This window comes from Acipenser ruthenus, chromosome 29 (genome assembly GCF_902713425.1).
Source record: "Acipenser ruthenus chromosome 29, fAciRut3.2 maternal haplotype, whole genome shotgun sequence".
Lineage (NCBI taxonomy): Eukaryota > Metazoa > Chordata > Actinopteri > Acipenseriformes > Acipenseridae > Acipenser > Acipenser ruthenus.
The window spans coordinates 3249743-3384983 of NC_081217.1; the positions used below are offsets into that span (position 1 = coordinate 3249743).

The 135241-nt window shown below is 39.4% G+C and overlaps 4 protein-coding genes across 13 annotated transcripts; 3 read left to right on the plus strand and 1 right to left on the minus strand.

The window, feature by feature from the left end:
• Positions 1–39848: 39848 nt before the first annotated feature.
• On the plus strand, positions 39849–71445 carry LOC117964489 (beta-catenin-like protein 1). Of its 2 annotated transcripts, none has more exons than XM_034908109.2 (16): positions 39849–40047; positions 42724–42906; positions 43828–43934; positions 44301–44440; positions 44656–44753; positions 47488–47581; positions 48766–48857; positions 49177–49249; positions 49604–49662; positions 51380–51528; positions 54486–54667; positions 59691–59788; positions 60393–60473; positions 66642–66779; positions 67200–67272; positions 70754–71445. In XM_034908109.2, the coding sequence occupies exons 1-16, from the start codon at positions 40018–40020 to the stop codon at positions 70840–70842; spliced, it is 1686 nt and encodes a 561-aa protein (XP_034764000.1). In that variant the 5' UTR covers positions 39849–40017; the 3' UTR covers positions 70843–71445. The 2 variants fall into 2 exon arrangements, with proteins under 2 accessions (XP_034764000.1, XP_058859731.1); XM_059003748.1 differs by lacking the exon at positions 39849–40047 and adding an exon at positions 41429–41586.
• Positions 71446–77311: 5866 nt separating this feature from the next.
• On the plus strand, positions 77312–99540 carry LOC117423335 (V-set and transmembrane domain-containing protein 2-like protein). The gene is made up of 4 exons (XM_034038935.3): positions 77312–77669; positions 94958–95133; positions 96170–96214; positions 98467–99540. Exons 1-4 carry the CDS (start codon positions 77552–77554, stop codon positions 98800–98802), a joined length of 675 nt encoding a protein of 224 aa, XP_033894826.3. The 5' UTR covers positions 77312–77551; the 3' UTR covers positions 98803–99540.
• Positions 99541–100391: 851 nt separating this feature from the next.
• On the minus strand, positions 100392–107917 carry LOC117432516 (TELO2-interacting protein 1 homolog). 3 transcript variants are annotated; one of them, XR_009309320.1, is made up of 9 exons: positions 107822–107917; positions 104894–107208; positions 104535–104696; positions 104007–104155; positions 103642–103782; positions 103179–103383; positions 101988–102075; positions 100919–101672; positions 100392–100691 (listed from the first exon to the last, which is right to left on the minus strand). XR_009309320.1 is itself a non-coding variant. In XM_059004391.1 (8 exons), exons 2-8 carry the CDS (start codon positions 107181–107183, stop codon positions 101489–101491), a joined length of 3219 nt encoding a protein of 1072 aa, XP_058860374.1. In that variant the 5' UTR covers positions 107184–107208; positions 107822–107917; the 3' UTR covers positions 100854–101488. The 3 variants fall into 3 exon arrangements, 2 of the variants coding, with proteins under 2 accessions (XP_058860374.1, XP_058860375.1); XM_059004391.1 differs by lacking the exon at positions 100392–100691 and having other exon boundaries at positions 100854–101672; XM_059004392.1 differs by lacking the exons at positions 100392–100691; positions 107822–107917 and adding an exon at positions 107528–107773 and having other exon boundaries at positions 100854–101672.
• Positions 107918–107932: 15 nt separating this feature from the next.
• LOC117426419 (regulation of nuclear pre-mRNA domain-containing protein 1B) lies at positions 107933–118750 on the plus strand. 7 transcript variants are annotated; one of them, XM_034043954.3, is made up of 7 exons: positions 107933–109112; positions 109963–110110; positions 110574–110767; positions 111995–112128; positions 112900–113026; positions 113252–113427; positions 114761–118750. In XM_034043954.3, exons 1-7 carry the CDS (start codon positions 108962–108964, stop codon positions 114902–114904), a joined length of 1074 nt encoding a protein of 357 aa, XP_033899845.1. In that variant the 5' UTR covers positions 107933–108961; the 3' UTR covers positions 114905–118750. The 7 variants fall into 7 exon arrangements, with proteins under 7 accessions (XP_033899845.1, XP_033899854.1, XP_033899872.1 ...); XM_034043963.3 differs by having other exon boundaries at positions 111998–112128; XM_034043981.3 differs by having other exon boundaries at positions 110574–110713.
• The last annotated feature ends 16491 nt before the right edge of the window (positions 118751–135241 follow it).

Below are 135241 nucleotides of genomic sequence, written 5' to 3' on the forward strand. Positions count from 1 at the left end.
CCAATTATACACCAAGACTGATCAGCATTTACCTTCCTGCTGTGTCTACTGTTGGGAGGACATGTATCACAGGGTGTTGCCATGGGAATTCAGCTTGGAATAGATTGTTAGCAGACCCTTATTAGAGTGGTTGCTGATTGAGTCTGTCATTAGGGGAAGCAACATAAATGGCATGCACAATAGCACAGAGCTTTTAAGGAGAAAGGCAGGGGTTCGGTTTTAAACCACTTTCTAGTGAACAATATTGACGTTTTTAATGCTTTTGAACCGTTGCTGTATTATGGCAGCAGGGTACAGTGAAAGCACTGTTATAAAAATCAGGGGATTTATCGAAAGGCAGCTGTCAGCATTTTCTCCTTTCTGCCCATAAAATGCTTTACAGCGCCCAGAGCTTGTTTGCAGTGGCACGGTGCTTGAATCTGCTAACTCAACATAAATAAATCACAGTCAAGGTTGTTACATGCTTGGTATATCCACTGTGGATACTGCAGAACGCAAGGTAGACTGTTAAATGAGCAGCCAGGCTCCAGGAGGGGTGAGAGGTTGGCTACAGTTTTATCTAATTTATTTTAGGTTGTTTTTGTTGGTGTGGGAGCTCAACAGGTCATGCAGCATTCCCTGTGCGCAACTCAGTGCGGCCAGGATTTGAACGTGCAAGCTCCAGGGTGCATGACTCACCCTGTACTCCATACAGCAGAGCCCCTTGGCTAGGTGAGTTGCTGGGGAAATGAAAGTGGTTCAAATCTATCTCTGCAGAAAAGTAATAGAAATATATTGAAATTGACAACCCTGGTCCTAGAGAGCCCCAGGTGTCTTTACATCATCAGTGGTTAAAGATCTGGAACACCTGTTAATTTTGACTAATTAAGCCAATAATTTGGTGCAATTAAGTAATTGAGAACATGGTTGAAACTAAAACCAGCAGCCCCAGCAGCTCTCCAGGACTGGGGTTGTAGACCCCTGCCCTAGATTATACCAATCCACCAGTGCATGACACATTCTCTGCTTTAGACACAAAAGCACATGTGCACAAACAGTATGTACATTATTTGATGTTGCACTGTGTTTACTTGAATCCCTGTTGAATTGATTTTCCCACAGCCTTCCCTGTTCAATTTAGAAACACTTTTTTTTGTTTAATGGCTTTAAAAGGGCTGTTCAATTTATATCTTCTCGCTGAAATCACAATGCTGTACTCGATCATAAAAAGACTGCATTTTGATAACTCTTGCCTTAAGGATTCCCCAAGTGCAATAACATTATTGTGGTAAAAAAAAACAACATTGTATAGCGCTTGCAAATTAATGCGATATTGACTGTTGTTACTAAAACAGCTCAAGAGCAATCTGCAAGGTAGTGAAGCTGAATGCTTCCATACATTGCCCGCTTTTGCTTTTTTTCCCCTATCAAAATAAATCAATAAAACAGTAGCTGACATCTATTTAACAGTCTCATCAACTAGCTATGGATTGACAAGGTGACTATGGGGCTCATTATCATGAGCAATGACAGTACCAGAACCTCCCCAGGAGAGCACTGCTCTGTGGGTACAGAAATACTCCTTACCGGTAAGGGCAGCATCCCGTGTGCAATTAGGATAATGGATCTGCGTGACAGCACCACCTAGACGTTGCTGAAATACTTATTTAATGGGTGCTCATTGAACACAAGCTCTCCAAAGAAGGGACCTGGCCCTTAAAGGAATAAAACAGAACAACACTAGCAATGGATTTCTCTGAAGAATAATTGACCTGCTCCTTGCTGGAACTTAGTGGTTTCTTACTAGTTTTATACCATTCAAATGGTTTAGAAAATGTGCCTTAGTTCGAGCATTTGGGGGTCAATTATACGCCAGCTTTAGGACTGGTTACGTGTACTAAGAAATAACTCAAGTGGACACATCTAAGATCTTGTTGAGGACTGTTTATACTAGCAAGGCAGACGTATTTTCTGAGTTACACACAGCCAGCCCAAGTTATAGTACTAATTCAACGAGTGTTTTCGATGTGTTGTGTGTGCCCTCAAACAGTCGCCGGTTTCATTCGTTAGCTGTAGGCTGAGCTGTGCTGAGGTTTATAAAGTAAAGCCTTAATGACATTGGGTTTATTGCACATATATATATTATAGTTAAAAATGAAACACCACTGTGCACACTTTGCACATTGCATACAGTAAAGCAGCCTGTACAAAGGCTCCTGTTAAAGGTCCTGAATGAGCTGCTACAAGAAGCTGTGCTGACAGGATGAACGATTCATCAGGAGACAGGCTGCATTCTGAGAGCCTCTTGATAAAGACAATGGGCTCACAATTACAGGTTATCTTCCAGGTGACTTTTTTGTTGCGTCATCTTGACAGTTTACAGCGAGGCATTGAAAATCAGCTTGCTTTCAGGGCTAGCTTTTTTTTTTTGTCCATTTTTTTTTCTATTCTAGTAAAAGCTACAAAGGTTTTTCAACCTATTCTGTTCAAACTTTTAATACACATACCGCACTGGCTTTCATTTGACTGTAATGTAGAAATAACTGGGTGTTTACTCTTTTGCAGGAAGGGGAACTGCAATATTGGTAAAAAGCAAGTCATTCATAAAGCTCGATACCAACATTCCCTTTCATATATATAAAGGTTTTATAAAACATTTAGATTTTGATTCGACCTCAATTAGCAAGTATTTGTTATAAGATTAAGCACTGTATCTATAGAATTGCTATAAATTGACGAGTTACAAAATGACTAGCTGATCTCCGTTGATCTGTCAAGCATGAATATCTTTAAATACCCTTCCTATAGACACACTCACACAGTACAGTATGTTCTGGTCAAGCTACTTTGACCTTGTCAGTAAAAGTCATCTTTTCCCTATTACTGTAACGTTGATCCTTCCACAGCTCTGACCCATGAAATAGCTATGTGCTGCATATCCTCTACCTGCATCAGTGTCAGACAGTGTCAACAGCTGCAGAAAAGAAATGCCTTGCTTTATTCGCCTGACATTTCTCTCTCTTTTTCTCTCTCTATTGTGTCATATTCAGCCCTGGACAAGCTTTTTGAGTCTGGAAACGTAGTCATTTACTTTGACACCAGTCTGATTTAACTGTGACTTGAATTGCAGCTACTCGTGTTCAGTCTGAATTGCAAAAAAAAAAAAATTGGCAATTTATTTCTCTGGCTCCTCTGTATATTCAGTGTTGACAGTTGTTCGCTCTGCCAGTCATGTGATGTCATTTATGTTTAAATGTGTACTTATATTTACTTGGCTGTTTAAACCAAAGGCTGTTGTTGAAATGCTGTCACTGTGGACAAGCCTGGAAACATATTAATAATAAATAATAATAATAATTAATCCTGCAAAACTAATATGATTTTGTGAAATGCTATAATGCTCTATATGAGTGGTTCCTAAAGCTCTTCCTGTGAGCAAAGTTGTGCCCATGACAGCAATAATAATAATAATAATAATAATAATAATAATAATAATAATAATAATAATAATAATAATAATGGATACTGATGCAGTAATAGAGGTACTAAAGTCTTAGCAATCTATTAAGCTGCAATATGACTATTTTTGTATTCATTTATTTCCAATACTAGTAAGAAATGACTTTGTAGTTATTGTCCTTAAATGAACCTTCTTAATTGTTCCTGACATCTTACGCAGCTGGGTAAAAATAACTGTGATCATTGGGGCCATTGAGCTTGCCATATGTGCTTTATCTCTAGCAGGTCTTCAATCTGTCTGTTTCAGAAGCGCTATACTGTGGGGTTAATGCACTGGCTTTTTATTTCTGGAGGGCAAGGTTCAAATGCAACAGGTTACTAGTGGAATCAGTCTGGCTGTCTCAATGCATTGCTCGGTGTACAGACGTCTGGAAAACAAACCACAGTATAACTGGGGACTGATATGCAATGGATGGACAGTTTAATAGGATACACACAAAAAAGATATATAATATTTGGACATAATGTATTCCTTACCTAGCTTGCGATAGCCTTTTCAACCTCTTTGTCAAACAGTGTCATGCTTTTATCTTTTTTTTATCTATTGAGAGTTTTCAAACACATTTTCAAAGGTGACTGTTGTAGTATTTTTATTTGTTTATTTTCAGTTGTCCTGCGGTGATAATTCTCCCTCCGGCTTCTTTTGTCACCCTGCCAGTGCCCCACGGTTGACTGATGGGGTATTGAGTTTGGAGGGACAGGCACTCAGTGATGGATTACCCCGGCAGGCTTTGACACAAAACCATTCAGCTCGGGGAAATGATAGATGTTAAATCTAATTTTAAACACCCCAAACTAAATTCCAGCTGACAGATTCTCTACTCAGTAACTAGGACACAGCTGTTAGTTCAGATAAGGTGTACAATCACCTGTGCTTTCCCAAACGTTACTTAAAAAATGATGAAAAATGAATGATTAATGTCGTTGTCTAAAGTTATAAAAGCACCGGTTTCTCTGAGGGTTTGGACTCTGCAGGCTTATAAATATCACCATGGCTTTCCTATCTGGATTTTGTACATCTTCGCATCAAGGTGTGAAACCATCTGATTGCTTGGAGAAACCCATCTGGGTCGTTATTATGATATGAAACCAGCTTCTACTTTACATGTTAGTTTCCCTTTGATCTTTTAAAATGTACTTCCCAACATAATGTTCCGAGAATTTATAATGCCATAACTTTTCCTGAGGGGAGAAATTATTGCAACGCCTTCATTTTTCTCTGTTACAGTTGAAATAATACAGCCTGTGCAGGTTGCTGAAAGGATTTGATCGCTGGTTTTGATCTCTAATGTTGAATGTTCTAGGTAGACGCTCCTTCTTATGTGACTGCCGATTTCCCACTGCACTCTCCAGATCCAGCTGTTTGATTTTGTTTTACACATTTATACCTTCTTTTCCATACCTCTCATATAAACAGATTACTCCATGAGCCTGCTGCATGAATGTTCATATCAGGAGCAGTGAACAGTACCTTTTTCACACAGCTTTTTCACCAAACAGCTTCTGAATGCTAAAGAGAGCTTTGATTACATGACTTAGTTGTTTGGTTCTAGTTTTGTGAAATGAACCGGCGTTTTACCTCTTTCAAAAAAACCAGGAGTCAAGTAAAGAATGGAGTAAACACTATGTGAACATCATTTAGATATTTTATTTAATATCATGTAACCAAAGACACTACAAAATGATATCGCAAACCGGTAGCCATAATAGTAGTACATCATTTGGGAATTATTCAGCAGGTTTCATTTGACTTTATGAAGCAAAATGAGTTCATTGTATAGTATTTTTCATTGTGTATGGTTCATTTGTGCAGATTCTGTACCTTTTTGTGGCGTGAATTATGCCGTTTGCAAATGATGAACCGCAGGAAATCTTATTTTGTTGCAAAAAAATAACTCATAAATAACATGCACAATGCTTTCCTGTTCAATGACTTGAATGACAAAAGTGTACTGTGACAACATATTTTAAGATGTAATGTTTAGGAGTAAGAAAACTACTAGCTTTTTGCACCCCAAAAGGCAAAACGCTGAAAAAAAATATCAACAGCGTCAGGGCTCCTGTTCATCAGATTAGTCGCCCCACCACTGGTAGTGTTCAAACCTGAAGATCTTGTTAAAACATTGCTAGGCAAAGGTCAGCATGCAGCTACCAACACCAAACCCCGATCCATGAAGCATATATGGGAGCTACTGCAAATCAAGGTCAATACATTAGATCTAGAAACAAAAATGCTATCCCTCGTCCTTAATTTTAAGATCTGGTATGTTTTTGCATACAAAGTAACCCTGAGGTATAGCCACACCTGCTGTGGCTTATCCAGCTGACTCCAAGTGATGACATATAGTGAGCATGATAAATCATAGGCAAAAGGGATAAACCCACTCTAGTCAAATTAGAATTGTGTTATTGTGGAGTTGAGTCAACACAAAATCTTAGTCTTTAGTGACTACTGATGTAACAAGACTGACTTTATCACCCCGATGTATTCACAAAGGACTGGGAGAAAGGCATCATGGGAGATCCTGAGCTGGAGACTTTGTCATTGCCAAAAAAAACAACTTTACTCATCAAGAATGGGCCTGAACGAGAAAAGATTGAAAATCAATGCAGTAAAACTAGAGTATTGAATTTTCAGGAAAATGTAGGCATTTTTCCCCATAATTTTGACTTATTCCCTGCTTACTGTTTTTGGCACAATTGCTGAAATAGATTTAAAAACAAATCCAGTCTGTTCTATTTAATTACACTGGAAGAATGGAAGAGAGGCACACAATAGACACAAGAGAGGCTCTTTGAATCTTTTAGAAAAGGGCAAATTATTTCAGCTTCAACTGAAATGTGAACGTTGATGTAGTTTGTTTTTGCATTTATTTTTTAAGAAAAGAACCAACATTTTTTTTTTTTTTAGGTTACAGAATTAACTTTCCTTTTATCAGACACAATAACCAAAATGTTGGGAAGAGGGTTGATCAGTCTGTGGTATGATTAAGGGCTGTGTTTTGTGTTTAAGGGATGTGTTTTGATTTTCTGCTCTTCAGATAATAATACAGACCATGTGATCTCACTGTAGGTGGGTACCTACCAACTGGTCAAAATGGAAGGCTAAACTGCTTATGATAAGGCTGTTGTCAATCTGTGAATCTCCCAGTTTAATCAATCAGTTTAGATACGGCACTGATACCCAAATGTCCCAGTTCAGTATAGCTCAAAACATGTGAATAACAAACTCAGTTGTTGCAATATTAATAAAGTAATATTTATCAAACATGGATTTTTGAGCGTGTTAAGTACAGGGCTGGTTTCACAGTCTCCTGTGAAAACCAGCTATGCATTTACCAGTGAAACCAGCCAGTATACAAGTGAAACCAGCCGGTATAGAGAATATATAAAGCAATATCCCCTGGTGACTCCTAAAGTCACAGCTATTCAGAGTGGACTTACTGCCTAAAACCATAATAAACTGTATCTCTCTTAGTTTAGACTTAGACTGCAGGCATTTCACAGACCAGCCATAAAAGTTAAACTGAAGATGATTGCAGGCAGTCAGTGATAAAAAAAATCTTTGTGTTCGACTCCATTTATCCAAGAAGGTAATTTAAACTATATAAATCTCCTGCACTGAATGGAGGTGCAGAATGAAATAAGAATGATAAAACGTGTATGGGGGAAGGGGGGGGGGGGGGGGGTCTATTAGAGAACTCCTTTTAACTGAGCTCCCTCAATCTGTCTTCCCAGCAAAACAAAATTAAACACCATGCCTCTCACCCTTAAATCAATTAAAAGGGTTGAGAGGAAGATCAACTGCATATTGAAAAGGCAGTTACTGGTGCATAAGAATGGGTGCTTAAGAAATCTGTCATAGTCCTTTTCCTTTATCTGTCACTTTAAATCATGCAATGCCAAGGGCAAGCCCACCATTGATACATTATTATTCTTATGTGTGGTAAGAGAGTCATGGAAATGATGGGTACTGTTCACAAAGCTGTTTGAATTATTTAAAGATTCTGTGCGAAGTCTGTTTCGAATAATTACATTCTTTTATACTACATACAGGTACGTTTCAGATATACTGTACCAAACCTAATTTAATTAAAAAAGGGTTTAAATAACTCACGAGTTCAAGTTTTGTTAATATGGTGCAATATACGGTGTACTTCCAATTATTCAGAATAGCTTTTTTATTTGCTAAAATCAATCGATTCTAAATGGCTGATCAGTTGACATGCCCACGGTATTTGTAATTTATTTCTGCAATAATGCTGGTGATGCTGTTGCCTAGAAAACCAATGTACTGCAGATAAGTGTTTTCTGAACGCCAGGTTGAAATAGACTCATACTGCTCGCAAGCACACCCTTTCACAAAAATAAAGCCTTTTTGTGATTTCTTCTTAAATATTTACAATGTTGCATTTTTCCACAACTGCAATTCATCACATTTAAGAGCTCCTGGAGATATACAATCTTGCAAAGGCTTTGAACCTCTCATCAGAATGCTGTACATACTCCTATCTCTCTTTTAAAAGCTAGATAATCCCTTTACTGTAAGATCTGTCTGCAATTTCAATCACGGCAGAACTGTGCTTGAATGCATAATGGAACCCACAGCCATCGTTACAGTTTCAAGACCCCTTTCTTTAACAGTGTACTCATGCACTGCAATCTTTGCCATTAAAGAAAATCCTTGCTGGTCCCTGCACATAAAAAACCAGGATGGAGAGGCGCCTACTGAAATAACGTGTGACTGCAATGGAAAGCATGAAAGAGCATCAATTTACCCAAATGAAGTCAGAGGAAACAAGTGCCAGCTCACTCTACACTGTGTCTAACAAGTGGGTATCAGGGATTCAAGTGCTGTGTGCAGGAGTGGGCTACCAGGTGTGCAGTGGACCAAAACTACCTTTTTCTATTCTAGCAATGCAGTCCAACACTTTAAATCATATAAAATGATATTAGATTCATTTTTCTGTATTTATTATTATATTGTAGAATTTAATTTTGCTTGAAGTTTAGATTTTGTAACTTTTGGGGAAGACAAAATTGATGTACAGTACATATCTTTCTTTTGGGGAAACAGATCAACCAACGCTCCTGTTTAACCGAGCAGGTACTGTTGTAGTATTTAAACAGGTTGGTGTTTAAAAGCACAACATTGAGACAATTGGGATGCATGGTATAATAACGTAATGGCCAGTCTTATGAACAAGGATTCTTTATATTAAGAATACCTCAGCTGTGTTAACCTGCTTGATTATCACTCAGCGACCACACTTGGGTGAAACAGGTTCAAACTCCTTACCCACTGTAAATGGGCGTGCAATGTGTGTGGTATATGCTATTGGAGTACTATGGTAGTGGTATGCTGGTCTGTCCCTGTGCATGTACGGATAGAGAGACTTTATTTAACTAGTGGTATGATAAATGTCTGTTAGTGATCTGGTACCAAGGAGATATGTGACTGATGTAGTGGTGACAGGAAGGACCTCTTGGGCAAGCAGGAGATGAGTCATTGAGCTGCTATATCTCATAGCCTCCCAAATGTATATGTTAGTTCATATGATGCATAAGAATACTTCAATATTAATTCCATTGCTATTTCTTTGACTGAATGATTGAGATTCTGCAATAATACTGGTGTACTGTATATAACGGCAGAAACCATTAGAACCATTAGCTGACCTCCAGCATAATGTGGTGAGGTTATGAAATGCGTTACCTTATCATGTTGTTGATGCTGAATCACTGGGATCTTTAAGACCTGACTTGACAAAGTTTTGAGATCTACTAGGAAGTGGACACCCAAATGGCCTCTCATTTAGTAAATGTTCTTATGTTCTCATTATCAGTTTGTTGTCAGTTCATAGCGCTCCCTGGGTTATCATTGCCATTACAGAACCACTGCATTGCCATTGCAGTGCCTGATTCATTTCGTTTGGAGTGCAATAACAAAGTAAGAACAGCAGAGCACAGCTTTCCGAAAGAGAGACCTGCTGTGTGTACAGAAACATGAACAATAATAACAAACCTTCCCCTCCAGTCACTGATGACCTTCTACCCATCTCATTAAAAATGGAACAATGGGGGTGTGAAGAGAATGTCAGCTTTACTCAGGAATGGGTTGTCAAAATAATGGCCTAGTCTTGGTAACTCCTGCATTCTCATTGCACTGCGTCTTCAAGATGGGGAAATGAGCAGTAACTCGTTGTGACTAAGGTCCCTGTAATCCCGATTGCTGTAAACAAGCCAGCAGTGCCCTTTTAAAATATCAGGGACATGTATTTGCCTGTCCCTGAAAACACAGGGTCCTTGCTATAACGCAATAATGAGATCTTAGGATTTCGGAGCACGTTCGTTACAGATGGCCTTATCATTTGTATCATGGTGTACCAGAGACAGCTTAAAGGGTATATTCATTTTTCTCTGGTGTAATTAATATGCCATTACGCTCAGCCCAAACGGCTACAAGAGGCTACTGCAATTACAATGGAGCATGTTTTATGGTATTTCTTTTTTTTTTTTTTGCATATCAGCATACATAAGGGAAGGGTTCAGGGGCCACACACCGTTGTTGGCTGTGATGTCATGGGGGGGGGGGGGGGGAGGAGGTAAGAGAGAATAAATAGCGCAGCCAAGTGGGAGGGGGGGGTTAGAAGCATGTCTTGAAGATGATTACTGGTAAAGGCTTACAGACTGTATTGTGTCGAGCCCTTTTTCCCGCTACTGTATTAATCTTTCCCTTGGCAGCTCCTTATTGTGGGCAGCTTTTAAAAACAGATTGGATTCTCAAAGCTATATTGTACCTAAGTTTTTATTACATTATTAAATACGTGTACATAGAACATGATCATATGAGCGGTGTGGGCAGCAGTGTGTAGTAGTGGTTAGGGCTTTGGACTGGAGGGGTCGTGGGTTTAATCCCAGGCGGGGGACACTGCTGTTGTACCCTTGAGCAAGGTACTTTACCAAGATTGCTCCAGTAAAAACCCAACTGTACAAATGGGTAATTGTATGTAAAAATAATGTGATATCTTGTAAGAATTGTAAGTCGCCCTGGATAAGGGTGTCTGCTAAGAAATAAATAATAATGATCAGGAGTGTTCTGCACTATTTTTAAAGCTGGAACTTACAATATTTTCATTCAGATATCGAATGGTGCAAAAATACGCTCTTCAAGTTGGAAGGATAGCATGTGGAAACTAGGCTCCTCAATTTATCAGCTTGAAAACTGCAGCTCAGAAACTCGGCCGATTAATTCAGTTTTCTTTGGCCTCTAGGACAAATCTTTTCATCCCTTTATCAGGTGGTGTCAATTACGTTATCCTTTGATGCGGCTTAGCTGTACAAATAGAGTGACAGATGAAGGAAATCGTGTTAAACCTTTTGCACTTACAGACTGCTCTAACAAATAAAGCCTCTTGCCCCCTTTTCTTAAAGAGATATAGTACATTCTGTTTTTTATTACTGTTTCTATTTTTATAATAATCACTACACGTTTACTTCGTCTGGTCTATTTTTATAGCAATTAAGCAAAGCTGTGCTTCAGGCAGGGAACTCACTTTTAACCTTGGTTCAAATCACATAAACATCAAGCATAATTTAGGCGCTTCCCATACCACAACAAATTCTCAGTCGAATAGCTAGCATCTTAACAATACTTCCAATGATCAGCAAGGCAGGGATTTATATCTTTCCTCAATCCATTACATCTCTGCTGTACGCCCTGGTTCGCCTCCTCCTCCCCAGCCTCCTCTTGCTTTTGGCTTCGTCTAACGGGGAGGGCAGCTATCCTGCCCCCCTGCTCGTGGCTTCCCTGCAGTCAGCCTCTCCGCTTATCTGTGTGCTAATTTATGGGCAGTAGTGTAAAAATATGTATAATGTAGTGTTGTCCAGTATAAGCCTATCACATGCGTTTCCTGAGTGAATGATCTTTTTCACTTATTTGTCTATTTCATAGCATCTTCTTTTTAATAACCTCTTATATGCCTCCTTGTTTGCTGTTATCTGAAGTATTGACTACCAGTCCGATTGAGTCTGAAGGGCAGAGATCAAAAGACTGCATTATGATCGATTCACCCAATTCATCAAAGTTGCTGTGTTTGATCAGCAGGATTCCTTAGAAAGCCTATTGTTAGCTTGTTGGACACTTCTAAAGTCACGCTTATGAAGCAGTCTTTAAAAACGGTGCCAATTTCACAAGGTCCAGAGATCAATCTGTCATCTCAAGAATGATAATTGATTATGCTGTACTACCACAAGGTATGGAAAGAGAAATGGGATGCTTACTTCAAAACTGAATGAATGCCAGTCAATTTTAATCCCTGACTATGGATGTTATTTAAAAAAAAAAAAAAAAAAAAAAAATGAAAAAAGAGTAACAAATAGATTTCTTCCAGACTTTGAAATACATCTCACAAATCTACTGCCTGGTTTTCATAAAGGAGAATCTTAAGTGTTTGAAGCATAAGAAAGCTGACATGAACATGTCAGCCAGTGTTGGCTGATGGGCTGAACTAAATTATTCATTTGCTTTGCAATCATAGCAGCAGATATTTTCTCTTAATTGGGTAGGCTGTTTTAATACAAGTCCCCATTGTCTGTGCAGCTGCTTACAGATCCACCATGACTGTACTTAAATAAGTGCAGAAATAATGTGTATAAAACTGACATAGATGTTGAATACAAATATAAACGATAAAGCACATTGTGAAGTAACTGTTAATGGTTAAAAATAATTATAAGAGACTCCTAACTAAATCTAAAGGAATAATGAAATGTATAATGAAGAAAAAAACTCATATATATATATATATATATATATATATATATATATATATATAGTTTACATGGTTTTCAACATCACCATTTAATAGAAAAGTGCAAGGAGAAAATTGCAACAAATTCTTCCAATATTTCAAACTTGTGATGTGTATCCATAAAGACAGGCAGATAACAGGTAGACTTCATTTCTACTTCCAAATGTGCAGTATGCATTTTTGACTGTGTGGATGAGCTATTCAGGCACATTGAGTTTTTTTTTTTAAAAATCTGCTTTATTATTTCCTTATGAGGACCATTTTATAACACTGACATCAGAGCATATTGCCAAATGCCACAGCCTGGAGTGATGATGATGCCTTACAGCATCGTAAAGCAGTGCTCAGTTGCAGACATATTAAACAGCACTCTTTCAGTTCAGCTTGGTGGCAGCCAAACATTTGTAATAAGCACAACATCGTTTTTTACTGAAAGTGCCTTTGTCTGGCTGCATTGATGCATGTTGCCTCTGGAAGCGTTTCATTTATGCCAGGTGTACTTGCAGCCCATGCTGCAAGACTGCGCAAATGATGGAAGGCGACCTGAAAATATATTATCACAATTCATCCCCATTTGGGAAATGACCAAGGCTGAATGTCGGAAGAAGGTGGTGGAAAATGTGAAGACTTACAACTCAGCAGTCATTAAAGTGGCATTAAGCCTGATACCGTCCGGTAATGCACACAAAGAAGTGGTAGAAGTTGACATTCTACACATGCTAGATTAGGTTTCATAGGGGCTAGTGTAACAGGGAGGAGGCTGGGCGTGAACCGGCGACCCGGCACACTGCAAGCGAGTGTCTCACACACAATGTAGAAGAGCCTGTGTGCATTTGTGGCTCTAGAGCTTTTAACCTCTTCTCATCTCACCGACAGGGGACAGGATCCACAGCGGCATTGTATCACACAACACTAGCAACTCAGCTTAGAAAGCCTAACAGTAAGTCCTTTAGCTGGTGGAAAACGAATTGATAACTGCTAACTAAAGTCAGAAATAGAAACCCTCTTCAGCTCTAAGAAAGTAAAAGTTCAGCCACTTGAAGAAGAGTGTAAACAGAGAGAGAGATTGGAGAAGTAGAGTCTTAATTGGGAGTGTGTGGAAAGAAGGAGGTGGATTAAAAATTAAAAAAAAACAAGTGAAAGGGAGACGTGATGGCAGGAGCAAGTGGATGAGACGGCTGTCACTTGGACACAGAAACGCTTGAGGCAGAGCAGAATTTATTGCTCTACAAAAGCAGAAGTGAACGGTGCTGATGACATTGTTAATCCAGCCCTGTTCTATCTTCATTTGCTCACAAAAACAGTGTGTAAGGATGAGGCCTGGCTTCCCTTGGTTTAGAGCTCTTGCTGGACACGATTGCATTTCAAAAATACAAATCACCGTGAAAATAATTATATTAAATAATGGCTGCTCTGAGATGTCACCTTTTCTCTGACCACTATGCTACTATCTGACCTTGCCTATATGCCTTTAGTCTATCGCCTAACTCCAGCTACCATAACCAGCTATTTCATGCCAGCCTGTTTAATCCCAGGCAAACTATGTCCACGAAACTGTAACTTGTGACCTTTCTGTTGGTGTGCTTGCGAGAGTCAGCAAGGACGTTTGTCCTTTTTGAAAAGTACAAGGTATTTGTAGTTGCAATTACTCACATAGTACTCCCTGGCCTGTCACTGTTAATTTCTGTCGAAGGATTTATTGTTCTGTAAACAATATATCTTATGGATAGGAGCAGTCGGTGCTGAAGATGTTTTGTAATAAACCTGTCTCACTTATCAATCAGTAAGTGTTGGGGCGAGCGACAAGCACATTTTTTACACTTCTCCCAGCTGCAGGTATATTTGATTTTCATCAGGCTTGTCAGGACCTGTGTAAAATGCTTTCAAGTGTACAGGAAGGACAAACATTAACAACATTACATACACAACGTCCCTATTCCTGTAGAGCAACACAAGCCACTGGAGCTTTAAATATATGTATTTATTTTAATAATGCTCATTCTCTTTTCATTTTAAAGTGTTTCCATTTGAATGTGAAGTTGTAATTGTATAAAAAATCAGATTTAAATCCATTAAACAATCTCTATGACAGAACCACTGCAAACCGCTTTTTGTCTTCTACTCCAAAAATGGGAATTCATTGGCACCACCAGTTGCCTAGCAACATCCAACATCGGTGTGGATTCCCCAGTAGAAACAATGTAATTGCTAACTTATTACTTCTGGATTGTAGTGGGAACATTGGGTTTCAAGCAGAGCTGCTATTTGTCATAATTATTTCTTTCAAAACAGGCTCAGTGGTGTGGGTGCTGAGCAGCATTTCACAATCAAATTGCTCTTGTACAGCTTCCTACTGGAAACATTTTTATGCTCTACCGTATTCATGAAATATAAAGGTCAGTGGCTGCAATCAGGCACGCTGCTAGCATAGGCACAGTGAGAGCTTGCCTACTCTGCTCACCGCAGTACTGTACAATACACCACCTGACACTCATTCCCAGGCTTTCCTCAAGCAGAGGCTCTGTGATGAATTGTGAGGAAATGTGGAATAATGTCCAACTGAGACAACCACACTTATTTAACCTGCATCTTAAACTGGATTAAAACCCATTCCTTCAGAGAGGAAAGGCCTGGAAGGATAGCTAGCCTGCTACCGTTATGTTTTAAGTACATGCATTGCAGTTTATTTACATTGCACATGGTTACTGCACCATTACAGCATTACGGTAACACAGTACATTAAGTGTCTCTAATTTCTGTGTATTTACATAGTAGTTACTTAGTTAATACATGTGTGCTTCAACTTACATATAATGACAAGGTCATTATTCATACTTACAATGTATTTAATATGTACATATTTTTGCATACCCTTAACCTTAACCCTAACTGTTTTCTGATACAATTACATATTGACGTACTTACATATATTGTGCAAAAAGATGTACACATTAAGTAGTGTAACTATGCATAATAACAATGCAATTATGTGTAAGTGCACATGTATTTACAAAGTAGCTACTATGTGAATGCACAGTAATTAGAGACACTTAATGTAAAGTGTGACCCATATTACTATATCTGTATAACAGTTTAACTACAAAAGGTTTTACCAAAACATATTCTCTGTTCACACATTCAGTAACAACAATACCGGTACATTAATGTCAAATCCACCCTATTCTTCAGCTGCAGGTTTTTCTAAATGGGAGCAGAGGCTGCGTCAATATTTCAGATGAAAAACCAAGTCCAGAGATAAGCCCTAGAAACAGCACGTTTGAGGATTGCTCATAAAAAAGTGACTTTTTTCATACCATTTTAATTTGACATTAGATGTAATGACAAAAGCTAGAAATGATATCAAGAAAATGGACAATATTAAAATGCTTTTTATGTGCTCTAAGAGTTCTAATAGAGAGAGAGAATGGCATGACATGTTTTATCAGACTGCAACCTGAATACAACTGTAGCAAAATTGCTAATCGTAGTGCCCCCCTACACACACACACACAAGGACTTGCTATTCCTGATGCTGTAGCTGTCTGTGTGATGGAGGGTTTTCAGTGTGTGTGTTGATAATGTACAAGCCTGGTTCAGAGGAATGGATGTACCTCATCTGTCAAATACAGCCATTACAAGGAGACTAGGCCCTCAAGTACACTTTCTGAAAGCAAACTGATTTCTAAGAGAGACAGATGAATCGGGACTTATCAGGTAATATATATTTAATACGTGTGTCCTTTGATGGTCATCATTTCAAGAAGACCAGCACTTTTTAATAGTTAAATTAGACAAATTCAGAAGAGCATCTTTTAAGTAAGTTCATCAATGAAGTGGTAATAAGCACACCAGAATTAGCAGGACATGTTTCCATCTGTATAAATCACAAGGGTTTACAGCCTTATTTTTTACATTTGTCATGCAGCCCCTGTAAAATGATAAGACTGTGCTTACCGTCTGTAGTTAATAAAAATATACCGGTAAGTCTTCACTGACTTTGCCTTGGAACAAACCAACCGTTAAAATAAGCAGATCAAAATGACATCCAGATTTCAAATTATTTTGAAATATGAAGAGGAAGAAAAAAAAAAATACTGCATATGTAAGATATACAGATATATTACAAATGTCAGAAGCCGGAAAACTAGAGGTCAATGTCAAGAACTTATATAAGACCATGTCAAAATGCAATTCTGTTTATTAGGGTACGAATGGGTGAATGTGGACAGTCTTTATCGAATTCCATTGTAACTGCCTGCTAGAGAATAACAAGTTTGAACCAGTCTGAATAACGCTGCCCTTGCAAATGTAACCCCACAAAAAAAATATTATTATTATTACAAACCATATATTTATCTACGCCTGAACAAAAGCGTTGAACGATGTAGCATTGTTTAATCTTTGATCCTGTGCACCAGTAGAATACACAAATCTGATTGCTTCTGTGCCTTACACTGGTAAATGAAATGACGTTTTTTTCTGAGGCTGACAAATGTATTCTTGTTAACAGCATTCCGTGGTGCAAGATATGATGCAGAAAAAGCCTTGCTGTCCGCCCCACTGGTATTATCAGCAATCTGCTTGCAAATTGAGCATTGCAGCTGCAAAGCAACCCGAAAATGACAACTAAGGGATAGCTACATTATGTGTGCTTGTCCTCCTGGGCCTCATGGGTGACAGGTTTTATACAGGACAGTGGCTCTGAAAATTATCTGTTAAAGTCCCGCTAAACTGCTCCAACCTACCTGTGCTAGAATATAAATAAGGAGAAAAGGAACCCTATCCCTTAAGAAATGCAATTTCCATTGGTTCAGGGAGTTCAAAGAGAACGCAGTGTGCCTTGCCTGTCGATGCAGCTTATTGTTCAGCATGATCATTACAGTACCCAAAGGTTTGTAACGGTTTGGCAGATCACATTCCCACATACAGAACAGGGCCACTTCATCAGCAGCTATTAGGAAATAAGCATGGCACAGCGCTGCTATTTAAAGAACTTGAACCAGATGGATGTGGGTTAGTTGACTGTAAAATATATAGATGCAAACTACTGATTGTCTATGTGAGGCAAAGGCGTACTGTAAGTACTTTCTTAGCCGGTTTTCAGGGTCCGGTGGGAGAATAAAGGGGTCGGCACCTGGTAGTCCACTTTCTGCTCAGCTATCTTAAGCCTTCGTATTTCTATACCCTCTCTCACTCAGACAGACTCCTTTTCTCACTCTACACACAGTGTAATATTGTGCGGGGCAGGTCAGAGGACACAGCCTCTGCTATTCTCCTAGATGTGCAGATGGTTCATCAAACTTATACTATGCATTTAGCACATTGATTTACCGTACTTACTGGTATGTGATTTATCATACTTGACTGAGTGCTTTCACATTGTTTTTGCAATGCTTTGCAATACTTTTCTGCGCCTTCAAATGGCGTACCACAAATTGTGCAAAGGAATAATGCTAGTCGTGAGCAAGCAGTAACAACCAGCATGCAAGGCGTTAAGCATGCTGTGTGAAAATATGCCATTTCCTAGACAGCAATATCTCCCGGTTTAAGCAGTTACTGTAAGTAATGATCCTGTGCACAGTGTCCGCCACTGCTTTTAACAGGCAGTGAGGAACAGCAAATCCTCTACCGTCTGAAGAAGACTGGAGGCACACAATATTGCAGAATGATATCAAAGGTGATTTTATAGGAGTGTTATTGCTTCAACCCTTCCTCAGCTTGTAAGCAGTTTTTTTTTATTACATTCTATTTTCCTATTCTTTCGAAGCCTGGGCCTATTAGATGAGCAGGGGGTGATTAAATTACTGCCTGGAAGACAGTGACACCTCAAAGTAAGGGCTACAATGGCAAAGTGTATTACAGCATAGCGAAAGCATAGGTAAGCATGGGAAAGCCTAAAGAAGTATGGTAAAGCATATTAAAAAGCATACATAGCACAACCATCTAAAAAGCATGGGGGGAAAATGCAATATTACTGTGTAGAGGGGTAGTTCAGTATCTCTCATAAAACAGGGAATTTCTGGGAAGTACAACAGCAGACAAGGGAATTTGCCAGACCAAGACATGGCAGTTTTGAAAAGGCCAATTTAATTACCCTTCTGGAGTCAGTGTGGGTTTTGGGTGGTGAGGGGGCTCAGCATCTTCACAGCAGCAGACAGATTTCTTCAATCAGGCCCCCCTATGTTGCAAACCTGCTGGGCTCCCAGAAGGCACTGTAACCTTTATCACACACTGACGAGGTCTCATTAACACCTGCTCACTAATGAGTACCCTTATTGTACCAGGGCTGGACAGCTTCACAGAAAGGCCAAGGAGAGATGAAATCTAATTACCCTTACTGGGAAAGGCTAGGTTCTCCATGGCCTGGTGTAATATTAGAGAGAGAGAGAGAGAGAGAGAGAGAGAGAGAGAGAGAGAGAGAGAGAGAGAGAGAGAGAGAGAGAGAGAGAGAGAGAGAGAGAGAGAGAGAGAGAGAGAGAGAGAGAGAGAGAGAGAGAGAGAGAGAGAGAGAGAGAGAGAGAGGACATTTGAATCAGGCATTGGGGTGAAAATTAATTAAAATTAAGGGTCAAGTAGTTGGACACTAAGGCTGGGACCAAATCAAAACTTTGACAACCTGCTAATCGCACTTAAAAAAAACTGTATTTAATCGCGTTTTCTTTTTATGACTAGAAGAAATAAGATACTTACAAAAAAAAGAAAACGCGATTAAACACAGTTTTGTTAAGTGCAATTAACGGGTTGTCAAAGTTTTGATTTGGTCCGGCCTAAATTAAAAAAATATATTTACCTTGTGCTATACCGTTCTGTTTTGTGTGTTTTATTTTTAATTATCTGACAGTAACAGCTGTAGGGCACAAACCTTAAAATATGTATTCCTGTGCATTTATACACATTCTGATGTATGATTAGTCAGTATCTGCTGTATCACAGTAGAGTGAAACAATACACATAGGCAATGGATGGCACCATATCAGTTTTTGTATCAGGACACCTTTTTTTATTCATATCCAGTGTATTGCCATTGCTGCTAATTCGTAAAGCTGTCTGTGGCAATGCTATAACTTTATCATTTTAGAAAACTATTACTCAACTAATAAAATATCAGAGTGTCATTACAGTAGCTCCCATCTGAAACTACGGATCATAATATCTTTTATTAGAAATGAAATTCACTGTCTGCATAATAAAGAGTACTGTGACACTGAAGCTAGCTGCACTTAATCATTTTAATAAGGAACATTTTAAAGTTTTTATTATTTTTTTATTTAACATAGAAATCACATTTTCACTCAAGCTGAGGATGTCCCCTCGGGGCTACATGGCCCCCAGTCAGCAAAATGCTTTCTTGAGAGCTGATTGAAAGTGAAACAGGGAATATACAGTATAGGGCTGTGTTCTGCAGCTGGGCAGTCTTTGAGCAGATTGAAAAGGAATTAAAGACACCAGTTGCTCTGCAGCCTTGAGGATTGGTGGCTGAATGCTAATGTGTCACATGGTTTAGTTCCAAACAGCTTCCCCTCATGCTGGTGGTAGAAGCCACTGTTTGCGTAATATTACGATAATGGATTACAAATACAGTATGAGCCTATAATCCTGTTTTTGGTATATCATAATAACTAAGAAGCTCCATTCCACTGGTTGCCACGATTTGAACTCAGAATTCAAGACAGAAGGCCTCATCCCTCCCCTATCCCAGCTAGCTCCTCTGCTCCGAGTTTTCAAACTAAATGACAGTTATGACCGGGAGCACGCTATCTGCAGCACAATTATTCATTCTCCTTACCAGGTTTCTTCTGGTGGCATGAATTCTTAACTTCAATAATGTTTAAGGAGGGAGGCTGAGCTTGCATGTTCATCAGTTTCATTCCGTTCTGCAGATTTGCTTCAGTTTTAGTGACTGACATTTTGGGAAGCAGCAGTCTTTTAATATTTAATAACTGCTGGAGAGCTGGGTCTAATTGATGCTTTTAATTTCAAAAGAGCTTCGACTGCTTTACAGTTTCCCAGCAGGGGGGCTGTTTCTTTTCTACATGTTGTGTTCTTCTCAAGATGAAAGTTCTACTTCCACATCTGTGATTTGTGCAGTCTTGCATATCCTACCAACTAAATATCCGCTATAAGCCATCAAATTGATCTAAACTGACCACAGCATGTTTTGCGTTGAAATAAATACGTCTTGATATTCCATTTACACAATAGTGCTTCAGCTTTTTTATATCACAATCCCAGTTGTATGCCTGCTGTTTTGTCCTAATTTTCTCACTTTGCCCTCTTATGCAAAAAGCCTTATGCAAATTTTAATTTAATGTCCACTTTTTTTGCTTATTAACCAACTAGTTTATAATTATAAAATGTTGTTGATTTTTAAAACCCATTCCAGTGCTATGATCAACCTGGAATTGATAAGTAGAGTGTATAATTCACTAGCTAAACGTAACAAAAAAAAAAAATGAACAACATCATTTAGGTCAGATTAATCGTTATCCCCGCTCCCCCCCCCGGCTCCTCGCTCATCAGCGGCGAATAGTCTGGATCCGCATTCCAGTTGATGAAATGTGTATTGGAAAACTGTGTATTGGAAACAGGCAGGAGATAGAAATAGATGATTCCAGATGAAAACGGAGGAATAAGGATTGGGATCAGGTTGGGTCAATGAAGTGGGCTCTACAGTGGTGTACTTGGAAATTACATTTCCTCGCCAGATGTGAGCAGAGCACTTGAATTGCCACGCTGATAAAATTATAGTCAGCGAGCACTGGAAATGCCTTCAAAAGAATTAAATTGCATCCGTGCAGTCCGTCTTTTTAGAGAAACAAACCACTTGAAAGCGGAGGTGGGGGGGGGGGGGGGGGGGGGTGCTTTTAACATCTTCGAACTTCAACAAATTATCCTGCTGCTATCTTGCGCAAATATTCCTCTGTCAACAGAAGTGACATAAAGAGGTTTTAAACAGCGCCTCTAAACCATAAAAATGACACAGCTGACATCCGTCACAAAACAAACAAACAAAAATCAATTTTTCATTTGAATTATCTGATTTTTAGCGTGATTAGCGTGAGGCAGAAGTGCATAGCCTATGTGTTTTTTTTTTTGTTTTTGACGCTCGTGCTGGCACTTTCAGTCTTGTCTGCAGTTCCAGTGATCAGAAGCAGTGGAGAACAAACAACATCAAACTCGTTTATTTCATTCTGTTTTCAGGATTATGTGCTCTCTTTCAAAGGTAACCTAATATGAAGTTTCTAGCTGTGCGGCCCGCTCTCCTATATGGAATTAATGTGTGTTCTTGTCATACAAGCCACATTACAAAGCATCCTTACTGTCATTTCTGTTTTTTATTTTTTAGAGTAGTACACAATCCTATATTCAAGTTACATATTCAATAATAAAGTTATTATTATGGAAGGAATATTTACACCTGCATTTTAGAAAATAGTGGTAACACTTTAAAATAATGGCTGCAAATTCGCAATGGATTCTGGCCCAATACACATCCTCTGAGTTCTAAACTAATTCATTTTGAATTCAGCCCTGTTAATTGACATGGATTTAATTACCTACATTCATTCAATTTCTTTGTAACAAATGATGTTCAAATAATAAGTTTTTTTTATTCAAACATTTTAAACTCCCCCTTTCCATGCTAGCGTGTTGTCAAACATCAATTCGCAGGTTGTCACTGTGCTAATACAGGGAGCCCGGAGGTACTTATGATGTAATCAATATTTGCTTGTTAAATATACAGATGTGTGTCTCATATCCCTTTCCATTCTCAGAAAGGTTTCCATGGTGCCTGCAGAATCTTCAATACTTCTGACTCATAGCAGCAGTGTGGAGTAGTGGTTAGGGCTCTGGACTCTTGACCGGAGGGTTGTGGGTTCAATCCCCAGTGGGGGACACTGCTGTTGTACCCTTGAGCAAGGTACTTTACCTAGATTGCTCCAGTAAAAACCCAACTGTATAAATGGGTAATTGTATGTAAAATAATGTGATATCTGTATAATGTGAAATAATGTATAATGTGATATCTTGTAACAATTGTAAGTCGCCCTGGATAAGGGCATCTGCTAAGAAATTAATAATAATAATAAATAGCAACAGGAATAACTAGGCGATAACCAATTTTAAAAAATCTATAGCGTAGTTCTTTCGTTTTTAATCTCTTAACAGAGAGAAGATCTCGACTTTTCTACACCCCTGACAAGATCTGGAAGGAAGCATTCCAAACAGAGACATGTGTTTTAAGTTACCTGGGAGTCAACAGCGCTGTTGTACTGCACATCGTTAACACCTCAGTTGATGTTGTGGCTGTTGATTTAATAGTATATGCTTCAAAGATATTCCTATGATGTTTAACCTTGACGCACCAAAGTGATTGCACATTTTTACTTGCGTGGATGTCGTGGGTGGTATTTGATGTAGCTGCGCATTATTCAGTTATTAAAATTATTTTACCAAGAATACCTGATGTGATTCATCAGAAAAGGGTCTCTTGTAAGTGTTTGATTTCCATGGGCCAGGACTGCTGGTCAGAGAGACGACACAGCCTAGTCCACAGAGCCACCCTGCCTCTCTGATTCTGGCGTGTCTATTGCCACGGCTGACCTTGTCACGATTAAAAAGCTATCAAGGAGATAAGGAGTGGCAGCCATGGGTGCCGCTGTTGCTGTGTGATTTACTCATTGCCCGCTAAAAGGAACACACATTTTTCTTAATCTAAATTGAAAACTGCTCGAGTAGAAAATAATTTTATGGCTCCATCTACAGAAATGTCAGTGGCGGAATAATTTCCAAAGGCTTCGGCGTGATAGCTTACGAACCCGTCAGAGATAAACGACTGCCTCTATTACAATGAAACAGTGGCAAATAAAAATAAAAAAGAAAGAGAGAAATCCATCCCCTTCCAAACTTATTAAAGTCTTGTATATTGATTAGGAGTCAGGTTACATGATGCAGTTACACATTGTGAGGTGTGCAGGGAGGGATTGTGGGAAACACAGGAGCAGTGTGGGAGCTATCTGACAGAAGAACATCAAGTTCACCACGGGGTCACTTAGTTACCTTTTCTACAGAGGTATTACCTTGAACCTTAGTTTACAATGGTAGAGATCATTCGTAAAGCAATTTCTCCAGAGCAAAGTATGTAACAGAAAACAAAAGCACAACAAGTGCATTAAAAAGCCTATTATGTTAAGTTAGTCATTCTGATATGAACCATTTCTAGTCCAGATTACCAAAAACAAAAGTATCGGCTTGTAGGTGTTTCCTGTAAAATGTTACCTTTGTTAAAAAAAAAGGACATCACATTTATAACATCCTACTGCTGCCTGCAGTAGATCAACATGTAGCACGAAGCCATCAGGGAGACAGAACGCAGCTTTAAGGAACGCAAATAACCATGAACCCAAAGAGGTCTGTTTTTGATGAGTGCGAAGAACGATCATCTATAGAACTTGCTGAATAATATTGTGCCATTAAATTGATAACAGCATTGTGGATCATTTCAGATTAGGTGATGGCTGTAGGAAGTGAACATTTTTGGTTTGAATAACTTAAATAATGGCCAAAGATTCACATGCAATCACAAAGGATTAATTCCCATGAACAGCGTTTTCTAATGAATTAGTATAGCAGGGACTATGAAATGCTGTTTCAGCTTTCAAAAAGCATACACCGACTACTATATCAGCTCATTTCTTTCTTAGCTTGTCTTTTCTTTTCTGTATATTGGAAGACACGAACCTCTGTCACCAGGGGGATCATTCAAAGACAGGATCCATTTCAGTGAAGAATATTTTCATTTTCTTCATTCGGGTTTGAAATGGTTTTAGCTTTAGAGGTCTCTCTCGACTGTGTATTCTTCTTGCTTCCTTGCGTTCAGTTTGCTATCTGAATTCCCTTGTCCAATCTGCGCTGAATAGACTGGCTCTATTATACCATGAGTTATCTGCATTGGAGCCGCTGTCTCTAAAGACCCTGCATTGTGTTCTCTACATTTGCAAACTCAGAGAGTACTCTGCATTCGGCTCATGGAGACTGAGAACAGTAATAATGATTCTCTTGGGGATCCTGGTTTGACATTGCACCCTCTCTGTGGCCTGAGGAATTCAATGTAATCATTTAGTGTAATAGAGCTGACTTTCGTTACCTTATAACAGTAACAGTGATTTCCATAGCTCCTGTACAGCTCTGCTGTGTAATCATTGTTAATGCACTGATTTGCAGATGTATGTCATACTAATGTACCCCTAGAAATGCAGCCACTATCAGAGCTCTCAACATCTTCAGCGCAACTAGGTTTCCATATGTAATTACTTTTATTTGTATACTTGGTAGTTACATAGTAATAATATTGTTATTTCTGCACAATGACACCAGCTCCAATGGAAACTGATCTACACAATAACTAGATGCAAACAGCAACAGATTTTTTTAAAGAATTTTTCTTTTTCTTTCTTTTTTTTTTTTTTTTGACCAAGAAAACTTTTGGAGATGTTTGGCTACAAAGATTCGGTATAAAATCAGTTTTAGGTTTTGAATGAGAAAGCTCATCAAATAAAGCATAGCTGTAATTCAATCATTTAATGATTATACAAACTGAGGTAATATGCCTTCCTGGCCTCTTTATTAGGACCTGTCTGCCTGATTGGATTTGGCATCGCCCTCATGTGTGGCCATGTTCTCTGGTATACCCTGGGTGCCTCTGGATGGCCCATCAAATGCTGACGTCTAGCCAACAATGCTGGACTTGTACCCTGATGGTGATGGCTGCTCAAGACTAAGCCAGAATGACAGAGACTTCAGGCTTCTTTCATCTTCTGAGCATGTGTGGGATGAACTTGATAGATGCATTCCTCATCACGGTCCTCTGTCTACCTCTCTGCACCAATTGTGTGAGATATTAAAGGCGGAATGGGTTAAAATTCCTTGAGACACCTTCCTGCACCTTGTGGAGTCTGTGCTTTTTACTTGTTAGTCTTGTAAGCATGTGAATACCAAATGTCTGAATGCACCAGATTTAACTGCCAAACTAATAACTAGCATTTTAACCTTAAATTCAATTTTTCAAATGGAAGCTGCCCTTTTGAAATTGGATATGTACCAGTTTTATTTCTAGTTTGAAAATGTCACTATGTAACTGCATTCAAAGCATAAGAGTTTGTGTGTAACAAAGAGTGTAACAAACAGCTGGCCACACTTGATGATTTTAAAACGACAAGTGCCTTTAAAAGCCTTAGAAATCGCAAGATAAACGTTAGAATGCCAGACAAGAACAAGAGACTGCAAGAGCATAAGGGATTACACTAAACCAGCTACCTCATTATGCTTTTTTTTTGTCCAAAATCAGATGCAGCTCAGGCGAATGAAAAACAAGCATTTCCTTTGTTCTCCTCTGTAAAGCAACAAAGGTAGCATCAGTCAATGTCCTACAGCAGGCAAGGAGGCAGCTCTCTGATGCGCCTCCCTCGGAGGTCTGCAGTGGTACAGAAGAAATTCTGTACCGGGGGGGGGGGGTGGAATGGAAGCTTGTGCCTGTCCAGGAACATGTAGGGAAACTGGGTTATTCTACAGCTCTTAAAATCCATTCTAGGGAGGTGAGTTTGATATACCACACCAAATGTGACCATTCACAGAAGCTCGTACAAATAGAATGAATTACACTAGACTGTGAATTGCCGTTCAGGTCATTGAAGCAGGTTGCGATGACATGACCATGAGAGCAGAGCTTAAATCACGAGCCCCAACTGTGATATGTTTGTTTTTTATGGGCTGTGCGTGACTTTTATGTGAGGCTAACCACATCAAATAATACAGTAACTTAAAAGATGTGAAAGCATAGACGAATCCTCTTTCTGTTTGTCAAACAATAGGTGTCCTCTAACCTTGGCCGTAACTCTACACTGCACTGGGAGCTGTGCTTTAAAATCACTCCAATCAGTTGGCTGGTACTAATAGCCCAGCTAATGACAGATAACCCTTTTAGAATTAATGTTTGTGTGTTTTCCTTTAATGTACTGTACATCTCCATTTACTACCTGAAAAGGGTGTTTGTTTGCGATGATTTATATGTAGATTTCTAACGTCAAATACAACATCCTGTCTCATTGGATCAAATGGACAATTTAAAATAATGGATGCAAATTACTACGATTTCAAATGGAAGGGCATAGCAATGTCATCTGAACAGTTTATAAATCCCAAGCAGATTTTCTTGGTAGACAATTTAAATTGATACAGTCACAATACTGTATTCCAATCGAAATTCCAGTGGATTACAGGCAGTTATTTAAACGGCTGTTTCCACTGGTGGTGGCAGTTCCGACGCATTCTCAGGAAGATAAGCAGGATGAGACAACCCAATAGACAGGCGCGATCCCAGTATCTTAACTGATCTTAAACACGGTCCTGAAGAGCCAGGCTCGCCTGCGGGATCAGTTACAGGCCTGGTATATTTCCCTCACAAAAGATTTTAAAGGGGCAATTTCCGGTTTTCTCCGTTTGGGGTCCAAGCATTCAGAGTAAAGATGTACAGTAGGGTCATGGAATCTGTGAGGGCAACAGAAGAAAACACCAAGATCAACTCTTGATTCCAACCACAACGAAAATAGGAGAGAGAGCTGGTCATGTACTCAAATTCCTACAACCTTTCCTTCAGTGTAAACTGTCTGCGTCAGGCTTCTTAAATATGAAATCAAAGCCCCCTGCCATCACTTCAGCCCCTCCACTAAGCGAATCAAGCGGCAAATAATCTTCCATGAAATAAAAACTGTCAGCAGGGAAGCAGCTGCCGTGTTAAAAGCAACCTTGTTATTGTAGCCCGGAGGAAATGGACTTCTGGATTATTATTGTTTTGCTTTTGTTCATTTGCAAAAGAACATTTTGTATGTAGTGGACAGAGAAGAGAGCAGTACATCAGTGAAATGGAAGCTGACAGCTCATTCGGCGGCTGTGAATGTGTTTATTCTGAACCGTGCTCCTCTCATACTTCAGCAGGCTCGGAGGGGGCGGGGGTATTTTGGGTGAGCGTCGCTGCCGGACTGCTGTGCTGGTGTGTGTTCTACAAGGCAGCATCGTGTGAAATGAGCTTGAAGAAGGGCAATCGATGAGTTAGCTGGCGTTTCCTTGTGCAGGGATGTACAGGGGCTGGAAGACAAGTTCTTATTTGAGTCACTCCAGTGTGTCTAGAGCAACGCATGATGACAGTTATTCAGGTCCTTGTTACAGCCTTTGAAATATTTGTCATGGTAAAGGATGCATTGGACGCCATGTCCATCAAGGTTTTTTTTTTCTTTGGGTGGGTGGGGGTGTGTGTGGTTGGAGTGAAAAATGAAAGTAGATCGGTAAAAAATAGATGAATAATAACCATTGATGCTGGTCTACAGATCTTTTCTGAGCGTGTTTGGCAATCAGGCCATATGACTTTAATGGAAAAACAATAACAAAATGTGGGCCAAATAGCTTTGGAGAACTGGGGTGCATTTTCACAGGGCTCTGGAGACAGATGACAACAAGCAGCAAAAAGAGGTGTATTATAGCACCCTTCAAATGTGTGAACTCACAGGAGATTGGAAGATAATGCATCAAGTGAAATTATGACTAGTAGTAGACTACTAGTGGACGTGTTGCACCTTAAGTGTCCAAGTGGCAAAGCAATAGTAGAAAAGTACTGTAATTATCAGAATATAACATGCATGACATCTGTTGTATAATGTGAATCTCTTTAGTATTGTGCTTCCCTATCAAAAACACCATACAATACTGAATGCACGTTATAGAAAAAAAATTGTAAAAAGGGTTTGTGTTATATTCATAAAAATATGGTACTCGTTATAAAAGCCATTAAAAAGTTGTAAATGGCTGACAGCAATAAACTGCAATTTGTTAAATGAAAACTTCTATAGGTGTAAAACACACTGCTCTACTTTTACACACGCAATTCCTAAACCAACGTGGTTTCAAGCTTTTGCTTGTGTGCATCTATGCTTTAATTTCATTTTGCTATCTGATTATCCGTTAATCAGTGCGACTTAAAGACAAATCACAAATGAATTGATGCTCTGTGATAATGAAGCTATTTCTCTGGCAATCAAGTTCTGTACCTTGGGACCAGCCTGGCTCAAAGATAAACCTCCCTGCTGTGCCTCTTGACCTCAGGCAATTCCGAGATTAAAAAGTCTCCAGTATTCTCGTGTTTCAGGACTGTGCTAGAGGCCGATCTGGCACTACCCAGTATTTAATATCTGCCAATGGAGGCTCTCCCAGAACAGCAGGAGGAAATTCATATTTAAAGTGTAACAATATGAACATCACTGCTATTCTGTCTGATCAGAAGTCTGCAGTCTTACAAATACAAGGAAATGTATGTCGCTCTTAGAAGCTAAGGAAGGTTTGATCTGGTCAGTGTTTGGATCGGCACACTCCAAGGAAAGCCAGACACACAGTAGAGGTTTTAGGTGCATATAAACCCATGCAATTACAGGGTGCCCCGAGGCAGCAAGCAGCCCCCTGTTGTCGTGGCACAGCTACTACAAAGAAAACCTTATATTCACCTCAAGTCTGCACCAGAATGAATGACTTGTAAGGGTTTAAAGCTTTGCACAAGTTTATTTCAGTATGTGCCTAAGAATGATGTAACCCACGATTTAAGCTAAAGACATTTAAAAATGAACTCATTTCGACAAACTACAGACAAATAAATGCGTTTCCAGCCAATGCTTAGTCCTCGCCTCTGCGATGCTCGACCACATCTACTAACACAAGGGAAATTTGCTGGGCTGCCCTAACATCAGTATTGCCTTGCCTCTGCTTTTGACTGTGCCTGTCACTGTAGCGTCAGGGATGAGAAGCTTTTCTTGCCTGAACATGAAATTAATAAAAAAATTAAAAAAAACTATTTACTTTCTACATTGTCACAGGAACGTTTGACTGGACTAGGGCAGATATCAATGGTGCACCACATTTGCCGAAAACTGGATTATTCAGGTATAATTGCAGACTTTGGTATTGTAGCATTGCTGATAAGAACAGGGAATAGGAGCCCCGGAATTGAGCTTTGCATTGGGCCACCGCAGGACCAACGCCGCCACTGGACACGGTGAAGTAGTGTTGGAGGCACTGGAAGAGGGCATTCATACAGGAGTCTTTTCATTTTTATAAGTTTAGTGTCACCTACTGGGTTTCTGAATATCTCCCAATTACGTGTCTGGACTCTATACTACCCTCTTGACTGGATAAAGGCCAGTAGTTGACGATAGTGATGAGCCGTCACAATTGCAGCATAAAACTGCTTCTCGGTCACCTTTAAACACAGCCATGCTGACTTTTCAGGGTCTGATTATTTTAATTACAGATTTATAGCCATGCTTTGAACGTAACAGACAGACAGAACGGGTTCAAATAAACCTTGTCTGTCATCCCAGCTGTGGCGAATCATTGAAATATGACCTGATTGTACCCAAAGTGTTTTAATGTTTTTTTTTTCTATCGCCTTTGTATCTCTCTCTTTCTCTCTCTTCACATATCAATCATGGACTGTGCAGAGGACACTTCCATTTCACAGGTCAATTCATTTTAATTAGCAGGAGCCCTAATTTTATCACTGTTTAAATTGTGAGAGTGAAGGTTTATAAAAATGTCATTAACCTTACCATTTATTGTGCATCTCTCCTCTTCATCTGTGTTATTTTCGGGCAGGAAGCTTCTGACAAACAGAAGGCACAGTATTTTAGGGGGCAAATAAAAGATAAAAAAACAAGGGATCGTTTGACCGTAGCTATCTGTCTAGAAAATGGGCACTACTTACAGGCAAGTTCTGGTTGTTTATTTCCATGTAAACGAACGCTGTTGAAGCAGACTGCCCATTTAGACTTTGCAGACAATGCCAGGGGCTATCCATCAATCACACCAGGAAAGTGAGCTTCTCCCTGCTGCTGGAGTTGATGAAGTGGGAAGCCTGCTGGAGTCGGGTCTGGGGGCTTTCTGAGGAGAAGTCATGCTGAAAAACTCACTGCTGACAGAAATGACTTGTATACGACTGGGAGGCTTTTCTTATGTCTAACCTTCATACCCATTTCCACTGCATTTCACTGCTCAACTCTTGACATTTCTAATACATTGTCTTAACTTTGACAAGGACTGAATCTAAACACCACAGAGCAGTCCTTGATGTTGGTCCACACCTGTGATGCCAACATGGTTTCATAGCATGGTTAAAGATAACCGACAGAGGATTTTAAAATCTTCAAGTAAGAGCCCATTTGAAGCTAGTAAAGATGTAACAACACCTGAGGCCTTCTGCATCCCATGGTCTCCATGGCAACCTCCTTATAGAAACGGGAAGTTCTCTATGACGAATACGTTTCTGTAACTGTGAACTTGTAACTTGTCTTGTTTTGTGGCTTCTGTCCTAAGCCAGCCTATAATATAATATAATATAATATAACATGGAAGTACAAAAGCAAATCATTTGGAAATATAGTTAGACATTCAAGAAAAAATAAACACATACTCATTGACTACATACTTAAACCTATTAATTAGATGCAAACCATCTGATAAAGCCACTTTCACTCTCTATCAAGCTATCCATCGCTTCCTCCCATCCCCAAACTGATCTTAATAAGCGTACTGGAGCCCTGGCTTTGCTTAGCTTGCGTAACAGAACTCCATCTGCCATGACATCTAACGAGTGTGTCTGACTGACCTCTTCTTCAGTTACCATGCCCTCCGGCGCTCTTTAATGGCTTTGCAGCATGGATGAGCCCATTTAGCTAATTAGGAATACATTTTGACCCCATTAGTGAGCCAAGCAGACTTTTGTAAAAAGGAGAGTTTCAAGATTAACAAAAGGCAATTGCGCTAAATCCCCCTCTCGCTAGATTCGTTTGCAGTTGGCATTTTAATCCAGAGTTCCAGTTCCTTGTGGATCACTGTGAAGGGAAAATTTTATACCAAAGTCGTTCTGCATATTACCAGTCAAGGATCTTGCCTTTATAAATGTGTGTGCCAACCGATGCTGTTCCTGTTGTTGATCTTTGTATATCTGAAATGCAGCACAAATACAGCAAATATACAATACTGCCCCAAGGTTTTGTCACCCTCCTATCCTTCTCAGTGTAAAATGCTCTGATTCACATTGAAATTATTTTTGTCTTACTAATGTGGATTTGATGTACTATATATAGAAATTATTCTCATAACGTATTATCAGTTAAGCTAAGAACATCTGAATTTGAAATTATAAGGCAATAGTTAGAAAATGAAGAAATATAATATTCTAACAATCTTTCATTTGATGCTTAATGTTGTTGTTTATAGCTATAAAACCTTAATAATAAAAAAGAACACTTTTGCTTGGGATCCAAGCATATGCAATTTTTATCCACATGCATTATTTTAACTATTCATTAATCAAGCCATGTACATTTCGAAAATAGTCCAACAAACAATATCACTCTTAAAATATTTTTTTCCAAACCAATATAGAAAAATCTTCTTCTTCTTCTACTTTTTATTATTATTTATTTCTTAGCAGACACCCTTATCCAGGGCGACTTACAAGATATCACATTATTTTTTACATACAATTACCCATTTATACAGTTGGGTTTTTACTGGAGCAATCTAGGTAAAGTACCTTGCTCAAGGGTACAGCAGCAGTGCCCCCCATCTGGGATTGAACCCACGACCCTCCGGTCAAGAGTCCATAGCCCTAACCACCACACCACACTGCTGCCCTTCTTCTTCTTCTTCTTCTTCTTCTTCTTCTTCTTCTTCTTCTTCTTCTTCTTCTTCTTCTTCTTCTTCTTCTTCTTCTTCTTTGGTGTTAACTAGTTAACACTACTGAATTAATTCAAATAGCAAAGATTTCTCTGCTTTATGGTCATCGATCATTTCCCTCTCAGTATGCGAGCAGTATACCGTGAGCCTAATGCATTTCTCTTTAGAGAATACATAAGCATGCCTCTGGCTCCTGATTTTGATTATTTATGACTGCTCCCACACCATGCACTGTGGCTCTTCCGTTCCTCAGCAATCTCCCTCAGTGACCTCCCTACACCCTGTATTACCTGCGCTGATTAACCTGGCTGCGTCTGCCAGCCTGTATTTGATGGAATTGGAGGGGGGGGGGGGTTGTAAAGAGCTTGTTAAAATGGATTGGTTTTATCACTTCTAGTTTGTCCCAGTTCGTCACTGTCACATGACGGGCATTTCAAGCTTATCTTGGTAAATGTGCACAGGAATTTAGAGACAAGAGGGAAAGAAGGAACAGAGAGTAGACCTGAACAGAGAGTAGACTGGAGCTGATAGACACAGTCACTCAGGACCACCGAATATGAAAAAGTGATTCGATGCAAGATTTCTCAATGTTAGTTTTTTTTTTTTATTGCATATTTAAAATTGATGTTTTCTCAATTTGTTTCTGCTTGTGAGAAGAAAAACACACAGTTTCACCTGCGTCAATGTGCAAATCGAATCCAGCACTTACAGAACAGCAGCTACTGCATGCAGCATTTTCTTCTCAGGCTGTTCATACATTTAGCTTTCTCTGTATCATTTGGGCATTTATTACACACCCCCATTGGTTAGGACCACAGTCTGATGTCTAATAAAGCTTCTCAAACATGCTTGTGAAAAACTCAAGCCTGCATTTGAAATTACTGAGCTCTAATTTGATATAATCATCAGTGCCCTTTGTGGATTACTGCAATCAGCTCTCTATTCTCGTGTGAAATGATATTGCTCTATTTGAAAAGAAAGCCGCAGAATTAAATTAAATCATTGTGCACAGCCAAATACAATCAGGGTAGAATATTATTAAATAAGAACAGGGTCTGGTAGGATAATCACCTTTAGGGATTTCTGAACAAGTTAATAATTCTGTTGAACGGATCAGATTTATAGCAGCAGCAAAAAACCTTAATATCGTTTACTCCATTTCTGTCAGTGACCTATGGACGACATATGCACACTATTTACTTTAAACAATGGACAAAGAATGCTACATAATGTGGCCAGGTTCATAGCATAAATATTTAAAAGAATGTCATTCTTGCTGTAAATGAGCCCTTGAAAAATGTAGTGTATGTTAAAATCCTGATTAGAACTTGCAGGATGGGGGCCAGTGCACACTCATCGAATGGAGGAGTCATTTTTATAAGACTGGGATTGGGATTGGTTGGCACAGTGTGGCAATGCACTTGTTCCAGAGGCCTGGTTTTATCTTACAAGTAAAATGAGTTTGGTGAATATAATTGGAGACTTGATACAATTGTCAGTCTCTGCTAAAGGTCCAGGAATGACAGAAAGGGAGGCGGGGAAGATTAGGAAACATTCAGTTAAATTCTGTTACAGTCCAATTTGGATTAATTGTAAACAAATAGCTTAACTGCTTGCTGAGTCAGAAAGTCACATATTTTTGTGAGCTGTATTTGGCTATGGAACACATGCGGCAAATAGCTTGATGCATACTGAATACAATTACTCATTATATTCTGAATCAGATGTGAAGAGCCTTTGAAGGGTAAGCGGAAAGTGAAAATGCATGGGCTGCCGATTTGCACTGCGCAACTATATCTGTTCATCAAACAAAATTCTCCTTTTGTGCAGTGCTCTAATGCGGGACGCCCAGGAGACGCCATTTAGATTCCTTAAAATCCATCTCTCATTAACATTCAGAGGGACTAAAGGCTAATACAGAAGCAGCAGCCTAATTTAATTTTGGTTCAGTCAGTGTTTTAGTGAATCACCTGGGGGACTGAGGGTATTTAGGAATAAATTACCCCTGTGACAACACAAGTATATCCAGCAGAGTATTTCTAATTTAAAATATTTAATGCTTCTTTCCTTTGTTTGTGATTTGAATGCAATATTGCCTGGCTGCTGGGCATAGTTTCTCACCACATATGCCAGCTGCTAGTGCTCCTAAACCTCCTGCTGGACACTTAAGACATTACAATTTCTGTGCAATCCCGGTTTGTATCTGTCAACCCCCTAACCATTTTATAAAAAATATGATGTATATGCCACAGCAAATTGTGCATTTAGCAATACCAGTATGCATCACTTCCATTTCTTGCAGTAAGCAGCATGGAAACAGGCGATTCTGCAATTAAAGGGGTGCTGTTTACATATGTTTTAATTATGGAATATATGTTTGGGTTCAATCCCAGGTGGGGGACACTGCTGCTGTACCCTTGAGCAAGGTACTTTACCTAGATTGCTCCAGTAAAAACCCAACTGTATAAATGGGTAATTGTATGTAAAAAAAATAAATAATATGATATCTTGTGACAATTGTAAGTCGCCCTGGATAAGGGCGCCGGCTAAGAAATAAATAATAACAAAACATCAGTGGATGCTTACTTTGGACTTTGCATCTAAAGCAGCACACCACAGCTCACCCCTTTGAACCCTTGTCTTGTTTTAATCTGCTGTTCATTCTGCATATGTTTTTTTCTTTGTGCTTTATTACTGGACTATACAGCCTCAGTGAGTTCCATCAATACGTCTTGAGTGTGATAGATATTGTTTACCTGCTTCTAAATAATTAAGACGCATGTAAGCTGTCCATACATATTTAATTGTAATAAATATTTACAATGTTTCTCTATGGAACACACTGACTGCATCAGTCACAGCAGCACACACAATCTTGTGTTTCAGAATCTAAGGCAGGGCTGTGTGTGAGTGGCTTTGGGGCTCTTTTTCTTCTGTGCTAATGCAGCGTTGGAGAGCTAAGGAGGAGGGGTAAAATCGGAGGGGTTGATCAGGTTCTGTGAGAATGTGTGATGACTAGTTTATCCTGAAACAAGACCCCACATAAAATGCAAGATGAATCCTGCAATCGGGAGCATGCTAGTTTGAATCCTGGCTATGCCAATTTTGGCTGGGGTCCCATTGGGAGTGCTGCATCGGCAAAACTGGACTAGGGTCAAGAGATCGCACCACAGAGAGAAGTCACTATTGACAACTCTGTCCTCCAGGGTACAGCCGTTTGGCAACATCCTCCATAATGGGAACTCTGTATCAAATACAGAGCCCGAAACCAAGCCTTGCTATTGTGTTTAACAAGTGAGGTCAGTGATCTGTGCTGGAAGTTAATCACAGTAGTGTAATCGGGATGGAATGAAAGCTGTAGGGCAATGTTGCCATTAACTGGGAGGGTTAAACGCAGACCTGAATAATCTTACAAAGAGGATAGAATGCACATCCGTTATATAAATATGTATAGGATACATCTATTATTAATATCAGTGAATTTCCCTGGCGTGGAAGCCAAATAGGAAGCCAACGGCATCTTCTTATTGGATGCTGTCAACTCTTGCTTTCGTAACTGTGCCAAGTGCATATGTTGTCTGTGAGTTTGTTTATGTTTGATATACACCTAACATTTTCAACATGTGCTTGTGAGGTAACTTAAAGAGCAACTTGGTAGAAATATTACAGTTATCTTAACTCATGTATTCTTGTTGTAAAGAATGAGTTTGCATATCATTTTCCATTTCAGTAATCATATCCAGGTAACTCAGGTGGCCAAGCACCCCTGTGTCCCCAACAGATCTCTTAGAAATATTTCCTGTTTCTAAGCACAACCATTAACAAGCCCCCCTGCAACACATACACTGAGGACAGAGTGTTGCAGGGGGTACAGTTTAATGGTTACACTTTGGTGTACCAGCTGTACTTGTGTTTGTGAGCTCTATTAGACCACAAGGGTGCTTTAAAAGGGCAATGAATCACCATCTGGATTGGTATATATTGTTAATCTTTAAGCTTAAATTATTATAAAGTTGAACTAAAGTGTTATGCTGATATGTCTGGCAAACGGCTTCTATTAGAAACATGTTTAAAACATTTTAAACATGACTTTAAACCTGAACACATTAATGTCTGCTGTCACAAAATGTGAAAGGGTATGAAGATTTGGAAGAAATTAAGATTCTAGTACAGTATCCCATAATCTCCCTTAGCAATACATTATTATTATTATTATTATTATTATTATTATTATTATTATTATTATTATTATCATTTCATCACCCCATCCCGCTTTTATTATGTATGACTATTCATAACTAAGTCAGTGCTTGCTCTTTCTTTGTGAAAGCTTCAATGGTATCAACATCACCAGCACAGTTCACAGCTGTTTTTACTGTCAGTAATGGCCTCCTTAGCCCTGTGTTCAGAAAGCTAGTGCATGAACACTTTACAATCTCATCCTGTTTGCGTGCGTGAGCCAGGCGCTGCTGTCAAGAGTTCCCAGCTGTTGACACTGTGACAGGTCCACTGTATCTGCCCGACAAAGCTTATCAATTCAGAATGACACAGTTTAAGTAGGATTTTCTGCTTGTCAGACATGGCGTTCTACAAATAACTTCAAAAGAGGGTGATGGGGTAGTGATGTCAGAGGCTTATTAAAATAATTTCTAACAGCGCAAGGATTTGGGATTCCCTTGTGTATAATAAAATGGAGGAGGAAAAATGATGAGGTCAATTAACTAATCAAAACAGCGGTAGCTATAAATGAGAGTGCTTTGTGTCACAAGCCTATGAACATCTCTAACAGTTTCTCTTTGGAGCTAGAGAGTGTCCATGTTATTTATTTAAATGCAAGTGTTTTACGATACAGTTTCTCTTAGATCCATTGCATTTACCCCCAATCGATCTTATTCATGACATTTTTATTGATTTGTTGCACCACAGCGCCACCACTATTTGGAATGTGTTATTAGGAATAACTCTGACTTCTTATTTTCTTAGTACCAAAATATCTAGATATATGTTCCCTGGGCTCCTTTCCTTGGTTCTAAGGTGTATGAGGGACATTCTGGGAGTACTCATGGATGGCCAGAAGGAACAAAGAACATACGAACTGTACTGCTGGTGCTGGCAGAAGGCAAAAGAGCCATTTTGATTCTGTCGGACCAGCACCTGCCAGTTCTTGTATAAACTGCTCTGCTTTCCGCAATGTGCATTGCCATTTCTATTTTAACTTCCCCTCCAGAGGACCCTCATAAAATGCATATGTCTGTTATGTGCAAATGTTGGGTGGCATCAAGACGAATTGAAAAAGGCAACTGTTATTCTGCCTGTCGGTCAAAGCGTTTATTCCCTAGGTAGTACCTATAGATAATTGTTCACAGCGACATGTTAAGTGTCCCTGGCAGAATTCTAGGGCACTCTAAAGAAAGACAAGGTCAGTTACCTCTAGTAATATCAGGTATGTTATTAAATGAAATATTATTTTTGTGCATAAGGTTGCTTGAAATATTCTGCAGTTACAGTTAGACTTGGATTAAATCTAAACTGTGGTGGCTAACACCCATAGCAGCTATAATGACTCCATAAACTCAGATTGAATTCAGGATTAGACTGTCACAGGTGAATTGAACAGGACACAATGAGCAGATGAGGCTCTGGGAGTTTCTTCAGTTTGTCACACTGTATAAACACAGACTGTCTGAGCAGTGACTGCAGTAGCCTCACTTTGTGAGGGGTATGTTGTTGTGGTGTGTGTGACCATCTTGGATGAATTCGTTATCGCTACACTGGCAGTCATTGCTCCCAAGAGAAGGCCATTCGTATTCCCACATAATTAAACTGCCAGCACTCTCCATTTTTACAGCACAGTTTAGGAGCGTGCAAAGGTATCAAAATTACACTTGAAAATACCATCACCTGAGCCTTCAGGCTATTGTTTCTGGCAACGTTTCCCAGGGGAAGTTGGCGTCAGTTCTTGCACTTCAATATTTACCAAGGCTCCTGGAAGAAACAAAGACATTCAGAATGGTTTTCAATGCCTTGCTGTATATAATAAACCTAATGACATTTCAATATGGACGTTATCTAAATACAGTACAAAATGGTATATCATATGCTTCTGGAGTAAGCTTCCCTTCTTTCTGCTGCTGTTTCATCTCAATTTTCAGAAGCTAAACCCTCTATTTGAACCTAATTGTCCTTGGAAATGACAGTACAATCCTTTTCCAAAAGGTATTTTCAAGAGTACTCTCTGGAAATGTGCCCAGATCCATTCTTCCTGTTTAAGAAGCAATTGGCTTGTATGGAAAGGGTAGTTCTTTCCAGTCCCCTTCCCCTCACCTTCATTAATAATGTATTTGCTTGCCTCTCCCTATAATCATTAGACTCAATCTTGGGTTCCATAAGTGCTGTCCATCCTTCTTCCCTGCTGACTAAGAAAGGTCAGCGTTTTCTTAAGAACTGTCAATCTTCCCCTGCCTCAATTCTGTATTTTTTATTTAACTCTACATGGTAGCCTATAAGGTAAAAAAAAAAAACCCAACAACAACAACAACACATCATTGGAGAAATCTAGTTTTTAATTGCCAAAGTCGACAAGCCCACAGTGTTCCAGTTTACAGTGCAGTGCTGAGTACTTGTGTGATTAGGGATCCCCAGAAGAACTCTCACAGTACCACAGTCTTGTTGCAGATTTATTATCCCAGCATATATTGTGTTAATAGTCAAGAACAAAGCAAAACAAACGTGTTATGTGAGGAGAACCCAATTATAGACGGACACATCTATAGCAAGAACAGTGTCTCAATGATGTGCCCTGCTTTCCCCTTTGGTTATATCTGTTCTCGCTCCATTGTAAAATATAAAACTCCTGCATTGTAAATGAAGTATAATGTACTGTAGTTGCAGCTGACTATAGGAGCTTTTTAATGGTGATTTCCATGTACGGCAGCTCTTCTCACTGCAATAAACAAAGCTCTTTCCTCTCGACAGCTGTGTTGCAGCTTTATAGGTGTCAAGGCACATTAAGATCAATATCATTTCCTCTGCATTATTTACGATAATAAAGACTTAATAAGAATCTCTACTACAGTGAAGTACAGACTTTAATAGATAAAGTCAAAAAGGGGTGGAGGAAGAAATCAATTAGCTTATGTAAAGCCAAGGACAGATTATGCAGCAATGTGCTTTGAAAATATTCAAATCCCCTTTTAGCAGAACAGGGCAAAAACCCAACAACAATTATCAGTTGGTGCTGAAATAATTACTGTTTACATCCATTAATAATAATAATAATAATAATAATAATAATAATAATAATAATAATAATAATTTACACATAGAGGTCTATCATAATGATGTAATTTAATCAAGGGATACTGGAAACACGGTAAACCACGAGAACGGAACTTTAGTAGTTGTAATGTCACCTGACCCTTTAATGATTTTCTCAGACCTCTGGAGACAAATGTTGTTTACTTTGTTGACCTGTCTTCGATGATGTCATAGTGTACATATCTTCCACTAGTGTCTGAATGTTAAAATAATATATTTAATTGAAGTTAAGTTATTTATGTATTTGAAGGTCAGTTTGCGCTTTTTTTAAAATAATAAAAACATTGAAATCCTAGTCAATTCTATTTTTAATTCTTTATGAATATATTTTTTAAAGCCACGTTTATTATCTGAGAATCTGAAATTGCAGATTGCTCTAAACTTGTTAGTGTGTATATGCAGTACTGGGAACCACATATTACTTGAAATAGATAGACTGCGACGTGCATGGAACTTTGTTGTACGCTGTTTGGGTGTGCGGTAGATTTGCGACAATAGGACGTTTTAATTTACAGCAGTGTGGCAGCTCGTTGATTCAATCTGCCTGCGGGAGCTAAAATCGGTATATTTTGGAACACAGACGTTTACACTTTTCATTTATTTATCTGTCATGGATGTTGGGGAACTGCTAAACTATCAGGTAGATATGAACGCAGTGTATCTGTGTAGTTTGTTCCTGTGTTTTCCGCAACGTCTAATGGAAATTTCTTCCCAAATGCCGAGTAGGCCTCCGAGTCCTCGGGTTTGATTAGGTACTGTTTCCCACAGTAGAAACACTTTCTTTGTGGAAGTAGTTTCATTTGGTCGCATGCTGTGCAAACCGTATGTTTAAACTTTAGTATTGTTTTTCTTTCTAATTCAACAGTATAAGGCAATATTTTAAAACTAGAACCAGTAAACAAATGGGAGACATTTGCATGCCGATCCATTGAAGCACCGGTCTTAACTGGGATAATATATATTTAGAATGAAACGCTTTAGGCTCACCGTTTCATTAAGAAATAAAGTTTTAACTGGGGTTCTACCGGATAGGCTTGCAGTGTGGGTCTATAATAAAGTGCATACATTCTATATTACTGTAGTACATTATTACCAAATTCCACATGCATGATGCACCAGTATGCAAGACTGCACAAAAAGCGATGTATGAGAAAATATCGCAAGAGTGATGACTCTTAAGAGCTGTACTGGAGAACGCATATCCGAAGGAATTAGAATGGACAGGTATCCTTCCAGAACAATGTAATGTAAACACCCTGAACACGTGTTGCATACAATCCGTGCATCCTGGCTGCCCATGGTTGCATCCCTAGAGTGTGTTTGTTGATGCAACGCATATTTTCAGCAGATCGCTAGAGCTAGTGCTGTACTTGAGCAATGGTGTGGGTCTAAATAACTACAGCGGTGCAGATCTGCCGACAGGACACGCTGTACAAGAAAGCACCCATCGCTGTGATATGTCAGATTTCGTTATGTGTCAGGACTGCATTGTTGCTTGTCCACAAAAAACAATCTCTACGTTAATTTGTTTAGGATTACTGTGTTTTAAAACAATATTAAGAATAACAACACAACAACACAACAAAACATCTGTAGAAAGATGGCAGATAGCAACATGTTTCATGTTGGGGTGTGTGTGGTGGGTACTGGGATCTAGACACCCAATTGTTCACATTAGGGATGTTAATAGCATAAACATTTGACCATTTCCTCCAAGATGTGCATGCCAAATCTAGGTCTGGTCTTTGAAATCAGTTGTTGACAAGCCTCAACTGAAGTGCAGAAACTACTAAAATAAAAAATAAATTCCAGTCTGCCAGCCCACCCTTAATGATGCCTTTGGTAAGCTCTGTAAATCGGCTTAATGTCTGAATGATTATGGAATCGTGAATGTCACTGCTACGACATTGTCAAGTTTCTCACTGGTACATTGACTATCAAAGTTAAACCCAAGCTGTGGGATGCCTACAGTTGTATAGTAACCCTCCTGCGGGGCCCAGGTTTAATTTAATTTTCGTAATGTTAGTAATAAATGGAAGAGGACCCTCGTAGATACTGAGCAGGAGTGCAGACAGATTTCAAGGACAGCTTTCTTTTTTGAGGGAACAATACCTTGCCGTCATCAATGCAATCTCAATCCCTACTGCCTTGTGAGAAGTTCCACTTTGGGTCGATGAAGGTTTGTGTCGTGATTTGCCTGCTACAGGAGCGAGTGCTTGCTGGTTGGAGGGTGTTGTGAAACTAGCGGCTGCAGCTGGTCTATAGAGTGGTCATGTCTTGTTGGAGCCACATTGCACTGAATAGGGCATAGAGTGGCAGTACTAATGTGGATTAAAGTTAAGGGTTTAAATGGAGCATGTTGGGAGGTGGTTAATGCCTTCCCACTATATGCTAGAACAGCCTTTAGGGATTTGGAGCTTGCCAGCATTGTGCAGTATCTTTATCCTCATAAATAAATTAGTTTAAGACTGACGGCAATTGCTGGCTATGCAAATGCAATATTTTCTCCCCCTTGCAAAACACTCTGTATATAAATTACTCTCCTGGGGGGTGGCATATTATTCATTAAGCCAGTTTAAAAAAAACTAAGTCATGTTATTGGTGTTTTCTAAGTAATGCCAGCAATCGTGAGCTTGCTATCTTGAGCCTCCAGGTTTCAAACTGAACAGCAATCCCACTTGGAAATGAAACTGTGATTGCACTGTTTGTAGATACATTAAACTGAAAATTGGATATAAAATTGGTTTCTAATGAGCTGGCAACTTGCTCCCTAACTTTATGACTTCACCTGCGTTTTCTGTTTATCGGTACTTTTTCCTTTTCGTTGTGTTAATTTAGAGTTTGGCATTTTCTCAGCGGAAGGGCAAACATTGTTCTGTTCTGAATTAATGGAAATTTCCAGTATCTCGGTGGTAATGAGGTTGTGTTTTGCTGTGTTTCAGCTGCTTGTAAAGAGATCTAGGTTTACTCTGGTTAAAATTTCTAGTGGCCAGCAAAACATTATGACTATGCCAAAAAAGACAAGCAGTTATGAATCTCGCCTGTGATTTGTCATCGTCAGTAGGCAATATTTTATTATTATTATTATTATTATTATTACTGCTGCTGTTTTCGTGGCCGTGTTAAAATGAAACCAAAAATGAATGCAGTTTCCTGAAAATGTATCCAAATAAAGGGCAACAAACAGTTTGTTAATACAATAAAATTTACAGTTTTGCATCCTGCTTCGTATTTGATGCAGTGCCTGCATGTTGAATTGGCCCTTCCACGTTTTAGTGACTGACGTCTAGGTCTTTCTTTCTATATCCCTGTCCAGCCGGACCGTGGCACAAAGCGTCCCCGCAAAGATGAGGGGGAGGGGGAGCCGCGAGGCAGACAGAAGCTGGCGGGACCGAGGGAACCTGGCTGGCACCAGGAAGGGGACAGCCTGGACAGCGAGGACAACAGCGACAAGAAGAAACTTTTGGAAAAGCTCATGGACCATGATGAGGATCTGGAGGTGAGGAATCTTGTATATTATGTAAATGGATTAGTAATTCAAGGTGTTACCCATTGCTAAAAATAGGCAGGTCAAATGGATGTCTAAACTAATTTAATTCATACTCCGTATTTCTTTCCAATCTTTTCCGTATACAATTAAATACCATAAACATACAGTTTTAGCACAAATACACATTGCCATAATTGAAGTTACGGACGGCCTCCAATGATGGCGTTTCTGATTGGTAACCAAAATTACCAGTATCTTAAATGGGTTATGCTAAAGTTTAAACATTGAATATGTTAAATGGAAAACAATTTGCCAGGCTATAAGGAAAGAGCTTGCAAATCCTATGCACAGAGGAGGCTTAAAATGCTGTTTTCAATTGCCAGTTAATACTGTAGAGGTATGTGTTGTCAGTATTACTACAGCTACAGAGAATGATTTGGTTTTTTCTATGCTTGTCTTGTGCAAGATCCGTTCAGACGGATGCCTCTTTATGGCTACAGAGATGTGGGACCATTTCAAATGAGAATTTCCTATAAACAAACATATTGCATGTTCTTTGTGTGCTTCATTCTTAATTTATGAGCGCCGTAAAATCAAAAGGGAAGCCACAAAGATGTTTTAAATTCACTCCACGAAATAAAGCATGCAGACATTTCTTAATCGCTGTCCGTAACTGCTTCAGTGATTCTTTGATAGCAGACTTTGCAGTTTCAGGAGATGCTGCTTGTCAGAAATCTTCTCCATTCAGTTTTACCACGGCCAGGGTGGCTTTTTAAAATGGAACTGATCTGCAGACATTGCAGATTAAGAAGATTGTAATTAATGTTTGGAAGATTTTTCAAATCAATGAGCCTTCTGCAACCAGGAGATAAATATCACTAATACAGAGATACAGATAAGTTAACCAGTTTCTATATGTTCTTCTTGTAGTCTGAACCTGTGGATGAAAGCTCTGTAAAGAAGATGATTCTGACGTTTGAGAAGAGGGCCTATAAAAACCAGGAACTGCGGATTAAGTTTCCCGACAACCCTGAAAAGTATGTACAGCCGCTGAAGCACCTTTCACTTCTCTCTTGACTTCACTTCACTCATTTCCCATTTAAAAAAAAAAAAAAAAAAAAAAAAAAAAGTTTCCTGTGCAGTGTCCCTCCTTCCTGACTTGTATCTATCATTGGTTTGTTCTGAATACATTAAAGCCACCCCAACTACTAAGTGGCAGCAAATTCCTACATTTCTATTGGTGACTCCACTTGCGAGATTTAAAACGAGATTACAATTAGATAGCTTGTTTGCGGCATTTAAAGCTATTACAGATGGATTAAAACAGAATTGCAAATCGTGGCGAAATTCTCCTAAAACTAGTATAGATATCTAACTCCTGCTCTTTCTATTTTTCTGGTCAGATTCATGGAATCAGAGCTGGATCTGAATGATATTATCCAGGAGATGCATGTGATTGCCACCATGCCGGACCTCTATCACCTGCTCGTCGAGCTGAATGCAGTCCATTCCTTTCTCGGGTTACTTAGCCATGAGAATACTGATATCCTTTTATTCCTGGAAAAAAAGGTTTTACAGCAACGTTTGCATGGCGTTGTTTTAAATTGTCATCATTCCTCTTCAGCTAAACGTCATTCAGCAGCTTTGATCTTGCACTATTTGCACTACTTCTGAATAAACAGTGTTTCTCCTAAAACATCTTTATAGCATTACTGCGCTACTGTATTGTTTGTATTTTGTTTCCTTAACGTCTGTTACATGTAGCCATCGGAGTGGTAGATCTGTTGCAGGAGCTGACAGATATTGATACGCTTCAGGAGAGTGAGGAAGGGGCTGAAGTGCTTATCGATGCTTTGGTGAGTGCTGTTGCCGTCTTCAGTCTGCATTGCTGCAGCTCAGTCTGCTACACAGTAATTACTCCAGAGGGTTTTACATTTGGCAAGAGGAAATACTTGGAAAACCTAAACAGAAAAAAAAAATATATTAACTTTGCTATAATAGACTATAATTAATGGATATAGGTAACATGATGAAATCTAATTTCTTTCACATCTGTGTAAAAAAATAAATAAATAAATAATAATAATTGCGTTATTTGTTCTATCTGGTGCAGGGATGGAAATAAGACTCCTACTGCATAGCAGTTTTACCTGTTCCAGGCTTTACTACAAGCTTGATTAGCAACAGTGTACAGGTAACAAGCTCAGTTGTTTCTTATTAAACTCCTAGTAAAACCAGTAATGGATCACACTGCTATGCAATTGGAGTTTTATTTCCATCCCTGTGGTGATTTTGTACTGTAATGATTACTTCAGGGTTTTCAGTCTTTTCATAAAGGACTTCATCTGAGCTGTAGTGCTCTGGTGCACTTTGTCATTGTGTGCAGTGTATTTTCCTGTTTGTAAGGCTTGCGACAGCATCAGCAATTTAAGGCTATTGCAATTCAGCACCCACTACCACACAGCACTGACATGTAGTGTGCTGTCCTGGGTTAATTGTAAAGGCCTTAACTCTTTGTATCAGGTTGTGTCTGCAAATTGTTTTAATTAAAAGGCCGTTTTGCTTCAGCTGACAAGGAAAATACAGATAGCAGGGTTCAGGTGGTCCAAGGTGGTTTGTGGAAACTAACCTATTGTCTAAAAGCAGCTCTATTTTTTTATTTTTTTTAATTAATGGTGCTATCCTCATGATACAAGCTAGAAACACAGTAATGAATGTGTAGTCCTATAATATACAGTATATAAATACATGTGCCTGGTGTATAAACAGCTTTTCTAAATGTACTTTTTGTAAGACTTTGCAGACGGAAAGATTCTTGTGTGATGTAAATCTGGCTATTCTCACGTCTGTGTATAGACTTTTCAACATTCTATTCTTTTTAAATTGACTGCAATGTGGTTAGTTTAATCTTGGGAATTAGCCTTTTTTAAACCATTTTTTTCTTCTCAAAAATAGCCTGCGTCTTAAATTTGACTACAGTATGGTGATGCGTGTATTAAAATCACCAAAAAAAGACGTGACTACCCTAACAAAGATGAATCATCCATGACATACAGGCAGCCATTTCCAAAGAAGCGTTATTAGCTTTCTGAGGCATTCGAAGAGAAGCTTTTACAATTTCAGTGTTTCGTTTTTAGGCTCAGTTACAGGTACCAGCTTGGACAGACTGGAAATGCTGATCAGACATGCCAAGCAATACCACAAACTGGGAGAAAAACAGGTGTGAGTAATCACAACTGGAAATGAGAAGCAGCACATAACTGTACGCTGTGTGTGATAGCAGACAGCCACAAACTGCCTCCATATGTAATTGCATATTTATTTCATGTTTTATTTTTTCCTCAAATTGAGGGTGGGAAATTTGGGCTGTGTCTTAAATTCAAAGGAATACGGTATATATGTCCTTAAATATTATTAGCATGGTGCTGGAAGGCTCCAGGGCATATTGTTAATACGTTTCTGTGCTGCACTGTTAGTCTTGTGGCAATTGATTTTTAACTGCAACACATGCTATTATACTTGAAAGCCACCTCCCCATGTCAGATATTAAAATTATATTAGCGATTAGCTGTGCATAACAGCTTGTTGAGTGGACTGTGGCATGTAACATCTTAACCTAGCAGGTGTGCTTTTTAGTTGGTCTTTCTTGGATTGATAGGTCAGGGGTTCCCAAACTGGGGGCTGCAAGATGGTTTCAGGGGGCCCGTAGCACACAAGCGCTCTCTCCTGAATGACCGTGACAAAGCCAGGGGTTCAGTTCATTCACACGAATGCTGCAGATAAGTCCTTGTGGCTATTTCGAATGTAAAATTGACAACCGCTTGTGTCTGTGATAACAGTATGTACCATTTACAACAAAAGGGGGGTGATTGTAAGAGAACAAAATAGGCAATTATATGAATGCACTTTTATAATTATAATAAATTTTTTAAATGAAAATAAATACAGGATTTCTGCCAATGTGTGTTTTTGGTTCTTGATACCTTTTCATCTCCCTACATAAAAATAAAATAAACCATAGCGCCCCGCTTACCTTTACAGGCAGGTTTATGTTGCATTTACGTCTGCTAAGAAATAAATTTGCAATCGGACGGTATTGAAAGCAGTAGTGCGTTTACTGGTACAAACGAATAACCTCTCTCACTAAAGCTATCAAAAGAAAGTTGGGGGACCCCTGTGATAGGTTATTGTTAAGTCAGTATTCTTTAAGGTATTTTAGAAGGACAGAACAATCTCTAGTATGGGTGTCTAATTTCTGGTTTTCCTGTAGATATTTGTGAAAATGTAATATTATTTTTAGAATTATTATTATTAAATAAAAATAGTAGTCACTGCGACCAGATACAGACATATACTGGATGTCAAATTTAAAACATTTTTTAGAAATGTACTTGACATTTGAGATGATTCACCTAATTTAATGTCTCTGAAGTGTTCTTTCTGCTTAAAGTTTAGAGATGACCGTAATAAGTGATGATTTAGGGGTCTGTCCCATGACATGAACAGCATGAGGATTCCAGTTCTGTGTCCGGAAGGAAATAACCAGGCACGGTACATATTCAGCGCTGTGATGCATTTCCCCTGTTTCAGGTGGAGGGGCAAGTGGTGGCTTTACTGGTACAGAACATGGAGCGACTAGATGAGCAGGTGAAGGAGGAGGCAGATGGCGTCTACAACACACTTGGTAAGTAAGAGAGCATACACTCGAACCCCACCAGTTTAAAATGTAATTTAGGAAATGCAGGGAGACGCACACAGTACAAAATACAGTTTATCCCTTGAACGCCTTGGTAGGCAGGTGTATTTTAAGTGACTTCTCTCCATCAGACAAAATGGAGATTTAGCAAGTAAACTTGATTGAGGCAGATTATACAGCAGCAGTGGGTTAGTTTTTTGGAGGCTAGTTGTGCTTAGAGGACACTTGGTGATTGTAAAAAGAAGATTAAAAGCTTTAATAAAACGTACAATGCAGCTTCCAGCCTGGTCTCTTTCAGTCCCCAGTCTCCCATCCTCTTACTGAAGAGTTATCTGGATTCAGGGACTGAACTCTCAACTTCCTCTGCTTCAAAGAAAAGACAATGTGTGTTTCCCTTGGGCTGAACCTTCCCTTGGGCTGAAAAGCAGGCAACAAAGCTTCCCTTGGGATGAATTCATGTTTAAAGGTCAGCTCTTTTCATGCAGTTGGGTCTTGCTGAGCCTGTGGAATAAATTAGTTCTACATTCTGTATGGGATTCCAACAAGAGGATTTCATAAGCGTGACTGCCGCTATTGCCAGTGTTAAAAGACGATTGAGGTTGAGCTTTGTCTGACCAGGATTTCATTACATTTCTGTCTGCTTTATATTGCTTTGGCTTTTAGGTTACATTAATCATGACCCTTGTGTTCATCCTAGATTATTATTATTTATTTCTTAGCAGACGCCCTTATCCAGGGTGACTTACAATTGTTACAAAGTATCACATTACAGAATATCACATTACAGATGACAGCAGTTATAAAGTACAGTAAAATCAGTAGAAAATAAGATCAAATTCAAATAAGAGCAAAATAAAGAATACAGTAAATAATTAAGAGCAGTTAACTTTTTATAGTAAAAATATTTGCTTATACGAGTAAAGTCCTTTAAGAGCACGTAGTAAGTACGGTAAGTGGATGGGAACGATTTCAAATAGAGCAGTTGTGAGGTTTACAGATGCTGTTTACAGATGGAGGTTCAGCTGTCAGGCAGCTTTGGAAGTTGGAAGTTTTTGTTTTGTTTTAATTTACTTGCAATCAGTTTATATTAGCCAGGAGGATGAAGGATAGTGGTATGTGAAATTCCTTTTTATCTGATATACAATTTTTTTTTTTGTTTAATATTTCCAAAGGTATAATTGAGAATGTGGCTGAATTCAGACCTGGAATGTGCACAGAAGCTGCCCAGCAGGGCCTAATGCAGTGGCTGTTAAAAAGAATAAAGGTAGGATTTTGTTAGTCCAAGAACAGTGGTGGTTTTGTGGAGTGGTTTCCCGTATTGTACGTATCTGTTCCTAGAGCAGCCGGCAAACTGTATTAGGCAACATGGCCCTGATGATTGGGCAGCAAAATTATGTATAATGATCTTGAGGAGATCCTCCACCTCCTTGGCATAATGGACCTTTTAGCAAGATGGTGTCTCACTATTGAAAGACCACTCTAGTTTTGTGAAACTGTGTGTGACACAGTAACTTAACATCTTGTTTTAAAATTTTTATAGATGTTTTTTAAAAACAAATGCTAAACAATTTTCTTTCCAACAGGCAAAAATGCCATTTGATGCAAACAAGCTGTACTGCAGTGAAATCCTAGCCATCTTGCTCCAGAACAATGACAGTAAGAAGACAATAAGCTAATAGCTGCAGTGTATTGAAGAGATTCAAAAGTTTAACTGCAGTTTTGTTGTAATTCATTGAGAATGTGTGCCATCAACTAGTTATTACTATTAGCCTGTATATTATAAATGCTCAGTAACTGTTGACAGAGAGTCCTGTGTAGATATTCTGTCCGGCTTCTATCTGGTTCCCACTCTCACCCAGCCCCAGAGAACTCAAACTTCTTGCTCCATGCTGGTTACTTTCTTCCTGTGCATATTTTGTACTGTTGATTTTGTGTTGCTTAACCAATGTTAAAAGCTTCTTACCCTGACAACCTGGCTCCTTTTTTTTCCCCTCTCTGTCTGTCCTGCAGACACCAGGGATCTGCTGGGAGAACTCGATGGGATTGACGTGTTACTGCAGCAGCTTTCTGTAAGTACCGCTTGTGTTTCTCCTCCCTGAGGCACCAAACTTGTTTCTCAACTTGATTAAATAACTCTATTGCCCAAACTAACTTACTTTCCTTTGTTGCTTGCATGTAACCATAGAGATCTGTTTGACTCAGAACTAACCATTGATATAAATGCCAACATATAATCCAGGTGCATAATGCTTGTGTCTTTCATGAACTGCATCTCTCCATCTCAGTAGTACACTACAGTAAATAGACCAATAGACCTAATTTATAACAGGACATTGATGACAATATTACTTTCATCTCTGGCATTGCAGACCTGTACAGGCTGAACAGAGGTACAGGAGGATCAGAGCGAGCATATCGTAACTTCAGAACTGTGAAGAAAAAAATAAAAGCAATGCAGCACAGCCATGGTTGATAAGAGATAGCTGATCATGTATACTGAGCTGACAGGGCACAGGGTCAGTGATGCATTCCCACCTCTGTTTTCCAAGCACAGGTTCTTGGAGAGAGCCTTTTAAAAGTACGCAAAAAGGGGTTTCAGCATCCTTTTTATTTATTATTTTTTATTTTTTATTTTTTTGAGACCCAGTACAGAACTGCAGTAGCATAGCAGATCGCTTTTTCAATTTGCTGTTGCAATCAGCTGTTGCAATCAGCAGATCATCAGAAGACATTAGCATACAGCAGAGGTTTTCAAAGTACCTTGAGTTAAAATACATGCCTCATACATTCTATTGTGTTAGGAAGCAACACGAGAGGGTCGTGTTATTTGACTCTAAGCTGTTCCACATCAGGTTCACGTTCCACGAACGATGTATTGAATCCTGATCAGATTCCTAAGCAATCCATTCCAAATGTTAAATTCTCTCGCCAAGGAACAGATGTTAGACAATAATAATATAATAGAAACTAGTATGTGGCAATGCATTTGTAGAAAAAATAACTAAGGCTAATTAAAACATTTGTAATGTAACAAAACTGGGAAGTGATACAAACTGCCACATCTCTGTCTAGTTTATTTTATATATATATATATATATATATATATATATATATATATATATATATATATATATATATATATATATATATATATAATATTTTTAAGGAAAAGCTGGGGTTTTTTACTTCCTTTTGTACCTTCTGAGTTTAACGACCATTACTTTAAACCCCTTCCAACTTATTTTTTGTCTTTTTCTAATATTATGTAACAAGTCTAGACGTACGCGGAATTTGTAAAGAAGTAATGTTGTTGAGCTCATATCACAACACGATGGTTATCTGCTGTGTGCATGATCAGTCATGAAGAGATGTTGGTCTGCATACTATTAATCAGAATGCCTGCCACAAGAAAGACCTGCCCTGATTGAAATGCGAGCTGCGATAGATGAAATGTGTTTAATTTGTTTGGTAAAGGAATAGCAGAAGCAAGTACATTCATTGATGGCAGCACAAGGGCTAATAAAGGATGAGAGTGTATTTTCTGTCATCTTCTGTAAATGGCAAGCTAAGCCAACCCCTATTTAGATTAACCACCCTGATGTATCAGTTTCACAGAAATACAGTAATTTGTTTATGTGTAGGCAGAGTGTGTCCTTTCTAAGATAAATATGACCAGACTACACTTACAGTAATTTTATATACGGGTTAGGACTATATCAATTTATTTATTTTTTGTATTATTTCTTTTTTTAATATATAAAGTAAACCTTTGATTGGATTTGTCAGGTGTTCAAGCGGCACAACCCATCCACCGCAGAGGAGCAGGAGATGATGGAGAACCTCTTTGTCTCTCTGTGCTCCTGTCTCATGTTGGCATCCAATCGGGAACGCTTCCTAAAGGGAGAGGGTCTGCAGCTTATGAACCTCATGCTAAGGTAAGGTGCATGCAATAGGAGGGAAAGGAAAACAAGAACAATTACTTTTACATGCATCCCTTAAACACTTCATTAAAAACAAATTGGAGTAAAACTTATTAATCTAACGTTTCAGCAAGTGTTTTCAATACAAGCATTTACTTAGATTTCATTTATCGTATTTTAGAAGTATTTGTAATTAATGTGCATCTGTTTTCTATGTACTGAAAATAATAACTTCAGAAATAAACAGGAAATAAAGAGTTTAAATCCAGCAAGTACATGTTTTGCTCTTTTGAGCTCTTGTGGGATTAGTCATCCTACATTAAGGATGTTTTTATGATCAGCCTTACAGAGACATGAATTAACCTTGTTTTTCACTTGGATAAAATGAAATCCATGTTGATAAATTAATTTTGAATTAAAGCATGTTGTCAACGTATGATTGAATTCGAGGGTTATATTCCAGTCTTCCAGAATCCATCTAGAAATCTATTGTGAAACATTTTGGTTGGTTGTAAAGTAAAGCCTACAGCATATCGACACACTATAGCAATATGAATCTGACTCCCAGTATTCCATTACTGATTCCGGACAGAGCCCCACTTTCCAGCAGGGATTACAGAACTGACAGTTTAATCAGCTACATCCTGACAGAAATCAGCTACTTGACCTTAAACAGAGAAAAAAAAAATCACTAAAAAACACAGCCTGCCACTCCAATCAAGCCTCTGCTGTTTTTTTTTTTTTAAATGTCTGATGTTCTCTGAATAAATATTCCTGTAATCATACTTGGGAGACCTCAAAATCGATAGACAATTATAGTAAGGCTAAATGTTTCTTAAGTTGTCCATAATAATTGAAGCCTGCATGCTGCTCTCCTAATGTCTTGCATTCTAAGTTTATTAAAATGTGATGATGTTTCTAACCTACTGGAAGGGTTCACCTTACTCACCCTTTCCGTTTGCTAACCAATTGCAGAAACCAAGGATGTTTGTTCAGTAATGTCAAATGGCAACCAGGAAATAACTCATTAATCAAATGCTTCTTATGGAAAACATGTAGGACTGGGTCTTTTGAAGACTATTGATAATGAAAGGACTTTGCTTTGGAAAGACAACAGGAAAGCCCAGTGAAAATGGGTACAGTGGGCTTCCACATGCCATTCTAGGCTTTGTGTGTGTATAATATATATAAATATGTATGTATTTTTTGTTCTGTATAGCTTAAATAATAGCTTGAATGCATGATCCTAAAAAACATTTAACATCGGCACCAAGGCGATGTCTCTCTTTTTCTCATGTTACGCACAGCATTAATAAATTAGTGCATGTAATATCAGAACAAAACAAACTTGAGCCCAGGGTTCCTGAAAGCTCAGTCAAGGAGCCTAGAGTGACAATAGGACAGATAGCAAACCTAGCATAAACCCTTTCTACCTAGCACTGGAAGAAGAGGGCTGTATTGCCATCAGATTGACTGAGATAGGCTCTGCCACACACTGAATTACTTGCCTTGGGTCTTATCTGGAGCCCTGTATTCATTATTATTATTATTATTATTTATTTCTTAGCAGACGCCCTTATCCAGGGCGACTTACAATCGCAAGCAAATACAAATACATTCAAGTGTTACAATATAAGTCATACAAGTCATGGTAACGAGTTGTCGCCAGCTTCTAAAGGCTGCCCTTCATCAATAGAAAAAACATAGGTGAAATACAGTTTCTCCTCGGACAGTTTCAGTTAAAAAGCCATAAGCAAGCACATTTTTGAAACATTAATAAGTAAATAACCATTTAACTGAAAATATTCCTGATAAGACACATTATTTTGGTGGAACATGATTGGCGTTTGAAGCCACAGGGCAAACCTCTAGGATCAGAGAACACTTGGTAGCATTGTTAGAGGTGATTGTTTCAACCTTGGGTTACAGTAGGGTCAGTGTTGCATCCAACCAATAAGGAAAATAATCCTCCTGCCTTCTCCACCAGTACCAGTAATTAAGCTGGACATTCCTAACTTAAACAAGATGTGACAACTCAGTTTGGCTGTCCTGGGGAAATAAATTCTTCACATATTAACTTGGTGTCACAGATGTGCTTGTTGCATTGACCTTGTGTGAAAGGAAGGACATGGGTGGAGTTCAGACAGTGCGTATTGCAGTGTTTTCAGTAACTACCATTTACAAGGAACCTGGGTTAACGCCATAGATTCTAGTTCATCAGAACAGTTTCCCCCAATGCAATGAAATGCAGTTATAGAGCTCCCTACTTAGTCAGTGGTACAACCCTCCTGTAGAAACTAATTAATCTGAGGCCTGAATCTGCTTAGTCTTGGGAGGACTGAAAATATTTTAATCCAAAGGAGAATGGATGTTGTCTTTGTTGTGTCTAATGCACACATAGTGGTGGGGAGGGGGTGGGTGGGGGGGGGGGAGTGCTCGCATTGTTGGCATAGCAATTCCCTCCCAGAATGTGTTATCTCTATTTTGACAGTTCTGGGTTTTTAAGATAATGATTAAAACTTGTATGTGTAAAGGTTGTTCTTCCTGAGTGCTCCATAAGCTTAGCCCTTTCTCCCTGGATCCCCAGACACATGGTATTTAAATCCCAGCTAAGGGCAACCTGTATCTTTCACTGTCTTTAAAAAGAATATAAAATGTAAAGGTCAGGAGCAGTCACTATTTTTTTCTTCCCAGTAAAAGCCTTTATGGCAGTAACCTTTTAAAGTTACATCACTTTAATACAAGTTAGTATTCTTATGATATAAGCGGATTCACTTTCATTTTTTGAATTTAATTAAAAATTCAACTTCTAGTTTTCTTTTGAATGATTTTAGTAGATTTCCTTAAAGAAACTTGCTTAAAAATGACATTGATAGTATGCCTCCAATTTCACTTTAGCTTACCGTACTAGTTATTTTTATCTGGCTCCCTTAGTCTCCTTTTCTGAGTCGCTTGTGTGTTCACCCCCACAGAGAGAAGAAGATGTCTCGAACGAGTGCCCTCAAAGTGTTGGACCATGCCATGATTGGCCCAGAGGGGTCAGATAACTGCCACAAGTTTGTAGACATCCTGGGGTTACGGACTATCTTTCCCCTCTTCATGAAAACCCCCAAGAAAATGAAGAAAGCAGGCTTCTCTGACAAGGAACATGAAGGTGAGTAAATACATATTAGGTAAGCTTGACTGGAACTGTACTGTTAGCTCTGTGTACCTTTTAAAATTATATTTTCTAGCTATCCAGATGTGAAAGCCCCCCTCCCCTCCTCCTGCATAATTGCTGTGTGATTAAAAATAGTGATCTTGGAAGGTAGCAAAAAAATTGTCTTCCCCTAATGAATACTTTTTGGTTCTTCCAACCCACCCAAGGTGAACAGATTAGCTTCTTCTGTTGTCTCTTTCCTCATGTCTGGGACAAAATTAATTAACCTCAGACGTGCAACAACAGAAGAATAGAAAGCAGAGATAAGGGCCCTAGAGCAGCATTCTCTGTTGGCCTGGCACTGTCAATCTACCAGGCTGCAGACCGATTGAAAACTGTTTTGGGTGGGCTGTGCTCTGCTATGACCTGAAGAGTGTGGTTTCTGAATTCTGGGCTGGAAGATTCTAAATGAGTAAATCACACACGTTTGCACCGTGAAATGTCAGGCTGGTAACATTTAGTTTCAGAATCGTTGCAAGTGCAATGTCTTGTCCTGGGTTCCTCTGCCTGTTATCCATACTGGGGCTCCTCTGGGTAGCAGCCTTAACTCGGTAAGAAAACACTTGACAACTAAGATTTCCAGGAATTACATTTACTTTGGTAAAGCCCTTATTATTTCTTGTCTTGGGGGAGAGGGTTATATTGAGGAATCAACTGAAAAAGCAGCTTTGACCTGAGCATAGAGTCCTTGTCGCTTTTCTAATCGCGTGGGTTGGTTAAACAGTGGCATCTCTGAAGCACTTTTCTGAAGGAGTTACTAGACCTTCAGTTCCTCCTTTTGATTTATTAATTGAAGAGAAAAAAAAGTGTTGCTTAAGAAAGCACAATGTTCTCTTATGGATTCATTAATTATCAGCAGCCGCAATTGAGGATTAAAATAATTAGGAAACAAACCACTCTCAAACATAAGAACATAAGAACAACATTATAAACAATAAGTTTGATCCCCACAAAATCCCTTCTGACATATAGAGAGCTTAATGGCTGGAAATAATAAAACCACGTTTGCATACAAAGTGAAGTAATTAAATTGACTTGTATTAAAACAGCAGTCAGCACATTCAGACATCTTTACAGCACAGCTTGTTTAAAATGCTGTATTAACAGAAGGAATAAAGCAACATTCTGTTCTATATACAAATACATTTCAAATATTGTGAAGAGTGGATATCATTGCAGGTATGAAGGGTCACCCTGTATTATGAATTGCAGTGGGTGCTGATGGTTCATCTCTGGGTCAGAAGGCCAGATGTTCAGATTTTCCATAGGAGAACACTTTTCCAGAGCAGTCTTTTCCTGTAGGCTTGTCCATTAGCATGTGACTGAGACACTTCTTCTCAGAGTTTCCACTGTGCAGTTTCATTGGCTTCATGCTGGGTTTGAATGCCAGAGACACGCATGGCACACACTCGTTTAATCAGCATTCCTCCCTGTGACTCATGGCAAATGTAATTAGAGATTGTCAAACACGGGCATCATTGATCAAAATGCATCCCAATGGACCACACAAACATTAATAATACAATAAAAAAAAGAAAGCTGGCTTGTGCTTAAATAACAATTTGTTTAAGCTGCTTACGGACCGTTTTTCTTAACTGAAAAACACTATCTGTGATTTGAAAAATGTTAGTGTTTTTCAGATCATTTTTCTACTCTCATTTCTGCAATGAAAACTGCATATTTTAATTAAAGGATCGTGGCAACTAGTAAGACGTGATGACAACAGTCCAATGTAAATGTATCATTTACTTATAATGCATGTGGGTGGTTGTAAAACATTTGGAATTACTAGTGTTCACAGCATTTTAAATCTTTAAAGTACAGTTACATGTAATGTGGTCCTTGTGGTATTTAAATGACAAAACTACTGCCGTGAATTATCTTCTTACAATAAATAAAATATTTAAACGTAGACAACAGCATCATCAACATATCCTTAATAAATTAGGTACCAGTAATTCAAATAAACAAGCCATGAAATATATTGGTGCTGGCGTGCAGAGCATTTCCAGTACCAATCCATTTTCCAACACAGAAAGATCTCCCCTTCCCTCAAGGTCACATTTATAGCAGAAGTCAACTGTAATGGTTTTCATTATTTTATTGGAGCAAAACTAGGTGACACGCACTGTACTTGGTAATGTTGCTGTCCTTCCTGCTGCCGGGTGACTGAGCAGCAGCTGCACAGGGCAGGACAGAAGGCAATGCAGTTCTCTTCCTCGCTCCTTTTGTGGTTTGAAAAACTCCCTGACCCGGAGCATCTTCTCACCAGATAATGTACAGCTGCCTATTCATTTCAAAGCTAATAAAAGGCTACAGTAATCTATCCCTGCGTTGACGTGAGCTAATAAAACACAGAGCTGGTTGCAAGAACAGTTTTTAAATCCTCCATTTGTTTATTTTACCAAAATTACCACTCAACACTAGTCTAATCTGAGGATAATGTTCTAGCCTACTGCTGGTTCCGCAGCTATATGTATACATGTTAACACATTAATTTTGATTTCACCTGCAAGCTACTGGTATGTCCCCTTTCCTGTACTTTTATATTAGAAAATTAAGCAAAAGGTCACGCTTTAGGTTCTTCATTTTTGCTTCTCTTTCTTAAAATCTACAAGATTCAGCAGCCTGTTGATGACCACTTCTTCATGTTCTGTATTGGCAAGGACCTCTTCTTAAAACACTCTCTCAACTAAAACCTTTAAAACTGAAGACATGTCTGGCTGGAAGACTTCCACCAACTCTGACTGAAATCCTGTTCAAATTTCAGGCTGAAGCCATTTATCCTTAAATAAATAAACACTGCAGAAAAAATAATAAAATCGACAGTTGCAGTTGTTGCTAAGCAACCTCACAAATCATTAGAAACCTCCAAGTTAAATAATTAAAGCTCTCAAGTTATATTATTCAGTCTAGCGGTTTGTGCAGGAGGCTGTGTGCCAGGAGACCTTGGTTATGAATCTCCACTCAGTCACTGAATAAATGTATGACCTTGGGCAAATCACTGTACCTCTTCATGGCTCACTCCCGCCAGCTATGAAACTAGGTACTGTACAAGCAAAACTCAAAGCAGCATCTGTCCACTCTGTTTTACACAGGGAATATTGAGTTCTATAAAGAGCTGAAGCTACAATAGCTGGATTGGCCTGTGCACTAGACACTGCTGTTGCGTGTTTTTCCACCACACCTGCAGTACCTTGTACATTAGCAGGCTGTCCCCAAAGGACAAGTCTGTCCTTGGGGTATTAGTGATAGTAGATGGGATTAAGGCAGGTATAGAACTCGCTGTCAGCTGTTTAAATATCCAATAACGTCCAAGTCTTGTTACAAACAACCAAGACGAAGTGTCTAGAACATGAAGAAAAAATGTCTTGTGTGTTTTAATGGATAGTGTGACAGCAGGAAAATGAATTCCTTAATTCTTAAAATAAAATAAAAAAAAAGTGAGAACTGGGTTTCTTTTTTGTACCAGAAACAAATGCATACACAACTTTAATGTCAAGTAAGCATATATGGCACAAACATGTCCCATTTTCAATACAACACAGCTTGAAAGAAATAGAGGTACAACATTAAATCAATTCATGCCACTAACAAATCCGAATAAGCAATACTAACCAGAAACTGTTCAGAGCAAGTAAATGCAAGGAGATTTATATGCAGCCGAGTGCCTGTTTGTTAGTTTTAATGAAGAAAAATCTGTGCACAGATTTCCATTGTCCCGACTTTCTGTTAAGCATGTCAGTGGATTCAATTTAGATGCATAGACTCCTAGTTTACAGACCTCTCTGGTTTGCAGCATCAAGGTCTGGAAAAGCTCCTAGACTGTGTAAAACCAGTTTCTTTGTCTTAATCATATGGCCACATGGTTCTTTTTGCCAGGCTTCCTCGAGAGCAGAGGGCAATCATCAGGGAATTGGGTGCGCTTTCGCCCCGCTCTTCCAATGAGGACTGTAATGTGTCATTTGTTACTGGTAAATTTATCCACCATCTGCATTCTTAATGTACTGCAAATTTCAGTCCCTGCACGGGATTTAAGGACATAATGGGAATGCTGTGGGAAGGGGAAGGGGGGGGGGCGGGGGTCTTGGTAGATTTTTGAAGGTAAAGGGTTGCTCCTGAATGGGAGACATCAAGACTTGAATTCCTTGTCATGCTATTGAATGGGTTGAGTGTCGGCCCCTACTGTGTCATCAACACTAGGATATTCCTTGGAGGCCTCAAGTCCAAGTACATACCAAACCCAACCTTCATGCCTAATTTAAAGAAGGTATCTCCATTCAAGCAGTCGTGATCATGTCCACAAATACATTATAGTTACTGGTTGTTTGTTAAACAAGAGTATAAGAGGTACAACGGTTCATTGTAGCCTTACAAACAAACAAATTCATTAGGTAAACCAATACTGAATTTGCTGCTGCTAGCCAGTTAATGCTACTGTCTGTACAGAAGGGTCTTTTATAACCATGAAGGATGTAATTCAAGTACAAACATGATGGGTATAAGAGCTGACTGTAACAGCCTCAGTTTATTGAAAATTGATATGGCCTTCTTTCACTTGCCATATGTCACCAATCCTAATAAAGTAAGTATTTGAAGTAATGACTTGGGCTTCACAAGGCTGTTCAGCATCAATCAAGGAAAAGTTTAAAGTATTTCCCACTCCTGTTTTACTAAAGATTCATGCTGACCTGATGGTACTAACAATGTTTTTCCAACACTGCTGTGCTGTGAAAGCAGACTGACCCAGTGCCCTGTTCTTACCTTTTTTTTTTTTTTTTTTTTTTGAGGGAATAAATGACGGTGTTTAAATTATCAATGTGCTTCAAATCATGCAAATGCTGTACAATTATAACCATCATAACCCTTTGCATAGTTAATTTACCATTATAATATAGTACATGCAAAAGCAGAATAAATGTACATATTGTTGTTGATTAGTGTAAGGTTTTTAATATTTACTGGTCTACCCTTGCAGAGCACGTGTGTTCCATTATTGCCACAATGCTGCGGAACCTGAAGGGCCAACAGAGAACGCGTCTCCTGAGCAAGTTCACAGAGAACGACTGTGAGAAGGTAAGCTGCCTTTCTGAATCTTCAGGTGTAAAACTTTTACCCCCAGGGGTAAAACTTGCTTTGGTTTCAGTGTATTTATCTCACCTGCACGCACTTGTGCCATATTAAAATCTCTACTGTAGGCAAGAGTCTGAGACACTGCAGGTATTGATTGCCCTGGGATAATGGCTTTCCTATTGATCACTCCAGCAACCCTCATTTGTAACACTAGAAGTGGAATTCACTGTGTTTGAGCAATGAGTGCCACCGCTGTCTCCAATGTGCTATATTACAAGAGCACTGCTTGCCATCATGCAGTATTATCTGCCACTGTGAATATGCTATTGCAGGAATTCAATATTTGCAATACCTCCTGTGTGATCCGTATATGGTGTGCTTGCAATATCCCAAGTCACATTTAAAGTAAGAATGATTCAGAAGCATTGACAGGCACATTGCCCCTTGTCCTCCCAGTTTGTTTTCTTACTTCCTATTTGAAGAGCCGCAGGGCTTCAGGATGCTTTGCCAGCCCTTCCTGTCCAGGGAGCAGCGGGTCCTTGGACTGTAAGCCTCCATCCCAGTTCTGTATCAGCAATGTGTGTTTCTGGCTTCCTTTCACTCCCAGGTCGACCGGCTGATGGAGTTGCATTTTAAATACCTGGAAGCAGTGCAGGTGGCCGATAAGAAGATTGAAGGAGAGAAACACGTAAGAGACCCGTTTACTTTGGGGGAGCTGAGACCACAAATCTCTGATGGACAGGTTTCCCAAAAAGAGTTTTGCGAAGCTACATTTGGATTATCCAAGGCATATTGTTAAGGGCTATTGGGTTGAGACTTACTCTGAAAAGTTGCACAAAACTGAATGTATTATGTGTATAAGACATGGCCATGCCAGCATGGTATAGCCACAGTAGGACCAACCAGCCCTGTGCCTAGATTTTACAAGCTAAATTGATAATTGTCCCATCTTCAAATACATGCAAAAGATTCTAATGAGCAGTACTTTGTTATTTATTACACCAGTGATGCTAAAGGCTGAGGTGAGACATTAGTGCTTCATTTCACCCTTCCCAGAATGGGTTTCTGTAATGGTGACTGGCATAATTGGTGCAGCATTCAAGGTGGTAACAAGCTTTTCAGTGCTCTTTGCAGAACACAGTCATTGTGCAGTCAGTGAAAATTGTTTGCATGGGGTACTGCAATTCTGACACGACTTGTTCATTTAAAATATTTGTTTTATGTATTTAAAGAAGAGACTATTATCTGTTCAGGGATACAAACATATTTAGCATGCAATGGTTGGACTGTAGAATATATTTTAATACAAATCATCCAAGAATATTAACAACAGTTTGCCTCATGTCAATTGGCCTCATAGTCTAGTTTATAATAAAAACAAGAGATAATAAAATTCAAGGTAAGTTGAGTAAAAATACTTTGCAATAATGTGCAAAGCTGCCGGGAGCAATTAATGGCGTAGCTAAGCTTTTCCCAGTAGCTTTTTCACAAACCGTTTTACTGCCACAGAGACGTTTTAAGACTTATGTAGCTGTCTGTTGACCTTCACAATCCTGAGACAGTAACCAAGTTGTTTTTAGACAACTGAAAAAATAAATGAAAATTCTGCCTTCTGCCAAAAGAGAGCAATAATCATGTAATTAAATTGCTTCCAGGCAAACAGGGATTTAGAGAGCTTATATTAGCCTTACAGCAGAACAGAGACAGTCTTAAGCCCTGGATATAGGTGAACAGATACTGCGTAGTCACACAGATGGGGATAGAGATACACGTCTATCCAGCAGAAAATTAATGCGATTGGATTCGGAATGTAGCTTATGAGATCTGTGTCCGATAGTGGGTTGCTTTCCGAAGGAATACCACCCGGATACATGAGCAGGGGTGGTAATGCTAGGCCATTGATCCTCCTGTGGGGCTGTGGCATATGCATTTCCCACAAAAAAGGAATGAAGTGATAATTAAAACTACATGGGCTGCAGGTGATAATGTATATACTGTAGGTGCTAGGGTAAGCAGTCTACTGTACTTTTTAATTATTGTACCTTGCCACTGTGGCCTCAAAAGTAAGAATAGAACTGAAGAAACAGGAGTCTGGTATTGGGGGTAGGATTGTACTGCAGCTGCACTGTTAAGGTTTTGGTCACGCACAGATTCAAAAAATCTATTTTGGTTCTTAATTCTCAGACCCCTGAGACTGCACTCTGTACTTCCACTGCAGGAAAGAAACACTGAATTAATTTAAACTTTGGGGTGCAGTTAGGTAATGTGCAGAGGAGTAGAAAGCAAACTTTCCTTGTGAATGTTTTCATTAAATATTAAAAGAGCACGGTGCCTGGAGTTTAATTCAGCTTGAGCGTATGTGATTCTTCAGGTGTACACTCTTGGCATAAGAATATTGAAAGGGATTGTAGTTGAGCTCCCTTAGTGAAAACTCCAATAAAACATGAAATATTTGTTTAACCTTTTCAACACTAAGTAATCCAACTTTATAATATAATTTTAAAATGTCAAACTCTTGTTTCATGGAAAATATCTGCCTATAAATATGTGTGACGGGGGACTGCCCCGTCTTTATGAACGTGGTTGGGACTGGCAGGGAGGGGGTTAAAATTCCTCCATGCCAGGAAAACATGTGAGAATGTGGCTGGAGCCCTAATTGAATAATCAGCAATTATTGATTAATTGGGCTCCAGCCACAGGGGATAAAAGCCAGGGGAGAGGCCCTGGCTAAGAGGAGAGTTCTGGAAGGAGAAGAAGCAAGTGTTCACCAAAAAAAACACACAAAACAAAACTTACAAAAATATGACTTCCAGGCTGGGCCTTGCCTTCACTGGTTTGCCACATGAACAAAAACAGCACACACAGAAAAACACTTGCTGCTTCTCCTTCCAGAACTCTCCTCTTACCCAGGACCTCTCCCCTGGCTTTTATCCCCTGTGGCTGGAGCCCAATTAATCAATAATTGCTGATTATTCAATTGGGGCTCCAGCCACATTCTCACAATTTTTCCTGGCAGGGAGGAATTTTAACCCCCTCTCTGCCAGTCCCAACCACGTTCATAAAGACGGGGCAGTCCCCCGTCACAATATGTTTCTAGATAAATATGTTGTGCAATATCATTTTGTAAGCAGCTGTAACATTTTGGTATAACTGTAGTTTGCACGACCCACAAATTAACAGGATGGTTTATGAAAAACAGTATAAATACATGACAGATGTTAAATCTGGAAGGTTGTCTTCAAGGCTATTTAGCAAGAAACCAGTAATATGGTAGCAAAATAGCCCAAGCTTTGTAGCCAGTTGCAGAGGAAAAGAGACAGCAGCTCTAAAGGAAGAGTGCTGAGATTGCGTGAAATTGATTAGCACCAATGGCAAGTAATTACTGCCGCAGCTCTGTCAGGTTAATAAGGATTTCTGCAGGTCTGCGGGCTCTGAGTAACTACTGCCAGAAGCTTGAACATCTGTACTCCTAATAGTGTTGTCATAGCACTGCCACTTTTACGGTGTTGGCACATTTTGAATGCAAACATTGGGAGACGTAATTATAACTCACAGGTTTTATGGAATGGCAGTAAAAACGGTGTTAATTTCTGAGATGTAAAACTTGGTATGTTCTGGTAAAAAAAAAAAAAATAGCATGTCTTTCACTATTGCTGCAATTGTGAAAGACATGCTATGTGCTGTCGGGTAGAGATGACATGTTGGTCATCATTGCCAGTTCGCTCCAAAGTGAATCTCATTGCTAATTTCCTGATTCTCTTTACCTCTAGGAGTGAGGAGAGCCTCAAGCTCCAAGAGCTTGGGTAGCAAGCAGAATATGTTTTGTACATTTACAACAGGGCTTGTACCACAAGCTTTTATATGAAAAATATGAGTGCAGGGGTGTGTACTGGCTGTTTAAAAAACGAAGGCGATGTTTCTTTAAATGCTGGTTGAGGCTTTATTGTGACTGATGTGATTTTATAAAATATGGATTTTGTTGTGTGTTCAAATGTTGTTCTCTGCTGCACTTGTAATTCAAGATAGATGGTGATGTGGGAGGAATGAACTGAGCAGTGCCACTAATAATCCACTGTTATGTTGAAGGTCAAACTCACAGCAAACATGTTTGTAACTGGAACCAACATTCTGTGTACTGTATAAAAAAAAAATAACAGAGTAATAACATAGGTTGGAATAAGTTTTACTGATATTTAAAAGAGATTTTTTTGAGTTTTTGTGCCTGTATCTTTTTTAAATGTGTATCAAGCGTATATGGTTCCTGGTTTTCAGTTAAAAAAATAATGAAACGCCCCCAAAAGGAGAACCTCTCAATTGGATTGTTTTACATAACCAGCAAACGGCAAACTCTGTCTCTACAAATGTTAATTATGTGCAGAGGAAAAGCTAAGATGCATTTAACGGGAATAAAATATACGTAGTAGAGTAGAATCACAATAATGTGATTGTTTGTTTCTGTTTCTTGTGTTTTTTTTTTTTTTTTTGTTTCCCAGCTAATTCAAATTGAAAGAATATTCTAACATGAAAAGCCCATCTCCTAGCCCCAATATGGCGTGGTATGTTTTTCCATTCACGCTACAGAGTGTATAGTAAGGCATAGACATGTCTGTTCTCTGACTTGTCCCAAAAAGGAGAAATTGATACTGCCAGGCTTTGAAAGTCGATTCCCGTTTTCTGCTTACAGTTTAATATTCTAATGGCTCCAGTCATAATCACAAATGCCTCCCTCTGTCTATCGCAGCATTTTTACATTGCTTCCAGGAATATCAGTTGCATGGCTTTATTCTGTTCTGCTTTTTTCTTGTTTCTGGAAGTGCGGGGCCCTCACAAATAAACTGATGTGACAGGCCTTGTAAACACAAAGTGCCAAGCACAAGGAGAGAGCTGATAAAATAAAGCAGGGGGTTTAATCCACTGTGCGTCAGCCTGGATTTATTTTCTTTGAAGGGTGGGCGGGAGATGAGATCCCCAGTAGCCTCCTACATTGCTGCTAATTTAATATCGCAGCAAGTAGGCACAAACACTATAAGATGAGTCCCATGCATCTTATCTGGTATCAGGCAAACCAGATATCCTGGAATTGAGTAAAAAACAAAACAACTAAACCCCCTTTAAGAAGATATCTTCAGCCAGCTTTTGGATAGAGTGACCAGCAAAGCTCTAAGTTCCTCTGAGTTTAAGATTTCCCCATCCAAGCTGAGGACGAGGTAAACAGACAGTCCTTGTTTTATCCCGTGCGGTGTTGGCACTTAACTTTGCTTGGGGGGGGAAAAAAAAAAGAAAAAGACGTGAAGGACTGCTGTGCTGCAAGTAGTTAATCTTGGGTTGTCTTTCGGGACTGAACCATAAAATAAAATTTGCTTACTAAGGTGTGTGCACGTTAGTTTGTATTGCATGGTGGATTGAGGCTGCAGTCTCTTCATGGGCGTCACATGCACATAGCCAGAGTTGTGCTTTTCTTTCTTTATTTTTTGAGCAGGGGTCTATTAAAAAGCTGATATCTGAGTGAGGCGTTAATTAATAATACGTGTGTGTGCATATAAGCGATGTGTGAGGAATGTCTCACGAAAATGGGGTAGGCCCACCGTTGTCCAGGATGTTATATGCACCCCTCATGTGGAAAGAGAATTTTGTTTTCTAAAATGTAATAATTTACCCCTTTTTATATACTATCAGTATGCATAAACTCCCACCCATGTCCTTCTGCCTCTACAGTACTCTATTGCATGTTCATTTTGCAGAATACCATTGCACCAAGGCCTTGCCAATTTCCGCCTGAAAGCTTATGACCTAAAGGGAGAAGCTATTTCAATAAGAGCAATTATTTTTTTGCAAAAATGCCAACTGTCGTATACCTTGTGGAACAGCTGCACAATAAAAGCAAGTGTCCTTCTAGCTGAAATCTGCCAACACTGAAAACTGCTGTGATGCTTGTTGAATGGTGACAGGGTGCCAAAGCGCCAGGTCTTTCAGCTGAAAATCAGCCAAACTGGAGCGCTGAAATCCCAAAACAGAGCCTGCTGAGACTAACCCCAATGGGAATAATGTTACTTCATGTCCTGTATTTTTTAAACCGCGTGTCCAATCTGAAGAACAACGGACACCTGGCTGGATGGCTATGAAACCTAATAAATAAAGCAGCTCTCAACTTGTTTCTTGTCTGTTGGATATGAATAACAATGAGTAGTTCTGAAAGGTGTTGACATCACAAACTATACGCCAATTAAGACGTCTCTATCAACAATGTTCTGCCCTGTCGTTGCATTTGCACATTCCAATCCCTGTCATTTAAAATCCAGTATTGCTTTTTTGTTAGCTTGTTTTTACTTGGTTTGTATTACTATTATATATTAAATGGCAAGGTAAGTGCTTATACAGGCATCATGTTTAGCACTTTCATGCATAACATATTGAAAGTAGCTGAACAAAATAGTGCAATATAAAAAAATAAAAATAAACTTGTGTCAAGTCTGGACTACAGCATTAATAATGAGGTAAGGATGTTCGTTGTTTTAAACTTAGAGGCTTTGCTTGAATCATCTTTTTTTATTCTTTCCGCAAGACTTGAAAACCTGTATTTTTTAGGAATTAAAATGATCACTGGCAGGGGAAATGGCAGTAAAGATGTGCGAATGGATTAAGCGACACACAGATGGATGAGTAAATAGATAGAATAGGCAATGCATATATAGATGAATAGAGATCTACATGCATGAATTCATGTAATAATAAATGGTTACATAGATTGATCAATATAAAATTGGATTCACTAATGGATGGTTGGATTGATGGATTGGTAAACTACAGCAGAAAATAATGAATTGCTTGGGTGTTTTTTTTTTGTTATCTTCTCCAGGATATGGTGCGCCGAGGCGAGATTATTGAAGACTCCATGGAAGAGGAATTCTATCTGCGTCGCTTGGATGCTGGGCTCTTTGTCCTTCAGCTGCTCTGCTACATCATGGTGGAGATTAGCAATGCCAGTATTCCCCAGGTAATTAGAGAAAGCAGCCAGCTGCTCCCTCAGATCTCTGGAAACCTGTTACAGCCATGCACTTCTCTCTTACTGAGTTTGTCACTCTTCTGACTCGAGCAATAGTGATTAATTCTACTCCAACCAGTTTTCATTAAGCCTGGTCACAGGCACGTGACACCGAGTGCAGTCGGCCTTTCATCACCACATGATATGCAGAAGAATGGCCTAGGAAGAAAGCTTTGACACAGAATGAAAAATGGGTGGAACTGAGGACAATGTGCCAGTTTGTTTAAATATTAGTGAACGCTTAGAGAGCCCGGAATAGAGATTGTGTCTGTTTGGGTGTTGTAAAAAGATCAAACGGACATGAGAAGCCTTAGGAGGATGAATGTAATTTTATGTATTTTGTTTGGTAATTGCATGCATTTTGTATTTTAGCTACAACAGAGGGTACACCAGATTCTGAACTTGCGAGGCGGCTCAGTCAAAGTTGTGCGACACATCATGAGGGGTAAGTCTTTGATTTTTTTTTTTTTTTAAACGAAAGGTAGTACTCGAGACATGACTTTCATCAAACAGGTAGGTAAGGTAGACCACATTCAGAACTTTCAATAGGCAGTCAGAGGAGTCCTAAAATTAACTTTAACATAAATGTTCTAAATTCTAAAGGGGGCTTTAATCCTTTGTTGGGCCAGCTTGTCAATGATGATGAACAAAATGCAAAAGAGCTATTGTCCAAGACTGGCACTGGAGGTGGCTTTTTGAAAACAGTCTTGTACCATCACAGTGTTTTACAGCTTGGCACCTTACCCAGCCACTTGTTTTTCAAAAAGCCACATTAATATAACCAAGGGAGCTGTGCCAATTCATTGGCACTGATGAAAACGAAACAGTGTAATAAAAACCCATCTGCTGAAAAACATGAAGCAGAGCCGGCATTTAGCTGTTGACTGTTTTGGCTGAAATTGCAGTCCTTTTTTATATTCTGTGTTTTCATACATTTGCTGTGTTTTAGTGTTTAAAAGCAAAACCCATACATATTTATGGAGTTAAACTGTAATACTGTAATTCTTTGACTAAGGGCCTGGTTTAATTTATGTTGAGGAACAATATGGAGCATTGTTAATTGCATTTGAGAATGCAGAATGTCTCTGGATTCCAGTCATACCAGTGAAGGTTGGTTGCTCCCTTGCAGAGGGAAAAAAAACTTTATGTATATTCTGCACCAATGTATCCAAAGCTGCATTGAAAACTGGTCAATTTGAGGGAATTTTAATCCTTTGCGGTCCATTTATTTATGCGTGCATATCAACATGACACCGAGTACTGAATCTCCAGCCCCGCCCCACCCCACCCCACCCCACCCCACCCCTTGTTCGCTGTATTTATCACATATCTCTTCATAGTCGTGCATTCTGATAAATCATCTCTTGATCACTTGATTTATCACCAAACTCCTCAATAATGCTATCCAAGTCATTATTTTATTACTATAACATCTCAAAAAGCTTGGCAAATGTCAGTGATTTCCTTTGGGCGCTGGATGCGGAAGCAGCTGTCTTGTTTATGTCTGTGTTGTCTGTGGTGAAGCGACTATATGTATTGCTCCGTTCCGCCTCCATTTTTCCCGCTTCTCTTGGCCTCTCTCGGCCATTGAAAGCTTTTCTCTGCTTTTTCCGGAGAAAAAACGACTAAGAACCTGAGACTGACGCCTTTTTGATGATTTCGGACCTGGTCTGACATAGGACCGCAAAGGGTTAAGGGCATCTGAAACTTTCTTTTTCCGATATCTTTGGTCCCGCTGTTATTTAGCACCCATCTCCATTGGGGAGATTGCTTTTGCTATTTACAATTGTGCACATATTCTGTCAAGTGTAAATTGTCTCACACAACTCCTTTTTTCCATTTTCTTTTACTACCCATGTTTGTATGGCAGTCTGCCCGAAAACAAGACAATCTACAAATCCTACAAGGAATGGAACATAGTGCTTAAGATGCTACTGCAAGGAAATAGATTGTAGGTTAATTAAGTGTAGACTCGAATACTAATGAAGCCCTGTTGATTGTGTTACTGCCTCCTCCACATGCCTTGGCCAGACACTGGGGAGGTGTACCCCAAGGAAAGGCTCCTCAAAATCATAGTGTTTTCAGTTTCCCTGGTAACCTGAAACTCCTAGGTACCCCTGCTGTGCCATCAAATAATTTCTCACTGCCATTGCCAAAACAGGGGAATATCAGATTGTGTTTTGTGTGTGTATCCTGTATAAGAGAGTACAATACAAATTACATCCCAGTAAATTACATCCCAGTTGTGCCCATTGGGGACAGAAAGAAATGCTTTGTCAGCATCCTCTTCAGAAACACTAAACAGAGTGAAGGCATTTGATATTGGTCCAGATATGTATTATCCCTATAACATTATAAAGAAAGTCATGACTGTAAATCAAATACAAATCCTCAGTACTGGTTTTACAGCATTATAACACTAGAACTACACAAACCTATCAGTTGTTGTTCTTCTAACGCATTTGCCAATCCTTCAAAACTCACAAGACATTGACAAAACTGAAGCCGTGTGCTGTATGAACATTTATGACATTGGGGCTGCTGAGATTTTCTATTTTATTTTCCATGACAATTTCACACCACGTGTCTCGCCCCTTTAAACTCTCTTAAATCTATGTTTCTACCAACTTCAGAGCCAATGACCAGATCGTATTTACTATACACCTGGTCATGCGACACACCCTATAAATTGCGGTTGAATTTACAGTTCCATGGCCCTCTGAAACTATGCATGTCTGACATTGTTTAATTTAAGTGCAAATCCTTTTTCTGGATGCTAACCGCCCCCCCCCCCCCCCCCCCCCTCCTTTTGTAGCCAGTTTTTCTGCTGCTGAAAATGTTTCAATATATTTTCACTCAAAATGCTTCTGTGGGTTGAGTGAAGTGTGTGCCTGTTCTTCTTTGCTTTATTGTTTTTCTGTGTAGTAAAGAAAGCATTATTAGATGTTGCCCATCACCATGGGGATTGCTACCTGTGGACATATTATGCATTCAGGTTTAAATAGTGGAAATCTCAGTATATGGAAAGCCTAGTAGGATTAAATGCTTCGGTACCAAAGGATTTTAAAATGCACCAAAGCCTGTGCTGTATGAATACTTATGACATTGAGGGTTGCTGAGATTTTTATTTTCCATAACAACAAAGCTTATGTTGCTTCCTTTTGACATAGTCTTGGACAGCTGCCCTTTTTAATATGTATGAGCTGCCAGAGTAGCAAGGAGACTTCTGCAGGTTTAATTGGACACGACTGTACTAGGCAGGCACTTAAATGGTGTGTGTCATATAGGGACTAGTGTAAAGCAGGCTTGGGCCACAAGGGGTGAAAATGAAAAACACAGCTTAATTTACAAGTTAATTTTTTTCACTGCATCTGTTTAAACAAACCTGTATTCTTCAAAACAATATGATGGCATGTGTTTCAAATCTTCAGGGATCAGAGAGAGTGACTTTAAAATACTATAGATGCATGCTTTGTAAGCAATAAGCATGCTAAAGCATTAGTACTAGAAGAAATTCATTTGAGAAGCTTCCCAAAGGAAACCATTTCTATCTTGTATGTGACCTTACATTAAGAGCTGCCAGACTGAAACAAAATGTAGAGAATGTTTAAGAAAAATATTATCGTAATAATACGGTTCATTAAATCATTGTTCAATTGATGAGGTAGATGTTTAGCCTCTTGTGCAGAACATGTGCCTACCTAAAGTAGACAATCATTGTTTGGTCTCTATCCTTGACCTATACAGCCGTTAGGGGCATACAGAGTAACATGGTTATATTTGTACGGTGCCAGTAATGCCCTAGCAGGATTTAACATTGTGGTGCAATGCACTAACCAATGACCCACCATTGCTTTTTAACCAGCTCTGGATCACAATGTATTGTTACTGTTTCAGAATTAATATCTATAATTCATATTTTGCAGAGTTTGCAGAAAACCTAGGAGATGGAAAGAGCGAAGAATTTAAAGAAAACGAAAAAAAGATGATTCTTGACTTACTAGAAAACTTCTAACCTATCGTACTTAACTGTGGAACAAGAGTTTTGAACACCTAGATCAATGGAGAAAATGTTGCAATTCACTGGTACCTTGCAACGGTGTATTCCTGAAACAAAGATCCAGCCAAACATCTTTATTGTCATCATGGTTTTACTGTACTTCTTGATCTGTATTCAAGCAGGATGTTGATGCTAATGTCTGTAGTGACATGTTATGTAATAGCATTCAAGTGGCGCTTTTATAAAAAAAAAAAAAAAAAAAAAAAAATGTAAAATGTAATTCAGACCCTTGTTTGTTAAGGACGTGTCTTTGACATACCTACTTAACAGTTTTTTTTTGTTTGTTTTGTGGATGTAAATTACTTTTTTTATATATGTATGAGAAATGAATCTTTGTTAATAAAGACAGAGAGTCTATTAAAGTGTATAGGTGAAAAGCAGTGATGTGTGAAATGAAAAAGATTGCATTTCATTTTGTACTCTGTGTGTGTGTATTTGTCACACGCTTCTATTGCTGCAGTGGTTCTGCTATTTTTGTATTTTTAGATTCTAGTACATCCTATATAGCTACAAATGTCATTTGAAGAAAAAAATAAAACTGTGATTTGCAATTTTGAATGGTTCTGATATTGAGTCCAACTTGTTGCAGTCCTGAAACATGGAGTTAACCCCAATATGTCTTAGCAATCACAGTCATTGCATCTTCATTGATTGTGACAGAGCCATTTCACTTGCTGATCAATAGTAATAATTATAACTGACCAATTGTAATAAATTGCCCTAGGTAGAAAAGTGACTGGTTAAATGTGGTAGCTGTGACCTTTTACTGTGGTTCTACTTGCCTTTTTTGGTCACAAGATCACCAGCTTTATCCCCTTGTCATATTAAATGCCTAGAATTGACAGGCTGCAGCTTTACCACTGAGACTCTCTGTCTGGAAAGGATCAAGTTCCCTGGTAACAGGCTGTCTGCAGTTCTTAACTGAGCAAATGCAGGGCCCAGGTAGGTGTCATATGTTGCTCTCTCTGCCGACACATCCAGACATCAGCTTCAATTCTGTCTGCACCACTGTACGTTCTAATCTGATGGGGGAAAAATCTGTGAAGGTGGTTTCCCAGCTAAGTGTAAAGTCACCTGTACGTTTTATCAATTTATCCGTTACCAATGTGATAATATAAAAATATATTCTGGCAAATGATACATTTGGGAAGTGGAGAAGCTACCCTTCCAGAATTTTAAAAAAGGAATACAAAAGACAGCACATAATTCCTAACCCGAGTATGGATAAAATCAAATAATGCATTGTATTGTTCTGTTGAGCTCATGGGGTCGCTACCCCTTATTTTGTCACTCAATGTCACAGTTGTGAATGTTTACAGTGGTAATTTCACACACTTTATCAGGATTTAACATGCTTTTTTCCACCAATTCTTTCCTGTGCTATACAAAGCAGTACTTTATTTTATTATGGTAATGGATTGACTAGAAGTAACATACTTGTGCTGAAGAGTTCATAATGAACATGTTGTGTTTTTGATGGTGTGCAAGTAAGTCGTTTTTTTGTCAGTTCAGCTAATGTTTTATTTATTATTATGATGTATTCATATTCAGTTGTGAAGCTCATGGAAATTTCATTTTAGGTACCCTTGATCCCCCCCCCTCTCATTAGTACTATAAATATGCATAACCAGACAATGATAATTTCAAGGCAACCCCAAAAACAAACAAAAAAAATCTGTCTTGGGAGACCAACATATTTTTAGCGGTCTCCAGATATTCCCAAGGACAAATGACATGGCAGCAAAACCGTTTTTATTCTGCTGCTACTATGTTGAAGGAGCAGTTCACTTTGAATGTTTGTGTCCTAGTTTTAGATTTTTACACCCATTTGTCATTTAAGAAGACCTGTCCAATACGATGTGAGGATTGTGACAGTGATACAGTGCTAGGGTTATTCCGTTTCTGGTTCGGATTGTGCTATTCCGTTGTGACTTTGTTGTATTGTTACAACACTATTCAGTCGTGTTTTGGTACGTCTCTTCTCTTTGCATGCAGTTAATAAGTCTTGGTGTCAGGGTTCTGGATGATCCCAGATGTTCAACCAGCAAGAGGGAGGCATAATAAGACATCTTTTATGAGTGGGTGGTGGTTGCTTTTTAAAACACTTGTATTATACTTAGCATTAACTGTTATTAAATGTCTGATTTAATCTAGAGGTTCAGGGGTCTGTACTGTATATAATCATAAAATAAGCTATAATTGCTTTGAAAATCTCCTGCTGAGTGCCAATTGTTCAGTAATAAATGGTGCTGTGGTGCTATCTAGTTAGCATGGTTAGCTATTTCATACAATAATCTTTGAATCGGGTTGAGAAAAGCCATGTGTAATGAACGGCTGATTGGTGTAAACTGATGTATTCAGCAGTAATGATACTAATAAAAATAATAAATGGCTGGCATTGCATTATATTTCTCATATTCTGTCTAGAAGCACTTTGCAGCAAACACCCATAATCACTGATTATGTTATGACACCATTGTATTATGAGCAGTCATGCAACAATTTCACAGCAGAGCAGTCATGGAATAATTATCTTTCCAAGAAGTGAATCAAGTGCCGTAGTAAGTCATTTCTACGGTTTGAAATCTAGATGAGGAGGACGTTCTTGTACTGGGAGGCAAAGATTTCAGAAGAGTCACAGTCATCAAGCAGGGAATAGCAAAGGCTATTAAATTGGTCATGGCATATCTGAAATTAGGAGGCTGTGTGGTCCCCGGTTCAAATCTGCGTGGCCTTGAGCAAGTCACTTCACCTCCTTGTGCTCCATCTTTCGGGTGAGACGTAGTTGTAAGTGACTCTGCAGCTGATGCATAGTTCACACACCCTAGTCTCTGTAAGTTGTCTGGATAAAGGTGTCTGCTAAATAAACAAATAATAATTTTACATGATTGTCAGAATGATTAAATACGGGCCATAGTGTTTTGTGACTAAAATTTTTCAGGGAACATGGGCAAGTGGTCCCCTACAATCTAGGTCTTTGTTCTAGATTGTTTAGTTGAATCGTTTGAACCTCCATACAGATCTTGAAGTGTTTAATTTTACCAGTTAAATGTTGAGTGTTCTCGCGGAACGTGGGCAGCCAGGCCTGGGCGTGGGGATTGTGGTGGAAAGAACAATAAAAGGCATCATCAGCAGCAGACTGCCCTCTGAGAGGCAAGTGCATTGCAAGTGTGCCAAAACTACGCTTCTCTCGTAATAATCAAGATAATTATCTAACTAATTTCTTTCTGCCGCAGGCCTTTTCGCTTCGTGAGGCAACAAAGACGTTTTTAATATTCTCTGCATGAATATTCATTAGTTTCCTGGATGAGACTAATGTGGCAATCCGCTTCAGATAAACATCTTTAATGTAATTGGATAATTTGTGTTAATCATGCAAGCAATGGAAATCCCCCAAAAAATGAAAGCCCTCTAAACACAGGTTTGTGGTGAAATGTGAGTGACGTGTTGTCATTGAAAAGCATTTTACTGTCAATTGTCTGTGCGTAGGATGTTTCAATTCCTGATTACTGCAGTCAATACTCTGCAAGATCACTTTTATGTGATATATATATATGTGTGTGTGTGTGTGTGTGTGTTTTAAACATTAGCGTTTGTGAATATGGAAGAATTAAAGGATGCTTTTTTATGTATATTAATTAGATCTTTGTGCTTCCATTGGTGTTATCCCACTGTCCAAACCTATCAGTAGTTGTGACTGATACCACCATTTGACATGGTAATTAAGGAGCCTTTTGAAATGAATTATTTATTGGAAAGTCATCCAGGCTCTTCTAAAAGAGACGTCACAACATAGTGCTCATCACTTTGCTGATTCAGCTGATAGTGATATCCTAGGTAGTAATGTCTTGCTTGTAGTAGAACTCCTCTGGGGCTCAGTACACTAAATACCACTGAGACACTGCCTCGTGCTTAAACCGTGACCTGCGATCAAAGAGTCTGATTATCATGACTATTACATTCTATATAGTGGCCACTTATTGAACCATGATCCTGCACTGTTCTGGTCTATACTGCGAGTGTTTGAGCTGCTGCACAGTCTCTGGATTGCACTCATCAGTAGTTATTGACAGGTGACACAGTGTTTGATTTCTAGTTGCAGTCTTGGATGCTGTGGCTAAAATTTGCACCCACTGGACAGCTTATGACAAGCCCTTATATACTGCACAGTTATCCAGTGCCACCTGCATGAAGCTAAATTCACTGATTATAAAGGGATAAATCAAACTGACGATAGAGCTGTCCCATCTGCAGTAACAATAAGAGGCAGATACAGACTTCCCAAGGAGGTGTGTTGAGATGGGTATTCCACAACAAACAATGCTTCTGATCATGACCATTGAGAGTGAAGCATAGCGCAATAATGGCTATAGATGTGCTGGCAGGACCCTGCTTCTTGTATCTGAAACTCGGAGAACCGTTCCCTTATGATTATAGTTTGTTATTTGTGTGCATGTCTGTTGTATTATCATTCCATAATGGCACGGTGTCCTACGCTGTCTAGTGCAACCAGCTGAATGCAGCAGCACATTTTAGAAAAGCTGAATGCCGAATCATCTCAAATGCAATCAAAAGAGCACGTTGTTCTTATTTATGGCAGAACGCTGCAGGGGTGACAGGCGTGCCAACAAAAGCCCCCCTATTTATTCACTCCACATTGGGCTGTGTTTGTAGATGAAAGTAACAGATTGCACTAAAAAGTGAGAGTGGAACTTAATTAGAAGAAACAAGATAATCTTCCTTTCGGCATCTAAGAAAAGCGGAATGACGTGCCCGCCATATGTGCTAGAACAAGGCTTTTTATGACGTGCGTTTGGGTTATTTTTAGGTATACAGGTGTACACAGTGTCAGGTGTGTGGGCGTGAGCTGAAGTAAATGTACTTCTACTGCACTGTCCTGTTACCATCATGCCTTCTGCATGATACGGTATGTACCAGAAAGAGTTAGATGTGACCCTGAGGAGATATTAAGTTTCACTGTTGTGGCTATGCTAACAGTAATATCTTTAAACCACGGGACTGAAAAGATCTCTCCTCGAATTTAAATGCTGTATTTCTCCAATCGTTTGTATTACTGACATCGACTGTCATCAAGTCGGGAGCCTTATTCAAAATAATAATTATGCAGTACTCTAGAAAGGCAAAACAGATCAGTGGTGCTCATCATGGCTCAGCAGGTGATGTAAAAAAAATCCTGGCCGTATGAGATAAAACGGCACTTGTACACAACTCTCTCTCTCTCCTGATAATTAGATCAAATACTGGCGTCTGAAAACGCAGTGCAATTCGCAATAGGGGTTATTATAATTAATGAGACTGCGTGTTGGCCACAGTGTGTTGCCGACCGCTACTGAATGAGTAGTTTTCCTCTAAAATTCTGATCAGAGAGTCTTGCTTGATTTATGTAGTGTTTGCCGTTCTTAATTATTTGCAATATATGAATTACAGTATATAAACGTTTCTATGGTGAAATTAATCTTACCGAAAATGACTCTCAATGTATGTGTGGTTGTGTACCCTTGATTGATTGGCTGTAACTCGCATATTTCGTTTATATCTGAAGTGAAGTTTCTTAGCTGGTGAAAGCAGTGTTCCTGCAAGGCGGGAGCTGTTCACCGGCGCTGGTGCTGAAACCTCAGAAAAACAGTATTTTCCACAACTCAAAGAAACTTCATTCGAAAGTTGTATCACATCTAACAACACGGTTTATATAGCAGTTGTTGCATTTGCGGGTGTACTGTAAAAACAGGCTAAGTAATTTAAAAGTCCATTAACTAATGTATAGTTGCATTCACGGTTATTTGGCACTTTTTTGTGGCGGTTTGTAACTTTTTAATCACGTTTGCAAATTATTGAAATGTGTACTAAATGCAACGAGTGCACAAACCCACGAAATCAAGGCTGCTTAACACTAAAGCAGTTTCTTCGAATAAGGAATATAAATTTTCCTTACAGGTAAATATGATAACTAAATATTTAACTTGATCAATAAAAAAATAGTGAGAAATAGTGAGATACAGATGCAAACACACGCAAGGTATTTGAGAGCACGCTGGCTGAGCCACTAAGCAAATGATAATATTATGTACCACAAATAGACTATCGGAATAAATCACCTATTGATTACTAGTCACATCTAGTTAGTAGTCCTGAGTGATGATACTTTTACAGGTGCCGTCGATTGCATCCAATGCATTTATATGCCTACTTATATGCAAACAATTTCGACTATCAAAATGGTTATCTATCTGGCTGCAGCTGCAGCTACTGCTGCTCGATTGTTTTTCATATACCCCTGTAGCTTTAAGAATTACTGCCTTGTAAAAGTTTAATGGATAAATCGCTTGATCAGATCCATCCGCCTAATTGATCTCCACCGTTGCAAGCCTGGGCACACCTCCTCTCTGTTTCAGATCGGATCTCCTTCCGCCACAGTTAGCAGGCCCGCAGTCTCGAGCAGACCCGCAGAAGGGAGAGGAGCCAGCGGAGTAGTCGACAGCAGCAGCAGCAGCAGCAGCTCCCAAACGCGCAGTGTGTGAACTGAACGGGGGCGATTTTATTTAAAAATAAAGCCTGGGACAATAGTTCCCTGGGACCTGAGCTGGATTTTGGATCCCCCTGATGCGAGTGAGTGGCAGAGAGTCCTGGAACAAAAATCAAAGCGATGGGAGCCTTTGGAGTGGTCATAGGGATTTTACACTGCATGGGACTTTACATCCAACTTAGCGCCTCGTCAAAGCAAGCTGGATACCCGGACCTGGAGAATCATATCTCCGGCAATGGTAAGTGCCATTTAAATGTGCCACAAAACACACAGGACAAAGTCGTAGCAAGAAAAAAAAACTCTGCCAAAATGTGAACTGGATATCGACTGTTAAATACAAGCAAAATAACGCAACGAGGGAAGGTAGATGTGATTTATGACAGATAATCTTTTTCATATAGTTAACTGTTGTATCTCTCTACTATTTAATACAGTAGTAACCATACAGAGAGCGCAAAGGTGAAATGGACACCGACAGTTCTCCAGAAAAACTGACAAGAGATACTGTTGCAGGCTACTCCAAAAGAGAGGTTCAGATGCACTCTACTAATAAATAAGGTTGAAAATCGCTAATAATAATAATAATAATAATAATAATATTAATAATAATAATAATAATAATAATAATAATAATAATAATAATAATAATAATAATAATAGAGAATTGTGAATGACAGGATGTAAAAAGAGAATATGTTTGAATGTAAAGATAACCGAAACAAATTTCCTTTAAACATCTGTTCTGTATTTTTATTCCTATTGTATTACTGAATGTTATATATCGTAGCATCATAAGTGTACTAACACCTCAGTCATTTATTTTGTAGCTGGTACTTTAGTTTGGCCTCTGCACATATACTGCTTTTAGTGGGGTTTTATTTTGAATTGTTTTATTAAGAGTACAATGCTATCATTTTATAATATCTACCTGTTACGCTGTCCATATAAAATAGACGAATGACAACTACATTATTTTAATAGCGACCTGTAATGTACGAAGAGATTGCTTCTCCGTTCTGTCTTCCAGTATTTGACGTTAGTTTAGAATGACGCAAACGGAAAGATTCTATTGATTTGGGCTCAATGCATAACTGTTTAATTAACGATACAATAGAATATCGTGATTTCAATGCAAAGATCAAATGTGTTTGCAGTCAGTGCAACACCTCAACCCCATACAGGTGCATAGTTAGCATAACCAATAAATAGATGCGAATTAGCTATGAAAATACACGGAGGCAGATAGGGCTGCATACCCGTTTGTCTTTTTAGTTGAAAAAACAAGCCCTGAAGTCATTTCTTTTGGTGTGTGTATATCTTACCTATGCATTGATTCTCACTAACTGTAAAAAAAGTAGATCATTTCTTTTAATTCTTTGTTTTGGATCTTATTATCAAAGTGGTGAATGATGCATCAAGAGTTTAAAACATGCACAGTATTATAAAACAGCTGGGCATGTTTTCTTTATTTTATTATTATTTTTTTTTTTTTTTTTTTTAAACAGCTACCCTTATACTGAGCATTGTGACCGTACTGTAGGGTTGACAGTCTTAGTGCTTTGAGGCATAACTGGGTCTGTCTTTGAGTTAAACCAAAAAAAAAAAAAAAAAATGATTTCAAAAGGAGATTATAAAATAATAAATTGTACAGTGTCTAAATAAAACTGTGAGTGTATTATTTTCTATATAAGATGTAGTTTGTAGCTTGACCCACTCCGAAGTTAGATTTGTGTAGGTTTATCTATTTCTATCTGTCTGCTGCACAGTATAAATATATACAAGTGCACATCCCTGCCCTCTTATACAGCAGCCATAGTTTGTAAGCAGCGACAGTTACCTGTAATCAGTAATTTACCCCCCATCCAGGGAGACTGATCCTTAATCCCAGCTACCTGGTCACTTGGGAAGTACAGTGAAGCGGTACTGTAGTTTGTACTGTTACACAGTAAAGAGGAACCACTCAGAAGCAATAATAGGGACCAGCATCTTTGTCCTTAGTCAATTAAATAATCCATATCAATCCATATTACTGTTTCACTAGACATGTAAATTAATTAATAACACCGGAAATGTACATCTGTAGCATTGCTTAGTACAAGCACTAGCACATCTTGTAGTCTGAGTGTGCATTTCAGTAGCAGTAACAGAATTGCCTGCAAAGTACTTGTAGTAATGGACGAGGTTACATGCCCGCAAGAATTCTGGTTGTTTTTCTGAACGTCTGAAATGAACCAAATAAAAGGGTACATTAGGATTCAACAATATGTTGAATCTCAGCTAATTTTCTATCTTCAGTAAACCGCTACAAACACATTGTCATGCCATGGTTCAAACATCCTCAAACGTGTGATAGCTGGCTTCTGTGCACACTGTCGCACCTCCATGTAAAGCAGCTATCAGGATTTTGACATTACTTGCATAATCAGCGTGTCTGTACTCAGGGTTTTGAACCCCTCTTCCTTGTAGAGTATTAATGCTGTCAGTCATTCCAGCAGCAGAGCATGCAGGTGCTTCGTTGTATTCTTGGCCAGTGTCCTTCAGTCTGTAACCAGGATATCAGGTAGGGAAGTAGGTCAGCCGACAAGACCTTTGCTGGGTGTCTCTTTTCTCTGTTCTGACACTGATGTAGCTGTGAGGCCTCTACAACACTCCCTATTAGGCTTGCAGATAAGAGCAATGCTGTGGTGACACATGGCTTTTAATGATGCTGCACTGTCCCTGCTAATGAGGCTGCTTAGATTTTGAGCAATCACCCTTTTTCTTTTTTTTCTTTCTTTTACTCTCTTGTGTTTTATATGCTGTGAATTGTAGGTGCTGTTTGGTACAAGCTGGCATCAGTACCACAAGAGCGCTGGCAGCATGCCTTCTCATCTAATCCTATTTATTCTTTATAACTCAATGGGCAGCTCCATTCCAGACTGCCGTCTCCTAAATTAAAATCCAGGGACAGTGATTCAAGATAGTAACACATGGAAAACCACATTGCATTGTTTTCATCTTTCATAGTCCAGTGATTCATCCAAAACTATAAAGTAATAGAGTATGTAGTTAAACTAAAGGTTAAACTTTAAGTTTCTTTGGTAGCACCTGAGGACAGGGCGTATGTAACAGTGTAATAACATGGTAATAACTGGGTAACTACCAATAGTGCCTGATTGCACATGGTAACTGGTGGTGCAATATGTGTGTGGTTACATGGGGATGTTCTGTAAGGTGGTATGACCGTGTAATGACACCAGGTAACAAGATGTTTTAACAGTAGTTACTGTGTAAGAGGTAGTTACCTAGTTATTACAATGTAATTAGACAGACCGTGCCGTGTAATCTAAAGTGCTACAGTTTCTAATTAACTCTACAATATTTCAGTGTATTTTAATGGTCCAGGTACAATGACACTGGCTACAGTCAAACACAGTGTAGACAGGGCTATGTCAGCCTTCCTACAATGTACTGTACACCGACGTACCTCAGCGCAGGCATCTCGAGAGGTGGATGTCTAGTTCATTAACCACTGTGCCATCCTTAGCACCTATTTAAACATTGCATTTCTCATTCCAATGGAAAGCATTGCTGTCCACTCTGTACCAGCTCTGTTAAAGCACGGCACACTGTGCTAGTTCAGTAGCAGTGGTGGGATGCAGCAGTGCCCCGACACAGATGGGTATTTTCTGGGTGAGCTGCTGCCACCGTTTTGATCTGATTTGCTAGGTATTCATGAGGAACAAAGGACACATCTTAAAGGATCATGTCAGCAGTGTGCTTGAGCTTTACTTTCATCAGATGACATATACTAGTTATTAATGAGGTTTCAAACCTCCCCGGGGAATGGCCCAGAGTGTGTGTATAGTGTTAGCAGGTTTGCCTTGTGGACTCTTGGGTGAGAATGACATATTTAACACTGGAGATTGTGCTTCACTGAACAGGAGAATTCAGTTTTACTCTAAAGTCAGCTACTGGCCTTGATACACAAAACCATTTTTTAGGGCACACGGGCTAAAAACTGCAAACCAATCCAAAACACCTGATCACTTGGGATAATCAGTCATATTACCTTAAACTATAATCTCTACAAACAGAGAGCAAGAAAATCTGTCATCTGTGATGAGAAATAGCATCTCAAATATTAATAATCATATCTGACGTGTTGTAGATGTCCCTTACCCTACCGACTGGGGATATCGATTTTCAGATCAAGATAAAACAGATTGATTTAAATAGTATTTTAATTCAAAGCACACTATCAGAACATGCCAGCACTGCTATAAACCCTTTAGAGCTTTGTAGATCAGAAGCAGGCGTTTAAAAATCAATTCTCTGCTTGACTAAAAACCATTGGAAATAGGCCAGAACTTGAGGAATATTAACCAAGGAGCCCAGATCAGAAGCACTTTGGGTAAGCATAGTCTGATAGAAATTCTTGCTGTCATGCTGTTGTATCTTTAGGGTCTTGTGTATATATATGTGTGTGTATATATATATATATATATATATATATATATATATATATATATATATATATATATATATACCAGCAGGGTGACCAGTAAGACACCAGTACATGTGGGTTCTAATTCACAACTCCTACTGGTAATCTTCACTTTCTGGAATTTTCAGCAAATAGATCAAACTAGGTTCTTGATAACCTCAAGTTTCCTTTAGTCAGTGGGGTAGACCTTCTCATCGTTTGATGTGATTTATTCACCCTCACGGTTGTTAGGATTTAATTGCAGATGGTCATTGTGCATGAATAAGTTATGTCTTAATTGACCTTTACCTATATATCATATAGTATCTGTGCCATTTTTCTTCCGCAACCTTCCAGCTCGTGCAGTCCTTGGCTTTCCTCACTGAGCACTCTGAGAACTGATTTTTGTGCTTGAGGGTATGGGATGGGATACCTCGTCATTTTATTGAGGCAGAATCATTTGGATCCTTTACTTGGCATTATTATCTTTGCAGGCCTTTGCTTTTGCGCTTCAACAGTAAATATTCTGGTAATTCTCTCTGTTGTGGGTAACCGTTCACATGAAGAAAAAAGTGGATTTCCTTAAGATCAGGATAAAGTATTTTAGAGGAACTGATAATGTTCATATTGACTTGGCCATGGAGAAGAGCTCATTAGGATCTCATCTAAGTGATCAACAGCATTAAATACGAACAGTATAATTGCCAGTTTCTATGCTGCTGGACTCACGGGGGTCAATCGACAGCATGGGTCAAGTCAATCAAAAATTGCCTGAGTGCTTTTAACAATTTGACCTCAACCCATTTGTAGCTGATTGCCTGTTATCAGGCATATTCATTATTGGATTATTAGTCTTGGTCTCTGGAGAGACAGGCAAGCTGCATTGGACCTGAGTAAGTATTCCATTGTTGGTGGAGGTCAGTATGTAACCCTTTGCTGTGTGTTTCTTTCATTTCCAGCTCTGTTCTGAGACACTGGTCTAGCTGTGAGGCCTCTACAACACTCCGTATTAGGCTTGCAGATAAGAGCAATACTGTGGTGACTCTTAGCTTTTAATAATGCTGCACTGTCTATGCTAATGAAGCTTACTAGACTGCACATATGCTTGGTTTAGCTTTAGTGTCCATGGGGATATTTCTGCAACAGTGAGAGCCCTTTTTTCTTCAGCATTATTTATGTAGGCATAAGCAAGACTAGTCTCCTGGTCTGAAATTTAGAGCGGAATTGTCTGTGCTCAAGTTATAAAAGCTTGCAGTGCTGAAACAGCAAATTAGGATAGTAGTTCCTCTGTGTTTTACTTACTAAAATCCTCAAATTGAAAATGCTCAAGTCAAAATCCCACTATACTATAGTAGTCGCCAATTAATTTTTGTTATTTTCTCCCCCAATTTAGTAGTGTCCAATTATTTTGTTTCGCTCAGTTCACCGCTACCACCCCTGCGCTGACTCGGGAGGGGCGAAGACGAGCACACGCTGTCCTCCGAAGCGTGTGCCACCAAGACACGTTTTTTGATCAGTGTTGAAATTCTGGTTTTATAACAAGATATCATTTATATTACTGTGTGTAAATTCTAGAGATGTGAACATCCAAATGAGTAAGATTTGAAAACGTTAGGAGTGAGATTTGGAAATACTTCATTAAAAAAAGCTTTTTCATTTTCTTTCTGTTAGAAGTGAGACTGCTAAGATTGATGCCTACAATGAATGAACCTTGCTTGAAATGACACGTGTGAAATTTCCCATTGCAGAATTTTCATAGGTTGTTGGTTCTATGGTCGCAGTGTGTGCAACACTGTGAGTTGAGCTGCCTGTATTTTGTATTAATTTGCTTGCTCTGAGGTCCCTATACTGAGCTCACTTTATTGGATACACTGGCTGCAGGACCCAGGCTTTCCATATTGGATTAGTTCACTCAGAGGTTCCTCTTCACTGATTTACTGTCTCCCAGGTCCCTCTGCTGATTTCTCTATATTAACTGCTGGGCTTGAGATCATGCTGTGCAGCGGCTCAGTTAAGTTTGCAGGCTCTCTATCGCCACTATTGTCATATCAAATATCTGACCCTCTAAGTATTATTGAGTTTTACCTCATATATGTTTTAACTGAAGAAATAAGTAACCATAGGATTGCATGTTAGTTGTGGTTTTGCTTTTCTTATAGCATCTTTTAACAAATACCAAGCAACCAAAAACTGTGCTAACTGTGTGCAATTAGCATAATGCTGCATAAATGCCACTATAAGGATAGGCACACCATACAGCAAGTTGTACTTTATCTTTAATAAACATCTGGTTTTGATTTATAATATTCAAAAGATGCTGAAAACATTGCATTGGAACTAGTGACTACTGGGCTCTGTTTTATAGTTGTAAGATGTCCATACTGCTGTCCTGAGGTGTTTTTTTATTCTTAATTTTGCTGATACCGAAATCTCAGCATTCATTTGTCCAAAGACAAAACTGAGCTGCCTCAGTATTCTTTGCTGTTCTTCTGGTCGGAGACTCTGTTGCCAGTTAAAATCTGACTGGCTTCCTAATCCCTGTCAAGCAAACATGTGCTGTGCAATCCTCTGTGCTTCAGTGGATAACACAATCGCTGTTGAACAGGCAGGACCTGGGTTACAATCCTGCTGGGATAAGAAGACCTCTGTTGTGTCCCCTTATCAGCAGTACTCTGGAATGGCATGAAGTGTGTCATGACTTCAAAGCTGTTCTTCAAACTTTGCCTGCAAGAGTGGCCAAGTGCATCTGTAAACTGGACACAATACCCAATTAATATCATTTATAATGGTTCTAAAATAAACTTAGGGGTTGAATTGATCAACCTATGTGCCACTGGGATAAGTCTCAACTTAGCTGTTACTTAAAGATAACCTGATATAACAATCCTTTTACAGCATTTTACAGCACTGAGGACTCACCCTGGATTGCATCATCTATCTTTTCATTACCCTTAAAAATAAGTGGTTGAAGCAATATAGGTGTTTATCATACCCTGGGAACAATTTAGAAAACAGTGGCTGCTGGATCCATACAATTCAGGAGGGTATGATTTAAATAGCCTAGTTAATATTCTCCCTGATTGTGGCATTCCTTGCAACTATTTAAAAAAAAAGAAACTAAAACATTTGACAGGGCAAAGTATTGTTGTTTGAGCCTTAAAACGAGTGTAGAAATATACAGTGTTTTGTGTTACTCCATTTACAACACACAAGTTTAATGAAAGCAGTGCGATATTACAGTGTGCACTGCGGTAGCTCAAAAACCTGTACTGTTGGTAAAATATTCAGACAACATTCTGTAAAACAGAGAAAAAGTTTTAATTGCTGCATATCACATCAGCTGTCGACATTTGACTGTCTGAAAGTTAATGACTTGGAACAGGCAGGGAAGTCGGAATTAGTCAAAATGTTTATTCATAACTTTCTACATGTGTCAGTGAAACAGACTTAGACAGCTGTTAAACAGCCACAGCTGATAAAAAGCTCCATTTTGTTCCTGAGCTTTGAGACATGAACTAATACTAACCGTTCTTTGACTGATAAGATAAAGCAATGCTGTCAGGAAGGTGAGTGGTGTGGGGAAAATAACCAGTCCAAACAAGTAATACATTCCAAATGGTCCAGCTATTTACTGCCAGTCGCCCAATATGTCCACTTTAGACTCCTCGTCCCTGTAGTGCAGAAATAGTGGCGGTGTGGGTCATGGTTGTGTGCAGGGGTAAGTGCTCCAGGGGTGTGTGCTGGCTCTGCGGCCTCATCTCCTGTCAGTCCCTCTCTGAGTGCCTCTAAATCCTCGGCACTCAATGTCTGCGTGTGCACAGCCAAGGCTGATCTTTCTCTCCGTGATGAGCACAATCCCTCTGGGATTGGGAAGACAATCTGGATGTTATTTTGAGTTTTGTGTTCTCACCAGGAGTCCAATTTCAGCCTCTGTCATCTTCGATATTCGTCGGCCCACTCCCAAGCCTCTGTTTTATCCCCACTGTTAAAATGTTGAGATGAGACAACAAACCCACTTTATAGCAGTCTATTTACATGATTTACTCATGCAGCAAAAAAGTAAGGAAAACCAGGTAACTATGACAATGTGGAATGTGTCCTTCATGGGAAACCAACAAGGAAGCCTCACTAAGGAGGATGGCCTTCCTATAAGAGAATTATTCACATGCTCTTTCAGCATTATATACCTTTTTTAACATTTGTTTTCTGTTTCAATGCACTGTTTGTTTGTTCATTAGATAAGGTTTGGTGCATTAGATAAGGTTTGATATCCTTAAGCTTTTTCTTAAAGCAACTCCTTAACTATATGATTATATTTTTCTAGCTTTATATTTTATTCTCTTGTGAACAGTAGACATTCGGGATAAAATAACACTGTTATACCTTAAACCACAATGTTGCAGCCGTGGTCCTGCGGACTTGCAATTGTACAAGGTCGGAGGCAATCTAGAGCAGATCTAAAAGCATGTAATACTTGTACAGCCTGGTACAGAATCTGCTGAGAATCCCTGGAACTCTTTAATAGTGTCCTTGACAATAACAGCTGCACATCATCGAATGGGGAATACGCTCAAAACCTAGACACAGCAATGGACAAACTGAAATGAGGCTTTTAATTCCTTCAGCACTAGTCCTATACATGGCAGGACAGTTTCAAAACTCAAAGAGCATACGAGTAGGTGTTGTTATGAGCACATGACTAATGAGAGACACAGCGATTGGAAAGTAGTTCCTTTGTAATGTGGTTCTTTCATAACCAAATGTGAGTGTTTGTTCTTTACCCCTTGCGCTCAATTCACAGCAAGTTTCTTCATAAAATCCAAAAGCCGGTGCGTTGACTTCACAACAATAAACTACATCTCCCTCACATTGGATGTCCACACTCAGAAAAGAAGCAAGTTCAAATAATTATTAGTTCATGTTATTCTTATTTTCGAGGTTAAAAACACAAAAAACGAACATGTTTCGACCAAACAATGGCCAATGTTTTGTCTTGTAATATCATATTGTAATTACAATACCATAAACTATTTAAGATTATAATCATGCTGTAGGACTGTTTCTGAGTACATAACAGCTACTGTAGCCCCCTTTTCCACTGTCATTCCACTGCAAAGCACTTTGAAATACCTCAGTGGAAAAAAGGGCTGTATAAATATGTCTACAGAGAAAGATCAAAACAAGCACAAGCTCTCCAGAGAAAGACAACAGTGGCTGGGATGCCCTTAGGCTTTTATTGAAACAACAATATTAAACTTCAAAGTGCAATCAAAAGACACAAAGGGTAGGATGTGATTGTACAAGCCTGTCACAGTGTTCACTTCAGGTATTCCAGAGGGACAGGCCACATGGGTCATGGGAAGAATGGGCCTCTATTGGGCTCTATTCACAAAGAATGGTTTTTAAAGTCTGTTTAATTGGGTTACCTAAATGGTATACTCTTTAAACATTTACCAAAATCAATTTCTCTACCTCCTTATTATTTAATAACATTATCATTGAACCCGCTTTTATTGCTGCACATCGCTCTCTCAGGAGTCTAGGAGTTCCAAGGCTTAATCTGGTGGTAACATCTGTGTGTCCTATGATCTATCGAATCAGCCTCATTTGTGTTGTGTTTTCAAGCCTGCAGTTATTTATTTGACATACGCTCGCTCAGCTGCAGATATTCATACTAATCCAATGACAGCTCCAGGGAGTACAAAGGCAGCAGATAAGTAAATCCCTTCATGCTGGGTATCACTTAACTTGAAAACGATTCAGAGGATCTCTTGATTTTCTTCTAGATTATGAGGATGATAGACATTAACAGGGTGATTTTAGTGCAGAATTAGTGCAGAACTCCAGGATCTGCAGAATTACAGGCACGGCTGACATTATAATTTAATTATTTTCTTTTTCTTTCATATCTGCTCTTTGGCTAGTTTCCCATTTTCTCCCTCTATCATCCCTGCCCTCCCCCTCTTTTTTAAATATCATACAGTATCTGCAGCCTGCGTACTACCCATTGTTCCAATAGCCATACCTTTTGTAACTTCTTTCATAAGCTGGAATCAAAATGGGTTATCTTCAACAAATGTAGACTTTAATGCCAGTGCATACAGCGCAAACACTCATGTATTGCCTTACATTGCAATGGGTTTCACCAATAGAACAAAACAATAAGATGGGCAACTTGGATTATAGCCTCCTCGTCTGTTCATTCCCATTTGTGTGAAATATTTCTGCCTTAGATCTTAGATCCTTATTTTAAACAGGCTTGTTGATGCACCACTTTAGGAAGGATGCAGCCCAGTAAGATAAATACAGCAGATGAACCAGGCTGTGCAAGCTAGACTCTTCCTGGTTAACAATCATGTCTTCGTTCTTCACAGCAGCTGGGTGATTAAATCAGGTGCGCCCCTGGTATCAGCCTGCCTCTCAGCAGCCTTTCACACCCTTTCATCTGGGTTTCTTTTGTTCTGCCTTTTCTTTATGAACTGTCTCTTATATGTCTTCAAAGTGCCAATCGGTTTTTATTTGCCTTGGCAAAACAGCCCGCCAGACTTCACTTAATCAAATGTTACAGTGGTAAAGGTGATCTCTTTCAGTTAGGTTTATACCAGCGTTAGCCCACTCCGGGGTGGGGGTTGAAACGCTTTGCCTCGCTTCCCGAAATATTAAACAGCAGCCACTGCTGGTGCTGAGCCGGCTTGGGCAAGGTTTAGTTTTTGTTGGCTTTCGATATCTGCCGGTTGGCTTTGAATATCCAGCAGATTTTTGCATAACTTTTTTAATAATATGTTTATGTAATAACGTAATAACTAATTCATTAATTAATTAACACACATGTAATTGGGACTAAAATTTGATCTCAATAAAAATCAATAAAACAGGTCGCTTTGTGCACCAAGGCATTGCAATCTAACAGTTTTGTATGTTTTTATTTCTTATCTGTAAAACTGCAGGGGGGGGCCGTAGTTCAATAAATGGTGGCGGTCTATTTCAAGCATCTAAAGTATTGCAGTTCTTAATACTTTGCTCAACCTTTTTCCTTCATACTTGTATTGTATTTAAATGTTGTTAATACAGAGTTTAAGAGTGGCGCTCATTTAGATAATTAAAGTAGTCCCAGATTTTCTGGGGGTGGATGAGTGCACTGATGCAAATGAGCAGGGCTTGTCAGTGCATGGATTAGGGTTACTCTGCTCCCATTTCTCAGCTAATTTCTATTTAGCTGTTTTGATGGGCGTGCACTGTCTTTCACTGCTGGAGGCTTATGAACTGTCTTCAGGCGTGCATTTTTTATTTTTTAAATTTTTTATGCCAGTTTGATTACCAGCAGTATTCTGGTATTTATTATTACAGGAATCCTAACATGATTATCCATACATCATTCTTGAAGGATTACTGCAGTATTCACATTTTATGCATGGCATTCCTCTAAGATTACTTCAGCATTCCTTGAAGATTAAATTCTAGTATTCCTACAGGGTGTTTACGAACTGAAAGTTACACAGCGGCCGTGTCAGGCAGAACAATTTTCTGTCTCTAAGGTACAGACTACCCTGGGGCTAGACAGACTAAAATGTGTTCTTACAGTAAACGGAGGTCTATTCCTAGAGCACTTAAGAGTGCTGGCTAGGGGATGCAAACAGAGATGCCAAGCCTGTCTCCCATTGAGCTTCAGACTGCTTTTCCACAGTAAACAGATTTCCCCAGCATGGTTGAAATACCACAGCAGGCAGCAGGGAACCAGCAGAGGGGGCTCTGTGCATAAAAACTCCCATATAGATTCTGTTTGGAGATGATTGATTTATCTTTATATTAAATTTTGTATGAAGCGTAAGCATTGCAGGTCTTGCTAACCTAACTTTAGAAGCATTTGACCATTACTGAATAAATAAGTTACTAAAAGCTACTAAATGATTTTAACAAAAACATGTTTGTCAGTTTCAATGACATACCTTATATCATTCTTTAGGGACCCGGCAGTCTATTTAAACAGACAGATCTTAATACCACCATCGTCTGGTGCTTGTGTCAGCTTTACCAGGATTTCACTTTGTTTTATTGCACTTTGCTATAGCATTTCCATCTTTAACACAGAGTTTGAAATAAATGTCTATGTTCTTCCATTTTACCAAAGCACCCCTTTGTTTAAATGACAAGTGCTTTGCTCAGTTAAATTTACCTCAAAATGTAATTTATTTAATTATTTTTAGAGCTCATTATGAAATGGATCATCCATGTAAATTTGAAAAGGCTTGAAAGTTAGTTTTAATTTGCAAATTGGTAGACAGGCTCTTGTAAGGTTTGTAATATTCCTGTAATGTGGTTACCATTGTTGCAAGCCTAATAGCATTTTAATAGTCAAAAAGATAATTACAGCTTAAGGGCTCTTTTGCACTCCTGCAGCTTCAGCCCCCAGAAGCCTGAGCCTATGAAGAGAGTGCAGTCAAGGGCAGTCAGAGGGATTGTGCTTCTAGGAGGTGACAAAGAAAACGCTGGTCAACCTCCCAGTGAAGATTATTATTACTATATTACATGCCAAGCTTTTATTTTACCATATACCTCAGTGTTTAACAGTCAAATAATTTCAGTACTGACGTAACACTGTAGTTCATTTAAATGTAAAACAAAGGCGCCCTCAAAGACTTCACTATAATGGCTTCGGTTTTCAGAATCTGATGGAAAAAATCTGCTAGTAGACTTAAAAATTAACATTAAATGTGTATGATATTTCATCAGAGAGAAGTAGGTGGCAATAAAGAAATACGTGGAGTTCTATCTAACCTCCCAAATTCTATACAGTACAAAGCTGTAATTCTATCAAGGGAACCTGGAGCCATGATAAACCACAAGAGCGAAGCCTTTGCATCTTTACGTTGTCTAAAAGAATCTTTCCGTTAACGCTATACAATATTAAATGTATTTTCATTTGTACTTCCTATGACTATACATTTCAACTGTGTGCAATAACACATCACTCTTTCAATCGTCACATGAAAAGATTGACATTACCTTTTAGCCATCATTTCATGTTATTGAATAAATGGCAATACATGGATATTAAAACTGCACATGTTTTATTTATGTCAATTACCAAGCAAGGTAGAATAAACTGTATTCAAATCAATGTAAAAGGCATTGCTCCCGGCTCTGTCTGTACAGTCACTGTTTTGCCAGCTCTAAATGAAAAGTGTCAAAACGAATAATGAATTCAAAACACACAAATGGAACGCTTAACATTCATCTTGAAAGCTTCATTTAAGTGGCAAGAAAATGAAAAGGGCATTGATTTAAAAAAAAATGCAGTAAACGGAAGAGGAGATGTTTTTGCCGTAACGCTAGTGCCCAGTGATTACAACACAGAAATAAAACACAGATATAATCTGAGAATCAGGGCTCTCAAATGCAGCAGATCTGAGCCCTATAGCTTGTTCTCCACACCTGTCTGTCTGTTCATGTGTTACCAGTACATTTTTTCAAATATATACAACTGTGATAAGGTCATTCTTAGCACAGGTCACTGTAGATATTAGGAGGTACCTGTCAATTTCCAGGGGGGGGGGGTAGGTCCAAGTTGCCAAGCTAAAGCTTTGTGTAAGTCCTCTTAAAAACATACTATGAAAAAATACTGAAAGAAAAGACAACATTTAAGAAAATAATTATGTTTTAGATCCCAGAAGGGAAATAAATCCTGCTATTAAAGTCCTCTCTTATAAATCCTGCCAGTCACATATTTATGAGATTAAATGGAAAAACGTCTCCCTAATCATGAACTTCTAATAGAGATTATTGAGCATTGGTAACTTAATGAACTTTTTAGTCTATATTACAAAATTTGATTCAGTGTATTCTCTGTTTAATTGGCACCATTTAGGCTGAATGAGAAATGGCTGGTTAGAGGACAGAAGGAGGAATTCTAAATAACTTGATGTTTTATCACTGAAAGGGAAGCAGAACACAAGGGGCTAGCTTCTCAAAGCATTTACCTTAGATCGTCACCGTTTTTATCTGAAAGGAAAAAAAAACACCATTACAATTCTAAAAAGAGAAACAACTTAAGATCACTTTCAAGTTCATAAGTTAAAAGTCTGATTTGTTTACATCTGGTTTTTATTTGGGTGGTTTCTCCTTTCTGAAAAACATTTTGCTCATGCCGATTGAGAGTAAATAGCTTTGAGAATTTTGCCCAATGAGTTTTTTTTGGTTGTTTAGGGCCTTATTCACAATGACTATTTTAAGGAATGTTTTTAAAGGACCGTTTATGAATGTTTTTAAGCATTCTTTAAGATTTAATAATCAGCCCTTAGTAAAACATTCCTTAAAATAGTCCTAAAAGTTTTGTGAATAGGTCCATCCTGTAATACCCTTTTCACCTCTTCTTCTCTTCAACATTGAGTCGTTGAAGTTTGTAGCTGTGAGAGACAATAATATTTCTGTAGGCTACATGTTTAGGTAGCTTTCTTAGTTATTTATTTAAACAGGAAATGTAGCTACATGTCAAGACAGAGTTAACAAAGTGTTGCTGGTCCCTACAGCACAGTAAAACAGATACCAAACAAAGTCATTCCAGCCATTATCCACGTCCACATATAAAATGCTTGTTTGTTGGGGACTGGTAGATAGCCAGTTTCCATCCTGCCTATGTCTGTTTCATACTGTACACAAAGCTGCAGATAATAGACATGCAAATAACATGATTAATTAGCCCTGGTTGCTTAGGCCTGGACACGGATTGCATTTTAAAGTGCTATTTAAATAGAGAGGGAGTAGATGCCAAGGACAAATGATCAGCTGTAAGCAGCCAGACAGCAACAAGAAACCCTGGAGCCTGCAAGATAACCTCTTATTAGTGGGACTGGCATAACATTACAGCTGTAGAGCAACATGCTGAATTTCCTTCTACATGAAAGTGAAAACTCATGAGAATGATTGTGTCCCAAGGCCTATATGGAGATGCAACTCATGTTCTTAGATTTTACAGAAAACCAAAACCTGCTCTCCCTTTAGAAAAAGCTAGATAAAATATCTGACAAAATTGTTAAATTGTGAGGAATGATGCTGGTGACTGCTTGTTAAGACTACTGAATATCATGGCAGTCTGGGCAGAGACTGCTTGTGTCTATTAGAAGTGATAGCAAGATATTAAACAAGCAGGTAAGCTGAAATGAAGCAGATACCCCACCCTCAGTCATTATGTATGTATTCCTCTTTTCCCATACTCGATAGAGGTTAGTGTCTGTGGCAATAAGAGGCTGGGGCTTCCCTTCACCAATAATGCTATTCCAGAAGCATTAATTCAAAATGTACTTTGTCTATACCTGGATGAAAGATTCCTGGTACAGTGAATAATTACCGCCTAAGGATAAACATCCTTTTAATAAATGACTTTCTGGGGATAAGTACCTTGTAGTTTAATAATGGTATTGTGTGATAATGAAACAGCACAACAAGGATATTAATGTAGCAGTTAAAGAATTGAAATTCGAGGCTGTTTAGGTCATGAATGACCTCAAATAAGGACGCTACAAAAGGCTTGCAGTTGCTTTAGGGTTAAAGATTTATTTCACTCAAATGCAAGGTAACCTCATACAAGGACAGATGATAATAAATCTTTCAGCCAGTATAGCTTGACTTTGCCCATGCATGCCTCTCTTTTTGATGTAATTTGGAGTTTAGTGCAATGACCTTGTATTGGCTCCTCATATGAGGTAATTATGCAGGAAAGGCAACACTGTCCTACATAGTGATCTCATACAAGTAATAAAAATAAGTCTTAAAACACATAATATTTGTTTCCTGTGGTTCATGGAAATTCATACATGACAGGGTTCAAACAGACCCCGTGATGGTATGCCAGACGTTTTATAAATATAATCGTTTTCAATAACAAGTTTGTAGTTTTTTTCATGAACACAATGATTGAATTCATGAATCCTAAAGCAGTGCAGTCGTTTGGTTCTGCACCCTGTCCCGTGTCATGCTTCAGTAGATGAAGAAATCCTTGAGCGGTGTGTTGTTGTTCAGGGAGAGGCTCGCTCTTCGGTGGCTTCCTCAGAAAAGAGGTTAGCTGTAAATTAAAAATCTGTTAAAGGAAGCAGTTTAGAAGATTTCTGCACCATCTGAACCACGTTTGATAGGTATACGGGGGAGCAGCTGCACTGACGCCTTCATTTGCAAAGGCCTTCACAGGTTTTCACAGTGAAGGATTAAAGAACATAATCTTGAATTGAACATGACCAGTAAATGGAGTGCCGTTGCTATTGTCATTGGATCAAATGCATCGTTTTATTAGATTATTTCAGGGAAGGCATTGCTTTTTTTTAATCAGATGGGGCTCACAGCAGCCCTGAGCATTTAGTAGCATTCAGATTCCTATGCACCTGTGTCTCTCAGCATCTTCTAAGTATTTTCTTGGCTGTGCCTTCTGATCTATGGCTGCCAGTTTCCTCAAGCTCCCATCTGTTCAGCTAATGTCAGCTGTCACCAATGCATACTCTCGCTTTACGCCAACGCTTTGCAGTTCCCTTTTAAAATGTAATTCCTAAAATCTGAAATCCTGACTAAAGTCTGGGCTGAAAGCATACGGTAGGCTGTATAGCTGTTTAGCCTGGTGTTAGAGTTACTGTTTCCTTGCTCAGACTGATTGTATTGTTTTAATCGGATCTGTTCTGTATAATGCCCTCCTAAATGAAAACAGGTTCTAGGGTTATGTGGTTGGGTTGTGTATTGTGCTCACATACCAGAATGCCTGGAAAGTGTAATAACACAGCGGCACCACCTTTTCTGTAGTATGTGCAAAGCACTCGTATTTGTTTTTTAAACCTGCTGAAAATCACAGCAACTGCTTGTAAGATATATTTTGGCAGTTTTTGTCTCTTGAAGAAGAATTACCAGTTGAATGAAGATCAGGGCTGGTCATGCTGAAATCTCTACCAGGGAAAGGAACTCGGTCTTCAGGTAAAGGTTGGCAGTGCAGAAAAACGGCATCTGTTGTATTCGCGTAAGCTCTTGAGTTAACAATGGTGCGATGAAGATGTGGTGCAACAGGTTCTCAATTTGCCTCTGTTTAGTTTCAGCCCTGTTCACAGAAGTGCCCCATGACATCACAACGCAGCCTGGTCAGGATGTGGAGATGGCCTGCTCCTTCCGTGGCAGCGGCTCACCCTCCTACTCACTGGAGATCCAGTGGTGGTACATCAGAAACCACAAAGACTGGATGGACAAACAGGCATGGACCTCCAACCAGGTGAGGTCTGCACAGAATGGGATCAGGGGTCATCACGCACTGAGCAGCCACCTTTTTGAGAGAGTAAAACCTGGGCAGCATTCTAGGGTTAAAGCTAGCATTACTGACCTAATTATGTTAGCAAACACTTTTAAAGGTAGCTCACATTTCAAACACTAGCCTTACATTTAATACACTAGCCTCACACGTTGGGGACTTGTTGGAGTGTCATAAGTTTTGTAGTCAACCCTACTCATATACAGTAGAGTGTTGAGTTTAATACATTGTGGCTGTGGGCCATTGCACGAAGAACTTTTTTTCTTTTACTGTTTATTAAACCATTTGAATTTGAGTAATATTTTCCCCTACCCTTCTTCTCCTTCTCTTACTTTCATCATGCTTCTATAAGTGGCACCAGTCCCCAGGTGCATAGAAAGCTGTAAAAACACAGTTAAGAGGGTAAGGACCTCCTGCTGTGGCACTGTAATTAGATGAAGGAAAAAGATGAAAGGAACAGCAGTTCATCAGCACTGTATTTCATTGACTTGTAATGTATTAGGAGCTGTGGCAGTGCCATAGGGGGTTTAAGAACTTGAGCACCATCGCTCAGAACCAGGGAGTGTGGTGGGGACAAGTTGTTCTGTTATTTATACAACCGATTCTAAAGGCAAATACACAGCCGTTTAATGAGGTTAAACTACAAACGAACTGCAGCAGTCATGCTTTCATTGGTGAATAGCTCCAGAACAGTTTAAAAACTTTGCAGATGGTGAATACGTGCTGTCCTGGTTGTCCACAGTGGCTCGTGACTTTATTGACAGAGATAAGGAAGAGGTTTCTATTTTTTTTTTTGTCCTATCCACTTGTATTGTACAAAATCAAGTCACTTTAACTATTATATCGTGGGTAGCACAAACAATGTATTCTTTTTCAGGAACTCCTAATCTGTTTCAGCAGCAATAAATTCCCTTGTTGCTAATTTCTTACACAATCATGATTGGTTTGATCCTCCTTTCTAACCCAGTGGTGTGTTTTTTTTCTCTTTGCTATCTCACAGATAATGCCCCAAGAACAGAATTCGAAGGATGCTACCAAAATTAGCGTGAGTTTGTTCATGTGCCTCTAGAATGCCCTGCATGCTTGGAATAGTGCATAGTGAGAGATATGGGTCTGTCTGTTAAAATATCATATTGGGGATATCATAAAGAGAGACTTGTGTTCTCTCTTACAAAGAAATATCCTTTGAAACAGACAAGGAGGTAGCTGCTCAATTAGAAAGGCTGTGCAAATGGAGTATTGATGTAGATATGCTTAGTACACTTCTATTAAATGCAGTATTGATGTAGGTAAGCTTGGCACAGTTCTATCTGCTTAATGAAGAAACATCTTAAAAACAAAGGTCCTTATATTGTCAAACTGATTGAGAGCTGCTAGCGAGCTGCCATCAAGGCATTTACATTATTACAACAGCTATTCCCAATGGTGGTTACACTTTGGTCCAAGTCAATCAAATTGGATCCAATTCTAGAATTTAAAATGCATTGCCAGGGTGTTTAATAGGAAAGAACCACCCAGTCGCAGAGGATTGATTCAGTCAGCGACTCACGGTTTAGTGGAGCTGGGGGTTTGGTTCAGCCTCTGCACTTACTTTACAGGCAAGTTATGCTAACGAAATAGAGAGTATACAAAGCAAGCAACAAGCGTACATCAATTTGGATTAACTGATTATCATTGATAGTAGATAGCATGCAGCTTATAATTAATAATGAAAGTTACCAATAAATCTATTAACACCTTTTATTAATGAAATAAACCTACCAGTGGGCAACCCATATCTAATATATTTATGTAAACTAATCACAGAAGATTGCTCATGGTTGTATGATGCATGAATATATATATATATATATATATATATATATATATATATATATATATATATATATATATATATATATAGGTTCCCCGTGCTTTAGAGAGATAAGGCTGTTTAGGTGTGGGGGGAAAAGCAATTTAGCTGTAGGAAGAAGGCATGTTTATCGCTGTGCAAGTTCCACTAATAATAGGTTATCTTGCTCTGCGATGTCTTGTTGCTGTCTGGCTGTTTACAGCTGATCATTTGTCCTCGACGCCTAGTCCTTCTGTGTTTTAAACAGCACTTTTTCCATGCAAAGAGGACCCAGGTCTTTTAGCAGAGAAAACAATGCAGAATGACCCTTGGTAGTGTTCCATTGGTCTGCTGTTGATTTCAGAGAGCCTGGGTAGGCTGCTGCTGAATTAGATTTGCGCTGCCATTGAGTCGATCACAGTAAGATAAGAAAGAGACATTCTGTTACTGGTGCGAAGTGGTACTGTCTGTAAATTTGAGTGTGACATCTTGTCTTTCTTTATTACTTACGATAATACGCAAGATACAATTACAGGCGCTATGCAAACACTGCTCTATGTAATAAATGAAACTGGCATTTTGTTGTATTTGCATTTTTAAGGTCAAATCCATTCTTTTTGTCACTCTGTTGTGCACTAGAATACAGTCATGAAGCCTTACCAGTGGCCCTACAGTGGCACTATATGCAAAATTGTACAATTGTATGAGACGTTGGTAGAATGGTACCACCGTGGTAACTTTAATATTTTAATATACCAATGGTATTAACGTGGTATAAACAAATACCGGTTGCAGTCCCATGTTACCATTGTGGTAGGACCACTTTGCAGTATTTGTTCCAAATTTGTTGCATTGCTGTTGTCTGTTAATGGTTCCTTCAGGGTAATAAGCTGGTATTATATTGTATCCTGAAGGGAATATACTGTATTGATTTTGCAATTTGTAATGACTCTGCTATACCCACACTAAATTGTTTTTAGAGCACTGAATTGCCTTGCTGATTGCATGGTATTTTGACATTCATTCCTGCAGTAATCAAGACCTCCTATGTGAACAGCTTCCTATTATAAGAGCAGCAAACCCCTCATATGTCACATGCTAATGCGCTTGTTATGATGAAACAAAACAGTGGTGCATCCTAGCTCATCCACAAGGAGGTCGACTCACTGCGTCCTTCACAAAGGATTTCACATCCAAGACCGTGCTATTAAAAACACTAGTGCCCTCTTGTATCCACAGCACTGTATACGCTCCCAGTTTGCCTACTATCTTCTATCAAGATGGACATCAGTTGTGTCCTGGTAGGAACCAATCAGTCCCACCTACAAACTACATGTCCATAGTTAGCTTTTTCAGAGGTAGGGACTTATGATGCGTTGGGCAGACCTTTGCAGTTTCAGTCTAGCTTGGGTCCTGTTTGAACTGAGAAATTCACACCATTCGTTCTGCTCTGTTTCTCTTGACAGGTCGTGAAGGTTGCTGGGAGTAACATCTCTCACAAGCTGCGCCTGTCCAGCGTGAAGCCCTCAGACGAGGGGACGTACGAGTGCCGGGTGATTGACTTCAGCGACGGCAAGGCCAGACACCACAAGGTTCGGGCTTACCTGCAGGTGGAACCAAACCAGAACTCGGAACCGCAGCACCACGGCACCGGCCACCGCCCACAGGAGACCAAGGCAGGGAGCCTCCAATCCAACCACGGCAAGCACGCACCCACACACAGCCATCACAAAGGAGGCAGGGAGCTGAAGAAACACTCGGCGGAGAATGCTAATGACTGCACTGACAGCTGTGTGCTGTAGAGCCAAGGCAGCCGGGCAGCCAGCCCAGACTGCAGCTACGACGTGAACCGCTTCTTGTAAATTGTATAAAGGAGTGCATGTTAAACATCTTTATAATGAATGTTTGTTGTTTATCAGTGGAAAGTCAAGACAACTGTACATTGGGATTCTGGGATGGTTTTTGAAGACAGCTACAGGAATAGGCATGATGGTTTCTGGTTAAATCACTCGATATTCCTCATTATTTACTTCAAAGATCAAACATGTCCAAAGGGTGAAGCCAAAAGGGGAAATATTTGATATTATAAAAATGAAAGGCCTATAATTTCAGGGGCACAATTTCAATTTGTTAACAACAAAAATGATAACAAAGGATTTTTAATATTTGTTTTGCTTTTACAAATGGAAGCATGTCTTGTTTGTGGAAGAATTCGTTTTTTACAGAATTTTGGTCTCACCCATAACCGCTTATCACATTAAATAAATCCTACCTGAATTAAAAACCTTAATGCGATCAGATAACATAATGTGGGGCATTGCATCACAAAAAAATTTTGATTATAATTATTTACAAAACTAAAAATAAAAAAAATGTTAAAGAAAGCACTATAGTTCCTGATTGGCATGCTGTCTTTGATAAGTGCAGTGTGTTAACATTCTTCACAGTTAGTTTCATCTGGTTTGAGCAAGTTTTTTTTTCTTTTTAGAAACTGCAGGGGAAAGCAGAAGAAACTTTGAGTTTTTTTTCTTTTTGCAAAACGACACTAAAGAGAGGGTGGTAGGAGGGGTCAAACATACATTTATAAAAAATACCTTGAAAAAAAGGATTTCTATTGACAATTGATGGCTTAGATATGGAAAGGTATGCATCCTAGCCCCAAAGACTTGTTATGCACAGTTGCATCTTCTAAAAACAGCTGTTTGACCGCAGACAAACCATTGTCATACATAAATAAATCAGGGCACTGCATACCTCTGGGACCATAATCACGAATGAACACCCAGCACTGTACGTTAACTATTAACAGAATTACATTGGTTTAGGTTATGCAGGACCACTGTGGACATGGGCACTTACTGAAGATAATTATTAAAGGGATCATCAAAAGACCATCCACCTTTCAAACCAAGGCTGTGTATTGACAATCCCTGTTGGTACAGTAGATGTCCCAGCTATGAAGTTAACGATCGGAGACAACTGCAAAATTCTTAATAAATGAAAAACACCCATCATTCTAAAAGGTTATAGTAACATTTTACATGTGTCAGTATGATATAAAAAACATTATTTATTCAACTTAAATCACTGATCCCTCACAAGAATAATAATAATAATGATAAAACTAATAAAAACTTCCCCCGTTCTATTTCGGGAGACAGGGGTTTTCTTTCTTCAATACTGTTTATTTATGTACAGTACAGTATGTAATCTTATGTAATCTTTATCCTAATATTAAAAAGAAAACGTGTCAATCAATTTCTTTACGATAACGGTACAATTATGTATGTATACTGTGATTCATGAACAATTCTATTATAAGATGGGCTTTAGGGTTAACCCCGTTTCAATGGCCTGAGAACCTACAATCCAATTGCAATCCCTCAAAACCCACCTGAGAAAACAGAGACATTCACAAAGCCTGAACTCCTGTTCCACACTACTCCTAGTGTGGTTTATCAAACTTTATTTCACCCAAGGAAAATGCTGCACCTGACAATAACAGCTTAAAGGGGGATGCATCATTACACTTGGTAAAATGTTTGAGGGTCTTATTATTTATCCTTTAACAGAGAGCAAAAACGAAGCCTCTTCCCTTCTGAAAGGTCTTCTGCTGCAGAAGAATCTTCCTGTAGGATCGCTGCCATTGGTGCTCATCTTGTAGGGCCTGCATGAACAGCTGAATTCAATGCTGTGGATTTACAGGAGGAGGCTGATTGAAAGACATGTAATCAGCAAAGCAAGGGAATTAACTTTGCTTCGGTGTTTAAGAACGAAAGCAAGAGCAGTCTACCGCTGGAGCTAAGCAGGCTTTCTTACTGGAAACAAATACATGGTATCAGGAAGGCTTAACAAGGGTTTATTCATTTTATTATTTATTTTTTTAATTGCGTAGAACATTACAATTGAGACTCCCACCTACAAATGGTGCCTTGTTTGATAGAAGATGGATCAAGATGTGATTTTATATCCGTGGGCCAGTGCAGAAAGGGCTCATTTTTGTAGGGGTGCAGAGGCTTCTCAGTTTGTTTGGGGCATCCTGTATGGTTTTGGTTGGATGCAGTGAGAAATGAAAGGGGATCATAGCTGCAATAAAATATCCTGTAAAGGGTACAAAACTCCTCTAAAAACAGTTCATACCTGTCATCAACAAATATTTTACTTTTTTTAATTTATTTAAAAGTCCTTTGTTTACCTGAACTAAAGACATTAAAGACTTTAACATTTCATATGGAATACCAAAATCCATATGAAGTATTGGAGGATGTAATAGCCTAACCCCTCCCAGTACTGCACAATGGAGATTGCTGCTGTTTTGCAGCTCTCTGGATGACTGACGGTAAGAGGGTTTAGTGCCTAATTCCCACTAGTAGGCAAGTGACTCCCCAACAGCATCCATAAACTAATCCCTGGGCCCTGCTTCCTGAGTTCTGATCCCCTGCCTGGCCCCTATTCCCTGTCCTGGGCTGCAGGAGCCCTGCAGATACTTCACTGCATCTCCTGCAATAGCTTCAGGATGTTCTCGGTGAACTCGTTCCTCTGTTTCCCCATGCCGCTCAGCTGGACCGCATGCAGACTTGAGTGCTTTGGTTCATACGAGTTTGGGCAGTAAAGTTCGTTCAGGGTGAGCCAGACTGAGTCCGGGTCAACCTGGATTAGATGCTGGAAAACACTGTAGAATAAATTGAAAAAATACAGAATTAGGTACCATGATCGGACAAGCCTGTCTAGGAAGTGTAGGTTAGAAAGGCACACTGACACTTAATGGTCTGTAGAGAAAACACCCAAAACATCTCAAAGATGGAAGTGCTTCTCTATGCAAACGTGACCGTATCAGGCAGCTCATACAACAGCTTTGACATCAGCGGCAGCACCCCTATAGGACCTGTGCTGGTTTCCCTGCAACGAGTGTTCTTTTCCACATCACTATGAAATCCTAGCTGATGCACAAGGGGTTCACAGTCAGGTTCATCTCAAAGTGTGTTACCTGACACAGGCCTCTTGCAGTTTAGGAGGCTGCCTGCAGCTCAGATAGTGCAGGCAGGCGTCTGAGACGACATCAAATTCAGCATCCGCTGAAAGAGCAGAGAGAACACCACAGTCCAAATCCAGGTTTACAGTTAAAGGGATACTTTATATCATCTACTTTCTTCACATGCATCCTATTATAATGTCGTTCTGTATCTCTCTGTTGGTACTTCTGCTTTGATCATAATTTGCTATGCTTACTATTTCAGTGTAAATTCAGAAATGGAAATAATACTCCCACTGCATAGCAGTTTCATCCATTCCTGGTTTTACTATGAGTTTAATAAGACACACCTGAGCTTGTTTCATGTACACTGTGGCTAATCCAGCCATAGTAAAACCTGAAATGGGTGAAACTGCTATGCAATAGGGGTCTTATTATTATTATTATTATTATTATTATTATTATTATTATTATTATTTATTTCTTAGCAGACGCCCTTATCCAGGACGACTTACAATTGTTACAAGATATCACATTATACATTATTTCACATTATACAGATATCACATTATTTTACATACAATTACCCATTTATACAGTTGGGTTTTTACTGGAGCAATCTAGGTAAAGTACCTTGCTCAAGGGTACAACAGCAGTGTCCCCCACTGGGGATTGAACCCACAACCCTCCGGTCAAGAGTCCAGAGCCCTAACCACTACTCCACACTGCTCCACCCCTTACCATTACCATCCCTGCAATAGTATAAAGACACTAAAAGCCCCTTTGCAGTACAGTAAGTATACACTGGTGGAATTGTTTCCATCCCTGTAAATTGCAATTGTTAGGAAGCATAACAAATATTGATAAAAAGAAATTAAATGTTAGGAACATGTCGATTTATATTCAATATTATAACTTTAGCTAAGGCTGCCACCTGGTGGCAAGAACCTTAAATAAAAATCTGTTCAGTGAGATTTTCCAATACCATACATAAATAAAGAAAAAATAAAGTTCACATCCACATGGTGTGGTGCGGCAGTCTGATTAATCCCATCTGCGAGTTTATTCTTGGGCTGTTAAAATAGCACATGGTGTGAAGTCTCATTAAATGCTCAGTGCTGACAGGTTTGAACAGGCAATACTGATTCACAATGGGATTCAGTAGAGCACCCCACAGTGCACAGTGCAGTTCAGCCGCTTGCTTACCCAAGTCTAGTCGGCAGCACAGAGCCCCCAGTCCCTGCAGGACTGCCAGCTGCATCTTGTAGGCCAGGGTGTGGGTGTAGACGGGCCCAGCCCTGGCGCTCACCGGAGCCTGCTTTACCAGGGAGCCCGTCAGTCTGGGGAGCACGTCTTTAGACACCCTCCTTCTGAGGAAATCCCCACACGTCTCCCCAAGCGTACACATCACCTAGGGCACAAACGCACACAGGTGACAGAATGGAAAATAGAGTACTGTACAATAATACCATAAAAAAATAAACTGGGACACTGCCGAAATGGCCAGAACCCAAAAGACTATCACAATTTAAGCTTTTGTGAAACACCAAGGTTGTTATTTTTTTTTTGCGATCTGTGGTTTGAGTTAATTTCCTCCTAAGTAAAATGTGTTAGTAAAAGACCCTTTACTATGATTCTGAAGTGTTTACCAGCTGTAAACCCAATGTACCTTGAAAGCTCTGAGCACTGCCAGTGGATCATCGTTAGTCAGTCTCTGCACAAGCGGGGGCCATGCGCGGTGAGCCATAGGGAGCAGTTCATTCTCGTGGCTCTGCAGCACTGTCACACACAGCTCCAGCACGTCCAGAACCTGCAAGACCCACACAGTACTGAAACTGCCACTGTGGTCCTAACCAGCTTATCTAGTGCTCACTGGATAGACCACCATTTAAGCACAGTGGCACGGTGGAAAGCATGAGATCGGGTGATATGATGGTGAGAGTGTATGGCGTTTCAAATGCACTGATTTTAATAGTTCTCAGTTTGGTAGCAGGTTTGGTTCCTTTCATGTACCATTTAGTGCTGCTATATTACCTTGAGCCGGAGACGCAGACTCTTGTCTGACAGGAGGTGGATGCACCGCTCCATCACCTCCTTGGCAATGCTGATGTGAGGGGGCAGTTCAGGTTTCACGGCAGGACCTTCCTCACTATCATCAGGCTCCGGAGCCGGGGGCGGCATTTCTACCAAACAAGATCCAATTAGTAGAAGCATGATTAAACGTACAGTATGACAACTTCAACCCTGATTAAGAAGTTTAAAAGGGGTAATAGGCAAGGCTTTAAAATCTCCTCTCACTAACAACAGTCTCAGAAATTCAACTGGCCCTTGCACACGCTGTCTAAGACTGTGTGCTGGAGCCAGAGTCAGTCCTGCACCTGCTACACAGGAAAGGCATTTACAGTTTGGTGGCAGGATAAATAGTCTTCACCTTTGTCAAACTGCAAATACAGTCTGGAAAAATGATTTAAGGACTTGTGAGGGTGTTCTGAGCTGTCAAAGCTGTTCATTTTTCAAGCCTTGGTTATAACTCCTTATGAAGTTTACTGATGCAGCACCAACCTGTGTCCTCCAGCTCTGCCTCCTCTGCAGCGTTGCCCTCTGCCACCTGCCTCTGCCTGTGATAGTCCAGGAGAAACCTCGTCATCTCCTCTGGCAAGTCCCTCTCTCCATCTGGGTTCCTGCATTCATTCCTGCTGCTCGTCTCAGCTGGGAACCACCGTACTGCTCTCAGAAGACAGGTCCGGAGAAGTCACAGCAGAAAAACAAGCAGGTTTACTTAGTATAGAAGCAACGTCTGGAAAGGGCTTTACATTTCACTTTGGCTTAACCTGATGGTTTGGCTTAATAAGATCCTTATCTTATTAAGATATTTTTATCCTTAACAATATGCTTTTTTACTGGAAAAAAAAAACACTTACCGAATGCCCCTATAAGTGAATGTAAAACCACACAGAATACGGGTGCCCTCTCGTCATAACAGTGGTCCAAGGCCATCAGCACGTCTTGAATGATATCCACCACCAGCGGAAGCAGGCTGGCATCCGAGTTGCTGATCATCACACTGAGAACCCTGGGAGTGTGAGGGTGCTGGCTCAGCCTCTGCAGGTTCAAGGATATATCATTCACCAGATAGTCCGAGTTCTGGTTGATGAGGTCTTTCAGAGAGTTATAGCCACAGCCTTTGCAGATGTCCCTCATGGCTCCCAGAGCTGCCTGGCTAATCAGCAGGGTTTCATCCCCTGCCTTTTCCAGCACGGGGTACAAGGCTGTGATCAAGAGCAGCCGGAACTGCGGCCCAAGGGCAAGTGCGAAACAGCCGATCCCTTCCAGCTGGATACAAATCTGCCAGATATTGCTATTCATCAGACCGATTGTTGGGTTCAAGCCTGCTGAAGATTTCAGATAATCAGTGTTTGCACTCGTGGTGATTGAAAGCAACCTTGACTGGCTAAAGGCAGTGCTATCTCCCTGCTCTGATTCCACACTAGTGGTGACTAAATGCCAGTTGACCAGGCTTGTGTATTCTTCAGTAACAGACGTAACTGCTGCCTTCAAGTTCTCTTGGCTTACTAGATCCTTTTGTCCCACCGACGTCTCCAAATTCATCCCAGCAGCACCTGCAATGAGTTCGTTGAGGACCAACGCAGCCTGTTTTCTATAGACCACTGACTCCCGATAGAGGTCCATGAAGTGGTCCACCAACAGGTAGAGGTCTCCATAGTAGCCAAGCACCCTGCAGAGTTGTCGGAGCAATGCAAATATCCTCTCGTCTGTAAAGTATCGGAAGTACTTTTTCTGAGTCGCCCTTTCTAGAAGTTCAGTATGTTGCTCTCCGCGGGCTTCATTGTGAAAACGACGTTCTTCCACTATCCTGACATCGGTCACGTCCATCTCTAAAACCTGCATCAGTGCTTTAGAGATGCGTTGGAGGTGGGCGGCTGAATTCAAAACAGCCGACACTCTTGGCCCCAGAATCTTCAGATAGCCCAAGAAGAGGTTCAGCGTGGACAGTTTGTCCTGGTCGTCTGCGCTCCTCATCAGTCGCGGCAAGGAGGTGGTTAAGGAGTGCAGATTTTCTGACAAAATATCGATAAATGCCTGGTTTCCACCAATCAGGTTCTGTTCAGCCATGGACTTCAACACCTCATCACATCTAGACCTGACCTCTAAGCTCTCGTCATTCACCAGACCAACTAAAGCCTCCAGGAGGGGGCTGATAGAGTCCACCAGGGTCCCATGGCACCTGGATAGGAGATGGCTTGAGAGTTCAACCACCTCCATTCTAACTTTCCAATGCCGGTGGCCTGAAGAACAAGCAAGCATCTTCTTTAAAAGAACAGCCAGCTTGCCTCCAGTGTCTTTCACCCATTCCTTGGTCCTCTGTACCATGAGCTCCCCAACTCGACCAAGCTCGACCACAGGCTTCTCCTTGTCCTTTGAAAGCTGCTTTTCATCCATTACCAGGACTACAGTTTTGAACCAAACTCTCATAGCACTTACTGTCACTGCATGGCCTTGTTTAACATCCCCAGTGACAACCCTGGACAGGCCTTGAGTGATCCCTGGTAAAAAGGAGGCAAAGGTCCTTCCAAGCATCCTTTCCTCCTCCTCGTTCATTGACCTGTGAAGCTGCGAGCAGTCACACTGCAGAAGAAAAACCTGGAGACACTTCAAGGCTGCCGTCTGCAGCTTCCTTGACTTTTCATGCTCGCCTAGTTCTAACAACAAAGAAATAGCAAGACCTAACGCAGGCATCATGGGGGGCTCATACAAATGGAGAACGATGTCACCATAGGCTGCGTGCAGCAGCGCATCGAGAGCCTGCACGACGGCTGTCTTCAGTTCCTCCGACACCGGGGCTGGCTTGCCAGGGTTCGAGGGTGAGCACAGGCAGACACAGAGCTCAGAGAAGAGGTCCCGGAGCAGTTCCCAGCTCTGCACGCAGGTGCTGGTGAGGACGTAGGCAACGCATTCCACCACGGCCAGGACCTGGCTGTCCTTTTTGGGGCCAGGTGTCTTGAGGGCAAAGCGCAGAGGGAAGAGGATGTACTCCTGCAGCTGCTGCAGGGCAGAGTCGCTGAGCCCCTGCAGCTGGGTGCGCAGGCGCTCCACATTGTGCACCGTGGGCTCTCGCGTCAGAAGCACGCACACCGGCCGCAGGGAGCCGAAAGCCTCCCTGGGGTCATCAATCACTGCCATGTTCAGCATGCTGCTCCAGGTCAGGATGAGCCTCCTGTAGAGACAGTCGATGGGGTGTCACTTCAACAACAACCACTAACTTATTCATTTTACAACACAGGCTCTAACGATTGACTATGTTTAAGAAGTAATAATAATAATATTAAAATCAGAATTACCAACATGTACCCACTATAATTATTATGCTTTACTCTACCATACTCTATGGGCACACCGGTAATCGATATAGTCTTATTTTATCAACTTAAAGGTTTCACAACATACAACATATTATAAATATTATAATACATTCATCAATTAAGTAATACACTCAGCCAATACGTTATCAATTAATATAAAGAATCCATTCACACCTCACTGACGTGATAATTACTGGAATGACTTATTTCAGTCTGTCCAGAACAATGTGAATTGTCAATAGACTGACAAACATAGTAAACGAGAAATTAGAGGACACTGTAGGCTAGTTTTATTTTAACTTCGTCTCAGAAGATGAAGCTGCAAACCCAAAGCCTTGCCAGTAATCGAAACTAAAAATAGGCTGTATGTTAGGGTTAAAACATCCTAAATATTCAGTATATTCTGCCTTGTCTGTCGTTACATATATTAATGTGACCCGATCAACGCAAGCTTGAAAAACCAATTACCTTTATTGGTGGCATGTCTTGAGTCTCTCCACACTGCGAGTACAGCTGCCTATAGAAAGATAGACCTCTGCCAGAGAGTCTGTTTACGTCATCTCGAAGCGACAGGTACTACCACTGGCCGAATTCATCACACACAGCACTCAAAAAAAAAAAGCATACATGCAGAATGCAGCGTTTCCTAGTGCAATATATTTGGTTTAACAACTTAAAGTTAACCTAGGTACAGTAAATTACTTCTTAAAAGTTATTTTAATTATTCACTCGTTGAAGTAAATTATATTTGTACTAGCCACGGATTTGATATTATATGTGTGTGTAAAATATTCACACTAAGGTTCAAAATTAATTAAAACGTATATTGTTTTATGGCTATATGTATATTGCTTTAAATAAACAATAAAAAAAAAGAATAATGATCATTTAAAATTCTGACTCTTCCCGACCACGTGTGTTCATTTGCTCTTTGAACCCTAGGTAAAAGGTCACTCGGCCATCTTGGCAACAGATGCAGGTGTTTGTTTTCACTACAAAATTATTACAGTAGCAGAAAAGTCGGGGACAAAACGCAAAGAACCGAAAGACCTGGGTTGCGGGGTAACAGGATTTTGGTAAACTCGGCGAGGAACGGCATGCTTAGCACATCATATTTGTTGGCGTTTGTTTGAAGAGTTTTGAGTCGACAGTAGTACTGCACTCTGCAGCCTAGGTGTTTGTTGTCTTGTTGTGAGTTTCCTTGGCACACGGAATAAGATCGTAGCCTAAGAGATAAGCTTAAATAGGGATGCTTTAAGAAAAAAAATTGAGATTCGCAAAATATTTATGATTTTCGTAACTTTTATATATTCATATGTTTACAGTTTGTATCGTGCAAAAGCGGGGTGCTCTTTATTAGTGTCGTCGTTGTAATTATATACAGTGGTGAAACCGTATCTGCGGTTAACAGCTAATAACTCGAATTATTTAGGAATTGCACCCCAGCTAAGGATTTGAGATAGGGCATTGGAGGGGAGTCAGCGCTGGCAGGGCGAGTAGATCACTGATGATAACCACACACTAGTTTATAGTGTGAGATCTTAATCCAATTGATAATATCAGTAAATCGAGAGGCGACAGTCTTCAGTAACGTAAAGGGAGACAAAAATGTCTTCGTTCTCGGAATCGGCCCTGGAAAAGAAGTTATCAGAACTCAGTAACTCGCAGCAGAGCGTGCAGACCCTCTCGCTATGGATTATCCATCACCGCAAGCACTCGTCATCTATCGTCAACGTGTGGCACAGAGAAATGAAGAAAGGTGAGTTGATTAAAAAAAACATGCCCATGTTTTAATTGCATGAGTGGTGCATACTAGTCCGATTAGTCAGTCACGCTTAGACATGTGTTGTCGATTTACGTTACAATGGGTATCGATACGCGTCAGTCAGCATTTTTGTTTAGTTGTGTGGCTGGTTTGTTTACTATGCTCTAATGCCCTAGTGTGACAGTACATTCTTTTTTTGTTTTTTTAATCGGTAGTGTGAGTGATTTATTGTCACCAGTTAGCTGGAGGCCACCACAACCACGAGTCTTTAGCAGCTGTCATGGCAGACTTGTAGTTCCAGCTGCTTCCTGCTGATAAAAAGGTTAACGTTTAAGTACAAGTTTTAAAAGTCTTTTTTTTTACATATTTAATGTAAGCTCTTTCTCAGTAAGCAGGTATTGAAAGCTTTATTTGGGCCCTATGTTTAAATAAAAACGTGTATGGTTCTGAGTTGTGCACATTGAGGATACGTCACTTATACCCTACCCCTGCTGCATGTAGTTCGGTAACACGTCTATTTGAGTAACGTCATGTCAAGCAATTTCTTGCTAATACTTGCAGATAATACTTGCTAATCAGGTAGCCTAAGTTACTTCATAATTGTATAACGCTACTCTCGGATTGGTCTGCAGTCATGGTAGTAATTCTTTATTTTGTGGTGGTGTTTTCATTTTAATTTCAGTTATGAGTGTCTTGTCTTAGTTTCCTGTATATGCTGGTTTTAGATTTTAAGCTTCCACAAGCTTTCCCTAGCTACCCCAGCTGTCGAATTCACACATGCCTCGTCAGTTTTATTTGTAGTGCCGGAACTAAACCAGGCTGATGATCCCTTTCCCTATTTCAGCAAAAAGTGGCCGGAAGCTGACCTTCCTCTACCTGGCCAATGACGTGATCCAGAACAGCAAGAGGAAAGGACCCGAGTTCACCCGGGATTTTGAGACGGTCCTTGTGGATGCTTGCTCCCATGTGTCCAGGTACAGGGCTGTACTGGGGTAATAGTTTTACTTCACTTGACAGCCTTGGCCATTTAACAGAAGGGTCTGACCTTCAGAAAATGCACTGAGATACACATTCCTGTAATGGTGTTCTTAACAATCTTCTTAACGGAGTCGGTCCAGCTCAAGGTTGGACCAAATTCTGGGTTTTTTTTCCTCTGGTTGTGGTTTATGAAACGCGTTATGGAGATCAGGGCATTAATACCTGCTGAGATATAGATTTGACCTCTACGAAGTTGCAAAAAAATTGGTTAATCTAATAAAGATTGTGTGTGTTTTTTTTTAACATGCCTGTTTTTATATTGCATGTTGGCCATTTGCAACTTGGCCGTTTTTGTTGTAGCAACCCCGTCTTCTTCCAGCCGAGTGTGGGGTGACAGCTGTGGTTTTATTGTGTGCTGCTACGAGGCTGGTTTGCAGGAATGTGAGACCCTGACCCTGCAGTCCTCTTGTCCCTCAGAGAAGCAGACGGCGGGTGCAAGAAGCACCTGGAGCGGCTGTTGACTATCTGGCAGGAGAGGAGTGTGTATGGGGCTGACTTCATCCAGCAGCTCAAGCTGGCCATCGAGGACTCCAGCAGCCCCAAGCAGAAGCCCAAGGGTAAGCAGCCCGGAGCTCGACGAACCAAACACACCCGGGAAAAGCGCATCGAAGGTTGGTCACACTTTAACCCCTTGGTCCCAGGACTGGTTTGCTCGGTGCAATATGATCAGTAAACCTTTGCATGTGTCTAGTGTATATGTGTGTAATGTATTAGATTTTGAATAGTTATTGTGGTCAGTATTGATCTGGTAGCAAAAAATGGAAATCGCAGTTTTTGCACAGAAATCTTCAATTAAAATACAGGGTAATTACTTTATTGTTGAGAACAGTACTGGCAATTGCTGTAGATCCCCCTCCACAAAAAGATAAATCTCATGCACAATATGTTCTTAAATGCTACCCTGTATTTCAATACAATGTGAGACAGTATTAGTTCTGTGTTTGTACAGTGTGTTAATAGTATTGACATGACAAAGTTCCCTGGATTTACACAGAACACCACCATCAGTGTCCTAAACACAGGCTGGGAGATGAGGGGTTAAAGCAACCAGACTTGTGCAGGAACATGAGAAGGATCCACCCAATAAATACAAATTGCATGCTTACTGTGTCTGTATTCATTTTAATTCATTTGAATAAAGACTATAATCTGTTATTGTTGCAGATTTATATGGTTCATAACTACAGGAAAGTCATATTGCCCTATATGTTAATTATGAATATGCATATACTCCTGAATTGGAGGAAGTGCTTAGTATTTTCTTAAATCAATACATTAAGTGCCGAAACAATATTGCCTCATTGGAAAATATTTGTGGACTTTTAGTATTATTTTTGTAATTGACTGACAGCTGTGTCAAAGCTACCTTTCCACTGATGTTGCTAAAGGGCAAGGCTTAAAAGCATTTTCTTATGGGCTATTAATGAACAAAATGTACAGGTTTCTCCTTGAAGATGTCTGTACTGCTACATTTCTGGCATGCCTCCTGGAAGCTTTAAAAGATAAAACTGCTTTTCTGTCATTCCCATGTTTTTTATGACTGCATGTCATTTAATGCAACGTCTTCAAGAGGAATGCACAGGCGTGCTGGAAGTGTAGCAATGAACCAGTGTCAGAAGCAGTAAAGCGGATAGAGGTTCGATTACATTTAGCTAATGGTTTAATCCGGTGCAGTCTTTTTTTTTTTTTTCCTGTAAAGCTCTAGTTTATACTGTAATCTAAATTCGATTTTTTTTTAAACAAGGAATCATGTCGGGTAGGCATGTCATCTGGCGAGGGAGCTGCACTCCCACCACACAATAACCTGACTTCTCTGGCGCAAATGTTCACTTTCCCAGCAGTGGAGGAGAAGAAAGCCCTCAAGCGCACCTACCAAAAGATCCAGGAGGTAGAGGAGGAGGAGGAGGAGGAAGACGATGATTACCGGGGTCACTACTCTCCACGGGACAATGACACCACCGCACCCCTTCTGGTATTGCTGCTGCTCTTCACTTTTCTTGGTGGCTTTTTCTTGCTCAGTTACTCAATCACTTGCTTAGAAACAGAAACACGAGCGTCGTTATATAGTATACTACGAAGTTACATGCAGTATGGATTGGTTCATGACCTACCTCAGTCAAGTTTGGGTTTATATTAGGATCCATGTAGTAGATACTGTACCATTATCTCATATTAAATAGTAAGAAACTACTCGGAGCAATAATCTACCACCTCCTTCTTGCAACGAAGAACCATAGCACTGGCACAGCATGAATTACAAAACTTATTTTTAATATTTAGACATTGGAAATTGTCTCTTTGTTTGCAATGCAAGATATTTAACTGTTTTGGAAATGTCCCCAATTGTTAGCAGTTAGTGAGACTTGGAAGGTTTTTTTTTTTTTTTTTTTTTTAAATAAATATGGATTTGCACTGCACTGTAGAATTGTTACCACTAGGTGTCAGCAACCGTTCGTTCAACTCCTGGTCTGTTTACACAGTGCTGGAGAAAGCCGGTAGTCTTGGTATTATTGTTTTTAGTGTATTATCATGGATAACCGGAGAATGGAAAACATTTGTGAATGCACACACCTACATCGGATTTGTGAATTCACAACCCCTCTCCCCCAAACAAAACAAATCCACCTAGTGCCAATAAATTTGATAATTCATAGGTGGGCTATGTCCGTACAGTGCCATGTACTATATGAGCAGCCTTCCAACCCTGTTCTCTCAATGCCATCGCTTCCCCTCCCTGGTACAGACGGAGGAGCTGATCAAGGCGCTGCAGGACCTGGAGAATGCTGCCTCTGGGGACGCAGCTGTCCGACAGAAGATTGCCTCGCTGCCCCAGGAGGTGCAGGACGTGTCCCTGCTGGAGAAAATCACAGGTGAGCCTGTCCAGCCGGCTGCAGAGCCCCTCACAGGCATCGCAGTGTCCAAAGCTGGCCTTTCCGCTCCTGGTCTTTGTTCCAACCCTGTTGAACCAATTAAACATCTGTCCAGACCCTGAAGTAGTTCATGTTACCTGTTAAACCTGGAGTGGAATGGCCCTCCCGGACTGGGATAGTGCGATACAGTATTTAACGCGTGTCGTCTTGTGCTCCCCTCTCCAGATAAGGAGGCTGCGGACCAGCTCTCGAAGACGGTGGACGAGGCTTGTCTTCTCCTGGCTGAGTACAACGGACGGCTGGCGGCCGAGCTGGAGGACCGGAGGCAGCTGTCTCGCATGCTGACCGAGTACATCCAGAACGAGAAGGAGGTCCTGGCTGACCGGGAGAAGAAACTGGACGTGAGTTGGGCTCTGACCCTGTGTCCCTCAGCAGGGTTCTAAAGCTAGAGTAACACTGGGGACGGATTCAGTAAAACGAATGAAGAAAAATGATAACCAAGCGCACTCAATGAGTACAAACGCAGTAGTAAGACAAATATAAAAGAAGCCATTGACCTGATATGGGAAGCTACGTCCTCTATAAAGGTTTCTATAAAGCATTTTACAATACATAATCGCTTCAAACCTCTGATTAGTATGACAGCACATCATAACTGAGACCGAACAGGGTCGACCAGGAATGTCTCAAAGCCAGTAACTAGCAGACATTTGGCTGAACCCAGGATCTGCTTGCTTGAGAGAGAAATGTTCATTACTGCAGTCTTGTTCATCCAGACGTTGTTTTTACAAACGGTCTGAAGTTTCTCAAGCCCTGCTTGAGACAGCCGAGTGCTTTCAAACTGTTTATATTTACTCTGTTAAATCACTCTGATTCTGATCTGCATGCAGAAAATTGGCTTTATGCAGCAAGATACCAAGAAAGCTCTAGATTTGTTGTTATTATTTATTTCTTAGCAGACGCCCTTATCCAGGGCGACTTACAATTGTTACAAGATATCACATTATTTTTACATACAATTACATTATTTTTTACACATTATTTTTACATTCAATTACCCATTTATACAGTTGGGTTTTTACTGGAGCAATCTAGGTAAAGTACCTTGCTCAAGGGTACAGCAGCAGTGTCCCGCCACCTGGGATTGAACCCATGACCCTCCGGTCAAGAGTCCAGAGCCCTAACCACTAGATTTAGAGTATAAGAGCCCTATTTAGCAAATTTAAATGGCATAAAACAAATTCAAATTTCAGATGTTTTTTCCCTTGAAGAGACAACTGTTTAAATAATGGCGTAATTACAATATTGAAGTAAAAATCCTATTGTAATAAAATAAAAACCTTAACAGTAAGGCCTAAAAGGGAAGGAATTTTTACCCCCAATATTCTGAGTTGCTTTGCAAATCCCAAACACACAAGCTCTCAGCTGCACGTGAGCACATGCTTTGCCATCAGATTATGTATGCCTGCTTTCATAGTCCTATATGTTGCAAGCACAGAGAAATCAGCCATTTAAGAAGATTTATTTTGTCTGTGTTCTGTGAAATCACAGATTTTTGCCTTCTGCCAGTGTCCTATACTATGGGATTGCTTCAGCATAACTGTTTGAGCTCTTATGTGTCAGAATACCACCTGACATGAGTACTTTAGTCTTTAGCATTCCGATTTCCCCCGCACAGTACATGCTGTGCTGAGCTAATTCACTGGTGTTTACAGGGTGTTTGTTCTCTTCCAGGAGTACAAGCAGAAGCTAGCCCGGGTAACGCAAGTCCGCAAGGAGCTGAAATCCCACATTCAGAGCCTCCCGGACCTCTCACTACTGCCCAACGTCACAGGAGGTCTGGCACCTCTGCCCTCCGCAGGAGACCTCTTCAACTGATTGAGAACAGCCCACTTCTCCAACTCTTCTTCCAGCCCTTTCCCCCTCGGAGATCGCCAGGCAGCAGCCCTCGCTGGTGGCTTACAGCGGCTCACACATCCAGCTAGAAGGCGAACTGCGAAGATGGCTCACGAAAGACAGTAGCTTGGAGAATGTAATGACTTGTTTCTGAGAGGGAAAGGGTCAATTACCAATTACCCCAACCCACCCCCCCCCCCCCCCCCCCCACCAAAAAAAAAACAAAGATTCCTGCATCACCAGCCAGAAAAGTGGAAACAAAAAAAAAACAAAAAAACAAGACCTAACTTGGGGTGGGGGAATAATTATTTTATCTTTTTTTAAATTTTTTTTTTTTTTAATGAAATGTCAGCAGGCAGCTGAGCCCATGATATTTGTTCACATAAAGGGTAGTAAAGGTTGTCATCCATTTAAGTATTTTTTTTCTTTTTCTTGGTTGAGTAATAAAGTATGACGGCTCTCCAGTTCAAACGGAGGGCGAGCTGTCGCTGAACTGACACGCTGTTACTTTTTCTAGAGGTGCCGGGTGCTGGAGAGGGGAGAGCTGCCTGTGCTTCTAACTGGCAGAGGGTTCAAATTGAGATTTTTGTTACCTCCGTTTCTACATGTGTACTAATACAGTTTAAATCACTCTTTGTGTCCCAGTCATGCCTACCCTTCCAGTATGATTCCTGTGCGATGCTTTCAATAGTGCACTTTACACTGAACTTAATCAGAAAGCAGTCGTTCTGTTTGTAGCAAAAAAGTAGCTCCAGCTGCAAGCACTAAAGCGTCCTTCTCTCCTTGAAGTCTGTTTTCCACTCTGCATTGAAGAGAGCTGCTTCTGCTACTACCTGCATTAGAAATGTGAGCTCTGATGCAACTTGGAAGCGACACAGAAATACACAACTAATGATGAAAGGGGATCTTAGTATTTGTTTTATATTCTCAACAATAGAAAACATCCTTCTAATATATATATATATATATATATATATATATATATATATATATATATATATATATCTGCTTTTAAAACTACACCTTTAAGAGGCTTTTGCTTTAGATTATCCTAAAACATCATTAGCCCATGGTCCAATGGGTGTGTGGTGGGGGCTTGGTCCTGATGCAGGTAAACATAGAAAATAATGGCCCTTGGGGTCTGATCTTGTCCACCCTGTCTGTCTTTTAAAGATAACCTGAACCTGTCTCGATACCTTTGTCCCCAAGGTCTGATCCTGAATCAGATTACACAGTTAATGTGTAAACATTTCAGTCTGGTGCCGTAGCAATACCAGACCTCTTCGAGCAGAGGAAAGAGTGCTTAACAAGCTTTGCATCCGGCTATCTGTCAGCATTCTTTAGTGTTGCTTGTATTTGGCTTGATATTTGACTTACCTCTTTAAATTGTGGAACTGTGTGCATCCTTCGACACCAACAGTTCACATGCTCTTCTGACCACACGTGGTCCATGATCTTGGTCATACTTGGTTTATGTTTTGCAATCATGGTTGCTTATGAACATGCAGAGTGCATAACCAGATTTCTTTAGGGCATGTGGTTTTGTTATCGTTTACCGTGGATCAGCATTGAACAGATATTAAAGCCAGGCTGGATATGAGATTGTCAATGTCTATACAATTAGCTCTCTGTGTCCGTGAGCTAAAAGCAGTCAACTGTAGCTTTATCATTTACAGAGTTTAGGAAAGAATAAATGCTTTTAAAGATGGAATGTATTAATACTGCTGTATAGGAGATACACTTCCAAAGTGAACTTCTAGTTTTAAATTTTAGAGAAAAAAAAGCCCCAGTTCAAATTGTTTCCTTCTCAGTAGTTTATGACAGTAGTTGAACGCCTACCACCCACATTTGTTTGATTTAATGTAAGATTGCATCAGATTTTAAACTTGTGTGCCTACAAACAAAACTCTCTTACTCTACTTTGCAAAAATAAATTGATGTGTCAGGTGATTTAAAACTAAAATCTGTTTCTAGTCACATCCATATTTGAGGGAACTAAATATCTATTTGTATGCTGAACAGACAAAGGCTGTCAAAACAGTAACTTAAAATAAATAAATAAACAACCACATATAAAAACACATTCATTCTGGTATGCAGTGTCAGTGCAGAAACATCACCACTAGAGGATAGGCGACTTTGTCATTTTTTGTTTGGGGGGCGGGATTTGTATAAGCTTGAGACTGCCCAAAGGTGAAACGTCCGAGTGGAATGCATAATAGAAAAACAAGTCATGTTTTTACATGAAAGGATAGCTCCTGCAAATATTGAGTGTTTTTCACAGTTTTGAGAAAATAAAGGCAGACAGCATATACTTCTTATGCACTATTTAAGTTGGGTACTTTAATTTTGTTGTGTTTTTATTATAAAGTGCTATCCGGGTTTGGGTGTACGTTTTTTCCAGTGGTGGGGTGCACCATTGTTACAAGCAGTTACAGAAATAGTTTCAGACCATCGGTTATGTTCTTTAAAAGCAGGAAGGTGGTGTTTTGTCAGAATCCTCTGGCTTTATTAATTTGAATTTAACATGTACATGCACCCATTGTTTGTTGCATTGTGCAAACCCAAATTCTGAAGACAGTTGGTGTTTATGGCATTGACAATGACAGTGCAGTTTGATTCCAATGATATTCATCATGTTGTGCTGTCAGCTGCGGACATAGCATTCCATTGTCAGTTGTCCAGCAAGAGAGATGGGTCTGGGCTGGAGGTTTTTGATTTAATGTATTTTTGCAGTCCATACCAATTTTTTTCTACCGGCCCTGCGTTTTTAGAAAATCGCCCAACTTATTCTGATCTTTTCCTAAATTCATTTGCTTATGCATTTTTTTCATGCATTTATTCATTCAGTTTGTACTTGCTTTCCACATCCAGAAAACACTGGCACCACTTCTCTGGTTACTGGACAAGGAGGTTCTGTTTATAAAAAAAAAAAAAAAAAAAAGTTTTTTTTACCTGCAAAGCGTCTGTGGCATGGGGTCTGACTACTAGAGGCCATGTCTCGCTTCAAACCAGGGACTGCAAGAAAACCTGTACTTTCAGGTAGTTTCCCCACAATCATCTAACTGTCCTCGAATCAGATAAAGACACAATCGTGCTTGTGTTGAACTGAGCAACAGCACAGGAAGACACTAGAATGCATTTGAAGTAGGTTATAACCAAGGCTTAAAAAAAAAATTCCTTCCCTGAACAACATTATTCATTTGGTCTTGCAGGAACTGTTTCAAGAAAAAAATAAAAGATTATACATGACTATTGCACAGGTGTCATGGTGTCTAACACTTTAGTATGTGGTCTTAATCCAAAAAACATAAGACTTAACTAAATGTGCCAAAAAAATATTAGTTAATGCTTATTCCTTTTTAACATATGTATTTTCCCTTTAGGATTCAATTGACGTAAATGGTGGCATAAAATAATGCATTTTACTTCTTTTTAAAGACAAAACACACTAAAGAAACTTGCACACATTGTTAAGAGTCCTCTTCTTCAGCAAGAATATTAAAGAGAAGGTAAAGTCAGAACATTCTTTACTGTGCTTTTAAAAGTACTACTGTTGAAAAATGGTTGGGATATTTGCTCTGATATGTCTGTAACCAGATCTAGTTTTAATGTTGATGATCTATTATGAAAAACAAAAGCTGTATTCTCAAAACACATGTACAAAGTGTTGCAGGTCTTTTTTTAAATTGGGTTACAATGTAGGTCACATCAAGCTTCGAGACATCTGTTTTTGCAATCAACTTGTAACTGGAATGTGAATAAATTTGGAGTTTTCTATTCTGTAGGAAAGAACAAAAAATACATATATTTAGTATTTATAGTAAACATGTGTTTGCGTGTTTTGTTTTTGCTTATTTTTCTTGGTTCAAGTTTGTTCGTTCAAATGCCGGGACATTGTGTCACTGATCAAAGTACAAGTACATTAGCATTAAAAATGATCAAGACAGGGACAGTAGTGTTCAATATTCATTGTTATTTGGGTTACAGTTAGGTTTGCTTAAAGATGGTCATTTTTACTCATGTCAATGCCATTTATGCTATGGACATTGTTTCACCTTTACAACTACCATAGGGTGTATTATAAAGAATATATGTCCTGGAACTACACAGCATCCAAACAGATATGCCATTAGTTTACCAGTTAAATCACCTGAATAAGATAGGTACAGTAACACTTCTAAACCAATGCGTTCAGCAGCAATACTGTCAGTGGCACATTTCTATGGATGATGCCTGTAATTTTCCTTTTTAGTTCTTATCCCAAGAAGTGTTCAGATGTTGCCTCATCCTTGCAATATAATGGCTGTGGCATCTCTCTCTCTCTCTCTCTCTCTCTCTCTCTCTCTCTCTCTCTCTCTCTCTCTCTACACTGTATATACGAGACAGTAGGAGAGCAATATGATCTGCAATAGGTACAACTTTGTGAACAGCTGCAGACAAATTGGCTTTGTTTTAAAGCACACCAGTGTTTGATGATTTTGTTCTGTTAGGATGTCAAGTACGAGTGAATTGGGTGCACATGAGAAGAGTATGGCTGGAATAACAACAGGTACTTCAGATTTTGTAAATTCTGCTCCCTGGCTGCCTGTAACAGACCAAATGGGCTCATGTAACTAAGCATGGCACAAAACACATTCATGCAATTCCAGCATTTGAGCTGGGCTCAGCACCAACTTCTCTATCACAACAAGGGTTTGTCTCTGCTTGCTGTAAGTCAACGTACAGACATGTATACAAGCTATGCTGTAGAAGCAATTAACCGCAGTCTTGGATCCTGCATGGCTTGTAAATAGCTGTATGAAATATGGGTCGCTATTGACACAGTCGGCCGATTCACTTGTATTTCATGTGTGTCATTTCTAGAGGCCTAGGTTTCAACTCAGAACTCAGTTTATTCCTCCAGTGGACATAAGTCTACATCACAAACCCACCACTCAATTTGGCACAATTCATAATAATAATAATAAATAATAATAGTATTTGTGATCAAATACAGGTTAACAGCAATATATTTTAAAAACTACTCAATATGCATACGTTATTTCATTACGCAATTTCATTACTGCTGTTCTAAAAATCTTAGATATTAATTACAATAAATTACTTCGTGTTTTATCTGTGAAAATCAGTGTTTAACAGACCAAGTAGGCCTACCGTATATTTAAACACATTTTTAAATTTTTGTAAAATACCAGACAAAGGCTGAAAAGTTTAATACATTTACATTTCTGGAAAAACTTGAGAGTTCAACATTTTTTTTAGGATTAAACGTATCAATCGAATATTGATTGCAGCTGACCCCAGGTTTCCTATCCAATTAAACAGTCGCCGTTTGCACGGAGGACTCAAGTGTACTGGGGAACCGTTTCTCTGTGATGTTAATTCGTGAAATAATATCTTTACTAAACACGACGGGGAAAAATGATGGATGGATTAGGAATTAATTGATTTTGTGAAGGGACAATTATGTCATTCAAACGTAAGTACAGCTACCTTATTTGCCCCCAAGTTTGTTTGTACATTGCATGCTCAGTTCTTCTCCCCGTGAGCGCGCTGCAGTGCAGATTTTATCAGAGATCCGAGAGAGCGGGAAAATCTAGCTCTGAGCCGCTCAGTTACTTAACGCACCCAATGGCTAGCACTTTATGCTGGCTATATCGTGATATTCTACAATGTACACAATGGACTGTTCTGTCATTCTTGAGCGTCATGTTAATATGCGATTGCAATACATATCCGATAATGACTTTGCAACAGTGAAGATGTTTCCCGTATGATAAACTGGAACACACAGTAGTGCATTTATTGTACATATGCAATTTTACGCCCATGCATGATTGGGCTGTTTATCGTTGTCCCTGCGGTTATAGTTATTCCTTTAATAGATGTGCACAATAAATTCCTTGAAAGGGGTTGCCTGAATGTCATGGGTGTGCTGTGAATGTTATCTTCTTTAACCACATTGTACATATAGATATATATATATATGGGGGTGCGACACAGCAGAAAATGCACTAAAATACCATCAATGATTATACAAGTTCTGTGTGGCAGATGTTTGCATTACCATAGTAAGTTACACAATATGTGCAATTACAGCCTTTCTGTCCAGGTCATGCATTTCTAATTCATTTAATGTGTGTGGCCTTTTTTTCAGCTTGAAGTGCATTCCATTTCTCTCGCCTTTGTGTTTGCAAAGTCAGAGTGGTTCTGGGTTGTGTTACATGAAATTGTTCTCATTTTTTCTCTAGGCCTGGCTTTGAGCTGCTTTGAGTATGTCTCGATAAAGTATTGACACTGAACAGCCTTCTTCATTTCATTCAAATCACGTGACACTGTGACCTGTTATCCCTGCCAGCTCCACCTCCTCTACATTGTTCATATACTAAGAAACATACTAAGAAATCTTGCTGCTTGTTTGTGAATTTATTAGTGAGACACTAGCATCAGCAGAAGCTTAACTTGATAGTTTTTCATGTGAGTGCACCTCTGTATGTACTGGGTTATTCACAGAGACTGAAACTTGGTCTACTGTAGTTCAAATGTGTGGAGTTTGGCGGTTGTAGCTGTCAGCAAGTGACTGACAAAAATCAGTTTGCACATAGAAGAGGGTTATCCCGTCGTGAAGCAGTAATATGAATATAAATTGTAGGAGCTTTTACTATAATGATGCATTTAGTGAAAGTTTGTACAGAACCATTTCCAGTTACTGTGTTTTCTGGTCATGTCCTGTACTGTTAATCTGCCACATGTGTCTCAAACTGGCACTGGATCACACAATTGCTGATCTGTAATGTTTGAAAAGTTTAAGATTAATGTTTGAATGGTTTTGTAATATTAAACCGTTGACTCTGGTTGCTGAACTCAAGATTGCTCATAAGCATGTCATTGCAATAATGTGTTTACTGGCATTTTGCACAATTCTAAGGAACTGTATAACTTTAAAAACTGAAGACCTGTAAAGAGCTCCTATGAAAAATAACTCCCATTTTTCTTGCGTTACATTGTGCTCAGAATCAATCAATCAATCAATGTGAACTTTAGAATGTTTTTGATCTCGTGCAGTGTAATCTCACTTGGATTATTATTATTATTATTTATTTCTTAGCAGACGCCCTTATCCAGGGCGATTTACAATTGTCACAAGATATCACATTATTTCACATTATACAGACATCACATTATTTTACATACAATTACCCATTTATACAGTTGGGTTTTTTTTACTGGAGCAATCTAGGTAAAGTACCTTGCTCAAGGGTACAACAGCAGTGTCCCCCACTGGGGATTGAACCCACAACCTTCCGGTCAAGAGTCCAGAGCCCTAACCACTACTCCACACTGCTGGATGGATAATAACGAACTAAAGGTTCAGTCACATGAGTAACACAATTCAAAACAGCAGACCAGTTAACTGGGCCTGGTCTTTATTTTTGGATGATTCTATTTCCATTTAAGTCACTCAAACTATTTCTTTTGTTGGCCTCCACAAGGTGAAGACTTCATTGCTTGCATGCTGTCTTTTGTGACCCACTGCTCTGTTCTGCTGGATCCTTGCCCAAACTAATTCTCGTTAATTCAGGTATTTAAAATACCTGCCACTGCATATGTTTTCAAGTACATCTGCTGTCCCTCACTTGACTGGTTTGTTATTCAGTGGAAATCATCTGCAGTACATGCAGACTGCGTCTCCGTGCTGTATGTCAGTTTCAAAGAAACTTCAGAGTACTGCAGGGAAATCATTCCAATCTTTATAATAAGTCGCCCCATACTGCTCCTCTGCATCTGGAATCTGACATTTGCAATTTTACATAATCTACATAAAGCATCATCTGTTTCTGATAGTAAACATCATTGAGTCTGTAACTAATTCTTACCTTCGTTCTATTTGAAGCTTAGTGAGGTTGTTGCAGATTTATGAGGTTGCTCGGTTCTAAACAATGTATAAAATGGGCAGATGTTAAGGGGTTAATTCCTGTCCAGTGTCTCGCTGCATGGCTAGTGCCAGATTATATGTGCATTGCTTTCATCTGTTTTTTTTTACCATATATAGATAGATATAATATATACGTACATACAATTCATCAAAGCTAAATTAAATATTTAGGGCTGCATCTGTGAGCCTTTCACAGCCTGGCAGTGCAATGCAATGCAATTGTAGAACGCACCTGTTCCCTCCTATTAATAACTGCCCTTTAAACTGGGTTTTAAAAGCCTTGGTTATCAGTGCTTTAATACTTGCATTGTAAACGTACCCTTATAAAACTTTACCACACAGTTATTGCTGTGAGCAGCACAGTATGAACTGCTGTCTTCTTGCAGGCTGTGTGCTAAAGGGAAGCATGTTTAAAAATCCAAAGTTGTAAATTGCAGCCAGTTTTTGATAACGTTATACTCCTCCATAATATGCAAGTGCTCAGTGACTGGGTTTGTCTTTTTTATGGTGTTTGCAATCATAACTACAATTCATGAATTCAAGTTCCATTGATATTTGTAGCATAGGCTGGACCAGGTCAAATGTTCTTCTAAGCCTTCTAAACACCAGCTATTGTGGTTCCATTGTTCATTTGGTTTGCTGGCAACACACAGCTGTGCACTAAATGGTACTGATTTCATTTTAAATATTCTTTTGTGGCAGCGTTGGGTAACTTTTTTTCTTTCTGCTGTGAAGACATTTCTCTTAAAGGTGAAAAGGACTTTTAAACCTCCTACTGCTGCAAGTAAAAGCAGGAGGCTGGCTAGTTGACATAGTGGGGGGAAGCCAATTGTCTCGAACAAAGTTTGCATAAATGCAAAGTAGAGTGCAGTAAGGGCTGAAATACAAAAGGATGCAGCAGACAGTAAAACATATGTGACAGTAACTCTGAACATGGTTGTGGGGCACTGCAGCTTTAATTCTTTGCAAAGATCTGTTGCGATATCCAGTTAAATAACACTGTGAGGTCTTGCATGGTTGGCAAGGCATCCAGGTTTCGTCCATAAAGGAAAAAGCCTGTTTTGAGTTTCTCAATGCATGCTTTTCAGCATATAAAAGATGCTGGCAAAGGCAGTCTGGCTAAACTGAAAAAGCTTTATAAAATGTACAAACAAATACAGTGTGTGTTCGTTTATTGCAGCTATTTATTTCAGTGTGGCATTTTTTATGTGCTTAAGGATACAAGGAAGCATTGACCCAATGGTTAACTAGGCATATTACCTAAAAGGACATACCTTGATCCACAAAAAATGATACCTAGATATTACATTTTGAAATATGGCTCTTTTTAACAAAACAGTACTCCAGTACAAGTCAGGGATGGAAATAAGACTCCCATTGCATAGCAGTTTGATCCATTCCTGGTTTTACTATGAGTTTAATAGAACACACCTGAGTGTGTTACCTATACGCTGTGGCTAATCAAGCTCTTAATAAAACCTGGAATAGTTGACACTGCTATGGAATAGGAGTCTTATTTCCATCCCTGTAAGTCCACGTTTGAACCAGCAACTGGACAAGAGTGTTAGTAACTGGGCTATTGGACTCTGTCGTCCTTCTGCTTATCTTTCATCATGTTTCCTTAAAAAAAGGTCTTGTTTGTCCCACAGTAGCTTTGCTGCTTGAAGGCCCATTAGTGGGAGCTTTGTGCTGGCCGTGGCAGGGTGGGGATGTTATTGAGCTTGAAGGAACAGGTCACAGTTAGTACGGCTGGAACAAATTACTGCTGCAGGAAGGCTAGGTGTGTCTGCAGTATGTGCGGATTTAGTTTCTCGTAATAATGGAAAGACTTCAGTCTATGTGTGATTTACTATTGTCTTAATTTTAAAGGCCACTAGCTGGTTTTGTGATTCTGAAATACAGTATCTACAGTAAAACATATCCTGTTTTTTCTATCTGCCCCTTTCTGGCTGTAAAGCAAAGTAGTTTGAATAGCTCTGACATGGATGTGACGGCATGGAGAGCGTGCTGTGATTAGGAAATCATGAGGAAGTTTGTGTTTGAAATAGAGAAGTCGCTTTACTGGATACACTTTTGTGTGCAGCTCTCTCACCGAATGTGCAAGAAATAAGCCTGCTTTTAACAAATTAATGAAGCTCCAAAGTTGCACTCGCCCATCATGTGCTGCCTGTCTATATTTCCTTTTAGTACTTAAAGGTATCCCACAATGTTACTCATCACCTACTTTTGTTAATTTTATAGGCATGTTTTGATCCCATATATGAATAATGAGTATATCTTTTAGCCGTGGTACCCAGTACTCTACAAGCAGGGACAGGAAACAGTTGCATCACACAGAAGACTCTGTCATTGGAAGCTCTGAGTCGCCAAGAATCTATGAAACATGAAACAAATACAAATTAGGCCTCACGCCTTTCATAAACTTTCCAGTTGGTTTTCCATTTCCATTAAAGTTTGATTCACCGCAGAGGGATTTCTACTGGCGCTGCTACTGTCATCATATCTGCCTGCGTGTGCTGCTGGAGGACTGGAAGCTTCTTCTACTGTAACTGTACTGTATTGCAATTGGGTTGCTACTCTGTATGTGATCGCTGAACACCAGAATGGGGCCCACCCAGTATAATATCCAGGGACTGGGTTGGAGTCCCAAAAACAAGGGCAGAACTAATGTAAGTCTGATTCATTGTCCTGGGGCTAGGCGTGACGATCCTAAACGAGGATAGGGCTTACTCTGAAGATCCCAGAGCTGGTCCTGTTTTCTCAAGTCTTGTTGCTTGACTTGTGAAAGACCCTTGCATTTCTCGTGGGTGTCGGGTTTCAGGTGCAGCTTTCCAATAAGGCAAATATACAACAGAGTGTCAACACTGTACTGAGTAACTACTGTAACTCCCTGACTGTTTACCCTTTTAGTACTTTAGTAGTCCACTTAGAGGAGCTGCTCCTTCAGTTCAGTGATATATATAATTTCATCTTTAGTAAGGCTGTTACAAGCTTCAAACCCTGCAACGTACTACTGAAACAGGTTACATGTTTGTACATATTTTCACCTGCAGTTAACAACCAATAAAAAAAAATGAGACATTCCTCATGACTGGGTCAATAGAGACTGTTCCATGTGTATCTGTGTATTGGTTGAGAGTGAAGGGTAGACCTGCTGACTGATCAATGGCACCCTTGATAAAGGGGTGTAGGTTAGGGTGGATTCCAGCTCTCTGAGGTATTCACAGTCAGTGCTGAACTGTGTTTATCTTGGAGGCTTTGTTATTGTACAGGAATGTGATGAAAGCAGGCACTGCTTGAAACTAGATGAAAAGAACGGACCTACACGCACGACTGTTAATGTCAGCTTCAACCATGCATGGCATTACTGACCGTATCTAGCACTTCAGCCGGTTATAGTTTCAGACACGTGCAATAAAATGTTTTTGTTCATTGGGAGCGTACACGATGGTAAAGCATGTACTGAGGGAGGCACAGTGGAAATGAGTTACCGTTCGCCTCTAGGACCCAGTTGAGTGGCACTGAAATACAAAACTAAGCAATGCTTTTTCTTCTTTTTGTGGCTTTATGCATGTATGTTCTGTCTGCTTGTGTGTCTACTGAATGTGTACAATGAGGCAGCGTGAGTGCGGTGCCCAGCAACTGCCCGGCCCAGTGCCTTAACCTCTGTACAAAGGCCCTAGCTAGTACAGTGTTGGCACATCCAGACTTGCACCCACCCTCACTGCACATACCACCCTGGAAAGAGTGGGCCAAACATAGGCAAAACCTATTGGATTAAACTAAGCTGACCTAAAACCTTATCTTGCCCCTCTCACGTAAAAAAAACCAAAAAAACATTGTGATTGATGTTTTACAAAAACTCAGCTGATGCTCGTCAGACTCAAAGCTACATCACAGCTAAATTACAGATTTATTTTTCTTCTACTGAGTGGGGGTGTTCTATCTCCCATTTGTTTTAGTCTTTGTAACACAAGTCATTAGCTGAAATATTTGTGTTTTTCATTTTGTTTGCCTGCTCTTTTTAAATTAGTTTTTCCAGATGTTTTCAATCCAAGCTCTGCCACTGGGCGATTTCTCCTTGATTCAACCCTGCACTGCGAGTAAAAACGAACCCCAGCTTGAAATAATCTCTGTTGTCCTATTCCGTGGAAATGATATGTAAGAGATGGATTTACAAACACTGCTGTAGAGCTGACAAAGGCTTACACAAGCAAATTCATGCAGGTACCACTACAAAAAGAAACTCCCTTATTATATGATGCACGTACTGCAGTTTCTTTATCACACAAAAACAAGAAAGCTATTGACGTCAGCACTCTGGTGTTTTATGAAAGTGGCTACAGTTGAAAACCAACCATTCCAACCCTTCTATTTCATTGTCCTGAAATTATCAGCAAAAGTTTCCAATATGCCTCTCCGCTGCACCATATGGAAGGGAGTGCTTGCTGGCTGAGTAGTTAGTCCTGGCTCCATATTACTGCACTGAACTATAAAGAGAATTGTAGAGCCTATTAAAGATGACAAAGCAGTGTAACTTCTTGTCTGTATTTTGTGGTTATTTCACATTATAGGAAGACTTCACTGAATTGCACAATGATGCCTTGACTCAAAACCAGATAGGAGGGCACCTACAGCAAAAAACTATTTCTTGTGACGTACTGTAGTGTAAAAGTGTTTGTCATAATTGCGCAAAAGTATTAATATCCCTTTGCCGTAACAATGCACACCATACGTGTTTCCCCCTCTAGAAAAAGGAACTACAATGTCTGTTTGAAGGCTTTTTTAATGATATGGATTATATACATGGTATTATGAAATATCCAGAACAGAGCTACAGGAGTAGTCAATAAGTTTACATGCGCTTAGCATGTAAACTTTCCTCTACAATTCCCCGTTTAGATTCAACACTGGTAGTATGCTGAATAAAAACCAGATGAATACAACAGTTAACCAACATTCCCCCAGAATAATCTGTAAGACTTCTTTCTAGACTAGCCAGCAGCAATAATAATAATAATAACGAAATACCAGACATGTCTCATTTCACTTGGGGTCTGACTTGCTGTAATTCCTTGATGGAGTTTTATCTGGCACTTTGAAAACTGTCAGTCAGAATAAAGAAGATTAATAGCAGTTGCCTGGAACAGGCTAGTTGCTTGTCTTGGGATCAGTAGACACTACTAAAATCGGCAAGGATAGCAGAATACTTCCCTTGTAAATTAGAAACAGATATTGATTATTGGCTAAAGCTGTCAGGGCTATCTGAAATAAAGTTCAAACTCCTATTTATTACAACTTTATCCCACATTTTCCTGAGCTCAGTTACTTTGGCCAGGGGTGCGTGGATCCAAATCCTGAAGTCAGAGTCGAGCTCCTCTTGCACACGTGCAGTCATGTATTCTGGTAAATGATCTTGTAAGCGCACTGTGCTTTGATTCTGTAATTGCCATCTTTTTCAACAACCAGATAAAGCACATGTGCAAAGCAATGACGTCCGTTTTTTTTTAAGAGAAGCCTTTCAAGACTAGAGATGAACCAATCAAAAGTGTGAACTCCTTGTGCAATATCCAATCCCTGTGGGAGAACTGGGAACCAACCCTGGTTACCTGAGGTAGTGGTGGATGGTCAAAGCACGGCAGATTAATAATGATAATTGACTAACGCAGCGTGTTAATAAAACTAGAATAAATTCTCGTTTGCTCAGTTTCTCAAGCTCTAGAGTTATTTTCAAATCCTGGTAACAAACAGTTTTAATCAAGCTCTACAAAGATGCAAATCATTTTGATTTAAACAACACTTTTTATTTTGGAAAGGATCCTCTTTGTTCTGGTTTCCCGATAGCTCCCTACATGCTTTTCCTGGTGATTAATTGTTAGTTTCTTTCTTTTTCTTTTCTCAGAATATTCCTATGGTGTCCACTTGGGATGTGGCTTGGGTAAGTGTCCTTTTTATTGTCTAGGTTTCTACATATGTATTATATGTAATACCTCTGCTATGTGGTTTAAATGTGTTTGTTGAAAGGGTTGCATTGCTCTTATTTGCTGCTCGAGGTGCTCTTTGTTAAATGTTTTGGTGTCGCACATCATTTCTGACCTTTCGTTTTTGAGCACTTCCCTTCAGTTTATATTTTTCCTTGTTGGCTGTTTTTGTTAATGATGCATTGGAGGTCAATTTGAAGCTGATTGGTGAGTTAAAGCGTTCTTGTAATGCCTGTTTCTAATCTTATGAGAATTGCAAATGGTTTTCTAATATGATTCAATTGAAATTTTATAGTTTTTTGGTTCTCCCATGAATAGTCACTAACCCAGTCTTTTAGGGTTGGCACCAGGCATTTGTTTATATTTTCCACCAATGAACCCATAATGAAGACCCATGTTAAGAACCCGTGGACCAAGCAAGGATTATGCTTAAATCTCTGGGCTGAGGCAAGCAGCAAGCACCCATGTTAATGAGTCTATAAATGTTTGGTCTTGTGGCTTCTGGCAAGTCCATTCTGTGTACTGTACAGCAGTAAACCGCATTCCCAACAAGGAGCCAACAAGAAAACTTGCATGCTGAAATGTGACCTCATTTGAATTTGATGCAAACATAAGCAAAAAGCTTGTGCCCCAAACAAGCAAATAACTTCTAGTACAGTAGTTCATTTAGTTAGGGCACTCGCATTTATTTTTAATGACTATTGCAAAAGGTCTTCTTGTTCATCCATAACTATAAACCACTCAATGGTAGAATATGTAGTAACACTAATTGAAACATTTCGACATTTGTCAAAAAGTACTGACACCCAACTATCCTCGTATGAATACAATATGCTCCAAACACTTACACAGTTATGTTAAGCTTCAAGTATGTTATTTTAGCTGCACTAAAGTTACTTTATGCAGCTTGTAAAAATGATATATTGTATTAATAAAGCAGTGTCCATGCACACGATTTGAACTCTTTGAACAGTAAGAAATGTCTAATCTTGCATAACTTTCGAACACTTAATCATCATTTCTGAGATCAATCATGACAAAAGATAACGAAGGCAATAGTGTGGGATGAACTTAAACATTTTAGGGCAGCCTTATTAAGATCGGTAGCAGTTGGGTCTTAAAGTGGACCCCTTCTTATCTATTGTACTTGACTTTTCCCACAAACTAATTTAGATGCGTATATATTATTTCAAACACTCCAAGGATCTACACAAGACACAAGCAGGACAACAGCATGGCACCTCCAACAGCCAGTGTTTGGTTCAAAATGCACAACCCAATGTTTCTGATTTTCGAACAGACAGAAGTTCCTCAACTACCTTGTACAGTGGTGGCATAGGTGAAGCGACATCTCTGTATGTTCGAAAGAGTTTATTACTGTACGTGCTTTTTTGCATTGGAAACATCTCGAAACTGACCTACAACCTCTTATTTTTTGTGGTCTAGCTTTGACCCAAGTATTCTGTCTGTGAATCAGGAACCTACGATTCTTAGTTCTCCAACCACCAGACCACACTCTTCTTCCCACCAGTTTCACTTCTTCTTTTTTTTTTTTTCCCCAGCCAACGTCAGCAAGTAACATTGTGCAGTAGATATGTGACCTTTCACCTTTTGACCCTCACTTTGAGGCCACAGCTTCAATTGGTTTGTTGTTGCTATAACAAGGCAGACGAAGTCAACCAAATGAAACAAACTATTCTGGCATTCCCTCAAGGACTTTGTTCCATCCAATTTCAACAAACCATATGTCATGTGGTGGCTCTAATTGTCATAACCATTGCAAGATTAACAACAATGAAATGTTTAATTTTGTGCCACCTCAAACACTTTAAAGTTTAGATTTCAAATAGCAAACAGACACGGCAACAAAACATGTTTTATGAGGCCTGATCACATGTATTTGTGTGTTTTTAGAAAGGACCAAATATACAGGTTTTTTTTTTGTTTTGTATGATTAATGAAGGGTTCGAGAGGTTATTTGTTTCTTCCAATTGTGTGGGATTTGGGAGATTCAGTCCACCAATCCAAATTCATTACAGTGTAAGACTTCCACAGAAACATTCTTTACTGATTATGTAGGATCTAAACATGGATACAGATGGTAGGTTTTAAGATTAGTTTCATGAAAAACAACTGCAAGTTAGAAAAAGTGTCTAATTTACACAAGGACAGGGACATGGTACTATACAGTATGAACTTATCGATCACATTGAGGGCATGTCTTATTTTTGTATGGGTCTTGTAGAAATAGGACTAATTCTAGCAAGGGCAGCAGTGTGGAGTAGTGGTTAGGGCTCTGGACTCTTGACCGGAGGGTCGTGGGTTCAATCCCCGGTGGGGACACTGCTGCTGTACCCTTGTGCAAGGTACTTTGCCTAGATTGCTCCAGTAAAAACCCAACTGCATAAATGGGTAATAGTATGTAAAAATAAAGTGAAATAATGTATAATGTGATATCTTGTAACAATTGTAAGTCGCCCTGGATAAGGGCGTCTGCTAAGAAATAAATAATAATAATAATAATAAAATATTTAAATGAATACCACTAGCATGGGATACATTATTGTTATTCCACCAAAGTGGAACAACATGTTTACCGGGACTAGTTTCGAATGTGTCTTTGCTTACATTCCAATCCATTGGGGTGCTGCTGAAACCGACAGACTGAGCTCAAGGTTCCATTTAAAAACACACTTGCAAAGAGGCCATCAACAGGGGTAGAAATGAATCCACGCAGAACCATACTCCTGCTTAAAATTAAAGTAAAGATCCGCCAGGTAAAATAATCCCTCTATTCACGGATTTAATATTTTAAAAAGTACACATTTTATTTCTATTTATTTAGAAAAAAATGACTTGTGGTATAAAGAGAATATTGCATGATCATGCATGTTCTTACGTTCTTGCATAAACCGTATACTACGAATATCGTTCAGTGTCTTATATATGTACTGCATGTAACACTTGTCCGGTTGCTTGTGTTTTACTGGATACAGTGGATGTAGTTCTATACAGTATGGGCATCCCAGTTATACTTTTGATCTTCATGATAACTCTTCCTATGGATACTGTCGTTCATAGTTCAGGAATATGAGAACAGAACCGTTTGCGATTTTTTTTATCTATCTTTTTAATTTTTCATTTAGAATTTCAAATGACATAAAATATATTGAAGCAACTTCTTGCCTTCCTGGATATTGCACAGCATCAACAGGCACACTCCATGAGAATGTGATCTTTATTTCTATGTATACACTTGGCTTGTCATTCAGTCCGACAGTGACGCCCAGTAAAACCATTTGACTTTATCATGAATAAGTATAGCAAGCAAGTGGATTACAAATGTATAGACCAAGACCACTCAAACACAACCATCGTTCTCACTGCCATAAAGCTACTGATTACAGCAGCACCTATTTCATTTTAAATGTTATTGTATCTGTTTTCATGGAAATGGTTTCCTCATTCTGAAAGCAGTAATGCTCCAGCACTGGGCGGAACTAGACCCCAAATCGCACAGTCCTTATTTATAACTCCTCTTTACAAAGCATGTCAAACTACCAGGTAAAGTAACAAAACCAGAGTTTTCCACGTTGGCTAAACTTTTCTGATGAGTGATGGATGAAATCTGGCATTAGTTTTTTCCCTGGTTTGTTTATCTGCTTATGTGACAATATGGCACCAATTTTTCTTTGTCATTTAATATTGGATAAAATCCATGATCTGAGGTTTGTGATAGATATACCGACTGGAACACTACAAAGCAAAGGAAATGCTCTTGACATTACAAAGTTAATTATTAACATATTGCTTCAGCTGTATGTTAATAAATGTTTGGAATTGGAGCATTCCTTGACTTAACCAGATGAGCTAAACTCCATTCCACTTGCCTACCCACTCAACCGGGATATGCAATGTTACTGGCAGTGTGCATTAATCACTGGAAGATAATATTGGTGTTAGTTTTATTAAGTATTACTGTGGAGTTAACTCATACTTTTTTCCAAGCAGTAGTTTTAATCCCCAAATGTTTGTGTTTCTCTCAGTTATCTAGTTCTACTTATCTCTAGTTCTACGACTGTAAAGTTGCACAATATTTTGCTGTTTTCGTTTAGAAAAAATCAATACCAATAAATCCGGTTAACACATTTATTTTTTTTAACATTATGGCATAAGGGATAAAGAAGCTGTTTGGCACAATAATTGATTCGCCACTTTGTGTAGCTTAGCCTACTTAAAATGACTCCAATTCAACTAATATTCATTCAAAATGGGATTGCCAAATGGCATTGATGTTCCACCTCCAATTTTCAATTTAACCATGTTAGTATTAACAAGTTTAATGCTGACTTTCAGAAAGGAAAACAACCAATTTGCTGCTGCTGATTGTTTAGGGTAGTCAATGGGTGTATAATTGCCAATGGTATGTGAGCTTCTTACTGGCCACAACACCACAGATGGCCTGTAGCAAATTGAACAAATGACATGACTGCCTCATAAAGGAATTTCCCAACAACCGCAACCTATATGAGTGTTTACCAGGAATGCTTCTGTGGTGGATACGGCAGGGTGTGTTTTTATAATGCCAGTCATCATTGCATTGTTAGTGTGGATTGGAAGTCTAAAAGCATAAATGTATTCTCAACACCTTCTATTGTATTGGGGATGGAGTTCTTTTCCTGTGACCTTGATTAGAATTGTATCAATAACGGTACCACTTTTAAATTCTGCTAATGGTTCGATCCACAAGGTTGTGTGTGAAATCCAAGGTTCTTGGATCCATTGCTATGATGAAACTGAGAGTTTTTTTAAACAGTACAACTCTTGTTGCAACCAATCTGTATTCCCTCTATGCAAGCATTCCAGCCATACTGTGTCAAGATAAAGTGTAGATTTATGTGTGGAACATTATTTGTGAAAGCTCAGACTTGTCAACGTGAATGCATTCATCGGTATTACTGTAAAACTGTTGACCAGAGCTGTTTGAGTGTAACGAAAGATTATTCTAGTCCTGTCACGCAAGTACAGTCAAGAATTTAAATAACATAGTGTTCCTTAGAAGGGGAGAAGGTGATCCTCTTGCCACCTTTATTAGGAACTGGATAAGGTTTCCAATAAATAAAAAATAAAAAAACAGACATGCACAGCGACCAACTAACATCTAGGCGTTAAGCTGTGGGTTGCCCATTGCAGGAAAGTTGCAAAAGAAATACCACCGGGTAGCTGTTAACATTATTATTTATTTCTTAGCAGACGCCCTTATCCAGGGCGACTTACAATCGTAAGCAAATACATTTCAAGTGTTACAATACAAGTAATACAATAAGAGCAAGAAATACAATAACTTTTGTTCAAGCAAAGTACAAGTGTGACTAACCACAATTCAATAATACAGCAGATAATAGTGATAGTGACATCACGATATGATTAAATAGTGATAGTTACATCAGGATATGATTAAATACAAAGTACTACAGGTTAAACACTTGGCAGATTACAGTATTCAGAAGTACAGGATTAAATGCAGTAAAATAGGGGGCAGATAAGAGCAAAATAAAGCACATTTACATGAAGGGTGATAGTGTCCCAGGATACAAACATTCCACATTATTACCCTTACTAACATTTTGGTGCTCGAAAATTTAGTGTGCATAAAAAGTGAGGCACCATGGCACTTGTACAGCCTGGCACTGTGCTGAAGCGTGCCACGGGAGCTCTCCCTGTAGCTTTTCAAGCACACCTCACGTACACACATGATCTGGCATTGCCAGCTGGTCCAGCTCCAAATGATCAAAGCCTATGCTGAGTTGCCAGACATCCTCATTCTAGATTCTTCCCCAGAGAATTCCAAAAATGGAAAACCTAGATACAAACGTTGCCTGTGTCCTGCCAAGTTATCTTACTGAGTCTCCGGAGTTTATTTTGTAAATTCCAGCAGGTTACCTGATTTTTATGAAAAATGATCTGGGTCACTGAGCTTGAGAGAATGCAGCTGGATTAAGTGGCTATGGGTTACTCTTCAAAATGCGTGTGCATTAACTGCATGTAGTTCCTAATGTACATGCTCTTGACACATGTGCAGGTGGGATTAAAGGGTTTCCTATCATACATTTTTGTTTTAAGTACATGAATTGAATAATGATACAACACTTTTAAATACATTGTAATTATTGTACCTGTGTGTTTAAATGTATCCAGTAGTTGTGGTATAAAGATAAGCTATGCAGAAAGTTCATTATTACCCCCGACCCTAGAGTTGATTTATTATGAAGAATTTGTAAATCTAAAAAAGCAAAAATATTATTTAACAAGATTCAGTATCTCTGATGGAAGCTTTAGCCAACAACTGCTTGTTTTTACCTCCAAACTCTTAGCTTCATTTTGTGCTGCAGCTTTCAA

Bases quoted from the DNA above. Each gene is read 5' to 3' on its own strand.
- LOC117964489 (XM_059003748.1), top strand. From the start codon at position 41,533: ATGCAATCTCAATCCCTACTGCCTTGTGAGAAGTTCCACTTTGGGTCG. The intron at 60,474-66,641 runs GTAAGAGACCCG...TATCTTCTCCAG, and splicing joins AGATTGAAGGAGAGAAACAC to GATATGGTGCGCCGAGGCGA. The intron at 67,273-70,753 runs GTAAGTCTTTGA...CATATTTTGCAG, and splicing joins TGTGCGACACATCATGAGGG to AGTTTGCAGAAAACCTAGGA.
- LOC117423335 (XM_034038935.3), top strand. From the start codon at position 77,552: ATGGGAGCCTTTGGAGTGGTCATAGGGATTTTACACTGCATGGGACTT. The intron at 77,670-94,957 runs GTAAGTGCCATT...GCCTCTGTTTAG, and splicing joins GAATCATATCTCCGGCAATG to TTTCAGCCCTGTTCACAGAA. The intron at 96,215-98,466 runs GTGAGTTTGTTC...TTCTCTTGACAG, and splicing joins AGGATGCTACCAAAATTAGC to GTCGTGAAGGTTGCTGGGAG.
- LOC117432516 (XM_059004391.1), bottom strand. From the start codon at position 107,183: ATGCTGAACATGGCAGTGATTGATGACCCCAGGGAGGCTTTCGGCTCC. The intron at 104,156-104,534 runs GTTGGTGCTGCA...CTTGTTTGGTAG, and splicing joins GGCAGAGCTGGAGGACACAG to AAATGCCGCCCCCGGCTCCG. The intron at 103,783-104,006 runs GTAATATAGCAG...TGGGTCTTGCAG, and splicing joins GTCTGCGTCTCCGGCTCAAG to GTTCTGGACGTGCTGGAGCT.
- LOC117426419 (XM_034043954.3), top strand. From the start codon at position 108,962: ATGTCTTCGTTCTCGGAATCGGCCCTGGAAAAGAAGTTATCAGAACTC. The intron at 109,113-109,962 runs GTGAGTTGATTA...TCCCTATTTCAG, and splicing joins GCACAGAGAAATGAAGAAAG to CAAAAAGTGGCCGGAAGCTG. The intron at 113,428-114,760 runs GTGAGTTGGGCT...GTTCTCTTCCAG, and splicing joins ACCGGGAGAAGAAACTGGAC to GAGTACAAGCAGAAGCTAGC.